This window comes from Meles meles, chromosome 20 (assembly GCF_922984935.1).
Source record: "Meles meles chromosome 20, mMelMel3.1 paternal haplotype, whole genome shotgun sequence".
Classification (NCBI taxonomy): domain Eukaryota; kingdom Metazoa; phylum Chordata; class Mammalia; order Carnivora; family Mustelidae; genus Meles; species Meles meles.
The window spans coordinates 16909700-17038953 of NC_060085.1; the positions used below are offsets into that span (position 1 = coordinate 16909700).

At 51.4% G+C, this 129254-nt stretch overlaps 6 protein-coding genes across 9 annotated transcripts; 1 reads left to right on the forward strand and 5 right to left on the reverse strand.

Annotated features, from left to right (window-relative positions):
* Positions 1-13912: 13912 nt before the first annotated feature.
* Positions 13913-38426, reverse strand: ALS2CL (ALS2 C-terminal like). 4 transcript variants are annotated; one of them, XR_006816519.1, is made up of 26 exons: positions 38352-38426; positions 34443-34568; positions 33856-34054; positions 33479-33544; positions 32862-33027; positions 32255-32386; positions 31502-31621; positions 30027-30085; positions 29821-29887; positions 29164-29360; positions 28087-28152; positions 27566-27664; positions 27303-27464; positions 26478-26589; positions 25289-25366; positions 24264-24394; positions 22839-23012; positions 22530-22626; positions 22160-22317; positions 21561-21629; positions 20470-20643; positions 19188-19238; positions 15996-16057; positions 15756-15905; positions 15431-15527; positions 13913-15026 (listed from the first exon to the last, which is right to left on the reverse strand). XR_006816519.1 is itself a non-coding variant. In XM_045992089.1 (26 exons), the coding sequence occupies exons 2-26, from the start codon at positions 34543-34545 to the stop codon at positions 14946-14948; spliced, it is 2862 nt and encodes a 953-aa protein (XP_045848045.1). In that variant the 5' UTR covers positions 34546-34568; positions 38352-38426; the 3' UTR covers positions 13913-14945. The 4 variants fall into 4 exon arrangements, 3 of the variants coding, with proteins under 3 accessions (XP_045848045.1, XP_045848047.1, XP_045848048.1); XM_045992089.1 differs by having other exon boundaries at positions 19196-19238; XM_045992091.1 differs by lacking the exon at positions 38352-38426 and adding an exon at positions 37412-37510 and having other exon boundaries at positions 19196-19238.
* Positions 38427-43829: 5403 nt separating this feature from the next.
* On the forward strand, positions 43830-52115 carry TMIE (transmembrane inner ear). The gene is made up of 4 exons (XM_045991620.1): positions 43830-44017; positions 47396-47513; positions 50897-51046; positions 51347-52115. The coding sequence occupies exons 1-4, from the start codon at positions 43937-43939 to the stop codon at positions 51451-51453; spliced, it is 456 nt and encodes a 151-aa protein (XP_045847576.1). The 5' UTR covers positions 43830-43936; the 3' UTR covers positions 51454-52115.
* Positions 52116-54021: 1906 nt separating this feature from the next.
* On the reverse strand, positions 54022-58676 carry PRSS50 (serine protease 50). Its single transcript, XM_045989698.1, has 6 exons — positions 58517-58676; positions 58226-58420; positions 56815-56977; positions 55738-56021; positions 54498-54664; positions 54022-54135 (listed from the first exon to the last, which is right to left on the reverse strand). The coding sequence occupies exons 1-6, from the start codon at positions 58674-58676 to the stop codon at positions 54022-54024; spliced, it is 1083 nt and encodes a 360-aa protein (XP_045845654.1).
* A 1780-nt stretch (positions 58677-60456) lies between these two features.
* Positions 60457-84450, reverse strand: LOC123932043 (putative serine protease 46). The gene is given in 5 exon segments (XM_045989674.1): positions 60457-60711; positions 79848-80011; positions 81120-81379; positions 81546-81723; positions 84369-84450. Coding segments are annotated over 5 exon segments (939 nt in total).
* Positions 84451-91469: 7019 nt separating this feature from the next.
* On the reverse strand, positions 91470-99714 carry LOC123933210 (putative serine protease 45). Its single transcript, XM_045992261.1, has 6 exons — positions 99500-99714; positions 97551-97577; positions 93766-93913; positions 93357-93622; positions 92308-92471; positions 91470-91977 (listed from the first exon to the last, which is right to left on the reverse strand). The coding sequence occupies exons 1-6, from the start codon at positions 99597-99599 to the stop codon at positions 91744-91746; spliced, it is 939 nt and encodes a 312-aa protein (XP_045848217.1). The 5' UTR covers positions 99600-99714; the 3' UTR covers positions 91470-91743.
* A 12332-nt stretch (positions 99715-112046) lies between these two features.
* Positions 112047-115361, reverse strand: LOC123932205 (serine protease 44-like). Its single transcript, XM_045989958.1, has 5 exons — positions 115064-115361; positions 114566-114722; positions 113754-114022; positions 112815-112978; positions 112047-112280 (listed from the first exon to the last, which is right to left on the reverse strand). Exons 1-5 carry the CDS (start codon positions 115359-115361, stop codon positions 112047-112049), a joined length of 1122 nt encoding a protein of 373 aa, XP_045845914.1.
* Between the last annotated feature and the right edge of the window lie 13893 nt (positions 115362-129254).

The following is a 129254-nucleotide window of genomic DNA, read 5'->3' on the forward strand; positions in this document are numbered from 1 at the left end:
TGAAGGGTTACCCTACACCGAAAGGTAGGAGGAGAGAGGTGGGAAGGCCAGCTAGGAAGCTCTGCAGATGCCTCCCAAGAGGCAAGACGGTCTACACACTAAGGCCTTGGTGCCCTGGCAGCAGGGACTGCTGAAGAAAGGCGGAAAGAAGCATGAGGGCCATTTTCTCATAGTACTGGAGGCTGGAAGTCTCCAACGTGTCAGTTCTGGTGAGGGCTCTTTCTTGCCTTACAGACTGCTACCTTCTCAGTGTCCTCACAGAGCATGGGGTGGTGAGGGGGAATGCTCTCTGGGGCCTCTTGTTACGAGGACAGTGATCCCATCATGAGGGCCTCACCCTCTTGATCTTATCCAAATCTAATGAATTCCCAAGGGCTCCTTTCCAAAACCCATCACAGGAGGGGTTAGGGCTTCAACATATGAATTTGGGGAGTTAGGGAGTGGGAGAGGACACAAATTCATAGCAGAATGGGCTGCTTTAAGTATCTAGTCCTAGACACATCCCATTTATAAAACTGACCAGGATAAACACAGCAAAAGCTTCGGGAGCTCAATGATGATGTGGAATCCTGCCCAGGTTTCAGGCTAGCCTCCGGTAGCTCGTGAGCAACAGACCACAAATGAACAGCCAAAGACTTTGAAAAGTAATTGACATTTAAAACAGAGCCCACAGAAATGGGCCAGGACATGCGTTCTTAATATAAACAGCTTGACTGTCTGCTAAAATAGATATGTAGAAAGGGGAGAGTCTCATAACCCTGTACTCAAAATGCCCAGGATATAATCCAAAATTACTCATAGCAAGAGCCCAGAAAATCTCAACTCAGATGAGAAAGGATAATCAGCAGATAGCAGTACTGAGACGACGCAGATGTTGGAATTATCTGACAAGGATTTTGAAGCAGTTATATAAATGCTCCAACAAGCAATTACAAGCACACTTTAAGCAAATGGGAGAAGTAAAAAAACAAAAAATCTCAGCAAAGACATGAAAAAATATATATATATAAAGAACCAAATGGAAATTTTATAAATTAAAGATGCAATAACTAAAATCGACAAACAACAAAAATAACACAGGATGAGCTCCACAGTGAGTGGAAAATACAGAGGAAAGGATTAGCAAGCTTGTAGATAGTTAACAAAATTACCTAATTTGGACAACAAGAAGAAAGTAATTTTCTCTTTTTTGTTCTTTTTAAGCTATCTCTAAGCCCAACCTGGGGCTCAAAGTCATGACTCCAAGATCTGAGCCACCAGATGCCCCAGTAATTTTCTTCTTTCAGAAAGGCACAGAATCTCAGGGCATGTGGGACAATAACAAAAGATCTAAACTTTGTGTCAGTGGGGTCCTGAAAGGAGGGGATGTCCTCTTTCACCACTTCTAGTCAACATAGTGCTGAGTCTAGCTAGAGCAATCAGGAAAGAAAAAGAAACAAAAGTCTTATCCCTATTCACAGATGACATGACCTCACAGGCAGAAAACCCAAAAGATCCCACAAACACACACAAAAGAAACGTTAGAACTACTAATAGGACTAATAGTTCCAGGACTCCGGGATTATAATCTCAGCTGAAGGCAGGCTCTTAACTGACTGAGCCATCCAGGTGTCCTGCAATCCCACTTCTGCATATATGCCCAAAAGAATCAAAAACAAGATCTTGAAGACGTATTTGTACACCCATGTTCCTAGCATCATTATTCACAAGAGCTAAAAGATGGAGGCAACTCAAGTGTCCGTCAATGGATGAATGATTAAACAAACTGATGCATCCATACAATGGAATATTATCCAGCCTTAAAAAAGGAAGGAATATCAGATGCAAGCTGAAATATGAATAAACCTATAGGACATTATGCTGAGTAAGATAAGCCAATCATAAGGGCACTTGGGAGGCTTAGTCGGTTGAGAGTCCAACTCTTGATCTCAACTCAGGTCTTGATCTCAGGGTGGTGAGTTCGGGCCCCACGTTGGGTTCCATGCTGGGCATGGAGCCTGCTTAAAATAATAACAAGCCAACCACAAAGGGACAAATACTGTATGATTTCTCTCAGGCCTACATGGAATGGAAAAGAAGCAGCTTCTGAAGTAAATAACAGGAAGTGTACTGAGTATAAACTAATGACAGTCTCCATAGATCCAAGGGGACTATGACCAAATGGCAAGCATCCACAGGACCCAGATCCACGGACCTCCTTGGTGGGACTCAGTCACGCTCCTACCCTTACTGTCTGCTTAGGACCAAACTCAGAGAAGAAGTTCTTTCTGGCTCTTCCTCTCTAAATCTACACCCCCCAAGATAGCCATGTTTGAACCACCAAGCCTTGACCTGACTTGGGTTCAGGAGAGAGCACAGTGTTGACCCAGCAGACATTTCCCCAGAGGGTGGGGTGGGACCAAGAAAGAATCTTTTCTCTTCCCCTCATCTGAACTAACACCATGAAAACCTGACCACTCCGGGAGTGGGGGGTTTGGAGCCTACTCTGACTGGAAAGCAGAGAAGTCTAACCACCTGGAAATAGGAGGGAAGCAGACGCCTGGAGAATAAACAGGAAGTGAAAAAAGTGCCTTCCAAGGTTCTGGGCGACGTTCCAGTCTGGTGCTGGTCCCTTCCAGGAGTCTGGCTGCTTTCTGGCCTCGGGAACCATGAGGGACTGCTGTGTTCATAGAATGAATTCCTCTCTTTTAAGCTACCTGGAGTTGATTTCTCTTACTCCCAAAGTCACAAATCATACAGATTAAAGGGGATTTCAGGATCTTGATCAGGAAGTGAAGCTGTTCTTTAAGAGCAAGGCCTCCCACATCCCCTGTAACTTTGGCCAGGACCTGAGGCCCCGGGTTTTGGACAATGTTCTAGAACACCCAGCTATAGCTGCAGGGGAAAGTGTCAGTCTGAGACATCTGGTATGGGGGGTTATTCCCTGGGAGGAAACCAACCAGAGTTCACTCACTCCAGGGACTAAATCCTGCAAACAGATCCTCCCACTTCTGTCTCCAGAGAAATTGAATAGGCTGGACTTTCTAGAGTAATCCCTACAGCAAATGGGCTACCAATATCTGATCCTGTGTCAAAATGTTTGGTGAAGAAATAGGGTCACCATGAATATATTCCAAGAGAGTTCCAAGGGTTTTTCAAAGACATTGCTCTCAAACTTGCTTCTCTTAGCTGGTCCACAGGACTGCGCCCTCACTGGAGGAAGGCCCTGGTGGTCAGGAGAAGGTTTTGGGTAGCAGGCATTTCACAAGGACTAGGGAGTTGGTGCTGTTTGTTTGGAAGCTACAAAGCACCTACTGGATTGGGCTGACTTTTCATACAATATAAATACACAGGAAGAGAACTTACTGTGCATGTTTGTAGCTGGTTGTCCTCAGTCAAGTTGTATTAGGTCTCGGATTTAGCTGCATCATCTTCAAACAGTTCCTCATAAGCCAAGTATGGTACCTGACCCTTGGTAGGTTAAGGGATGCAAACAGATGGTGACAGTCACAGGTAAACAACTGAATAGATCACTAAGCTTCTATGAGTGAAAATCTTCAGAGTCACCAAAGGCCATCCAGTGAGTTCACTTAAAGCCTGCCTCTACCTTGAGACTTTTAAGAGCAAAGAAATTTTTCTTCTAAGGAGATTTTTCCAGAAAGTTTCTCCATACCCACCCCCAACTTTCACAAACCCCCAGTCTCATTCTCACTGTAAGTAGTGCCCCACCTGCCCAGATACTCACACTAAAACCCGGTCACCCCAACTCCTTCCCTTCCCTTAAAACCTCCCCTCTAGGCCACTTACAAATCTGCCAGGTGCATCTTCAAAATGTCAGTTCCACCTCCTGGAGTTTACAAGGTTTAGCATCAGGTCACTACATCCTCGTTTAAGGGTGATGGTAATTTTAAAGCAACAAAATATATCATCTTTATACTGTTTCATTTTATAAGAGAAGCTCAGAGTCCCCCATCCTCCCTTCCTCTGGGCAGTTGTCACCTTGTTTCCATGAGTGATAGCTTCCTCAGGAGAGGTGCAAGAGAGCTGGCTTGGTGAGTTGTAGAAGGTCGCTCAAGAAACTTGGTGGATGTAGTACTTTTAAAATGGAGTGTAATGTGGAGAAGGTATTCTATTCCCCAGTCAGGACACTGTTTAGATAGTAAAAATAGTAAAATAGTAAAAATAGACATCTCAGGGCCTGTTTTGATGTCTGTTTAGTCTTCTAAATGGGGGATAGAGACTTGGCAGGAATCCTTCTATGGGGAGGGTTTTGCTATAGGTGTGCTGACAGGTGAAACCATTTGTAAACGTCCCATCTCTGAGTATCAAAAAGAGATGTCTTTGTTTCTTTTCTTTTCTTTTTAAGATTTATTTATTTGAGAGAGCGTGCACGCATAAGTGCATGCACTAGTTGGGGAGGGGTGGAGGGAGAGGAGAGAGAATCCTCCAGCAGGCTCCCTACTGAACATGGAGCCCAGCACGGGGCTTGATCCCATGACCCTGAGACCATGACCTGAGCTGAAATCAGGAGTTGGCCACTTAACTGACTGAGCCACCCAGACGCCCTAAGATGTCTATCTTTTGAAATACCCAAGCACTGCTAACTTGTTGGACTCTATCTTATTCCCAGGCTGAATCTGTACTGAAAAGATTTTTATTACTTGGTATGTTTTGGTTACAAGTGTTTTAGTTATTTTTTTTTAATATTTTATTTTTTTATTTAGTTAGTTGACACAGAGAGGGAGAGACAGCGAGAGAGGGAACACAAGCAGGGGGAGTGGGAGTGGGAGAGGGAGAAGCAGGCTTCCCCCTGAGCAGGGAGCCCAATGCAGGGCTCGATCCCAGGACCCTGGGATCAAGACCTGAGCTAAAGGCAGATGCCTAAAGATTGAGCCACCCAGACACCCCTACAGGTGTATTAGATGCTTTTTTGGTAATGCACATAAATACAAGCAGTATGAAATTACTCTCATAGAACTGATAAATAAAGTCAAATTTTCATATCCACCTGTGTGAATGTAACTTGTCATTTTTAAAGCTCTACTGGAATTCTCTTTTAGAAAACAACAGGTTTCTATGGAACCCGGGTTTGTTCCTGAAAATAACTGATGTAACCCATAGGATTCATTTGTTCAAGGTCAAAAAGAGCTGTAGAGGATGACTCAGGGCTTGAAGCCCATTGGCTTCATTCTGCCCCATTGGCATGGTGACCTCTCAGAGATCTGAATAGTCCTAATTGCTGCCCTTTGGAAAACTTAACTCCCTGGAGATGAGCTGACACAGCCTCCCTCCTCCCTGATGTATAAAAGGATCAACAGGATAAAGCACCCACTGGGCTGAAGGCCAGCTTTGGGAGAACTTGAGAACTGAGATGGGAGAAGACTATGAAGGATGGTTCTAGCAACATGGTCTGGCTGTGGGGAAGGGGTAGATAAGTTAGCCCAGGGCCAGGAAGGGCTAGGACCCATCTCCAGGAGTGGGGTTGGTTTCAGAGGCTGAATGCCAAGGCAGAAACTTTGGCTGCCTTGACATCCAGTATAGCCCTAGGGTCTGGAACAATGCTCACAATCTGTTATGAGACCCAAAACTTCTCTTTTGGACAAATGAATGGAGCATTTGCCTATAGCACAAGCATGCTGTTTGAAGACAAAGTCCTCTAAATAACACCCCATTCAAAGCAGGGCGGATGTCACTAGAGGCTTACTTCCTCCCCCTTTTAGCAGACAGCTAGCTCAGCTGGTATTAAGTCCATCCACATAAAACAGGCTGAGGTCAGTTGCTAAGTTTCAGATGCTTCTCTCTTTTCTAAGACCACGTCCTGAACAGGAACTTTTCAGGATTTCATAACTATCCCAATGTTTCCCTTTGACCTATAAAGTGAAGGGCGTTACAAGGGTGTGGTGCTTCTGGAAACTTCCCACAACCTCTCCACCTGTTGTCTGAAGCTCCTTGGCCCGTAGTTAATAATAAACATAACTGTACTTTACTTAATTTGTACATTACTTAACTCCAGGGAGTTAAGTATACCTTGAGAGGCCTTAGTGATGAGTGGGCCGTGCCCCACGGTCACCACAGTGGCCCCATTCAGATCCTACCAGCCCCAGAAGGCTGTGTGTCAGGATAGCTCCTGAGTCTACATGGAACTCAAGACAAGAAGAGGGAAGGATATGAAGAAGACAGAAGACAAAACTAAGGAAAGTAAAACAGAGGAGAAAGATGGTGTCGTTTTCTGGAAAGACACTTGCACAGGATTTAGAAGAATTCATTCTTGACCCAATCCATCTGCCTGACATGCTAGCCAGATTCATTTAGTTTGATGAATGGAACCACTACGCCAACTATAAGCAGGGCTTCAAGCCACAGGAAGAAGCCAGTCTGCAGTACTGACCAGAGCCAAGTCCTCTAGGGTCCTGGATTCAACCAGTGGATCAAATCCCATCAAACCACCTTTCTACGTTAGAAAGCCAAGTGGCTTTCTCTTTCGGTTTCTGTATTGACAGCTCCCCTTGGCCCAAGGGATGAATCCGGGTTTGGTAGAATGCATCAGCAACTGCAGGCTCCCCCTTAGCATGCAAAGAGAAAGTTAGGGAGACCCCATCATCCAGACCAGCCTGGTTCATGAGCGGAGGCTGCCCTGAGTATCTTCCAGAGCCGAGGTAGGACCACTAATCACCTGAATGAAAATTAGGGACAAATTTCATACCATATCATCTGTACTCAAGCCCAGATCAAGGTCACTGTCTCCCAAAGAAACCAACCTTCCTGACTTATCAAGACCCACTGGGATGAATCCAGCCTGCACAGATCTATGCTTCTCTGTCCCCATGGCTGTGGTCCTTGGTGTCTCTGTGAAGCACCAAGACGTCCCTTTGTCAAGGCCAATAGCCAACTCTCAGCTACATGCTCCTCACCAACCTTTTCCTGGGCTTCCCCTGTTTCTTCTTCTTCATTGTCCCTCCCAACAAAGGCACCTGCATACTTCAACAAACGACGTTTGCATTTGTGTTCACTGTGGCTACTTTCACTGTTGTGGCTAAAATCATCACTGTGATTCTTGGCTTTCAAGATGACTGTGCCAAGGAACAGGACAAGGCCGTGTTGTTATTAGGAGCACCTGTCATTCCCATCTGTGCTTTGATCCAAGTCACTGTCTGTGGAATCTGGTTAGGATCTCCTCCTCCTTTCACTGAAATGCACACACACTCTGCGTCTACACACCTCATCACTGGATGCAGTAAGGGCTCTGTCACTGACTTCTGCTATGTCCAAGGATACCTGGGATCCTTGGCCTTGGGGAGCATCACTGTGGCTTTCCTGTCCAGAAGACTGTCTGACACGTTCGATGAAGCCAAGTTCAGGCATGCTGGTCTCCTGCAGTGCCTGGGACACCTTCCTCCCTGTCCATCACAGCACCAAGGGGAAGGTCAACATTGCCATGGAAATCCTTTCTATCATGGCCCCCAGTGCCAAACTACTAGGCTGCCTCTTTGCCCCCAAGTGCTACATTATTACTCTTCCCAGGCCTGATAAGAACACCCTGTAAGAGAGAAGGAAGGAAACAATTCCTAGAATCAATAAACACTACAAAGATTCACTTCCTGTCTTTTAAATCGATGACTAACAGACACACGAAAATAAATCACTTTTTTTTCTTTTTTAAAATAGAAAGAGTGGTTCAAAGCTAAATTTATAATTCCTTTCTCAATTCACACAGGTTTTTTTCTATATTGTCTGGCACATCAGAAGCACAGCCACCCCAGTCGATAATTCCTGAAACTTTTGGGCTATCTTGGATATTCTGCTCACCAACACCAAACCTATTATTTATTTACATACACCGGGACTTCATTTGACCCCTCCACTTCTGAATCGGTTTTGTAGCCTATGCTCTGACAGGTGGTACGGCCGGTCAGGTTGTCCACTGTTTTAACTTTGCCCAAAGAACCTTTAGGCATCAGTAACAGAAGCTGATGCTTGTCCATAGTTAACATAGTCTTTTACATCCTAATTTGCATACTTACTCTCCTATCTTTTAATTTTCTTAGAGTTTTATTTTTACCTTCTAACTATTCAATTTATCTGGTATTCGTTTTTGTGAAGGTTCTTGGAGGAAGCAACACCACTCCTTTTTTAAGAGAGAGAACTGGAGGGGGTCTGGTTTGTCACCTGCCCTGAGTGAGTGGGATCCACATGATCAGAAGGGCCTGGAAGGGGTTTAGAGACAAAAGTCCCTGCTTTGAGAAGGTCCTACACAATGACAGAGGAATATATGAGCTGAAGATGTCACAAGCCAGGAGGGGACAGAGTCTTGGCTTCCTGGGACCCTTGAATCCTGGGGATTCTGTGTCATCGGGGGACCAGCAATGGGAAGTATAAGGTCAGAGACAGCAGAGGGAAGAACTTGCTGAGAGCCATAGCCCTCCAGGCCCCAGAGGGAGAGGCAGGAGAAGGGGGGGTCTGCCCACCATCTGGAGTGACAGGGAGCAGGCAGGACTTGAGGGAGTGGGAGGGAACCTGTGTCCCCAGGGCCGGGGAGGATGACCACATGTTATATTGAGAGAATTTCATACATAAGTGTTAACTCATGTGTGCGTGTTTTCTACGGCTGTTATAGCAAATTACCACAAATGGAGAGGTTAGAAATCTAACCTAGCTCTCATTTGGGTGGTGTTCCTTTCTGGAAGCTCTCTGGGGCAGAGTCCATTTCTTCTCCTCTTGCAGCTTCTAGAGGCTTTCTGTTCCCTATCTCTCAGGCCATTCCTCCTAGCCACATCTCCCTCTGATTGGCTTCTGCCTTCCACTTTTAAGGACCCTCCTGATTAGACTGGGCTCACGCAGGTAATCCGGGATAACTTCCCTATTGCAGGATCCTTAATCACATCTACAGAGTCCCTTCAGCCATTAAGGTGACGAGTTCACAGGCTCTGAGGATTAGAGCGTGGATATCTTAGGGTGACAGTGATGTTGCCTTCCACACCCAGCAGCTGAAGAACTGAAATGGCAAAGCAAGAATTCTCAAGGAATTACAGAAAGCAGCCCCTCTCCCTAGGGCTGGAGGAAGAAGGGGAAATGCTGGAAATAGTGAAACATAGAAGCTCAGACAATGGGCCCCATGGGGCAGGAACCCGGACCTCTGAGAAAGGGGTGCATCTCAGCTGGTGGCGGGGCTTAGAAGGGGGCTCGGGGACAGGTTCTGTGAGTGCTGGGAAGGTGCCAGTGGGACAGAGCCCCATCCAGGGGAGGTGTGGGGGAGGCGGCCACTGTCCCTATGTAGAAACTGATCACGTAGTTCCATTTCCTGTGTTGCTTTATACAATCGTCTTCCATATATGGCCATTGATGGCGGACTTCCACGTACCATGGGGATATGAAGCTTCCCATCCTCATACATTCCAGTTTTAAAAAGGAAGCATAAGAAGTGTTTTTGATGAAAGGATAGGTAGTGAATAATGGAGAAAGGACGGTTCTATATACTTGCTGTCGCATCAAAAAGACATCCCCAGACAGTGGCTTGAAACACCAGCAGTTGTGTGGCTTGCTCCTGAATTTGGGGTTGACAGGCTCGACTAGGAAGCTCGGCTTGGGGTAGGGGACATCTCCTAAGGTTCCAGCCAGATGGCGGCCGAGGCAGCAGTCACCCAAAACTGTTTTCATTCACATGCTCGGGGGCTGGGCTGGGAGACCCAAGCAACTGGATCCCAGAGGAGCTGGGTCTGCTGGGCATCCATCTATCTCTCCAGTGTCCCCACATGGTCTCCCATCTGGCTGCTCGGGGTGGCAACTTCTCACTCAGTGGTGACGTGCTCCCAGCCCATGTGTCCAGGAGAACTGGCAGAGAGCATGGGAGCTACCGGAACCCAGCCTCAGAAGGCCAAGGTTGAAGGGGAGAGGCCCCTGCCTCCACGTCTTGCTGGGAAGAGGGAGAAAGAACTGGTGGGTATTTGACAACCACCAACCACCAACCAGGACAGAGGACAACATCATGGGAGGCTGAAAATCAGGAAATGGAAAAGGCCCCCTTTGGTTTTGCAAGCCTTTCTCACTTTGGGTTTACCTGACCTCTCCTTGACTCATTCCCCACCCTCTACATTCTAGGAAAGCCAAGCCCTTGTCCCTGCCTTTCCATCTTGCTAGGCAGGCCATCCCTCCCTCTGGCAACTTCCTCAAGGTCCAGTTCTTCGGTGCCATCAGCCAGGACACAGACCTCCTGTCCTGTCCTGACCACAAGAGGGCAAGTGTCTTCTGGGCTCTTTCTCTAGTAGTGAGCAGGACCCCACTCAGGACGGGACCCATGGGACGCAGATGGCCCCCAGTCCCCGGGGTCACCTTTCCTTGGAAGCAGTGGCAATGCTCCCTATGTAAGTACACGGCTCCTCTCCGCTCATCTCGGTCACCTCTGCTTGCCCCTGGGGACGCCTGCAGCCTGGTACGGACCCTTGGCCAAACCAAATGAAATGCATAAACTAGTGCTGAGATGAGTTCCTGCACTGGTGTCTGGGACAGCTCAGAGGCAACCTGTGACAGCTCTGCACTGTTGAGGCAGGGTGTACCAGCTGATGGTCCGTACCTGGTTTCTGACACCGAGCCTGGTGCGGCCGTATGAACAGCATCCCTCTGCATGAAGCTGTATGGCTTCCCTCTGTATGGCTTCCTGAGACCGAGGTCCCACATGCGTTGGTAGTCCCTTGCTCTCTCTTCTGCTGCCGCTCCTTTTAGGAGGGTCCCCCCATCCCCACACTTCTCGTGAGGACTGCAGCGGTTTGGAGGGAAGCACTGGCTTCTGAAGGCGGGCCTGGGAGTGACAGTCCAAGGACTGCACAGGGGTAGCAGGACTGCTAGCAGACATTCTTCTCGAACGTCCTCCCCCCTTCCCCACACAAAGACGGAGCCCCACTGCACTGGGCACAGCTGCCCCAGCTCCGGGCTGCCCCCCTGAGGGATCAGCAGCTGGGGGTGCAGTGCGCCTTGCCTCTCAGGACGCAGAGGAAGGGCCTTGATGCTGCTCTGGGCTGACCAGCCCCTGCACATCCTTACCAGCCAGCAGAACGAGGGAAGGTGTCATGGACTCAGGGAAAAGCCAGGGCAGGACTCCCCTGTCCCAGCCACCAGCAGCTTTCACCCAAGGTGTCCCCAGACACCGCCGGAACTTCCCCAACACAGGGGCCCGCAGGTGTTACCCCCACAGGTTTTGAGTCCCTGCCACACTCTCCCCCTGACCTGCCTCGCGGAATGACATTTCTGTTTAAAATCGCAGCAGGGGGGCGCCTGGGTGGCTCAGTGGGTTAAAGCCTCTGCCTTTGGCTCAGGTCATGATCCTAGCGTCCTGGGATCAAGCCCCACACTGGGCTCTCTGCTCAGCGGGGACCCTGCTTCCTCCTCTCTCTCCGGCTGCCTCTCTGCCTACTTGTGATCTCTGTCTGTCAAATAAATAAAGTCTTTTTAGAAATTAAAAAATTAAAAAATTTAAAAAAATAAATGCAGCAGGATGCGGAGGGGGGCAGGACACAATGTGCGTAGTTGCTTGAGTCCTGTTCTACACTCAAACCCAACCCTTCCCTCTATGGGCGCGGAGCACACACCTGGAAGGGGTCACGATACAGGGACCTCCGCAGCACCTGGGTCCCAGCTCTACCTTCTGCCTGCTTTTCCTCTCCTTCCCGGGATGGCAGAACAGTGGTCTTGCACAGCGACTGTCCTGCCAAACAGGACACAGGAAGGGGAAGGACTGGGCCATAGTCAGAGAGACCAAGGCCTTGGCTGCCCGGCCCCCACCCCTGATTCCTGCCCATACCAAGAGTAGTAAAAGCCAGAGCTCCCATCTGCACACCCCTGGGCAAGACCAACCAGGAAAGTCCTGATCTGGACCCGGAACCTGATTTTACCCTCACTCTGACCTTGACTGAACTCCGACCTTGACCAGCATTCCTTCTAAACTCTCGCCCTCACTCCTATCCTAACCCCTAACCCTAACCTGACACTGACCCTGCTTCTGACCTTAACCTTAATCCCTAACATTGACCTTGACCCAAATCCTGAACTTATACCTTCCCCAGTGCCCAGCCATCCCTCTGGGAGAGCAGACAGCTGAAGCCAGGTGGCTCTCACTCAGGATCCCCACTAAGGGAGCGTTTACGCAACAGCATTGCTGAGACTCCTCCAGCGATCCCGCACCCTCTGCGCCCCCCACCCTCTCTCCAGCCTTTTCCGAGGCTGCAGTGGGCAAGGGATTTGTTTGGGCCATGCCCTGGCTCCCAGCACCCTCAGGGGTGACCTGAACAGAGGCCTGGTCAGGAGTTGGGAGCCTCTAGTTGTCCCCCAGCTCCCACTCTGGAGTAGCCATGGACTCGGCTTCGCTGGTTTTCTCTTCTCTGCCATGGGCCCCTTTCTGGGGGAGAACCAGCCCTCCTCACCTGTTCCATGGTCCAGACAGTACCCCATGTAGGGAACAGGGCTCACATCCAAGAGGGTCCTGGTGAGGCTTGCGGAGTGGGGGAGGCAGTCCCTACAGGGAACTTCATGGGGCCCCTCTGCACCCTGAATCGCCTCCAGGAGGACACCATCTCCGCCAACCACAACCACCCGACAGCTGTAACCCGGCCACCACCTGGCACTTCCTGCGGTGGGAGCTCAACCCTGCAACAGATTAGTGCACGGAAACCCCTGCTGGACTGGCCACATTGGTGAGCCCAGGGGACAGAGAGGGCGTCTGTCCTTCTTTCCCTTTCTCTGGGGCTTTGGCATCAACCTCTTGTCTGCTCCTGGCCTGAGCTTGGCCGGGTCTCCGCTCCACGGTGGGCCCCTGCCTGTGCCGGCTGCGCCTGGGCAGCTTCTGTACTCACAGGTGCTGCTGCCCAGGGCAGCCTCGCACGCAGATCCGCGCTGGGGCCTGCAGCCCTTCCCTGCCTGACCCTCCCTGAATCGACCTGTTTCCACCCTCAGCACCCACGGTCATCGTCACCAGTCCAGGGAGAGGTGGTGAGCACTGTAGCTGGAGGACGGAGCTGCGGAGGACGGAGCTGTGACGGGGGGCAGGAAATGGGCCCTAGAGGAGAGCTGGGAGGCCCCTTCCTCGGGACACAAGGGCCTCACGGGAGCTGGGCCTGGGAAAACAGAGCAGCCTAGGACCCAGTAGGCTAGAGGAGGGCACGTCTGGGGCACAGAACAGCAAGGGGCAGGAGCTGCAGAGCAGGCAGGGGCAGAAGGGAAATGGGGGTGCAGGGGAAGCAGGGGCTGAGAGGTTGCACGAGAGACTGCAGTGGGAGGGAAGGGGGTGGTCGGGCTGTGTGACTCAGGCACATCGGCTCACGGACAGGCCATCTGATCTCTCCAGTGTCCCTTTCTCAGCCCCAAATCCAGGGATAAGAACTCGCTGATGATCACTGAAGAGGATTAAAGGACTGGGGGGCTGTCAGAGTCCTGGGAAAGCAGGAACGCCTGTGACATCTGGACATCCGCAGTCTCCATTAGTCCCACCCCCTTCCAGGGACCTTGGTGGGGGACACCACAGGGGTTTCTGGCAAAACCAGAGCCCAAGACTTCGTTCACACTGCCATGCTCAGTGCAACCAGCCGGAGAAAGCTTCACCCCCGCCCCACGGCCCTACATCATCTGAGGATCTGTGGGTGACCCCCTCCCAGCACCAGCAGTCCCCCACCCCCGAGCCTCCAGGAAGGGACTCAGCCTTGGGCTCAGCTGTCTGGGCTTTCTCAGAGCCTCCCTCAGCCCCTCCCCCACAGGCCTCGAGGTCAGTGCTCTGGTTACAGAAAACACAGCCAAGAATGGTGACCTGATCGCTTACAACCCAGGGCCCCGTGGCAAGGTAGCCATAGTGGCCACCTTGGGACCCAGCTTGCCTTCTGAGGCCATGTCCCTGCATAAATCTACCCTCTCCCCACGCTTTGCCCCTGGACCCCTTCAGAACACAGTCACCCTGCCTACCGCTGCACATCTCCTGTTGGCACGGGGGAGCCTGTCTAGGTCACCCAGTCCAAGCCCCTCGCTGCGGGGACGAGGAATGAGGCCGGGCAGCGATGAAGCCGCTCCAAGTCCTTGCTCCTGTGTCTCTTAGTCCCACACGAGACCCATCAGGGAAGCAAAGTCCTCTGCTCCCAAAGGCACCTGAACTCCCCCTGGGCTCCCCCCACGCCCACGGGGTCCCGAACCTGGACAGGGCACAGATGGCCCCACACCCCTGCTGTCCTCCTGTGCGCAGGCCCGCGGGCCATAGGTGTGCAGTTTGCTGGCACATGGGGCCCGCAGGAGGCGAAGTGAACAAAGTGAGTGCCCCCACCCTGCCCCGCGGCTTGCTCCGGCGTCCCCATGTACCCCACAGAGGCACGGCCGCGTTGGACACCCCCAAGCCCCTGCTCGACTGCATGCCGCCACGGGAAAGGGCCTCCCTGATCCACCCTGGAACAGTCAGGAAAGAGGCAGGTCCCCAGGAGGCCGCTTGTGGACAAGAATTGTAATACACAGAGCGGTCACTAGCCACCCGGAGCCTCGGACCGAGAGTGGAGAAACAGGGAACCACACCGACAATGATGGGAGGATTTCAGCCCAGCGGACTAACGGCAAACTTCCAGAAGGACTCCAGAATCCAGCAAGAGGGGTGGAAGGTCCGTCCCAGACCATCTGGGCCACGGGGACACAGACAACAACACCGACGCTGGGGAGGCTCGGGTGGCAAAAAAAACCTGTGAGCCGAGGCAGGTCAGGGAGGTCGTCCAGACTGACCTAGCGGCGGGCGACTGGGACGGGAAGGCCCTGGCTCCGGTGTTACTGCCATCAGTGCTCAGGGGCGGTGGCGGCCACACCTCCTTGGGAGGCACTAACTCGTCTCCTCCGAGAGCCACCTCCAGTCTGCCGTCTGCTCTGCGGGTAATAAGGCCCCGGCCGGGCCATGCTTGCTCCCCAGGGACGTCCGCGGCGGCCCCTCTCCGCTCTGCAGTGGGCCCGGGCTGGCCCAGCTACCAGAGCTCCTTGGAGTCCCAGCGGCCGGGAAAGCGGTGCAGCCTCATGTCTTCCTTCTGGATGTGCTCGTAACAGGACTGGTGGGAAAGAGGCGAGGCTGAGGGGGAGCTGGCCTGTCCGCCCCTGGCCCCGTGCGAAGACGGCCCGATACTGGGATGCAACCATCTCCCTGGCCTGGACCACCCCGACTCCAATTCCGCCTCTGCCATGGTCTGCAAGGAAGGGGGCCTCCCCTCTCCTGTTATGCTCAGGGAGGCAGCCTGGAACATGCCGGGGGTCCCAAAGGGCTGGGATGAAGTAGGGAGCCCTTCCCCAGCCCCTTTAATAAGGGCAGGACCAGGAACCCTGTGGGGCCCTCCCCACAGAAGCACATACGAGCAGTGAATCTGGGGTCATCCCCACAAGAGTGTCCCGGGTAGGGAAGGCGTCTGCCCCATGGGTCAGAGTATTTTTGCCTCTGTCCAAGAGCTCGGTCCCTCACCTCCAGGGCTGTGAGCAAGAAGTCATACAAGCCTCCCGTGTGGATAGGGTCCATCATGTCACGAATCAGGTGGATCTCGGCTCCCAGGTGCTGGATTCTGGAGAACACCCAGCCCCACAGTGAGAGGGAGAAGGGGGCCCAACAGCGACAGGTGCCAAGCAACCGGGGAAGGAGCCCTAGCCCAGATGGCTGGCCCTCTGGGCTGCAGTCCCCGCTCTGCTCCTGGCCCCCACGGGACCCTAGGTGGGGTTTCTCTGCGGATGGGATGGGGTCCTCCCATCCCATAGCTGACCCCTAGCACCCCCACCCCCCGGCTGGGGCTCACCGGGCACGTGACACCACATAGATAAGCAGCGGCAACAGGTCGTCCATGGGCAGCTTGTGCTCCTGGCCCAGCACACGCGACACAGTGGCCTCAATCTCCCCATATGTCTTCTCCAGCACCTCCAGCTTTTCCCGGGGATCCATCGTAGTGCTGTGGCAGGGGCCCTCAGGTTCAGCCCCAACCAGGGGCCCCCACAGTCCTGTCCCCCCACCCCCCACCCTGCCCAGGGTGTGAACTCACATGATCTTCTGCAGACACTCAGTGGCTGACAGGAAGCACTTGTCCCTGACCAGGGAGAGTCTCTACAGTGGTGGGGGCGGGCAGGGGGAACAGACAATGAGGTCAGAGTCCCCCCAGCCCTGTCACCCCCTCCCTCCCAGAGTCAGAGCTCTCGCCACTCCATCACTGGTTCCAGGACAGCCCTGCCCCGAGGATTGAGTGATCCAGGGCAAGTCACAGCTCTACCGTGAGCCTCAGTTTACTCAACTGTAAAGTGGGATAATGGTCTCCAGGGGGTTGGGAAGGAAGATAACGATCCCAATGGCCAGTGGAAGCCACTGGGGGTGGGTCCCTAAGTCAGCGGCTCTCAACCCAAGGACTTGTTGAAACACAGAGTTCAGGTCCACTCTAGAGTTTGACTCCGTATGTCTGGGTTGGGGTTGGGGGCAGTCTAAGAATCTGTTCTGGAACACGGCAGGGATGTCCATTATCACCACTGCTATTCAACATAGTACTAGAAGTCCTAGCCTCAGCAATCAGACAACAAAAAGAAATTAAAGGCATCCAAATTGGTAAAGAAGAAGTCAAACTATCACTCTTCGCAGATGATATGATACTATATGTGGAAAACCCAAAAGACTCCACTCCAAAACTGCTAGAACTTGTACAGGAATTCAGTAAAGTGTCAGGATATAAAATCAATGCACAGAAATCAGTTGCATTTCTGTACACCAACAACAAGACTGAAGAAAGAGAAATTAAGGAGTCAATCCCATTTACAATTGTACCCAAAACTATAAGATACCTAGGAATAAACCTAACCAAAGAGACTAAGAATCTATACACAGAAAATTATAAAATACTCATGAAAGAAATTGAGGAAGACACAAAAAAATGGAAAAATGTTCCATGCTCCTGGATTGGAAGAATAAATATTGTGAAAATGTCTATGCTACCTAAAGCAATCTACACATTTAATGCAATCCCTATCAAAATACCATCCATTTTTTTTAAAGAAATGGAACAAATAATCCTAAAATTTATATGGAACCAGAAAAGACCTCGAATAGCCAAAGGAATATTGAAAAAGAAAGCCAAAGTTGGTGGCATCACAATTCCGGACTTCAAGCTCTATTACAAAGCTGTCATCATCAAGACAGCATGGTACTGGCACAAAAACAGACACATAGATCAGTGGAACAGAATAGAGAGCCCAGAAATCGACCCTCAACTCTATGGTCAACTCATCTTCGACAAAGCAGGAAAGAATGTCCAATGGAAAAAAGACAGCCTCTTTAATAAATGGTGCTGGGAAAATTGGACAGCCACATGCAGAAAAATGCAATTGGACCACTTCCTTGCACCACACATGAAAATAGACTCCAAATGGATGAAGGACCTCAATGTGAGAAAGGAATCCATCAAAATCCTTGAGGAGAATGCAGGCAGCAACCTCTTCGACCTCAGCCGTAGCAACATCTTCCTAGGAACAACGGCAAAGGCAAGGGAAGCAAGGGCAAAAATGAACTATTGGGATTTCATCAAGATCAAAAGCTTTTGCACAGCAAAGGAAACAGTTAACAAAACCAAAAGACAACTGACAGAATGGGAGAAGATATTTGCAAACGACATATCAGATAAAGGGCTAGTATCCAAAATCTATAAGGAACTTAGCAAACTCAACACCCAAAGAACAAACAATCCAATCAAGAAATGGGCAGAGGACATGAACAGACATTTCTGCAAAGAAGACATCCAGATGGCCAACAGATACATGAAAAAGTCGGCATCAGGGAAATACAAATCAAAACCACAATGAGATATCACCTCACACCAGTCAGAATGGCTAAAATTAACAAGTCAGGAAATGACAGATGCTGGAGAGGATGTGGAGAAAGGGGAACCCTCCTCCACTGTTGGTGGGAATGCAAGCTGGTGCAACCACTCTGGAAAACAGCATGGAGGTTCCTCAAAATGTTGAAAATAGAACTACCCTATGACCCAGCAATTGCACTACTGGGTATTTACCCTAAAGATACAAACATAGTGATCCGAAGGGGCACGTGTACCCGAATGTTTATAGCAGCAATGTCTACAATAGCCAGACTATGGAAAGAACCTAGATGTCCATCAACAGATGAATGGATCAAGAAGATGTGGTATATATACACAATGGAATACTATGCAGCCATCAAAAGAAATGAAATCTTGCCATTTGCGACGACGTGGATGGAACTAGAGCGTATCATGCTTAGTGAAATAAGTCAATCGGAGAAAGACAACTATCATATGATCTCCCTGATATGAGGACATGGAGAAGCAACATGGGGGGCTAGGGGGATAGGAGAAGAATAAATGAAACAAGATGGGATCGGGAGGGAGACAAACCATAAATGACTCTTAATCTCACAAAACAAACTGGGGGTTGCTGGGGGGAGGTGGGATTGGGAGAGGGGGAGGGGGCTATGGACATTGGGGAGGGTATGTGCTATCGTGAGTGCTGTGAAGTGTGTAAACCTGGCGATTCACAGACCTGTACCCCTGGGGATAAAAATACATTATATGTTTATTAAAAAAAAAAAAATTTGGAAGGGGAGGCGAACCATAAGAGACTATGGACTCTGAAAAACAACCTGAGGGTTTTGAAGGGTCAGGGGTGGGAGGTTGGGGGAACAGGTGGTGGGTAATGGGGAGGGCACGTTTTGCATGGAGCACTGGGTGTGGTGCAAAAAGAATGAATACTGTTATGCTGAAAAAATAAATAAAATGGAAAAAAAAAAAAAGAATCTGCTGTTCTAACAGCTTCCCAGCTGCTGCTGGCCCGGCACGCACACCTGGAGGGGCACCACCTGGTGTGTAGTGGCCACCGCCCCCTCCCAACACTCTCACGAGGGAGCACCAACCCCGCAGCAGGGAGTACTCTCACCCGTGTGGGAACTGAGGCTCAGAGACAAATACTCTGCCCACAGCCGTACAACCATACAGCCAGGAAGAGGAGCGGAGCCTGGGTCTGCACCTGCTCAAGGGGGTGCCAGCGGCCGCCCCCACACCCACACAGGAGATCAGAACAACCCAGAAAGGTGGGTGTCCCCCACACCTGTTGGCCAGCACTGCCTGGGCCCCTCTGTAGCAGGAAGGTGGAGGGTGAGCAGACTCTGCGGGCCCCACTCAATGCTCAGGCCTCCCCCTAACTGGGGCAGGTAACGGACCCACCTTCTCACCTGATTGGTTGTCAGCGTGAGGTCCTTGAGGGGCCACAGGTGCCTGAAATGAAACGAGAGTGACACAGAGTCTTTACGAGGAGGAGGGGGCAGGGTCTGAGGTCAGGGGGTACCTTCCCTGTATACCATGTCCCCCAGCAGGGCTGAGCACAGGACAGGGGTCCACAGTGGCCTCTCTGAGCGCTTACATGGAGGCCGGGACAAGGGAAGGATGGGAGATTCCTGGAGAAGACAGTGCCCCAAAATTTAGAGAGGGGTGAGAGGCAGCACTGCAGGCCAAGGGACCCTGTGAGCAAGGGCTTGGGCTGGAGAATAACAGTGGAAGAGACTGTTCTGGAGGCTTTGTGAGCTGAGACAGGCTGGTGAATGGGGAGGGACATGGGTACCACGCGACACAGCACAGGGCAGGGACTTGCGGAGACAACAGAGCGGAGAGGCGAGCGTGGAGGAAGCAGCAGAGGCAGCAGGAGGAGGTGGGGAGGAGGGGACACTCGGGAAGCTGCTGGTACCGGCGCTCTGGGCTGGTGGCTATTCAGTTGCAGGAGACATTCACGATGCAAGGGGAAATGGGAGCTTCAGCGTGGGTGGGTGGGAAACATCACAGCTGTGTGACAAGGGAAACTGGGGGTGGGGGGAGAGAGAGCACCCATGCCCTCTGTCGGGCAGGTGGTCACTCATAGCGTCAGGAGATCAGAAGGGGCACTGAGGAGAAAGGATGTTTTAGCAACTGAGGGTAAAAGGGACTTGCTCCCAGAACAGTCCTTAGTTTCCCCTTGAGGAGCTCCCCTCACCCACTCTCAGTCCAGTTGCTGGGAACAGGACACCTCACTCCAGCCCCTGTAGTAGATATGGAAGTAGACTGGCCTCTGTGGGCCACTGACAGCATTTAGGGACAGGCTCACACACCAAGACAAGACAGTGAGAGACTTCAGGGGCCCTGCTGGAGCTGTTACGAAGGGGACACAGGTTCCCTGGGGCACAGTGGAGGACGGAGCTGGTGGAGTATAAGCCTTGAGTGGCTGGTACAATGTTGGGCACCATAAATGGGAGCCAGAGATACATCAAGAGAAAAAGAGAAGTTGCTTCCCTTCACTAGGTAGTTAAGCAGCTAGATCCAGTCACACCTGAAGCTAGACACACTAGCATAAAGCTAGAACTGCATGGGTATGTGAGCCAATGAACACCATGCCCTTTTCTGCTGAAGACCGTTGAACTCTGTGTGTACCCTCTGTGCACACGGGCCCTGGCAAACATGGCAAGGAGGGAAGGCTTACTTCTGCACGTCCAGGAACTCGAGCAGCTTGGTGTCAGGGAAGAGGCTCAGGTTGGCAATGCCCTGGCTGTAGAGACTGTCCTCCGACTCGTGGAGAAGCAGGTAGAGAGTGAAGAGCTCCGAGTAGAAGCTGGGCAGCATAAGGGGCAGCACGAGGCCATACACCTGCAGGTCCCTGAGTGACAGCGGCAGAACAGGTTGGGGCCGGCAGGGCGGGCCCCGGGGGGAGGGATCCCTATTTGGGCTGCCCCTCAAAAAGCCCACAGAGCTCCTTGTCCCACAGCAAACAGTGTCCCTGCCTCCTCCATTCCCTAGAAAATGCTTCCAAAGTCCATTCTCAGTGATTCACAACCTTGGTTGAAATCCATGGCCCCGGAACCTCTCGTTGGATGCCGAGAACCGCTATGGCGGCTGAGGCAGGATTTGATCCACATGTGATCGAAAGCAAAGCCCAGGCCCCGGCTAGACAAGGGACCTGCAGCAAAGCACTCGGCAGCCACGCCATGCTGGTCCAGGGCTGCCTCCTCATTTTCTGGGCTTCCTAGCACTCCATGGGGGATGTTCTACCTAACGTCTAACCCCTTCTCCCATGTCTCCGGCAATGCAGCCATAGGCCTCCCTGATCGGGATCTCCGGGCCCGAAATTGGAAGGCAAACTATAAGGTCTGGTCTTGGGGGACGGAAAGAGACAGATTTAATGATGCACTTGACTCCCGCTCTGTGTGGCCTCAGGCTCGGCCCCAGCCAGGCCTCAGCTTCCCCATCTGCGTGTAGTGGGGAGAGGGCGCCTGGGGCAGTGGCTCACCCTCTGGGCACCATAGAGAGGAGGCTGGGACAGGAACTTTCCAACAGAGATGCACCTGCTACCTCGCGGCGGGGGCCCTGCCCACGTGACCCAATGACGAGGTCATGGGGCATTCCGATCCTCAGATGCTAAACAAACAACGGTCAGTAGCATGAACCCCCAACACTTCCCCAGAAGCACCCCAATGCCCCAAGGGAGGCTCCAGGAGCGAACATGGGCAGCCTCTCTGGTCCTGAGCCTGGCTACCCCCAGGACGGGTACCCTGAAGACCCCACGGGAGCGGTCACCTTGCCTCTGGATCCTCGTCCTCCTCTGGAGCCTGGCCCTTGCGCCGTAAGGCCACCTGCAGCAGACCCCTGCAAACGGATGACATGGACCACAGAGCTGCCGCTTCCCACAGAGCCCGAGTCACCAAAGCCCAGGGCGGCAAGCTCCGCCCCCCAGAGCCACCTCCCAGACCCCTGTAGTTAGGAGGCTGGGAGCACAGGACCTCAGCCCCAGAGTGCTGGAACTGCAGCATTTGAGGCCCCCATTTGTAGTAACAGACAGGGTCTCGGCTCAGCCCAGACTGGAGATGGGGTGTGAGTCCAGCGGGAGGCTCAGCCCGCGGAGACTGAGAGCTCCCCTGGGGTCACGGGTCAGCCCAGCGCCTGGTCTAGGCTTGGACTCTGGCTACAGGCAGTCCTTGCTATAACCTCCTACCTTCTAACCCCTTTGCTCGCCAGCAGAACACTGACCAACGCACTCTCTAGTTCTTTCTCGATCCAGACACACCATTCCAGCCCAGGGAGCTAGGCTGAGCACCCAACCTCGGGGAAGGGCGGAGCTGTACCTGCCTGTGCTCACAGACCGGACTGCCATTGTCCCCAGGGACCATGCAGCTCACCTGTAGGCGGCCCAGAGCTCCTGCGCATGCTGCTTCACCTCCTCCTGGGCCAGCGTCTGCAGGTGCTTGTTGGCCCCGATGCCCGCATACGTGGCCTGGAAGGTCAGCATCAGTGTTCGAAGCAGCTTGCCCAAGGGGTGCAGCGAGCTGCTCAGAGCCTGGCAGGTGCAAAGGCAATAGAGAGGTGCTCGCCGCCAGGAGCTGGACCAAAGCATGCCCCAGCAAGGCCCCCAAGGCTGCTCCCATTTCCTAGATGGGAGCACTGAGGCCCTCAGAGGAGAAGGGGTCTGTGGGCCTGGGCCATCCAGACAGCACTAGGGGCAGTGAGATGGCCTCCCTCCCCTCAGACCCCCTCCCCCAGGGCCCTCACCTTCCCGAGGCACTCCCGCAGGGCCCTGGGTTCCCGGTGCAGCAAGAGCTCGTCCAGGACGTCCTCCATTCTGCCTGCACAGGCTTCGGGCTGGGTCCTGGGGCACCAGGCACACACGTCTCTCACCCACCCATGGGCCCCAGCCTGCCCCCTCCAGGAAGCCTTCCGTCTAGCCCACTCGGAGCCCCACAGACGCCCGCCCTGGTCCTCTGGATTCCCCCGCAGGTGCCCCCATGTGCACGCATATGCACACACACGCGTGCGGGCAGGTGCCCCCACGCACACACGCGTACGCGCAAATGCCCTTACCTCTCGCAGCACAGGTACTCCTGGGATTTGCGCAGCTCCCTCGAGTTCTGCACATGGAAGCCCAGCCGGGCCTCCTGCTCGTCCCCAGGGCAGCCGGCACTAACGAAGTCCCGGAAGGGGCCATAGACCCCCTGCCAGCGGCTCTCCACAGGGAAGGCACCCACACCTAGCTGCCTGCGACAGAGGCAGTGGGGGGTGGGGGAAGGTAGGGATGGGGCTGTAGTGGGCAGGACCCCGTCCAGGCCCTTGGAGAGGTGGGGATATCCCGCCTGGCCCCGAGCTGGGGCCCAGGAATGGTGGGTGGCCTGGGGGGCGCTGACCTCCAAGACTTCAGGAGAAGGAGAGGCAGAGAAAGGGAGAGAGAATCTACTCCACAGTGGAGAAGAAAGGGACATACAGAGCCCTGGAAAGGAGACAGAGATCTGGAGAGCTGGAGGCCAAGTCCAGACAGCAGGTTCTTGGCCTAAGAGGGAACACGGCCCGAAGTCCAGGATCCTCCTGCCTGGAGAGCCCACGCTCCCTCCCACCACACCTGGTTCCTTCCTGAGCTTGATCCTGTCTTGACCAGCAGGCCTGGAGGTCTGGTCATGTGTGTGCCTAACAGAGCCCCGCCTTCCCGCGTCAGGTTCACAGATTTCCTACACCTGCACCCCACCCAGGCTTGGCCATGTTTCTGGGGTTTGCTGTCTACTCCCAGCTCCCGCTGTCAGGGAGAAGTATGTAAGGACCGTGGGTCTAGTAATCAACTCTACTCCCTCCCCACACCTGAAATGCTGCCTGGGACCCTCAGAAATACCACCTACCCCTCAACAGACATGGTCCAAGTCACCATCTGAACTAGTTTTCCAAGGAAGAACTCTGTCCCCATGGGGAAGAAGTCAATCCCCTTCTCAAAGACCCCATGATAGTGACAGTAAGACCACTTGGCAAGTTTCCTTCTTTACCTTGACTGCCAGGGAACTCAGAGCCAGGCTCACGCTCAGTCATCATTATCACAGGACTTACTTGTCCCTTCCCTTCCTTTAAGTTCAACTTATATTTTTATTTTCCATTTTAGTCTTGCTTATTTGTGCTGTGTTTACAAACAGCTGTGTCCCCTTCCCAGAAAAAAAAAGCAGGGTCTAAGCCAAGTCTGCATAATATTTTTCTCTGGTTTTGTAGTGTGTGAAGTTATGCCATAGCCCTTGGTCCCAGGAGTCTCTGACTCAAGGGCTGTGTGACCTGAGTCCGCTGAACTCTCCAAAGAGCGAAGAAGAAGTACAGAAAAGCTCCTCTGATAAGGCCTGAGTCCCTGGGGTGGAGACAGACAGACAGACAGACACACACACACACACACACACACACACACACTCTCTCTCTCTCTCTCTCTCTCTCTCTCTCTCTCTCTCCAGAACGCACAGGCTAGGGGCCCGGCCAGGCTCTCACCTCTTTCGGGTGCTGCTTGGATCTGGCGGGAAGGCAGCTGTGTCCAGCACACCCTGGGTATGCAGTCCTTTCCCTGCCCCGCTGCCAAAAGAGCCCTCCAGAGTGAAGCCATTGGGGAAGGTCACCTTGCCCTGCAAACCAGGGAAAGGAGGCAGGGACGCCTGTCTGTCTGTCCAGCTGCCCTTCCCTCCAATCATGACAGGCCTCGCGCCTGTCCATCCTGGGTCACAGAGGCTAGGGACTGACAGGTCGCCTTCCTACCATCCACTCCACTGGCCCCACCCTGAGGGGTTCATAATCGTCCATACCTACAGGAGCCCCCGATCAGGAGTTGTGCCAATGGCCCAGGGTCTCACCTCAAAGGTGGGAGACTGGGAGGGAGAGGGGGAGGGACTCTCAGGTCAGGGCAGGAGAACCACTACTGTGAGACTTGGGGAGGGGTGGGACACAGGGTAAGTCCAGAAGTAGGAAGAGGCCTGGGGAAGGCATGAGCTATGCTGGCCCTGGGAAGAGTAGGTCCTGCTGCCTGAGCTGTCCCATTCCGAGCACTCCTGGCCCCCCCTTTAGATCACAGTGCCCCCCAGTCATTAGGAGACTGAAACAGCCCCCACATTTCCAAAGGCCCAAGGAGGGCCCAACTGCCTTCTGCTGGGTCAGCTCGGGCAGGACTATGCAGATGGACAGTCACTCCAGGGGCCCCTGCCCAAGGCACCGATGCCGGTGGAAGGGGTGGATTCCGACTCAGGGGCCTCTCGGGAGACAGCCCAGCTACCAGCACACTGTACACCTTTGCAGAGCAAGTCCACCTGTCCCCTCTTGCCTCCCATCAGGATCGAATCACAACTCCACAGCAGGAGGGCGTCACGGTGCCCACCGGATGCCATGGAGACAAGAGAGGCCCTCCCCTACCTTCCCCACCCACTGCCTACACCCTCAGCCCTGGGTCCCAGTGGGGAGATTACAGGGTCCACCCAAGACCACCAAGACTCCTTGGTGGGAGCGGAGTGGGTCTCAGTGGTCCTCACCTTCCCCACAAGGGTCAGGTCCCTGGTGAAGGTGCCTTCATACAAGGAGTCGTCTTCAGAGAGGAGGATCCCGGGGCCCTAGGGACGGAAGCAGGAGTAGGAGCAAGGGAAGGGCCAGGAGACTGGGAGCGGGGAGGGGATGGCAGGAAGACAGGAAGTAGGCATCAACCCCGGGGGCAGAACATCCTGAGCCCTGTCACTCCTCCCAGCACTGTACTGAGGTGGGATGCCAGCCCTTGGCCCGCTGAGCACTGAGCACCAGACCCACAGACCTCATTCCTGCGTTCCTCTGAATGACTGCCTGGGACTTGGCTCCAGCTCTCTCCTGGGGGCCCTTCCTTCCCCACCGATGGCTCAGGAAGTGCTGGGCTTCTCCTCAGCCAACCCCACTCCCCGGTCACTGACCCTCGGCGACAGTGGAGCTGAACAGGCTCCCTTGTTGCACTGGCTACCAGGAAGCTCAGGGCCCAGTGGGGTATAATTTGTGTCCTACTTGAATCTTTAATGTGTCTATTCTTGTATTTTCTTCCTCCTTCAATCCTTTCCAGAACAAAGTGGAGCCCAAGCCAAAGCATAAGCCATAACAACAATAAAAATCCCCAGGCCAGAGCCTTCCTATGTGCCGAAGCACATGGCCAGGTGTGGGTGAGGCAGGAGGCGGTTGCTGGTGTGCCAGGGCTCAGGAGACCTAGGAGTGAGGCTCAGCCCTGCCACTCAGTAGAATGTGACACCAGGTAGGTTCTCTGACCTCTCTGAGCCTCACATGTGTCATTCATTCGCTGGGGACAGTGACACAATCCACAGGGTTACTGGGAGGGTCCCGTGAGATTGTACCAGGAGCTGAGCCCAGAGCTAGGCCTCCAGGCAGGGGTCTCTACATGTCTGTTGCAGAGGCAGCTGGCATCACCGTCCCCGTGCACTTCATCCTTGCTAATTTCCCTGAGTGTTTATAGTAAGTAGCGAACCTGAGTTGCTGATGGGGAAACTAAGGCCAGCGTCAGGGGCTGGCAGAACTGCATTCCTGCTGAAGCTCTGGCTTCCTCCAGCACCTAGGAACCCAGCTTCCTGTCCCACCCACCCCTGCCCAGCCTCTGCTCAACATCGGGGCCCTGAGAGCAGGGGGACTCCAGAATGCAGCACCCGTGCAGGGAGAGGGTAGCTCAGGGCACACACGGGTCACCCCACTCACCACCATCTTGTCCGCCTGGAAGGTCCCCTGGTAGCAGACACCAGCCTGTGTGACCATGACCCCCGGGCCATGGCGCTGGTCAGCCTGCCACATGCCGATATAGCGCTCCCCCCTGGAGAGGAGCCAGAGTGGGGTCAGAATCGTTCCCGGGCACCTCTGGGTGCTCTGCCGGCGTGGTTGGGGTTGGGATGGGGGTGGAGAGCAGGTAAGGAGCAATGGTATCGCCTGAACCCACTCAACTCACACACGGGGCAAGAGAGGTCAGGACCTCCAAGAGGAAAAGAGGGTGGAGGAGGAGGGAGCCTGCCTGGGGGAGGGTATCCTGGCAGGCTTCTTGGGGGTGGTGACAGGAAGGGCAGATGGAAAGCAAAGTCATGGAGGTAGGAGCCTACAACTGAAACGATGTACGAGGGGGCGTTTGGTGGTGTAGGAGGCTGGCAGGGTGCACGGGCAACCTGGCAGGGGTGAGGTCAGAGAAACAGGCAAACCTTGAATGCCAGGCTGAGGGCCCTGGGCTTTGTCTCAGGAGAGCCGGGAAGGGCTGTTGTCCTTACATGGACTAGACCAGAGCTCAGAAACTCCTCCCGGACAGCTCAAGGAGGGGCTGGACCGGGGACACTCCTTGGTCAGCGAGCTCAGGGCCCCCTCATTCTGAGCCTCAGCATCAACCAAGGTTGTGGACAGGAAGTGAGGGGTTTCAGGGGGCCTCTGGGGGGACAAATGGACCCTCTGACGACACTGCTGCACCCCGAGGCACCCCAGTCTGTGTGGGGGTCTAGCTCGAACCCTGCCCTCACCCCACAGGGGTGGCAGCAGAGTGCTCACCTGTCGCTGTCCTCCTCGATGCCATACCCACTCCGCTGGCCCTTCTCCCAGTGGCCCGTGTACCTGCAGGGCTGAGGGGCCTGTGGGGCGCTCTCGAGGACCCCAAATCCATGCCGCAGGCCTGCCCAGAAGTAGCCTTTGTACACCTCGTCGGTGCCGTACCTGCAGAGGGTCACCAAAGCTGGCCCGGCCTCCCCAAGCTCAGCCCGGGGCATGCGGCCGCCCCTCGTACCTGCCCTGCCACCCGGCCGAGGGGAACTTACTCACAGATGCCGTAGCCGCACATGCTGCCTTCCCGCCAGTGGCACTTGTAACAGTCAAACTTGTCCTCGGAAGCCTGAGGCACCAGGCGGATGCCGAAGCTGCCAGTGTGGGTATGTGGGGAGGGCCGTCAGCATCTGGCTGTCACCTTGACCCAGGACACCCCACGGCACCCCTCCATGCTGCCCCGGAGTGTCCCTGCCTCCGAGGGGCCTCCTCAGACGACGGGGAGAATCTCCTAGGTGCTCAGGAATCTTTGCTTCCCAAGGGCCTCTCTTGGGACACCCCCGTCCCTGCCCCTCACACATCCCAGGAGCACCTTCCCGCCCCAACCACACCCTCCATGGCCCGCCCCATCTCTGGGCTTTCCCTTCTGTGCACTAAGGGGAGCTGGACCAAAGGGCCTTAAGTTCCTGCCTGAGGTCTGAGAATCGAGGATGGGGCCAGGCTGGGTGGGGACGGTGGCAAGGACGAAAGCCACCCATCTGCCCACCCTCCACTCCTGCAGCAACCCCCGCCTTACCCGTGCTCCAGGCCTTGGCAAAAGCTCCCCACGTGATTCCGGCCATCTGGCCACCTCAGGGTGCCCCTGCAAGACAGTTGAGGTCCACGTGTATCAGGCCCACCCTTCAACAAACACGGGGCCCCCAGCTGACCTCCATCGCCAGCTCCCTCAGAGGCCTACGTTCCCCCCGGACCAGACTCTAAGCCCCCACCCAGCCCTCTTCTCTGACCCACAGGGGCTCTCAGCCCTTCTCGACTCCTGCCCCAGCAGCCGCCAGCACACTCACCACACCCCACAGGGAGGACTCTGGAAACATCCAGGTCCCCTTTTCCCCTTGACCAACAGGAAGGTCCCAGCTAAACTTTAAGCTTAAGTCAAACGCTAGTCAGTGGTTTCTAGCATCCTCCTCTCCTCTTCTGATGTGGCCTTGTGTTTTCTGGGTTTTGTTTGTTGTGTTTTGTTCACTTGTTTCCTCGAGCCCCTTCTGGAAGTAGGCAAGGTCTCAGAGACTAACATGCTTGTGAGCATCACCTGGGCAAGTCCCTTCTGTTTTCTGGGCCTTGGCTTTCCCAGCTGTGGCATGGGGGTCGGGGAGCGGGAGCGCAAGTTCTCCCAAAGCCCTCCTGCTTGTGGGGTCACACAGACCTGTGGCTGAAGCTGGACTCACCCTACAACCTGCCCTAAGGCCTTGGGCAAGTCATGCCAGTCTCTGGCCTCAGTTTCTGCACCTACAGAATGGGCAGTAACACTCCCCCGGCGTGTTCTTGTAAAGACTGGTGAAGACAGGAGGTCTGCAAACCATTTCCATCACCAGCTAGTGTCACGGGGACATGAAAATTATCCCTCCGCCCTCCTGAGAACAGCAACTGCAGACCTACAGCCTGTCCCATGTGCCCTGGGCTCATCACCATCATCAAGACTCCACGTGGCACAGACCTACTATGGGCCAGGTCCTGTCCGACGGCGCTTAAGACAGAATGGGAGACAAACAGAGTTGACTGATGGATGCAGGAAGGAATAGCCTTTGGTTGGTGGCCGGAGGTGATTAGGTCCTGTCCACCCTTCCGACTCCCAGGAGGAACCCCAGTCGCTCACCTGCCATGGGGCCTGCCCCAACACCACTCGCCCTCGTAGGTGGCCTGACAGAGCCGGCCCTCAGCACGGAAGGTGTATGCCACACAGCGGCAGGCGGGGGGCTCGGAGGGCTCCAGGCCCGCCCCTAGCACAGGGAAGTCCTTCTTCCCACGTAGGGCCTGGCACACAGCCTGAGTCACTTTCCACTGCCAGACCATCTGGTGGGGACAGGGGAGACACAGGAGAGGTCACTGCTGTGCCAGCGGCCCCCCTAGGAAGCCTTGTGGGGTAGCTCCAGATAGTACCCCCTCACCACCCCCGACCTATTCAGGCACTTGGGGGAACCTCCCACTGCCCCACGCAGCACCCCAGGGCCCCACATCCAGACCTGAGATCCTCTTGTGCGGTGTCAGGGTCCGCCCAGAAGGACCACACAGAACCACCGGGACCCACACAGGCCCAAATCACGGCTTCATGGGGGAAAATGCCCTGGGCTCTGTGGCATTCTGATGCCTGACCCCAGGCTGACCACCGCCGCCCTCTGACCATGACCCCAGAGGCCTGGCCACTCCCAGGGAGCCTCCAGGGTGCCATACCTGTGCCCTCCCCCGCCCCTCCTCGTGTCTCCCCTCACTCCTCTCCTCCCACCTCCCCGATTCACAGCCCACCCACACTCACCAGGTCCTGAGGGTTCTTGGAGCAAAAGGAGAGCTTGTCCTCAGGGGTGAGGAGGTGAAAGGTGCACCTAGACAGATGGAGGTGACGAGTAGGCCCCAGCTCTGTCCGGGAGGGTGTTCCGGGAGGCCCCAGCCCTGGGGTGCGGGCAGTTTCATGAGGGTGGAGGGAGAGAAGGCCTGGGGTATCATTGGAGGGGGGCTGCTCACCCGTCCTGCCCAGGATCCACCCACACCAGCTTCAGATCAAAGGTGTGGACACTGTGACCCTGGAAGAAGATGGGGCACCGGGGTCACCCAGGGCCCAGCCCAGACGCTCCCCTACTGATCTGGCCCAGGCTTGCTCCAGGCACCGACCTGCGGCCACACCACTGGGTGTCCCCTGGCTGCTCAGTCCAGCATGCCCAGCACTGAGCCTGGTCTCCATCTCCAGGGCAGCTCCTCCATCTCCCTTCCCAACTGAGGGCTGGTGGGGACCCCGGGAGCAGCCTCCCCCACCCCCCACATCCTGCTCCATCATGGCCACAGCTCGGATGCCATTGGCCCCTGCTGGAAACCTCTCAGGCTCCTACCGTTTGGGGGATGGGGACCTCGCTGCTGAGCCAGACCCCTGAGACCACTCAGACCACTCCTAGCTCCCAGGTCCCCACTCCTCGCCCCCTCCACACCAAGGTGCCATGGCCCTGCCACACTCACACCATCTCAAGCTTCCCCTAGTCCCCCTCAATCTGACCCTTGGCTCATGCTGCTCCCTCTACCTGGAAAGCTGTCCCTGCTCTGAGGGCTGATGAACATCCCTTCCTCTAAAAGATTTCATGCAGTGACCTCCTGCCTGGCCTAGGCAGGCTGATCACTGCCTCACTGCCCCAGGAGGAAAAGGGGGTCCAGGCCCAGGCCCAAAGGGCAGGAGGAGGGGGCCAGGGACAAGGGTGGGCCGGGCACAGGACATGCAAAGGTCCAGAGGTAGGAAAGGGCACAGAGCATGTAAGTGACATGCCATCAGTGTATCTGGAGCACAGACAGCGAAGTCGGGAGTGGAGGGGAGTTCAAAGTGAATCAGAACCCCAGAACCAGGTTTCAGGAGACACGGGTCTGGGCAGGTAGCCTCCCTGCCAGGCCTCAGCCTCCCTGTGTGCAGGGGAGTCCCAGACTGACATTTGGAGGGGACAGAGAAGACGGTGCTCTGGCTAACACAAGGGCAGTCTGAGTTCAGGGGGAGCTAGGCACAGTCAAGGTTACGGGCCAGGGAGCAATCCCAAACCCTCGGCCTGTGATATCCAGAATCCTAGGCACTGCTCCACGTGGCACTCTTCTCTAGAAGCCTCTTTGTGTGCCCTGAGGTTTTATCCAGCCCTCCCAGCCACCAAGAGCCACCCAGGAAGAGAACTAAGAGTTGTCCCAAGTGTCCTATTTTGCAGAGGAGAAAACCGAGGGATGTTTAGCAGGGATGCCAGTCGGCAAAGGCTGAGGCTGGGACACACCTGGAGCGGCCTTGCCCCACAGCGTCCCCCTCCTACAGGAATGACTCTACCCTCCACCCCCACCCTGGCCTGCCAGCCTCTCGGCTCCCCATCCCCTCCCCGGGAGCCCGAGTTCTCACTCACTGCCAGCTATCTCCCTCCGCTTCTCGGCCAGACCCCAGGTCCCCGCTGCAGCCCCAGGACCTCTGGTCAGTGCCCCCAAACCTGCAGCAAGACGAGGGCATCGTTGAAGAGCAGCACACGCTCTGCCCGCAGCGGGGTGACCGTCACAGTTACGTCCTGGCTGTCCTGCAGGAGTCGGCGCGCAGGGGTGCAGAGCACATCCTGGGGAGCAGAGTAGGGGGGCACGGGGCTCAGGCACCCCCCATCCCGGTGGCTGTACCTACTCCTCCGCCTGCCTCTGCCAGGCGCACCAGCCCCCCAGTCTGAGCATCTCCTGGAGGCCCCCAGCTCAGTGACAGACACCGGGGCTCCAAGGTCTGGAGGGGCAGCACAGCCTGTCTTGAAGCTTCGCTTTGACGCCCACCGCCCCTCGACCCACTGCCCCCGCTGAGCCCCCAACAACGCTCACTGGGGCTCTGCAGTCCCTGCCTCTCATTGGCAAGTCATGTCCCCTCTCCTGTTCACCTAATCGTCTACCCTGTGCCCCAGGCCTGTCACACCTCCCAGGGCATGGGGGGGGTCTTCCCCCCCAGCGGGGGCACTACATGCCGCAGCGGGCGGTGATGTCACTACGGGATCATTTGGTAGCATTAATTCTGACTCCCCTTCCCCAGAGCCAGCTCGCCAGGTGCCTAACCCCTGACCAGGGAGGTGCTCGGCAAGCGCCTGAGGACTGCTGGATGGACAGATGTCCCAGTCACTTGGTTTGGCTCCCGCTCCCACTCCCAGATGGGGAAGTGGAGGCACAGCGAGTCCAGCAGACCCCTTCCCTGATGCATCGGGCCCCAAACTCACTCTCAGCCGGCTGCTCAGGGAGTGCCAGAGAGCCTGCGTGGCCAAGGCCTGGTCCAGCGCCTGCCTCGTGAAGGACTGCAGGTTCCCAAAGAGGGTGGCTGCGCGCACCGCCAGCTCCCGAGCAGGGTGAGGCTGCGGGGACACAGAGCGGCCGGTAGTGGGGAAGACGGGGGGCTCGTCAGAGCCTCTCCCCACCCTGTGATGCTTGCCCCAGCCCTGGCTTGGCCCCAGCTGCTTGGAAGGTCTGGATCAGAAGCCGAAGTGTCTCCCTTTCTGCCTGCACAGCCCTTCCTTCGGGGCGAGGCCAGAGCGAAGGGGCTCCAGAGCACCGCTGGGCCTGGGCCAGGGGTCCTCACATCTGGTAACACGGCTCTCCATCTGCTCCTGGGTCTCTGCCGGCCCCCCCAGGGCATAGCCATGGACCTCAGGCCCCATCAACCCCCCCACCCAGGACACTGCACGATCCCCAACATGTGACTGGGTCTTAATCAAACTGAGTAAGGTGAGTCCCCAGAGCCAGGGCCCTACTTCCCTCCTCCTTTAGCTCCCCTACAAGTGACAGGCCCGGTGAGTGGTCTGTGGCCCCCCGGACACCCCTGCTACTTACCTCCGTGACGCTGTCCCCGAGGCTCAGCAGGAGGAGCACATATTGCTGCACGTGATGGGCCAGCGGCTGGCGGAGGGCCTGGGTCAGTGCGGTGCCCACTGAGGCCTCGGAGCTCACGCCCGACAGGAGCTGCCCCAGGGCCTTGCGCTGGCCCCGCCAGAACTCCCTGGGTGGATGGACAGCCACACACACCACCCTCACTCCTCTCCTCCATTCCTGAACCCACAGCCATCCCCACCCTCCAGCTGAGCCCCCAAATCCCAGGGGCAGTCCCAGACCCCAGAAGGCTCTCCCATCGGGTTAATACAGCCGCCCTATTGGAGAGTCAATGGCAGTTTCTCCGTGTGAAGGGATTGTTAAGTCCAAGCACCCACCCTGAACAGGACAGCCCCTCCTTCCCCTTCCCAGGGTCAAGTCTGGCTACTGGATGTCTGGACTGTGCTCACAGCCCCCACAGACTTCCCTCCCTCTCTTCCGGTGTGGAGCAGTGTGGAACTGTCAGAAACAGGATGAATCACGGGCTCTGACACCCGCTGCTCTGGGGAAGGGACTTCCCTGACCTTCTATCCCGGACACCCCCGTCCACACAGAGGAACCCTGCAGCGTCCCGGGCTCACCTCCTCTTCTTTGCTGCCTTCTGAAAGGCCTGCATTGCCATGCAGCTAGCGTAGGACTCGATGTACCTGCCGGCAGCACAGGAGACAGCCTGCAGGCCCAGCCCACAGCTTCGCACCCCAACCCCTGCCCTGCCAGGATCCCCGGATCCCACTCACTGATTGGCTGCAGCCCTGCCCCTGACCAGGTAATTCCACCTAGTCTTTCTTCCCTGGGGGACCCCAAGGCTCAGGTCTGGGGTCTCTGAGCCGGTGCCCGGGGGGCGGGTGTGAAGCCCAAGGCCCTGAGGCCGACCCCAGTGGAGCCCGACCCCGGACTGAACCCAGACCTTGGCCTAAGCCTGACCTAAGCCAGGTGAGCCCTCATGCCCCAGCCTTACTCCACGTGGACCTGCAGGACACGGTCAGCATCACGCAGCAACAGCAGGGACTCCAGACCCACGGCGTCTTGGTGACCCAGCCGCTCCCGCAGCGAGTGCAGGCTCTCCTCCGTCACCTCCCAGAGCCGCTGGGAGCTCTGGTGCAGCTGCTGCACGAGCCGCAGGCACTCCCTGACCTGGGCATCCGAGGGCTCTGGGGCTGGGGCAAGGTGGGGGCACAAATGCAATGTGAGGGGGGCAGCGCCCTGCAGCCCAGGAGCTGCAGCTGGGGTCCTTAGGACAGGAGAGGAAGCCGGCGTGGCACCCTGAGCTCAGCAGGGACAAGTAGGCTAGAGTGCGGGGCAGCGCCCTCAAGGAATCGGGGTGGGGGGGGGACCAATCCACCCCCTCACGAAACAGGGTCAGCACTCATGACCTAGCGATCTGAGGCAGAACCCCAGTCCCGTCAGAGGATGCTGATACCAAGTGTTCTCACTCCCATTTGAGGCTGAGAAAGCTGTGCCTCGGAAGGTCTCACAGGACAGGGCTTGGATCCCCAGGATGGTTCTGGTGTCCCCTACCCTCGCCACTGCAGAGCTGAGACTCACTGGTTTCAAGCAGGGGCTGGAGGACAAGGCTGTTGATGCGGGCGAGGGTAGCTGAGAAGACCTCCTCCAGCCGCCGCAGGGCCTCCTCCTCTGGGCTGCACATGGCCAGGGCACTGCCCTCAGGGCCTGTGAATGGGACACAAGCAAGAGTGAGGGCCCCAGCGAGAGCAGGGTCCGTGCCCTGCCTTCCGTCCGTGTGCCCAGGACCACCCATGACAGGTGTGAGCAATAGACCCAGGTGTCCTCAAAGGGGAATTTCAGGACAGGCCACTGACCCCTGCCCTGCTCTGCCCCTGGGCCCAGCTGAGGGACCTGACCAAGAAGGTGCTCCTCAAGTCCAGTTCTGGCCTAGTCATTCCCCTGCTCAAACATCCACCATGGCTCCCAAGGGCTCACAGTAACAACTAATGGCGCTCTGACCCCGCTCTCTCTCCACCCGGTCTCTTGAAACGAGGACACACTGTCAGAAGAACCCAGCCTTTTTCTCAGGCCATGACCGAGGACCCCCTGTCACCCAAGGGTGTGTAAGCAAGGAAAGGTCTAGGGGAGTAGGGAGTGGTCTCCCGCCGGAGCCATCTCGGATGGGCAAGAAATAAAGAGGAAGAGAGATGGACAAAGCATGCAGGTGGGACACCATGAGAGCAAAGGATCATGAGCCTGAGGATCCAGGCTCCGTGGGTGGCCCACCAAGAGTGGCCTAAGTGGTCACTAGAGGAGCCATGGAGGACCTCAGGGCAAGGAAGCGGTAGGACCCAGAGTCAGACTTGCAGAGATGGGCGTGATGACAGTGCCGAGCAGTGGGAGGGTGAGGTCAGCGTGGGTAACAGCTAGACCCCCGTGCCCCTCAAACCGGCTGACCCTGCTGTGCCTGGAAGAAAGAGGGAGGGGCTGCAGGGGTGGGCAGGTGGGCTTGAGCCTATGGACTTCCCACCCTGGAGTGAGGGGCCCACCATGCAGGCAGGGGATCCCCTGGGAATGCGGCTTTCTGATGAGAGGGAGGGGCAGCAAGGGGCCTGGGCTCCAAGACACCCACCCACCCACCCCCAGCCAGGCTGCAGCCTCCCAGAGACACAGCCCTCTCCCACCAGCGCTGGATGCCCTCACCAAGCAAAGTTCATCTGCCCAAATGACCTGACCAGATGTCTCAGGCGTGAGAGCCGGAGGGTTTCTTAGCCTCAGACCCTCGCACTGCCTCTCCCTGGCTCTGACACTCTGAGGTTCCGCAGTTAGCTGAGCGGGGTGGAGTGGTAGATACAATGGAAGCTTCTGGAATGGGCAGGCAACACAGACAGCCCCAAAAGGGCAAAGAGGAAGGGGTCTCATCCCTCCCAACCCGAGCCCTGTGGCACCAGAGCGCATTCAGGCCCCTGGCAAAACCTGTAACTCCCACGGCACAGGCTCTGGGGAAAGCAGGGGGGGGGCGCGGGCGCCTCAGAGCTCTGGCCAAGGGCCCAGGCCCCGACATTCCTGCCCCACCTTTCCTGCTGCTGCTGCTTCAGGAGGGCGAGGCCTCGGGAGGGACAGGCAGGAAGGGGAAGCAGCTAGACACCCAGCTGTGGCCTGCTTTCTCCCTGGGCCCCTCCGGGCCCCTGCGATAGCCCTGTAAACCCCCATGCACCCCCCCCCCAACCTGGGGCCAGGGTACAGCAAGTGGGGGCCGCCTGACCCTTCCCCATTATCTCCAGAAACAAATGGAATGGAAAGACCCTTTGGGGGCTGACTTTTCCATCCCCAGTGGGCAGCCAGTCAGTAGGGGTCTTAACTGAGAGGTGAGGACATGGGCTAAAGACAGAGGAAGAGGGTGCAGCCAGCACCCTCCGAAGCCAGCGGATAGGAACCGGATGAGGGTGAGTGTGGACCTGCTGTCAACAGCCGGAGGCTGGGAGGTCCTGAGTAGCAAGCAGCCCCACACTCACACTGATTTGGGACTCACCCCAGCCATGCCAGACCCAGGACATGGAGCTCTTTACCCCTCTCCACCTCAGACTACCCCTCTCACCCCCCTGCAGGGCTGGCAACTACCCCTCCCTACTTACCTGCCTGCACCCTTGGTCCACACCTCAGCTGCCCCCAAGGGACTCCCTGCTGACCCCCACCCACCACTGCTCAGTGCTGGTCACAGTCCAGCTTATCCAGGGCCCTGCTCCTCTCTAGGCCTCAGTCTCCTCCTCTGTGAAATGGGGGTCTGATGAGATCAGAGCTTTCAAATTATGTAAGGCCTCCCTAGAAGGGACAAACAGGTGCAGGGAGCTGCTCTGGGTGTGGAGACCTGGTCCTCTCCTTCCCTCCCTGCTCAAAGCTGCCTGGGCCCCTCAGGATGAGTCTTACAGACCCAAACTGGCAGACACGACTCTAGGACCCTTCCAGATCTGTGGCTCCAAAGGGATGTCTACCCCTAGGGAACTGAGGCACATCGCCCAGAGGAAAGGCCAGAAGTTAAGCATGCCTGGTGAGGTGGTGGGTCGGGGGAAGGCTGTAGATGAGGTTGGGGGTCTGGCCTGGTGGTGACCATGGGACCCTACTCCTGGGCTAGGGAGCTTGGGCTTCATCCTGGAGGCAACCAAGGGTGCGAGAGCAGGGAGCAGACCAGGCATGAGTGTGTTTGGGGGTGGGGGGAGGTGTTAAGCCATAACAGGAGAGGGACCCAGCAGGAGTAATCCCTGATCAAATCCCATCATACCCCCAACCCACCCGGCTGTGGTCAAGGCCATGGCCTCCTTACCCTCGCTCTCTACCCATGTTTAAGGTTCCTTAGTGGTAGGCTGCACAGGAGGTACATATGGAGAAACTGAGGCCTAGAAAGTAACTGGAGCGCCAAGACACTATCTGTAGAGCACGTGCAAGGCTCAGTCTGACCCAGGCCTCTAGCTCCCGGTCCCACCAGGCTCACCTGAGCTAGGCAGTTCAGAAAGGCTGGGCAACTTGCCTCAGGGCACACAGCAAATTCCCAGCAGGGCCCCGCCTCCTACCTCCTCAGGCAGCCTTGGTGCTCTCCGTGGGGCAGGTGAGGACAGAACTGGCTAGTCTCGGCGTGCCCAGGTGAGTCAGCTGCCCGTCCCCGTGTAGATCTAACCAGCAGCCAGACCTGCTCTCTCCCCTGCATTCCTGGCCTCTGTCCAAGTCAGGTTGCTCTCAGGCAGGGTCACCGGGACATCCCCTACCCTCTCCAAGGCCCCTTAAGCCCCTGGGCCACACCCTGTCATGGCACCCACTCTGGTATTTCCTGGTCTGGACAGGCAAGGAAGTTTTGCTTGGTGACTTTTTCCTGGGCTGCCCAGGCCCCCTAAAGCAACCAGCAAGCACAATGGTAGAGCAGAAGGGGGCTGCCCCAGGGAGGCGGCACTCAACTGCCACAGCTGACCCCTCAGTCACCACTTGGGCCTCCCCCTCCACTCCGTACCCCTTCTCTGCCCCTCCATGGCTCCCAGTTTCTCCTCCTAGACAGCCCCCCCACTCCGACGCTCTCACAGCTCTCCTGCCCCTCCCTGTCCCGGCACACGCAGTCCCCAGAGTTTTCCAAACATGGGATCCTGTTCCAGCCACCAGGCATTTGCCCATGCCGGTCTCACTGCAGGCGTCACCTCCTCCTGGCAGTCCCCCAGGTTGGGTGAGGTCCAGGGGGCGGCCCTCGCACCCCACACAGGGGTGCGGAGGCTGTCCCTGCGTTGCCCCTAAACCCAAGCCGAGTGACCACGGGGCGGGGAGGTCGAGGCTGAAGTCCGCTGGCACGGAGGGGGCCTTGGGACAATTTCGGACCGCCTCGGTGTGAGTGCCGCCTGGGGCCGAGGAGTCGTGAAGGGACGGCGACGCGCTGGCCAAGGGGGCGCTAGGCGAAGGTCCCACCTGGACTGAGGGAACGCGGAGCACAGGAGCCAGGCCACAGACGCGCGACCTCCGCCCCGCCCTTACCTGTGCGGTGCCGGTACCCCGAGCGGGGAGTGTCGCCGCGGCCGCTCGCAGCCTGCCGCCCTCACGCCGCCCCCCGCCCGCCCCGTTCCGGCGCCCGCCACGCCCCCGCCACGCCCCCGGCGCCCGCCACGCCCCTAGCCCCGCCCCGCGTCCGGGAGTTGCCAGTGGAAGTTGGAGCTGGCGCCGACCGGCCCGCGTGGCAGGAGGTGGGACGCGGCGTCGGTCCGCTCCTGCCAGAGGTCTACTCTTAGGTCCTTTACCTGGAGTTCTCCGGAGTCCGAAGGCTCCTGGGACTCTCCCTGGGAGTGAGAGAAGGGGTACTGACTCCTCCGCCCCCTGAAACACACAGGTACACCCACTCACTCACTTACTAGGCCCAGGCCAGCCTGTTTTCCCGGAGAAAGGTCTCCCAGGGTAGCAGGCAGTGTTAGGGAAGCAGCGTGGCTTTCCTGGTCCTGCCAGAGCATTCTCGGTGCACTTGCCCCTGTTCTGACGCTCTGGGGCCTGGGTGCAGCCCCGTGACCCCCTCCACCCATACCGAATCACAAGAATCACAAGAAACTCGAAGCCAAGAGTGGGGGAAACCGAGGCTACCCTGCTGCCCCTTGGGCCAGGTGTGTATGGCCAGCCTCCACTCCTTTCTGTGTGACCTTAGGGAAGTCCCCAGCCCCCACTGCTGGGTCTCTACATCGTCCAGTAGAGCGAGAAGCCAGCGTTTGTCTGCTCCAGAGCCTGTGACCTTGGAAAGGGTGGTGGAAGCCTAATCCCAAGAGGGGGAGGACAGGTTCAGCCTGTAACAAAGGAGCCCGCTGTCTGCTGTCTGGTCCCCCTCCAGGGGCCATGCCAGTCCCCCCAACCCCCATCAATTCCTGTGCAACTCAGCTTCCAGGGGATGACAGGAGTCATTGCCCCTTTCATGGCTGACAGCACTGAGGCCAAAAGGACCTGTTGCGGGCATCAGAAGAGCAGAAAGGGTAGCCCACCAACCTCCTACTCAAGTCTGAGGGGTTGGGGGTCATGCCTCATCCTATCAAGCTGAAGAGAGATCCCCCAGTGAAGGGGGCTCGTGATGGTTCAAGGGGTTCCTTCCCAAAAGAGCAGGGTCCCGGTGGGTCTGCAGGTCCCCGGCACATGGGGGTGGTCAGGCAAGGGGTTTCTGGGGCTCGGGAGGAAGGGTCAAGGGCTGGAGAGTGGCCGCAGCCACATGCAGAGAGCAAAACGCTGTCCAAGAGTGCACATTCTCACTATGTGAGACAAGCAAGACAGGCAGGACAGTCCTGAGCAGGAGGAAGCTGATTTTGTGTTTGGCTTTTCTGGGCCAGAACTTCCCCTCTTTGGGTCTCAATGTCCTCATCTGTACCTGTAGCTGAGGGAGGAGCTGGGCTGGAGCAGGAAGGGACAGTCCCCCTCCGCTTCCTCCCCGCAGCCCAGACTTCCTGTCCAGCCACATCTAGGGGAATTGGAAGGCTGGGGCTGGTTTTCCCTTCACCACCGCCCACCCCCAGGCTGGGTGACCTCACCGGCATTGCAAAGCACGGTATTATTATCTGCCAAATGGGGCAAAACCTGCCAAACCTCTCTGTCTCTCTCTCAGATAGGGCCAAGTCATCTGTAATGCCCCCAGAAGTGTACGAAGGATGACCTCCCCGGGCCCATCTGCCCTTGGTTCCCTGCAACATGGCCAAGGGCCCATGCCCAGTCCCACCACAGAGCGGCACACACCCGTGCAAACCACTCCCATGTCCCCCCGCACACATGTGTGATTCCACAGTCATAGGGATGTGTGGTGTGCACACTTAAGTGTGCCACACGGACCCATCTACTACTGAACTCACTGGCAGGACTCCCATGTAGCACATTTCAGGAGGCAACCCTGTGTGTGGGTCCATGTGGACCACGTGCCCATCCCCATGGACACAGACTTACACACTGCATCATGCAATACACACGAAGACTCACACTCAGACCCGCAGAAAGGCGAGTGCAGAGTGTGCCTGCGCTTCTGGGTACATGCGTGCCCTGGGACACAAGGTCTCACCAGGTCCAAGCCCAACCCCAGAATTATTCTGGGCCAGGCCTGGGGCCAACAAGGTCAGAGATGGCCAGCACCCAGCAGGCCCCAGCCACTGTGTCACAGGCCTAGGTGGCCCTGTTCCCCACCCCCAACCTGACCTCACCCCCCACCACCTCCAGCCCAGGCTAAGTCCAAGATATCTCAGATCCCAGCTTGGCTGTGTGGCTGGGAAGATACCCAGTCCCAAGCCTTTGCTTCACCAGCGCTGAGCCTCAAGCCCTGGCATTTCTGGCCCCAAGAAGGAGCTGTCACAGTTTCCCCTGGCCACCATCAATTGACTCTGCCTATGGCTTCCAACCCAGAGGCCCATGAGATGGGACTGGGTCCCCACCAGAAATCCACAGGAGCTAAAAAGAGCACACAAAGAACAAACAGGGTTCCACAGGTCAGTCTTCATGCCACCATGCATGGAGTGGGGACACTTGTCTTCCAGGGGAACCTGGCTGGGGAGCCTGAGGGTCTAGACTTCTGCCAACCCAGACTTGATGGCCCTGCTGGTGGTAGGGTGCAGGGGGATCCTGGGCAGGACTAGAAATAGTACTGGGCAGGGGCAGAGCCTGGGTCAGGGGCCACAGACTGAGTCTGGGTCCTCCGTTCCTGTGTGCCCTGATGGAGGGCACAACCCCTCTCCGGCCTTCAATTCCTCATAAGTACACGGAGGAGAGGAAGAAGAGCCTTCCAAGATAGAAAAGGCATTTTAGCTTTTGGGGTGTTTCTTTCACTGTGGTATTTCACATTTTGGAGAATTGGAGAAAATGCAAATATTTGACAGGCATTGAATGAGGTGCTGCTGGGTTTTTTCTTTTTAAAAGATTTTGTTTATTTATTTAACAAAGACAGGAGAGAGGAAACACAAGCAGGGGAGGAGAGAGAGGGAGAAGCAGACTCCCCACTGAGCAGGGAGCCCAATGTGGGGCTCGATCCCAGGACCCTGAGATCATGACCTGAGCCAAAGGCAGACGCTTAACAAGTGAACCACCCAGGACCCCCAGTGCTGCTGGGTTTTACTACTGTGTGATATCACACTGCCTTTCCCCACAATAACCACAACAGTCAGAACGACTAGCATGGCCCAAAGGCTTGGGACATGCAGGGGCCATGATACTGCTGTTGTACCCATTTTACAGGTGAGGGATTGAAGCTCAGAGAGGTTAAGTAGCCCACTGAGGTTTCACAGCCATCAAGATGACCATACCCCTGGAGTCTTAGTTTTAAGCTTTACTAACTTTAGATGTTATAAAGTATAAAGCTACAAACCTATAAGAAACATAATTTGAAAGTTTCCTTAAATTTTCTTTATGCTACTTTAGTTTTGGGAACTTTGGATAATAACTTCAATGTTTTCAATCCACTTTTGCCATCTCTATGGGCAAAAAAAGGAAATTCGAATAAACTTCTGAACTGTGTTTCTTGTAAATTTGTAGCTTCATACTTCTCAGGTTATAAAAGCTTAAAACTGTCCTGTTTCAGGACTCCCTGTTTTTTTAAAGTCAGTTTAACTTCAAAGCCTGTGCGACAGTATTTGACAGTGCCTTTGGGGGACACGTGGGTCTAGGATTGTCGGGCTGGGTAAAAAAAAAAAAAAAAAAAAAGCCTGCAAAGAAATGGAACCCATGTGGAACAATGGCTATCTCTGGGGACAGTAGGGACACACATGATTGTATTCCCTTTCAGATTTCTTCACTGAGCTTGCCCTACTTCTTGGATGGAAAGACTGAACGTTATAGGAACTGCGTCTCCTGGGCTCAGCCATCCTATGCTCAGTACTCCCGTAATCCTTAGTTCAATATTATGGTCCCAACAGCCCCTTGATGACAGTCTTTCCATTCCACAGATGAGGAATTCAAAGCAGAGAGGAGTAATGGCTCTCCCAATGCCATTGTCAGGCCCACTAACCTCAGCCCAGTCCAGCCAAGGCCTCTCTGACCCTATGTCCCAAGGCTGACCTCCCTGGCTGGTCAGTGTGGCCTATGACAGATGGCATGAGGAAGCGGGAACTTTAGCAAGTGACTTGAGCCTTAGTAGAATTCCTGTTTGTCTGGCTTGGGTGAGCATGGGGAGGATGGGGTGGCCCAGTCCACCCAGCCCTCAGCCTTGGCCACCCACTGGCAAGGGTCCCTTGAGCCAGCTGTCCTTTGCCAGTGGCTCTTCTGTTTCTGCCTGCCTTGTGATCTTCCAGACCTGTCCCCTGTGGGTGTCCACAGCTGGCCCTCTGCTCTCTGCTGTCACTTGCCTTGGTCCTTGCCCATCTACTGCATCTCTATGCTCTGTAGCTACAAGGTCCCTAGTTCTGAGGGCGGACCCAATGCTCGAAGCCCCTCAGCCTTCTCCCCTGTCTGTGGTGATGAAGAATGTAGGGTCCAACAGCTGGCTGGTTCTCCAGCACTCTGAAGGCACGAGATAAATAACAATGGAAGAAAGGAGAGAGGAGGATGGGAGGAAGGAAGAAAGGAAGGGAAGAAGGGAGGGACGGAGGGAAGGAGGAAAGGGGAGAAAAGGAAGGATGGACCAGAGAAGTCTCCCCATCCCAGACCTCCCTCTTCCTCCTTCAGAGCCCCTGTGGTCTCTACAGCTCCTCAGACCCACCCTCCCTCCATCCCTGGGTTGTCAAGGCTCATCGTGGGTTGACGACCAGAGAACATGTGGGCCGGGTTCAGTGTGAGGTCAGGATCATGGCTCAGACTGGAGTGACAATGGGGGCTCAGACTGCGGCAGAGGCTCAGGGTCAGCCAGAGTTAGGAAATGGTCCTCCAGCCCTTCCAGGTGGAGCCTTCCCTGTCTCGTGGGGCAGCAGATGCTGGCTTCTTCAGGAACCTTCCATAGTACTCACAACTAGAGCGCTGACCATACCATCCCCAGGTCCCCATCCCCCTCTCTAGCTCTGGTGTTCAGAGTGACCAGACCCGTTTCTGGGCAGGAAGCCAGCCCAGAAAGCCCAGGACATCCCTGAGCGCCCGTCCCTATGGCAACCTGCCTGCCAACCCCCCTCCCCCCCACTAACACCCACCCCCAGCCCCGACCCGGCCAAACTACCATCACCAGCCTGGGTCCAGTAGGGTTTTTCAAATTCAGAACGTCAGACTGGCAAGGGCCTCCTAGATCAGCAGCATTTGCTAGCCCCTCCTCCCCTTGCCCCAGATGGAGAAACTGAGGCCCGACTGGGGTGGGGGTGGGGGGCTGGGGGGGTGGGGTAGGGGTGGGACCTGTAGTTCAAGGACCCGCCCCCAGCCCATCCTCCTCCTCCCACCCACTCCCACCCCTTGAGCTGGCTGGGTGAGGCTAGGAGAGGGGGATCCAGACTCTGATCCCCCAGGGGATGGGGGGCGGGCCCTGGGCGGGCAGCACGGGAATCAGACACCGACGATGAATAAATGATGCCCACTCGCGGCCTGCGACCAGATCGCCGCCGCGAGCGCCGGCTGGCGGGGCGATCACCCGGCCAACCGCGCCCGGCCCCGCGCGACCGGCTCCCCCCACCTGCGGCCGCGGGCGCGGAGCTGCGGGCGCGAAGATGGCGAGGCGGCGACGGGGCGCGGGGCCCCTCTGGGCGCTGGGGCTCTGCCTCGAGAGGGTCGTCGGGCAGCTGGTGGAGGTGAGGCGTGGCGACGCGGAAGGGCCAGGGAGGCTGTGGCCCGCCAGGAGAGGCTTAGGGAAAGCCCTTCTGCCTGGGAGCTAGCTTTTTCCCTTCCAACTGTCCTCGCAGACCTGGATCATGGGGTGACACGGCCCTGTCCCCTGTGCTTCCAGGCTGTGTGGGAGACTCAGCCCCCAAACTTAGGGTCCCTGGCCTGATGGGAGGGTACAGCCCCAGATTTCAGTCTGGTATGGGAGACTCACTCTGATCCTATGGATTCCCAGTCCCGGGATACAGCTGTGCTCAGTCAGCCCTTACCCTCTTGCCTTTGGTCTAATGAGGGCCAGGGAGGGGTGGGGGAGGCAGAGTCGTTGGTGTCAGTGATCTCTAGTCTGATAGGGGAGATCTAGTCCCTGATTTTAGTCCCTGAGCTTAGGGTCTGCTTAGATCTAGTCCCTGATCTTAGGGTCTGCTGGAGGAAAAAGCTTCTGCTGATGGGGGTGACGTAGCCTTGGGAAAGTGAGGGCTTTCCAAGCTGGAGGGTGGGGTCAGGGAGACAATGAGACCGAGACCGTTTACAGAGGAGCCCTGTGTTGAGTTCAGCTCCCATGTGGAACACTTGGCCCCAGAGGGGAGGTACAGGCAGGGCGGGACCCAGGGCTCAGGGGATCTTACTTGGTCATGGTGATCATGGAGAGCCAGCAAAGGTCTCTGAGCAGGGAAGAGTCGTGGATGAGTCTTGGTGTGGAAGGAGGAGGATAAACCGGAAGAGGGCATGTGGTTGGGGGAGCTGGGGGCACTGCTGAGGTAGCCCAGTAAGGTGAGGAGGACGGCTGGGGTGGATGGCCAGGAGCATGGCTGGGGCCAGGAAGGGCTGGGAGGGGAAGAGTAGGAACCATTGCAGTCTCCCTGTCCCCTCTGTCCCCAATTCCTGCTGAGCCGTGAAGGGGAGTCAAAGAAGCAGACCAGAACCAGAATTCTGAAACATGAGGCCAGATGGAAAGGCCCAAGAGGCAGGGCCAGGAAGGAGCAGGATTCGGAGCCTGTGCAAGGGGCAGAGAGGAGAGAGCAGAGAGAAAGAAGGGCAAGAAACAGTGAGGCATCCAGGAGAGCCCTTGGGATCAGGTGCCAGGGGACAGGATGGGAGAGGGAGAACAGAGTCTTATCCTGAGGACCTAAGAGGACACAGCCCTGAACCTGAGGGCCCAAGGGACAAGAAGACAGAGCCCCGTTCCCCAATACTAAGCCTGTCCATGCTCCTGACCGGGGAGGTGTGATCAAAAGACTGGGCTGGAGTCAGGTGTCAGCTCCAGTGTCCCTGTAAGGGGAGCCAGCTTGGCCTGAGTCACACAGAGTGTACCTGGACCCCTTCTTGGCTGCCCCGAGGCCTTGGGTGCAGAAACTGAGCTGGCCTGGGTGCGGGAGAAGGCGGAGGGTGGCGGTCGTGTCAGTTCTGAGCCGAGCACTCTTCCCCTGAGCCCCCGGGAGCTCATCTTCCCCCTGCTCATCAAGGGAAATTGCATTTGCAGTCCATCTGCCTGCCATTTGCCTACAGCCCGAACAAGGGCCTGGCTGAGCCCAGGGGATCCAGGCAAGCACCAGAAAGATGGGTAGGGCTGGAGCCCGCAACACCACCCACAACAGCCCCTCCAGGCATCATTCTCCAGCTGCTGGAGCCTGGGGCTCCCAAACTTTAGGTTTAGACCTTCCGCAGTGCCCACCACAGAGATGCCTGACTCTTGCCTATTACCCTCTACCCAAGATCCCTGTCAGGGTGAGATTAGAAGCTCAATTCCGCCCGGACCAAGGCTAGAACGAGAAGGTGTCAGAAGTGGGCTCTCAGCTACCCGGGCTCAGAATCTGAGATCTCGTCTCTGGAACTCAGAACCTTCCAGCCATACAGCCCAGCCAGACCAAACACACTGAGCCTTAGAATCGGGAAGCCAGCCACTGCCCAGACCCTGGCCCTGACTCTACAGACCTATGACTGACCACAGACGCATACCCCCACAGCACGCATGCCCTGTACCTACACACATGTGCCCTGAACCCAGAGAGGTGCCTGACCCCACGTACATGTGACTGACCCTACAAATGGATCCAGGTCCCCGGGATGACGCTGAGGAGGGGTATCTTCTCATCATCGTTACCACTCTGATTGGGTAGCGAGAGCTTCCCAAAGAGCTCAGGAACCACCTGACTCAAGTTACAAATGGAGAAATTGAGGCTTAGAGGTAACAAGTTTACCCTGATTCAGAGAAAAGTGCTAGGGAATCACATACCAATCCCAAGCTCACAGGTTACCTGGGACATGCTGAAGGACAGTGTTGTTGAGATGAGGAAGCTCCTGGCTTGTGGTAGGTGCATAGCCCATGCTCATGGACCAGGGGAAAGACCAGATGGATAGTTGAGCTTCGAGCTGCCTTTCCTTCCTAGAGAGCCATAGGAGACTGTGGGTCTGTCCTGATTCGGTTAGTCAGGAGACAGCGAAGTCCACAGATGCCCCAGAGTCCTCTCTCCCTCTGAGCCTTAACCAATCCCACCCCCTCCCCCTCTCCCCTCCGCGGCCCACATCCCTCAGCCTAATTTAGTGACACAGATAGGGTCATAGCCCTCTCAGTCCCTCAGGTTAGGGAAAGGTCCTGCCCAGACCCACTGGGCAGGGCCTTGTTCCCTCAGCCCCCCAGGGCAGGGCTGTGTCCCCTAGACTCCCAGAGCAAGGTGGCATCCCACTGGGAAGGTGGGATGTTCCAGCCATGCTTACAGTGCTTGGCCTCTAGGTGTCGCTGCCGCCTTGCAGACTATTTATCTCGTCCTGTCCTGGGAGGGCTCCAGGGTAGCCCATAGTCAGAAGAGGACTCTGGCAGGAGAGGCAAATGTTGAGGTCACCCAGTGGGGGTCCTGGCCAGGAAGCAGAGCCACAGGACCTGGGTCCAGCTCCACACCCCACTCCACACTGAAGATCCTTGGAAGCAAAGTCCCACAGGACAGTACTGGCCTTGCCTTGTCTCTGGCCTTGGTCCTGAGACCCCATTTGCCTGTGGGGCCCCGGACTGGAGCATGAGGCGAGACTAGCAGGCTGCCTGAAGGGTACTTGAACCTGATTGGGACAAGCCATCCACCTTTACCCCTTTAGGCCTTGGTGTCCTCAGGCACCCTGCTACTACTCCAGATCGCTGGCTCCATGGTTCTGGGGCTCTGCTTTCTTCACTCGCTCTAAACCTGGAACCTCCCAAGGTCCAGGGCATTGGCTGTGACTGTCTAAGACACCTGATTCTAGGAGATTCCGGAACACTCGGGCTGAGTCCTTACTGAAACCTGGGCCTCTCTCCGCCCAGCCCCAGCCCCAGTCCCTGGTCTCTGCCTGGCTTCACTTCCCTCTCTCCTGACCTGCAGCCCAGCACGGCCCCGCCCAAGCCCAAGCCGCCCCCGCTGACCAAGGAGACAGTGGTGTTCTGGGACATGCGCCTCTGGCACGTGGTGGGCATCTTCTCGCTCTTCGTGTTGTCCATCAGTGAGTAGCTGCTCCCCGCCCCCCTCCCACGCTGCTGCAGAAGTACAGCACCCCCCGTACCCCCCATCCCTACCAGCACCACCCCCCAGGGACTCAGAGCAGCAATTCCGGGCAGCGCAAGCAGGCCAGTTGCCCGCAGGAGGCCCACTGTGGTTTCTGGCATCTCCTGTTCTACACAGAGTCCCTGTGGAGGGTTGACAGGCTGGTGGTGACCTGAAGTATTCTGCCCGGCTGGGACACAGCCACACGGCAATTACAGTAATTACAGGGGACTCCACTGAACCAGGATGAGGACGTGTCATTTTTCCCTATCGCTGGCCTCCCGATGCTTTTCCTGCAGTTTGGCCCGCTTAAAGGGCCCACACCCAGAGGGCCCAGCAAAGACATCCTTGGCCACAGCTCAGCCTAGAGGCTCCCCAGACGCCCGGCAGATGTGGCTCCCGGGCTGGAAACCGTGCCTTGTCAACTCCCACTCCCCTGGAATGACTCACACACCCCCTCAATTAAAAGCAGGAGACCCCTTCCTCTTCTGGGACTGGGAGTTGTTGGATGCGAACTCACAACAGAACTGGGTTTGGCTTGCTCCCTTTGGCCCTTCCAGAGTAGGGGGTCTGCCAGTGGGGAAAGAAGGACAGAGAAAGGCCAGTGGAAGGGGGAGGCCGCCAGGGTACAACGTAGATAGAGTCTGAGACGCTTCCCATACACCATGGATCCGGGGAGACACAGGCAAGGAAGAGAAAGCAAACCCACTCCCCCTATACAAGATTCATGGAGAAGGGTCTCTTAGCGGCACATGAGTGAGAGAAGGCATAGTTTTGCCAGGTGGGCAAGTGGAAAAGCATTCCAGGCAGAGAGGACGGTGTAAGCAGAGTTGGGAGGAAATGGCCCTGACACAAAGTCTCAGATCTCTGCTATAGAATTTTTGCTGACTGCACCCTGGGTCTGGGCAGCAAAAATGTCATTTAAGTTCTAGCTGGAGCTGTCCCAGGATGAAGTCCCCTGGAGGGCAGCGTCCCGGCAGAGGGCCCACCCAGATGTAAGGACTCCAAGGGAGACAAAGACATCTGATTTGCATGTGTGCTTCTCCTGGCACCAGAAAGGCCCTCCTTGTGGTAAAATAATCCACACCCCACCGTCACCATTTCTTCACGGCTGGGGTGGGAGCGGGAGCTGAGCAAGAGGCTACACTTCATTCCTGGCCAAGGCAAGAACTACTGAGTCCTCTCCGTGGAGGCCCTGCGGACAGTCAGCTGTGGCTGCGGCCCCAGCCCAGGCATCCAGAGGGGAAACCATGGCCCCGCCCGCCTCCCCACACCTGCACCCCAGCACCAAGAGGCAGGATTCCGGGAGGCATCTGCCTGCTGGAGCGGTGTAGGGTTCAGGTCAAGGGAGCCGTTCTGGGGTACTCCAGGGAGCAGGAGTGAGGACACCAAAGGGCCTCTAGACACAGGCTAGCCTCTCCGGGCCCTGCTCGGCCCCAGACAGTGGAGGTGCCTAGGACCACACAAGGAGGCTGCAATGTCAGACCCAAAGAGGAGCTTGGACGTGAAGCATGTAGACCAGCTCCTACACCCCACCGTATTTCCTAGAAAAGGGTAAGAGTCCCAAAGGCCTCCGAGCAGCCGGTCTCTACTCGTTGTCACCTTTCGTGCCGGGCTCTAGGGAGCAGAGATGGCCTAGCCCCGTCTCCTGGGGACGAAGCATCTTTCCTGCCTCCCAGTCAGCTTGGGCCTAGTGGCACCGCTGTTGGTGGTGTGTCACCCCAGAACCTTGAGCAGAGGGGCTGGCTTTGGATGGGGGTGCCCCGGGAGGTCTCTCCAGCCTGGGGACTCACATTGCAAGCCCCTGTGGGGGCCCTGGAACTCCATCCAAGGCACATTGTTTTTTTCCTTCTTTGATGAGAAATGACCAGGCCAGGCTGGGTGGGGCAGGCGTGGAGCGAGGGGCGGCATCTGAGCCCTGATCCAGGTGCCAATAGCTGAGCTCCCTTTGGAACCCAGGCTTTGCGGGGCCTGGGACCAGCCTCTGGGGAGAACCTGAGCAAGCACGTGAGAGGACCCAGCGGGCAGCTGGAAGGGGTGGCCCAAGCCAGCAGGATCGGGGCCGTGGGCATACACACTGGGGCCTGGAAAAGACTAGAACCCAGCTTCGAAGGGATAAGAAAGGCTTATCCAAGGTGCCAGGAGAAGCACATGCCCCTGGACAGCCCTGTGCAGTCAGACCTACTGCTGGGGTCTCATGCACTCCCCCAGAGTTCCCGATTATTGTCAGCTCCCCTGTCCATCCATTCGGGAATCTTGTTCTGTCCTCAGGAGCAAAGGATTTGAGAGCATCTCACGCATTCATTCATTCATTCATTCATTTTTTTTTTTTTTTTCTCATTCTGTCAATCTGGGTGAGACTTAGTGGAGCCACAAGATTTGGCTGAAGGGGTTGCACAAGTTGACCCTAAAGGGTGCTCCAGCCCCGGCTACATCGGTCTAATCCATCTTCCTTAAAATAGGCCTGGCTTGTCCTGCTTGGCCATCCTGCCCCCAGGAGTCTGCCAGGAAGTTATGTCCTGTCATCCGATTTATAATAAGCAGCAGCCCGGTCCCCTCCCCCGAGGCCGGGGCCAGGGTGGTCAGACTGTGGGGCCTTAGAAAAACAAACTCAGTCCAGCCGGGTCCTGGCAGCCGTGCCCTGCCCTGCCCATCACTAGACAGGCCAGCTCCATTCCTTGGCCCAGCTCGCGTGGGCACAGCTGCCTTCAGCCGGAAAACCGCTCCTGGAATAACTATCTGCGGTAAACGCCCCAGGGCAGGGTCTTTGCCCTCTGGGGGACCCTCGTAGCCAGGAGAAGCCCAGGCTTGTCCTCAGGGAGGTTGAGGAAGACGTGGCCCTGTCCTTCAGTGTCCGAGGTCCTCTCAGGAGCCTGGAGAGGAAGCACCAGGAGTTGAGAGGCCAGGAACACAGGCCAGCGTCTGGGTGGCTGTCGTTTGAGTCACTGTGTAGGCCTCTGCCCTGCCCTCCGGGGCCCCGATCTAGTCAGAAAGTGAGATCAGCAACTGGACTTGGAGGCCAGTGCAAAAAGTATGAGACCCCCTTGTTCAGAAATTGTTAAGAACAGCGACAGCGGCCCATTAGGCCCAGTGCCAGGTCCCTTCGGAGAGCGGGTCCCTGTGTGACTCTCTGCAGTCAGCCCCACTCAGGAGAGAGATCTCAGGAAGAATCCCAGAGCCTACAGGGATCTCTTGCAAATGCAGAGCCTTCTGCCAGCGATTGCTGGGTGAGACGCACGTAGGCAGGTGAGGGCAGGTCTGAAATGTGGGGACCGTTCCTGGGATGTCTAAGCTCCAGCCTTGGCCAAGCCTGCTTTGTCCACCCGCCCACCCCTGCTACAGTCATCACTCTGTGCTGCGTCTTCAACTGCCGAGTGCCCCGGACCCGGAAGGAGATTGAAGCCCGCTACCTGCAGCGGAAGGCCGCCAAGATGTACACGGACAAACTGGAAACGGTGCCCCCCCTCAACGAGCTCACAGAGATCCCTGGAGGTGAGCAGGCAGGGGTCCCCCAGCCCCTGGCCCCCCACCACCTATCCCGGCTGAACCAGCCCCTTCCTCAGTCCTGCCACCAAGAGTGGCCCTGCTCCTCCCCTCCCCCAGCATGAGGTTCTGGTCCCTGGAGACCAGAGTGCACAAACGGGCCCGAGTGACGCGGGTGACACAAGGAGCTCTTCTGCAGGTGGGAGAGGTTTGGAAGGAAGAAGTGAAAGGCTGGCTGTGGGGGGCTCTGGTGTGGGCCCTACGACCCCCTGCCTCACCCCTGCCACCTGCCCCTCTTCTACCCCACAGAGGATAAGAAGAAGAAGAAGAAGAAGAAGGACAGCGTGGACACCGTAGCCATCAAGGTAGAGGAGGATGAGAAGAATGAAGCCAAGAAGAAGAAAGGGGAGAAATGAGGAGGGCTTCCTGGAGGTGGCAGCCCAGGCTAGCTAGCCCTAGGGCTCAAGTTCTGGCCAGGGTCCGGGCATCTTGGAATCCCAGCACATCCATGGACTATAGATATTGCAGAACACCCTCTTCTTGGCTCTGAGGGGTCTGCTGAGGCCCCATCCTGACAGCCCATTGCGGGGCAGAGACCGGACTGCACCTGGCATCCTGCCTCCCAGCCTGGACTCCACTCCTTTCACCTCACCCACGTGGCCACTCAGCAAAGGTGGTCTTGGGCCACTGCCCCCCTGCAGATCCAGAGTGGGGTAGCCTTGCACCCACCCAGACATGCCTCTGTCCCTGCTGCCAGGAACAGCAGTGGCTCTACGGGGCTGACGGGACGTGGCTTGCCTCTTAGAAGGAGACGGCAGAACTGGAGGGGCTGGAGTGTGAGGCCACAGCCAGGCTGGCCGCGGGGAAGAAGAGGGTCGCAGGGGGAAGCTGAGCCAAGGCTCTCGGCCTTCTCTAGAGAGCAGCCCCGGTAGCCAGCGAGCTTGTCCAGGCCCAGCAGGAGTCCTGGCCGGGGAGGTGACTAGAACGCCCATCTGGAGGCTGGGGAACTCCAGCCCCACATGCCAGGCACAGCCGCACTGGAGCTGAGGCTGCTGGGAAGCGGAGTGTGAGGCCTCGGGACTCGGGGCTGGGGGGTTTCAGGGGTGGGTCGGGGTGCAGAAGGCTGAGGCCTGCGGTCTAAAGGGAGAAGGGAAGAAAGCTGGTAGCAGGGCCCCATCTGGGAGAATCCAGGAAGTTCCGGAGAAGCCGAGGGAAGCATTGTGGGGGTCGTCAGGGTTCCCCCTCCCCCCCGTCACCAGGGTCACCGCAGGGGACAGTCAGGCGTGCCAAGGCAGCAAGCAGCCTTCCGCCCGTTGTGCAGAACAGCATCCGGCTCCCTCTCCTGCCACCTCAACGATGGCGCCTCAGGGAGTCACTGCTGACCAGAGTGGGGGAGGCCCACACCCCCCACCCCAAGGCTGACTCCTCGGGGAGGGGACATACAGAGGGATTTCCAGATGGCGGCTAATCTCTGCGGAGGCGCACACATCTGGGCCTGGAAACTGAGGAGACGCCATGGTTCGTGAGCTGGGGCGAGCGGCCTCGGTGGCCTGCGGCGATGTGTAAATAAAGCTGAGTGCCTTCTTGTACCTGAGTGACCTGAGATGATCCCTCAGGGTGCCCTGTCCCTGGAGCATATACGCAGAGGGTGACGCACTGTGACAGGCTGGCGGGCGGCACTGGCCAAGCAGGAGCTCCCTCCCCTAACTATTCCCCCAGCCTGAACTGGGATGAGCTGGAGGGAGAGGCACCGGCCGGCTGGGCATCGAGACCGGGAGCAAGCTGCCCCCTCTCTCCTCCTCTCCCCTCCTCTTTGTGGCCTGACCCCCATGCTGGGGACACAAGAGGGGTCCACTGTGGATCCTGACCTGGAGCTGGATGATTGTGATGCAAGGAGAGGGACCTGGGCAGACACGGGTCACGGAGCCACGAAGGGACAGAGAAACCCCAGAGACCCCGCTGTGGGCCTGGAGTCAGAACCCTGACTCTGCCCTCAGGGTCCAGCCTATGGGCTTCTCACGCAGGATGTTAAGGTTGTGGCTAAGGTCCTACGACATACAGGCCAGAGTCTTCCTGTGTGGCCCAGGCAACAGAAGCCCAGAGGGGCAGGGGCCACCGGAAGTCTGGGAAGCCGCTGGTAAAGCCTGAGGGACGTCCAGGCCGGGGCTGCATCTGCCCTGCTCCCTGGTCGCTGACCCAGGGCCTCTATTGGTCTCTCTTGGACAGGCAGGGCTGCCACCGGTAACATCTGAGCCCCGTGGGCACCTGCCTCAGGCTCTAGGCAGGGCATAGGGTTGGAAGGTCCAAGTTCACTACAGTGCTTCAGGGCAGAGACAGAGTGGGAGGGGGAGTGGCTCCAGCCAAAGTCAAGGAGAGCCTGACTCCCACTAAAGTAGCCCAGAAAACACGCTCCCTGCCCCTGCCCAGATATAGCCGCCCCTTTACTCCAGCCTCACCCTGTGTCCCAGCAGCCCCATTTCGGCCCACAGAGTACATTCTAGACCCCAGTATCATTCCTATATTCTCCCTCCACTTTCTGCGGGAGCCACCCCAAACCTATAGATGGAGACAGACACAGGGGGCTCTGCGCCTTTCAGGAGAGACAGCCTGGAGTCCCCTCTCCCCCTGCCCCCCCCGCCCCACCCCCGGCTCGCTCACCTCCCACTCAAGCAGGCCCAGGAAGGAAGCAGTGTGGGGAAGAGAAGCGTTTAATTGAGCACCTCATCTCTGCTCTGCCCGGCCCTGGGGAGCAGGGAGAGCTACATCTGCAGCATGCTGGACCCAGAGGGTGAGGACGGCACCCTCTGAGCACGAGGTGAGCTCAGAGGGTGAGCACGAGGTGAGCTCAGAGGGTGAGCACGAGGGTGTCAGAGGGCAGCAAGGAGGTTGAGGGACAGCAGGAGCACCAGGAGCAGGGCCCTGGATGGGGCTGGCAGGGCCTGCCCGCTGACCCGTTCCCAGATCCAGCGTTGGTAGGCGGTGACCTACAGGTAGATGGGCGGGGCCTCGCTCCTCCCGCAGCCTGGGCCCCAGGTCACCAGTCCCACCAGGTACCACGTAGCGTCCACAGAACAGGCCAAGGGCTCACCACTCATCTCCTGCAGGAGGGGTGTGTAACAAAAAGGTCAGGGGGCCCAGGTGTGGCCAGAGGGAGATATGCTCCAGCTCAAGGACAAAGCAAGGTACCCTCACGCCACTTCTCTTCCACAGCAGCTTCCCCCCCTACAACCCAGGGGGTCAACTAGCTGAGAGGTGCCCTCAAGGTCCAGACCCAGGAGACCTCCCTCAGAGAGCTTCACCTCCCCCCTCTCTCATGCCAGGCTCCCACCCCGCTTCTTCTCACCACCCCCTTCTCTCTCCTCTCCCATCTCTCCCTCCGTCCTCCCCTCCCCTCTGGGCGCCGCCCCCCCATCTCTGCAGGCGCCCCTGGAGGTGAGGGAGCAAGGAGGAAGGTGCTCACGTAGCAGAAGTGTTCCCTGTCCAAGTCCTCCGCACAGACCATCTGGAAGTCCACGACCCGAACCAGAGAGGGCACTTTGGAGACCTTGTGGTATAACTTGTCACAATCCTTGCTGTTCAGGATGGTGACTCCCTTCTCCTGAATGGTCATGAACTGGGGCCACACGCCTGCGGGGACAGGTCCCCCATCGTTCAGGCTTGGTGCTCTCCCCACTGCCAGCCTGGGGGCTGTGGCCTGCTCCCCCAGCCTCTGAGGAGGCCCTCCTGGAGATTTCGGAGCAGGCTGCCCTCAGCCTGGCCTCGCCGGGCCTGGTCTCACCCCTACCAGACTCCAGTCCATGAGGTCTGTTCCCATCTCAGCAGCTTGGCTTCTGCCCTTCCAGCTCAAAGGCCTGTCTAGCCCCTCTCAGGTCCAAATCCCTCCTTTGCTAAGCCTCCCCCAAAGGCCTCTTCCACCCCAGCTAGCCCAGACCCCCCCGCTCTGTGGGCCCTAGGCCCTCCCTCCTCTTCTCCCCTCCTCCCTCTCTCCAGTGTGACTCTGTCTCTAGCTGGAGCCCCTGGGGGGCCAGACTTCCAACCATCCTCAGCCATTCCCCAGGCAGCCCACAGCAGGAAAGACAAACAGCCACCCTCAGCCCCAGGCTGGAACCACAGGGCTCAGACTATTTTTAGGCAAGATGGTTCTGTGAAGCCAAAGGGACGAGTGCCTGCCTTGTGGAAAAGAGGGGCTCCCTGAGTGGACCGGGCCTTCCTAAAATTCCTAAGAAAATAGCCCCTGGGTGGGCCCCGGGGAAGACACTCCTACGCTTTGGGCCTTGCTCCATCCCCGGGGAAGATAAAGGACTTGAGGTTCACTGGCTGCAGACTGCCCTTAGCCAACCACGCAGGGCCGCTGGGGGAACTTTCTACAGTCACCAAACCCTGCTCCTCCCACTGCAAATTTCTGCTTCAAATCCTGGGATTGCGCACCCAAGGCAAGCTGTCACTCTGTGTCCCCCTGCCTTCAAGGATGTCCTGTTTACAGGCCCTGGCCTGGGGCTGAGGGCTCATGGGCCATCTGGGACGCTTCAGGCCTGAATGGTCATGATGCATTCGCTGCCAAGACCCCCCAGGGGGAAGGAGATGATGGGAAGATGTCTCAGAAACAGCTGTCCACAGAGACCCTGGCCTTCCCCCCACCCCCGGACCCTCCCCCACACGCCACCCCACCCCCCACCGGGTCCGGAGAGGCTTTGACTCACCGTCAAACTTGGGGAGTCCCCAGCCCGTTACAGTGCAGAGGGAGCCATCCTTCACCTCAAAGTCCAAGCCAGGCAGGCAGATGGGCCAGACGTACTTGTTGTATATGAGCGGCCATGTGAGCTTGAGGAGGGCAATGTCGTGGGCCCGACCCACCCAGGACCAATACCGATGGGGCTGGTACCGTTTGTTCAAGATGACCTGGTACACCGGGACATCGGAGGTCGTCGGGGATTTCTGGTCTATTCTCGGGCTCCCCACCCGCACTGAATAGGTAACATTTTGCCTAAAGGACCACGAGGGGAGTCTGTCTTCAGGTCCTGGCAACCCACTCGGGCCTCCACCCCGCTGTGGCAGTCCGAGTCAGTCCAGGCAGGCCACCCACTTACTTCAAGCCCCCCGAGCCCTTCTCTCCCAACAGCTGTGCACAGGGCCTTCTGCACACCTGCTGTGTGCTCCTGCCCTTTACAACAACCCTTTACAGAGAGGAAAACCAAGGCTCAGAGAAGTCCAGCAAAAAGCTCAAGGCTACACAGCCAGAAAGTGGCAGAGCTGGGACGTGGACCCGGTTTTCTCTAGTTCCAAACTCTGGACTCTGTCTGGCACCCAGTGCGGGCCCTGGAAGTGGCAGAGGCTGGGTGCCATCAATCAGTCACAGCCTCGCCCTCCAGTCTCCTTTCCCAGCATGCCTCTGGGCTGGGTCTCCAGGTCAGCCCTTAGGCTTGGAGCAGGCTTTTCCATGGATGCTGCCCTCAGGCCCTCCCCTGGCCCTGGCACATGGGACTTAGGACCTCCTCTCTGTGGCTAGGAGGGAGGAGGTCTGGCTCGTGGCTTCCAAGCCCCCATCTCCTATCTGCAGGACTGCTGAGGCCTGGGGAGCCAAGGGGAGGGGAGCAAGTGCCCAGCCCTCTGGGAAGGAGTCAGGAATCAGCAGGACTCAGCCTGCACATGCTGAGAGCTGAAGAGAGGCTGGGGCCGGGACCAGAGCGCACGGCTTCCGCCGAAGGCGCACCTGGCAGCATGACCAGGCCCCGTGGCTCTGGACACCTTTCCACCCGCCCACCTAGGCCCCAACTCACGAGATCAGGCAGTGGGCCACGGTCAGCACCCAGCCGGAGGCAATGAGGGTGCCCGCACAGATATGTGTGCCGTTGGCCTGCACGCTGACCATCCATGGCCACCGCCGAGCCATGGCCTCTGGGTCCCTGAGGGTGGGGTCCTTTTCGTGGGAGAAGCCGCAGGCTGAAGAGGAAGATGAGAGCTTGCTGGAGGATGGGACCCTGCAACCCCGCCCCGAGGCGCCTTCCCTCCCCTCAGCACCATCTCCTGCCTCTCCAGCTGTGGCCCACACTCAGGCAGTGACTCCCTTTTCCCACAGGAATTTCTCTGTTTTGCACAAGAAAATAGAGGTCTGTGGCTTCCAAAGGGCCTTAGCGCTGCCCAGGTACCCCTGTCCCTCCTCCCCCAGACCGGGGGCCCAGAGCATTCCCAGCCCCCACTCTGGTATGGCACTTGGCCTGAAGCTCTGACCAGCTCCTTCAGAAACTCACCCGTGTTTCTGTCTGCACCCCCCGCCCCCATACTTCGGCCCAGCCGGACCCCTCTCCCTCCTCTGGGAACCCTCCTGTGATTCAGTGAGATGACCCAAGAGAAAAACAGGCCATGGGCATGAACAGACACACTCCAAGGATGACACCCCAGCAGCAAGCCAACCCTGAAGCTGCTGAGCCCCAGGACTCCTCCAGGAGCCTTGCAGACCTCAGCACAGGGAGGTTCCCCTCCACCTGCCCAACGAAACTCAGTGGCCCCAAGGATGGGTGAGGGTTACCGGCCCAGACGGCTCACTCCCGGCTGCGGGGAGCGTGCAGCCACTTTGGAAAAGTTCTCAAACTGAAAACGCACATATCCAACCTCTGAGCAACCCACCCCCAGGGTTTTCCTGGGGGGAGGGGGGTGTCCGTGGATGGGGAGATCAGCGTGCATGGGCCAGCACCAGCGCGTGTTGGGCCCCACATCGGAGAGGGGGTGTCTGCTCCCACTACGCCCTGTGAGACGGGCTTCTGGTGGCAGCTCAATTGTGGGCACTGAGTTCCAAGATAAGAAATCATTCTGGGGGTTTCCGTTCAACACGATGGAAAGCCACTGCTGGAGAGGAGGTCGCCTGGGGGTGCTCCCGAGACACCCATGGGGCGGCTCCCTGAAAGCTGTGCCGGAGATCCCCTAAGTCCTTGCCTGGGAGCCTGGGGGGGGGGGTGTCAGCTCTCAACGGGGGCCACGTAGCGCACCCCAGCCTCCTCTGGGTCTCCTTCCTTCCCACCTCACCAGGACCGGAGGCCCGGCCCCCAGTAGATGCTCGGTAAACCCTTGTAAAAGGAAGCTCTCTTCTCACTCCTCCTGCCCCTTCCTCTGCCGTCCCCCTCGGTCCCCAGGGGTCGCAGGTCCTTCAGAGGCTCCTGCACCCTCCTCCCCCAGAGAGTCCACGGTACTCACTGAGGAAGCTGTTGCCCCAGGTAGAAACAGACATGGTCTGGGTCTGGAGGGGCATGGGCTGCGACAGGTCGGTGGGTGCCTGGCGGGGGAGGCGAGGCTCGTCTGAGGGACAGGTGGCAGTGGGGGCGCAGGGGACGCCAGGGTCGGTGGAAGCAGGCTCAGGCAGTGTCCCTGGGGCTTGGCTCGCCAGGCAGCCTGAGGAAGGATGCAGTGAGGGTCAGGGCAGGCCCGGTGAGGCGGTCAGACGGGGCCCCGCGAAGGCCTGGGGGTGGGGGGCGGGGCGGGGCTCACCCACGGGCCTAGGTGGCAGCAGCAGCAGCAGCAGCAGAGGAAGGGCAGACGCCCCGGGGCCCTGGGGGCCCTGCCTGCGGGCCGGCGTCCTGCACCGGAGCTTCATTCGGGACTGGCAGCAATGGCGCCGCGGTGCTCCTCTCGCGACGGCGCCCCCCATCGGCCGCCCGCGCCGGCGTCCGCTGTGTGGGCAAGGCCCGCGCCATTGCCCCGGCCCGCTAGAGCGCCCCCGAGTGGCCACCCGCAGTGGCGCTCCCCGCGTCAGCCCAGGGACGCCCTGAGGGACTCAGGGTTTCTGCCCTCTGCCTCCGCTGCCCCTGGGTCTCGCTGACTGCGCCTGGCCAGGCACTTCCTGGAGTCCCTCGGGCTAGTACAGCCAGTTCCCATACCGCCTCGCTCCTGCAGCCCACCGCCCTTGGCTGGGTTTGTGCTTCCGTCCTAGCCCTGGTGAGATGGGACCCAACCTCTGGGGCTGCCCTCCAGGATTTCCAAGGGGCCCACCTTCCCCGCACCCTCCAGCCTGGTAACTGCAGTGGGGCTTTGCCCCAGGGCACTGAAATTGAGCGGCTGGAAAGGCTTTCAAGAACGATGTTTGAAGATGGCGTAATTTTAAGCAGCACCCGCCCCCCCCCCCTCCGTTCAGCAAATGCTCTTCGCTGACAGATCCATCTGCTTGGGAAAGACCGTGTAGGCGACGTTCCTGGTCACAAAGGAAGAGTGACGGTAGCCGGCAGACCCTGCTGGGAGCAGAAGGCCGCCTTCAGGTATGCTGGAATTGGGGGAACATTTTGATGACTCCATGACATAGATAACACATTTAATAAGTAGTGTGGGGAAATCCTATGAGCAACTTTGGTTCAAAGCTGTAGGGAAATTCTTGGTGAACGTGAAATCAAGTCAGGACACTCTATCTTTTGCCGGGACCTGCTGTCTTGGGAGACACTCAGGTTGGGCATTCAGCACTCTCTGCGGAGACAACAAATCATACCCGCGACACTTGTGGCACCTGAAGGACAAGGGCTCTGAACCCAAGGCCTCCCAGCTCTGAGCCGCCCCGAGGCAATCTCCACTCTGGAGGCAACAAATCATACCCACGACACTTGTGGCACCCAAGTGTCCTTGGTGGACCCAAGACCCACCAGTGCTGAGCCGCCCCCAGGCAATCTCCACTCCGGAGCAGGGCTCTGGCTTGGGCCAGCCTGGCCTTGACCTCCAGAGTCTGACGGAGGTCACTGAGGCAGCTTGGGAGCTCCGGGTGCCGTCACCTCCTACAAGTCATCCCAGCAATCACTCCGCCTCATCCCCTTTTTCTCCCCCCTACCCCAACATCCACCTCTGCCAGGGAGAGAAGAGGAACTAGTTGGGTTCTGGAGACCCTTAGGGGGATCTGAATGGTTGGGAGAGGTTCACAGATTCTGGAACCAAGTCCATAAATCTAGGTCGGGTCATGGAGTTTCTTGGGATGATGACAGATTCTCTTTGGAAGGCCTGAGGGGACTGCTGGTCAGAGACCCAGAGGAGGGCCGTGGGGACTGGGGTTGCTGGGGTGCTGAGATGATTAAATGGGGAGTGGGGCCCACAGAGTCCCACCTGGTATTTGGCAGAAGAGGAAACTGCTTCCCAGAGTTGGGGGGCAGGGAACATGGCAAGCAGTGGCACAGGGAAGCCCTTCAGGGAAGGCTCCCCTTGAGATGACAGACAAGCCTCTCGGGGCTGGGGAGGCTCTGAAGGGTTCTGGCCCCGGTCAAGAAGAAAGAGCACTTCCATGGCGTAAAACTCAAGAGCATCTTCATTGAACAACTTAAAAACCAGTGGCTCTGGGACCCTCCCCCACGGGCTCTCTGTCCCGTTGTCACGTGCTCCCTGGGTCTGCATGGCTCCTGAGGGCAGACGGCGGAGGAAGAAGGGGCCTCTGGGAGTGCCTGCCCCAGAGACACTGCTCACAGGAGCCACAGGGAGCCCAAGGACACCAGCAGAATGTAGGCCGTGAGGGCGACTGGGCTCAGGACAGCAGGGCCAGCCCTGTTGATGAACATCATGTTGGTGATCTGCTTCTTGATCCAGTAGGTGAAGTGGGAGGTGCTGGTGTAGATGCTCAGGAGGCGGGGCTGGTTGCAGCTGGGACTCCAGCTCACCACCCCTATCTGGATCCAGGTGTTGTTCACCTGGCAGACCAGGGAGCTGCCAGAATTATCCTGTGGAGCGGAGGAGGGGAGGCATGAGGGAGGCAGCTCGAGGACTTCACTGCGGGCGCTCTGGAAATTCACACCTTCTTAAACCAGATCCTGAGTGCGAGCTGCCTTGGGCTTGTGTCATCCCTGCTAATGAGACATGGCTGGGAACCTGCTCTGTGACACGGGAGCTCTGCCCTGGGGTCCCAGCTCAGGGTCACACTGGCCTCCCTCTTCATTCTCCTGCTAACTCTTGACCAGAACCTCCGCCCAACCCCCGTCCCCACCTCTGTCCTCCCTTAAATTCTGGCGGGCCTCCAAGGTGCCACCCTTGACTACCTTCTTTCCCCCACGCCTGCTTGCAGAGTGACTATTTGAAATGCAAACCAGCCCCCTCTTTTTGTGTAAGGCAGGTGCAAGTATAAGAATAATGTTAATAACAACAAGCATCAAAAACTCGTAGCTGTTATGTCTGCTGAGGGCAGGTTTATGATTTTTTTTAAACTTCCTCTATGCTCTTCTGTATTGTTGAAAAGTTTTATAAATCAGAAAAAGAGCTGTCTCTGTATATTTATATACATATATATATTTAATGTAACTCAAACCAAGATTTAAAAAACATAACCTAATTAAGAATGCACAAGACAGGGGCGTCTGGGTGGCTCAGTGGGTTAAAGCCTCTGCCTTCAGCTCAGGTCAAGATCCCAGGGTCCTGGGATCGAGCGCCACATCGGGCTCTCTGCTCCGCGGGGAGCCTGCTTCCTCCTCTCTCTCTGCCTGCCTCTCTGCCTAGTTGTGATTTCTCTCTGTCAAATAAATAAAAAAAAAATTAAAAAAAAAGAATGCACAAGACAGTTAAGGAAAAAAAATAATAAAACTATACCTAAGAATTAAAAGAAGACTGACAATCGGGTAAATATATATTTTGATTCTTAGGTGAGATGGCTGAGAACAACATAAAAATACCAATGCTCGACGTTTGACTTTCTGCAGTATGCAAGGCCAGATACCCTGCCTGATCTTGCTTGCTGTAGATGATTAAATATGTATGATGTTAAAAAGTTCTCATTTTAAATGCACAGATGAGCTGGCAAGAAAATAAAGATTCCTCAGAGTCCAAAACCCAAGGGAGGGCTAAAACCCAAAGAGGTCAGCAAAGCCCACATGGCTTTGGTCCCAAGACTATTTGCCAAACCCGGTGAAACTGAGCTTCCGTTTCCACAGTGTTCCTCACTGGTGCCAGAGATAAAAGGCAAAACCCAGGGCCTGTGCAAGGAGGGGAGCCCAAGGCAAAACCTCCTCCAAAAAAGGACCACGCCCTCTGAGGACGGAGAAACTAGGAACAGCTGCCCCTCGTGTGAACTTGCAATTGGAATTCACACTATGTGGGTGATTCCAAAAACCCAACCAAGGATGTTGTTCAAAGTGGTCCTGGGTTCATCATGTGCCCAGAGAATTCTCACAGAGGACACCCTAAGGAATATTTCCTCACTCTTTAAAGCATCATCCCACACCTGGGGAAGTGGAGATACCATGAGCAAGTGCCAGCCAGCAGAAAAAATAATAATAATAATAATAAGAGCATAATTAGAGCCTTCTTGGCTTGAGACTCAGGGATTATTACCCAGGGAAGGTTCAGTGTTTCGGAAATGCAGCACTATTTCATAGGCTTGGGAGGGAGGCTATGGGTGTTGGCTGTGTTATTCTCTATTCTCCATATATGTTCTATAAATATGCTTTTGTCTCTTCAGTAGAAAGCAAAAACTATTTTAAAAGATAACAGTGTCAATCCTCCTTACGTCAATCTCTAAAGTTCAAACAATTCCAAATAAAATGTCAGATGGATTTTTTTTCAAGACCTTGATGATCTGATTCTAAAATTGATATTGTAGGGTAAGAGTCCATGGATTCTATGACAGGTCTGAGAAAGAAGAGCAAATGGGAGAGTCAAGCTGGGGGCAGATTTGACCCACCAGAGTTAGATGTATTTCAAATCTGTAATTACAGAAACTGTGGTACTGGCATAAAAATAGGAAAACAGACCAGTCATGCATTGGAGAGCCAACCCAATGCCGGCACGTGAGAAGATGTAGCAGAAAGCTCTGGGAAAGGAGATCTCTGTGGTAATGGTGGGAAACTGATGAAGAAAAATGAAGTTGGATCCTACCTAACAAAACTCTAGAGGAATTAAAACTCTCAATGTGAAAAGTTAAAGGCTCATTAAAAACATGTAGGCCGGGGCCCCTGGGTGGCTCGGTGGGTTAAGGCCTCTGCCTTCAGCTCAGGTCATGATCTCAGGGTCCTGGGATTGAGCCCCACATCGGGCTCTCTGATCAACATGGAGCCTGATTCCCTTCCTCTCTCTCTGCCTGCCTCTCTGTCTACTTGTGATCTCTGTCTGTCAAGTAAATGAATAAAAATCTTTAAAAAAAAAAAAAACCATGTAGGCCATGACTTACCTTGAGATGAAGCCCATGTTTTAAAATAAGATTCAAAGCCCACAAATTGCAGAGGGGAGATGTGTTGGGCTTAATTACATCGAAATTATGACTATTCAGTGAAGGACACTGAATCTCATTGAAGACAGATGATGAATTAAGATAGGGCATTTACTCTGTTTAAAACCAGGGAGAGGTCAATATTTAATATATTGTAAGGATACCCTGAACGTTAACAAGCAGAGAAAGAGAATTGAGAGACTGGGGAAGCTGGCAGAGTAGGAGAATCCTGGGCTCACCTCGTCCCATGGATAAACCTAGATATCACCCACATCAGAGTAAATAAACCAGAAAATGACCCAAAGACTGGCAGAGCAAACTCACCACAGCTAAATACAGAGAAGAAGCCACACTGAAGAGGGTAGAAAGGGTCAAATCTAGTCAGGAGCCAAACTGACCTATAAGACTGTCTGTGGGAGGGAGGATGCCACAGGTGGAGGGAGGAGAGAGGAGTCCCTCAGGCACAGGGGATCCCCTCTGCGCAGACAAATGTCCCTATCATTTGGCTTTGAAAACCAGAGGGACCTAACTTTGTGAGTTCTTACAATCCATGGAGCTTAACACCAGGAACTTTAAAAAAATCAATGGCTCAGCTCTGAGAGAGCCAGAGGGTCATAGGAAGTTGAGCCCCTGTTCTTAAAGAGTTAGCATAACAAACAGCCATGGAGATGCAACATAGAAGCAGCAGTTTAAAAAACACCTAGCGTATATGAGAAGGAGATTTATTTACTAATCCCAGAGTGTGTGCTGGAGGGGCAGGGATTTGGGGGAGGTTTCTCCAGGAACAAAAGGACCAGCAGGTGCATTTCTCACCCCCACCTTTCCAGCCTAGATACATGGACACTGGCAGGAATCAGCCCCTTGAGAACCCTCTCCATCTAGTTTGCTAAGAGTGCATCCTCATCCCACTCCTCCATCTGAGCTGGCCTCAGCGGAGTTTTCCCAGGCAGCTGCAGGTCATCTTCCTGCAGTGGGCCACCACAGACCTTGGCACTGTGCAACCTGCACCACATTCTCCTGCAGACTCACCCATTCTGACACACTCTTGGCAGGAGACCACCCAAAGCAGTGCCACCAACTTGGCAGGGTGCAACCAGGCCCAACAGGGGCCAGCACCACTCCAAAGTGACCCTTGCTCTGGGGAGAGGGGAAGATAACCACACATACCAGTCCAGCTGTACCCCCCAGCAGTGGCCTGGGGGCAGACATCATGACTGACTATAGGCCCCACCCACCAGTGAAAGCTTTCAGGGGACAACACCTAAAAAGAGCATCCTACAGTTCAATGCTACTACAGTTCTTTCAAATACCTGGTCTGACTCAACTCAAGCCCATGGCAGCCCCAGACTGACCCAGTAACAATATATGTACCAAATCCTGCCCATAGCAGGTGAAGAGAGCCATTGCGGATGACCTGACTGGAGGCAAACATGGCTCAACCACAATAGAGGGTGCACACAACACACATAGGAGACACCCCTGAAGTGCCAGGTTCTGGTGAACCGGGAACATTGTACTGAGGGCACTACAAAACCTCTTCTTCAGAAATCTCCTATTTGCAATAGCAGGAGATGTAGCTGACTTCCCTAACACATAGAAACAGACAAAGAGTTAGACAAAAGGAGACAGAGGAATATGTCCCAAGCAAAAGAACAGGACAAAAATCACAGCAAGAGAGCTAAACAAAATGGAGATAATATATTCAAAGTAATGGTCATAATAAAGCACCTGGGTGACTCAGTTTTTTGAGCACCAACTCTGGATTTCAGCTCCAGTCATGATCTCAAGGTCATGGGTTTGAGACTGTGTCAGTCTCTGTGCTCAACAGGGCAGTAGGGAGTCCATTGGAGATTCTTTCCCTCTGCCTCACTCTTTCTGCCCCCCCACCCAACCCATTCATGTGCTTGTTCTCGCTCTCTCGCTCTCTCTTTCAATAAATAAATAAATCTTAAAAAAAATAATAATAAAGGAATGGTCATAAAGATACTCACTGGATTTGAGAAAAGAATGGAGGATCCCAGTGAGTCCCTCAGCAAAGAGATAGAAGAGATAGAAAACATAAAAAATAACCAGAGATAAAGAAGTCAATAACTGAAATGAAAAATACACTAGATGGAATTAATAGTATATTAGAGGAAGCAGAAAAATGGGTCAGTGGCCTGGAGGACAGAAAAATGGAAAGCAACTAAGCTGAACAGGAGAGAGAAAAATAATAATAATAATAAAATAGATTAAGGGAACTCAGTGACACCATTAAGTGTAAATAACTTTCACATTATAGGAATCTGAGAAGGAGAAGAGAAAAAAGGAGGGACAGAAAATATATTTGAAAAAATAATAGCTGAAAACCTCTCTAACTGGGGAAGGAAACAAAGATCCACATCTAGGAGGCATGAAGAGCTCCTAATAAGATCAACTCAAGGAGGTCCACACCAAGACACATAGTAATTAAAATGGCAAAAAGTAGTGAAAAAAAGAAAATGTTAAAAGCAGCAACAGAAAAGAAAACAGTTATACACAAAGGAAACCCCATAAAGCTATTAGCTGATTTTTCAGCAGAAACTTTGAAGACCTATATATTGATATATTCAAAGTGCTGAAAGGAAAAAAAAAATCTACAACCAATAATATTCTATCTAGTAAGTCTACCATTCAGAATAAAAGGAGATATAAAGAACTTCCCAAACAAACAAAAGTTAAGGAATTCATGACCACTAAACATGCTCTACAAGAAATACTAAAGGTGACATTTTGGTGGAAAGGAAAGACCATAAGCAGGAGTAAGAAAAGTAGGAAGTACAAAAGCAGTAAAATAACTCTATCTTTAAAATTAATCCAAGGACTCACAAAATAAAAAGATGTAAAGTTTGACACCATGTATCTAAAACATTAGGTAGGGTAGAGAGGAGTAAATAATGGGTCCAAACTTAAGTGACCACCAACTTAATAGATACTGCTATATGCAGAAGATGTTACATACAAATCTGAAGGTAACCACAAATAAAAAAACTGATGGCAAAAAATAAAGAGAAAGGAATCCAAGTGTACCACTAAAGAAAGCCAGCAAATTGTGAGACAGCAAGAGAAGAAAGGAACAGAAGAGAACTACAGAAACAACCATAAAACAAGTAACAAAATGGCAATGAGTACATAACTCTCAATAATGACTTTGAATGTAAATGAAGTAAATGCTGCAATCAAAAGACATACAGTGAAGAAACAGACAAAAAAGCAAGAATCAGGGGCCCCTAGGTGGCTCAGTGTGTTAAAGCCTCTGTCTTCGGCTCAGGTTATGATCCCTGGGTCCTGGGATTGAGCCCCGCGTTGGGGGTCTCTGCTCAGCAGGGAGCCTGCTTCCTTCCCTCTCTCTCTGCCTGCCTCTCTGCCTACTTGTGATCTCTATCAAATAAATAAATAAAATCTTTGAATTAAAAAAAAGCAAGAATCATCTATATGCTGCCTACAGAAGACTACTTTCAGATATATAAAGACACATGCAGATTGAAAGTGAGGGGATGGAGAAGCACTGATCATGCAAATGGAATTGAAAAGGAAGCTGGGGTAGAAAGAGGGTTAAGGGAGACTCTAGAGTGCCCACCCCAGTCTCCAGATCCCTGACAGTTTGGCAAGGTGGAGACCCCATTCCCAGGAGACCAAAGGAGGGCGAAGTGGTAGGGCTTGACAAGATTTAAATCAAATCAATTTAAATCTAGACTTCTAATCAGACAGTGCATGTAATAATTAAAAGTGACTGCCCAGAGTGACATTTGAGGGAGGGAAGAAACTTTGACATAGGGCATGTTGGATTGAGTGTGTGTACAGAGACTTGAAAGAATAAAGCCATTTAGTGTGGATTCTCTAACAAATTGAAACTCCTCAACAAACAAATACAGGAGGGAATGAGTAGCACAATGTCATTTATGCACGTGAAAATACACATACAGCAACACTATGCATTTTTCTTTTTTTTATTTTTATTTATTTATTTATTTATTTATTTATTTATTTATTTGACAGAGAGAGATCACAAGTAGGCAGAGAGGCAGGCAGAGAGAGAGGAGGAAGCAGGCTCCCTGTGGAGCAGAGAGCCCGATGTGGGGCTTGATCCCAGGACCCTGAGATCATGACCTGAGCCGAAGGCAGCGGCTTAATCCACTGAGCCACCCAGGCGCCCCAACACTATGCATTTTTCAAAGATACAGGCATCTTTAAAGATATGTAATAAACAGATTTAAGTAGGTGCCTTTGCAGGAGAGAATATGGATGATGAAGGGGAAAATCAGTGATAATCCAGCTAATGATGATAATGTGAGGAGCCTTACCTGAGAGAGAAGATTAACTGGACTCCAGGGGCCCAGATAATCCAGCTAATGATGATAATGTGAGGAGACTTACCTGAGAGAGAAGATTAACTGGACTCCAGGGGCCCAGAGGAAAACAGAATTCAGAGACAATAGTGTGGAGAGAGAAAGATCTCAAATGTGGACCTTTTCTTACCATAGTGAAATAAAACCAGAGCCCATAACAAAATGTGAACTATCCTAACAAAGGAAAATAAATTAACTTTCAAAAATGTTAAAGTAAAAACAGAATTAAAATCTATAATTATTATGTAGAGCGATAAGAAAACCACATGTGGCTAAGCCCATGGCATATGGGCCTGAATTGCACATTGAGGAGTCTTGGTCTAAATATTTTCCTCAAACCAAGAGAGAATGAAAATAATTTATTCATTATTGTTCTCAGTTATGTATTAGCTCACATTCAGCTCAAGACACTTGAAAAGGAATTAATAAAGGCAAAAAAAGGGATAATCCATGCATTAGAAAGCAGAAAATCATCACCTTGAGAAATGAAATCAATAGTTTGTTCTTAAAAAAACAACAGAATAGATAAGCACCTTGTAAATCTTGCCAAGAAAAACGGAAAGGGAGAAAATGCAAATACATCATGGTGTGAGTAGAAAAGAGGCAAGAACCGCATCCTGGGAAAATACACTTCTTCAGAATCTGAAGAATGTTTGTAACCTCCTCTTTGTGGATTTAAGTTTTGGATGAAATGAGTAATTTCTAAGAAAATGCAAATCACATAAGTTCAATAACCACGGGCAAAACAACTTAAAATTGTGCCCACAACCTACCCCTCAAAGGAAAACAGGCCCACGTCGTTTCATAGGCAACTTCTATCCAGCATTCAAGGAGCAAATCTTTTATGTTGTTTCAAATGTTCCAGAACATGGGTTAACATTTTTCAAGTGAAGCCTAGTCTTGATTCTTTGTCTTGATACAGGGGGTGCCCTCCTCAGCATGCCTTAAAAAGGAGCCCAGCCTCATTGGAGGAAGAAAACAAAATGCAAAGGCCAGGTCGGTCATGCTGCATGGATGGCTGTCCCAGGACATTTCCTTCCCAGGCCGGTACCTTTCCTGGGCCCTGCACCCACATCGCCCTGTGCCTGGCCCAGGGCCCAGCATGGGCTGTCTGTTGAATGAATAAACAAATTAAACATGTTCTTAAAAAAGGATATTATAAATCTGAATCTGACAGATGAGTGAAGCAGAAGGACACGGTGAGCAGGGAAAGACATCCTGGCGAGCAGGCTAGACGGACATGAGGAGTCTGCTCTCGGGGCTGACTCGGCAATTTGATCAGAGTGAGGAGTCATCCTGAGAGCTGCAGAAAATATGTCTTATGAAGCAAGGCATTCAGTCCTGGAATAAAATGCTAGAGCAGATCAGGAAGGAACGTCTCTTTCCCTGATAGATGATATGCCGCATTAACATCGTGCTTTGTGATGAATTATGGGGAGAACATCCGTGAAGGCCAGCAACAAGATAAGGCCGAGCTACAAATTCCAGGTTGTTTGGGGGAGACAGGCCCAAGGGAATGAAAAAACCAAACATCGTGAAAAGCAAAGAGGTAAAATCATTACTAATTACAGCTCCTGGGATTGTAGGCCTGCACAGCCCGAGAGAGTCAACTAAAAATTCTTGGATATAACAGAAGAGTTCAGCTCACTCTTTTCAACAAGAGGATGAGCCTGGGGGAAGGAAATAAAGAAAGTGAAAATGAAGGAAGGTCTTGTCCTGCTGAGGAAGAAGCTGTAGATGCTGATGGACTCTATTTTGTTAATTCAAGGCTAAATATGTGTGTGGGAAATATAAAGTGGCCAGTAGCAGCATGAAGTTGAGACATGACAGCTTCTAAACTATTATAGCAGAAAAATAGAGTGGAAAAAAAAATCAACCTAAAACACAAGGAGGGGGAACAAAAAGAAACATTCTTCTTGGTAAATGAATTAAAGGTTATGCTCCCAGATAAGCTGACAAAAACAGCATCCAGCTTTATGACATTTAACAAGAGACACACTCGGGGCGCCTGGGTCGCTCAGTCATTAAGCATCTGCCTTCAGCTCAGGTCATGACCCCAGGGTCCTGGGATCGAGCCCCATGTCGGACTCCCTGCTTGGTGGATAGCCTGCTTCTCCCTCTGCCTCTGCCCCTCTTCGTGCCCTCGTGCTCACTTGCTCTCGCTCTATCTCAAATAAAATCTTTCAAAAAAAGAAAGAGAAACACGCCTCAAAACAAAATGGTGCCATATCTCCTGGAAGACAGAGCCATGGAATATAGTTCTTGCACTGCAGTAGACAAGAAAAATCAGAAGTCTACCCACTGGAAAGGAGTTAAAGTGATCACTGCAGATGATTTGTCTCTGGACCTGCGAAATTAAAGAGAATCAACTAGGTCCAGAAAGAATGCTTGTTACACACACACACACACACACGCACGCACACACACACACGCACAAACCAAATATATAATTCAAGCAGAAAATATAATGAAAGAAAACATACTGCTCACAAGAGCTATAAATCATGTAGGCATATTCTTAAGCAGGAGCATGCAGTAACTATGCGGAGGAAACCGTAAATTCCTTGCTCTAGACAGAAAGAAATCAAACAAAATAGCCTATTTTCCTTAAGTTAATCTATTAATTTCCACCAAAATCGCCAAAGTGATTTTCTTTTTGACATTCTACTGAGATTGTTCAGTTGGAATGAACATGGGAGAACAGCCAGGCAAATTCTTTAAAAGGAAAATGATGAAGGAGGACTTGTCTGACCACATACCAAAAAAAAAAAAAAAAGGAATTAAAAAGCTACAATAATTTAAGAAGAGTGGAGTTGGCAGAGGAGTGAGACTGCAAGAGTCAGAGACAGACCAAAATAAGATGGGAATGCGGAATATGATAAAGGGGGCATTTCTTTTTTTTTTTTTTTTTAAGATTTTATTTTTAGGTAGGCTCTATGCCCAACATGGGGCTTGAACTCACAACCCCAAGATCAAGAGGCACCTGCTCCACTGACTGAGCCAGCCAGGCAGCCCCTAAAGGGACCATTTCTAATTCATTGCCCAAAAAAAATTAAGTATTCAATAAAAGATTATTTACATAGCTGGCTATATTTGGAGGAAAATAATAGATTCCTTCTCTCAAACTTCCTGATGGATCGAAATTAAAATATTTAAAGAAAAGAATTAAGAACATGTATGAGTGAATAATTTTTTAATCTTAGAGTGGGAAAGGTACTTCTAGGCACAGCACAAAAATCACTATCATCAAGGGAAATAATGACAAATCAAATTTTTAAATAACTCTTTGGAAAAAAGTCCACCGAAAAAAAGGCAAATGATGGACAAACAGTGTAAAATATTGTAAGGCATTTTATAAAGGGTTAAAACTTCCAGCTCCCAAAGCTTTAAATAACTTTTTATTTTGAAGTAGTTTGAGACTCACAAAGAAGTTACAAGTATGTTTTTATCCAGATTTACTAATTGTTAATATTTTACCATATTTGTTTTATATACTCTCTCTCTGTGTATGTATGTGTGTTTATATAAAAAGTATACATATTTATAAACCATTTTAAATTACACTGAAAAAGACATGATGTTCCTTCACCGATAATAAGTACAGCATATAATATTCAGAGTTTTTACAAATCAATAAAAACAAAAGTAGCTTAATAGGAAATCAGGAGCAAAGGACCAAGAAAAGTGTTAATGGTCCACTGAACAACTCAGTCATCTTAGTCTGGACTCCTTCTGTTCTTTTACAATTTTTTTTTTTTAAAGATTTTATTTATTTATTAGAGAGAGAGAGAGAGCAAGCACAGGCAGAGGCAGAGGGCAAAGCAGGCTCCCTGCCAAACAAGGAGCCCGATGTGGGACTCGATCCCAGGACGCTGGGATCATGACCTGAGCCGAAGGCAGCCGCTTAACCAACTGAGCCACCCAGGTGTCCCAATTTATTTAGAAGTTGAGTTCTTTCCCTGACCCTGGGTAAGAGCCTTGGGCAGAACCAGAAGGCTTTGCTCACTGTGATTAATGTAATCATAGTCGCTGTGATGACACAGTCACATAAACATACCTCAATTCAGAAATCAGAATATCCATTCCCACACAACAGTCACGACGCCACACTTACCTGAAAGTAAAACTTCTCCCCACTGCTGTCTAGGGCTTTTAGCAAGCAGGAGGCCTGGAAAGGAGGAAGCCAGGTCTGCTTTGCCATTCCTTCCCTTTAGCAACCCTTCCAACCCCATCTTACTAACCAGTTTTCTAAACCTTCCAAGGTTAAAGCAGGAGAGTGAGGAGGCAAGGGAACCAGCTCATCCCCCAGACACTTCCTGCTCTCTGGATCTTGGGGAGATTGATATCCGACTACCCCTGAAAGGGCCAGCACCATACTCTGAGTGGTCTTGTTGAAACCCCTCCCAGGAGATCTGACTGTGGGACAGGCACCCACCCTCATCCCCTTCCCTTAGAGGGGGCAGAGTGAGTGAGCAGGAGCAGCTCTTTCCTGGGAGATTCTCCTCATAAAATCGCCTCCCACTCTACCACCTTGATCCTTCGATACACACACACTGTGGAACGTCAGTCACGTTCCACATACACAGTTTCTGATACACGGTGTATTTTGATGACCTCATTGAAACCTCCTACTTAATAGTCTGTTGCACAAGCAATTTACAAAATTGCCTGATTTCCTGAAATTAAAACAGAAAAAAAAGTTTTAGTCTACCAGAGGAACAAAAGTTAAAATAAAAATGATGCCTAATTCTGGTGATGACATAGAGAAAATACTGTTGGTGTTGATATAAATCGATCAAATATTTGAGAAAGCTAATTTGTCAATATTTTTTAAAATTTTAAATGTGCATACAACTGATCTTGTAATTGCACTTTAAAAATTTATTTAGAGAAATATTTGAACAAATATGCAAAGATCTATGAATAAAGATTTTTACTCTGGCGTGGTAGAAAAATGAGTTAATATGTCTATCAAAAGGAGAATGATTATATAGATTCTGACATAACAATATGAGAGAATTGTTGTTCAGTATTTAGGAAGAAAGGACTGTATTTATATAGACAGTCTGATATAGCTCAAGATCTATTTCAAGTAAAAGTTAAAAATTTGGAGAATAAAATTATAATACAGTCTTTCATTAAAGATAAAAACTAGGAAGAGACCCTAAAACTTTTTTAGAGGTTCATATATGAATAGAAAGAAAGTGTTAAGGGTAGAAACTAAAGAACTTAGAGCGGAAATTTCTAGGTAGTTTGATTATAGGAAAGTTTCGTTTCCCAATTTTTTTATTTATGTACTACCTTTTGAAGGAAATGCATGCATTTCCTTTCAAATCACACTATATATTTTTTAAAATAAGGTAGTCATAAAGGAATCACAATAGTACAAAATTTAAGAGATGAAACCACATTTAATTAAAAGATGATTTCATGGTTTTAAATACTTCAAACACAAAACTAGAAAGAGTAAATCTTTTTGCTCAAAAAGACAGGAAAAAAAAAATTGAGCCCAAGGGAAGCAGGAGAAAAATTAAGAGAAATAGAAAACAATGAGATAAATATTAAAAACTTAGCTATGTCCCAGGACACTAGGCAAGTTGCAACATATTCCATGTAATTGGTATTGTTGTATGTATTGTGTATGACCACGTGATGACTGGGTCGGAAATCATTAATGAAACAAACAAGCACACGTGTATTTGGGAATGGAAAAAAAAACACTTCTAAGTAAGTCATGGGTCAAAATAAAATAAGAATGGGAATTATAGAAAATACTTGAAACTAACTGTAAAAATGCTGCATATTAAAATATATGGCATTAAGCTAAAATAAGCAGTATTTAGAGGGAAATTTGTAGCCTTTTTTTTTTTTTAGATTTTATGTATTTATTTTACAGACATCACAATTAAGCAGAGCAGCAGGCAGAGTTTCAGGGGGGCGGAGGGTGGGAAGTAGGCTCCCCGCTGAGCAGAGAGCTCCATGCAGGGCTCAATCCCAGGACCCTGAGATCATGACCTGAGCCGAAGGCAGTGGCTTAACCCACTGAGCCACCCAGGCGCCCTGCCTTACACACCTTTATTAGAAAAGAAAAAAGCCCAAAAATACATTGGAGGTCTTCTTTTTCCACTCATGTATTGATGGACCTGTGGGCTGCTTCCATATCTTGGCTGTTGTAAATAATGCAATCAGTGTAGGGATGCATATATCTTTTCAAATTAGTGTTTTCATTCTCTTCAGGTAGATGCCCAGCAGTGGAATTATTGGATCATAGGGTGGTTCTACTTTTTAACTTTTTGAGGATATTCCACACTGTTTTCCACAGTGGCAGTACCGGTTTGCACTCCCACTAACACTGCAAGAGGGTTCCCCCTTTCTCCACATCCTCAAGGATGCTTGCTGTTTCTTGTGTTGTTAATTTTAGCCATTCGGACAGGCATGTGGTGATATCTCATTGAGGTTTTGATTTGCATTACCCTGATGATGAGTGATGAGCATCTTTTCATGGGTCTGTTGGCCATCTGTAGGTCTTCTTTGGAAGAAATGTCTTTTTAGGCCCTCTGCTCATTTTAATCAGATTGTTTGGGGGTTTTGTTGGTTTGGAGTCTCTTTTTATGTTGATGGTTTCTTTACATATCTTGGATAATTAACCCACTATTGGAAATAATCATTTGCAAATACCTTCTCCCATTTCATAAGTTGCCTTTTCATTTTGTTGATGGTTTTCTTTCCTGTGCAGAAGTTTTTAGTTTGGTGTAATCCCAGTTGCATTGTTTTTGTTTTGCTCTTGTTGGCCTTGCCTGAGGAGACAGATTCAAAAACATAATGCTAAGACTGATATGCAAGAGTTTATTGCCTGTTTTCTTTTAGGAGTTTTATGGTTTGGGGTCTTACATTTAGGTCTTTAATCCATCTTGAGTTCATTTTGTGTATGGTGTAAGAAAAGGGTCGAGTTTCACTCTTTTGCATGTAGCTGTTTGGTTTTCCCAACACTACTTACTGATGAGACAGTATTTTCCTCATGGTATATTCTTGCCTCCTTTGCCATAGATTAATTAACCATGTAAGCATGGGTTTGTTTGGGGGCTCTCTATTCTGTTCCACTGACCTGTGCCTATTTTTGTGCCAGTACCATACTATTTGATTATTCTAATTTTGTAGTATAGCTTGCAATCTGGGACTGTGATACCTCCAGCTTTGTTCTTCTTTCTCAAGTTTGTTTTGTCTATTCTGGGTCTTTAGTGGCTTTATACAAATTTTAGGATTTTTTTTTCTAGTTCTGTCAAAATTCCTGTTGGTATTAAGATAGGGATTGAACTGAATCTGTAGATTGAGTTGGGTAGTATGGACATTTTAATGATTAGTTCTTCCAAACCATGAGCATGGTTTTATCTTTCCATTTATTTGGGTTGTCTTCAATTTCTTTCATCAATGCAATGTCTTATAATTTTCAGAGTACAAGTCTTTTACCTCATTGGTTCAATCTATTCCTAGGTATTTTATTCTTTTTGATGGAATCATAAATGGAGTTGTTTTCCTAATATCTTTGTTACTTCATTATTAGTGTATAGAAATGTAACAGATTTTCTATATATTCATTTTGTATCCTGCAACTTTACTGAATTCCTTTATTCTGATAGTTTTTTGATGGAGTCTGTAGGGTTTTCTATATATAGTATATCATCTGCAAATAGAAACAGTTTTGCTTCTTCTTTACTAATTTGGATGCCTTTTATTCCTTTTGTTTGTCTGATTGGGTGACTAAAACTTCAGTACTAGGTTGAGTAAAAGTGGCAAGAGTGAACATCCTTGCCTAGTTCCTGACCTTAGAGAAAAAGCTTTCAGTTTTTCATCATGAGTATTATGTGCTGGCAGATTGTCATATATGGCCTCTATCATGTTGAGGTATCTTGCCTCGATACACATTTTGCTGAGAGTTTTTACTATGAATTGATGTTGAACTTTGCCAAATGCTTTTTCTACATCTAATGAGATGATCATATGATTTTTATCCTTTGGTTAATGTGGTGTATCATGTTGATTTGCAGATATTGAACCATCTTTGCATCCTGGAAAAAATCCCACTTGATCATGGTGAATGATTCTTTTAATGTATTGTTGAATTCAGTTTGTTAATATTCTGTTGACAATTTTTGCTTCGATGTTCATTAGAGACATTGGTCTATAATTTTCTTTTTGTGTACTGTCTTTGTCTGGTTTTAGTATCAGGGTAGCGCTGGCCTCATGGAATAAATTTGGAGCCATTCTTTCCTCTTCAATTTTTTGAAATAGTTTGAGAAGAATAGGTATTAACTCTTCTTTAAATGTTTGGTAGAATTCACCTGTGAAGTCATCTGGTCCTGGACTTTTATGTTTTGGGAGGTTTTTTTTGATTACTGATTCATTTTTCATTACTAGTGATCAACCTGTTCAAAATTTTGATTTCTTCCTGATTAATTCTTGGAAAATTATATGTTTCTAGGAATTTATATGTTTCTTCTAGGTTGTCCAATTTTTTAGTGTATTATTTTTCACAGTTGTCTCTTATAATTCTTTGTATTTCTGTGATGTTAGTTGAACTTCTCTTTCATTTCCGATTTTGTTTATTTGAGCCCTCTCTCATTTCCTTGATGAGCCTGCTAAAAGTTTATCAGTTTTATCTTTTCAACGAAACAGCTCTTAATTTCATTGATCTTTTCTATTGCTTTTTTAGTCTCTATTTTATTTATATCACTCTAATATTTATTATTTCCTTCTACTAACATTGGGATTTGTTCTTCTTTTTCTTGTTCCTTCAGATGTAAGGTAGATTGTCTGACATTTTGATTCTCAAGGTAGGCCTATATATTATAAACTTCTTTTTAGTCAAAGCATTGCCAGTTTTGTTTTTTGCTTTGTTTTGAAAAAACTAGTCATTACTTTCAATGTTATTTTATTGTTTATTTTGGTCTCTATTTTTATTTATTTCTGATTTTTCTTTGTTATTTCCTTCCTCTACTAAATTCTAGCTACAACTCTTCTTTTTCTAGCTCCTTGTGGTGTAATGTTATTTGAAATTTTTCTTAATATAAACACTTATAACATAAATTTCACTCTAACATCTGCTTTGCTGCATCTCATAGGTTTTAGAATAGTGTTTTCTTTATCTTTTTTTTTTTTTTACAAAATTTTATTTATTTGACAGACAGAGATCACAAGCAGGCAGAGAGGCAGGTAGAGAGAGAGGAGGAAGCAGGCTCCCTGCTGAGCAGAGAGCCTGATGTGGGGCTCGATCCCAGGACTCTGAGATCATGACCTGAGCCAAAGGCGGAGGCTTAACCCACTGAGCCACCCAGGTGCCCCTATCTTTTCTTTTGAGACATATTTTGACTTGCTTAAAAAAAAAATAAAGCCTATCAGAGGGGAGGTGGGGGGATGGGTGAAATAGGTGATGGGGAGTAAGAGTCCACTTACCATTATAAGCACTACATAATGATGCATAGATTTGCTGAATCACTATATTGTACACCTAAAACTAATGTAACACTGTATGTTAACTGTATTGGAATTAAAATTAAAAACAACAAATATTTTTAAAGAAGAACTGATTTTGCCTCATCTCAAAGATTTTGGTCCATTGCATTTCCATTCTCATTTGTCTCAAGTTATTTTTTTAATTTCCTCTTTGATTTCTTCATTGACCCATTGCTTATTTGGGAGTGTGTAGTTTAGCTTCCACATTTCCATTTTTTCCAGGGTTTTGGGGGTTTTTTTGGTGATTGATTTCTAGTTTCATACTGTTGTGGTCAGAAAAGATGCTTGATAGGATTTCAATCTTCTTAAATTCACTGAAATTTGTTTTGGGGGCCTAACATGTGATCTGTCCTGGAGAATGATCTATCCTGGAGAATGTGCACTTGTGCACATGAAAAGAGTGTGTATTCTGCAGTTTTTGGATGGGATGTTTTATATACATATGTATGTATAATATATATATTATATATATCACATATATATACACACACATACATATATATTATATATATAAAACATTCAGCAGCATACTATATTAAATATACTATATTAAAGTCCATCTGACCTAGTGGGTTGTTCAAAGGCACTATTTCCTTGCTAAACTACCCCATAATTGTTGTACCACTGTTAATTTCTTCTTTTACATCTGTTAATATTTGCTTTATGTATTTAGGTGCTCCTATATTGGGTGCATAGATATTTACAATTGTTATATCCTCTTGTTAGGTTCATCCCTTTGTCACTATGCAATCTCCTTCTTTATTACATTAGGGTTTTTTTTTAATCTCTTTTGTTTAATATAAGCATTGCTACCCCAGCTTTTTTTCATTTTTGCTTCAATTTGCATGGAATATCTTTTTCCATCCCTTCACTTTCAGGTTGTATGTATCTTTAGTTCTGAAGTGAGTCTCTTATAGGCAGCGTATAAATGGGTCTTGCTTTTTTTTTTTTAATCCATTCAGTTAAGTGGAGCACATTTAGTCCGTTTACATTTAAAGTAATTACTGATAGTTATATACTTACTGCCATTTTGTTAATTGTTATCTGTTGTTTTTATAGTTCTTCTCTGTTCCTTTCTTCTTCTCTTGTTCTCTTCTCTTGCGATTTGATGACTTTCTTTGGTGTTATGCTTGGATTCCTTTCTCTTTGTGTGTTTGGGGGGGGTTTATTATAGGCTTTTGACTTGTGTTTACCATTGAGGTTCATAACATCCTATTATATAACAATCTATTTTAGGTTAACATCACTTAAGTTTGAACATATTCTCAACACTACATTTTTATACCCTCATCACCTCCACATTTTATGTATATAATGTCCTTTTTTTTTTTTTTTTTTTTTTTTTTTTTTTGGCAATGGATGCCATTGGGACAAATGCAAGTCCACATGAGGAAATAAATAAAAATAGTTCTCTCTCAATCTTACACCATTCACAAAATGAATGCCTATGGATTTAAGACGTCAATGTGAACACCAAAATTTCCAAACTTTTAAGAAAAAAAATACGGGAAAATGTCTTTATGACCTCAGGAAAATGAAAGATTTCTTAAATAAGATGCAGAAAGCATGAACCAGAAAGAAAAACATGGATCTACATTTGACTACCACAAAACCTAAACTTGGGGCACTTGGGTGGCTCAGTGGGTTGAGCCTCTGCCTTCAGCCTGGGTCATGATCTCAGGGTCCTGGGATCAAGCCTCGCATCAGGCTCTCTGCTCAGTGGGGAGCCTGCTTCCTCCCCTCCCCTGTCTGCCTGCCTCTCTGCCTACTTGTGATCTCTCTCTCTGTCAAATGAATTAAAAAAAAAAAAAAACCCTAAACTGCTCTTTAGCAACAGACGGTGGGAACATAATGAAAAACCAGGACAAGATACCTGAAATATATACAATGAAGACAGAACCAGCATCCAAAATATAAAAATATAATAAAAAGAAAAAGGCAAACAATAGAAAATGTGCAAAGTAGCTGAAATAGTGATTTATAGAAGAAGAATCACGAATGGAGAACGAGCACAGGAAAAGATGTATCGCTGTACTAGGAACTGGGGACATGCCCACGGCAACCACAATGGTGTACTATCACTCTGTTTCTCACTTAACAGAATGGAAGACGTGTTATAGTCTGCCAGTACCAAGAATGTCGGCAACAAGAGGGAACAGCAGAATTCTCAAACGCTACTATAAGAATATGGATTCGTACAATCACTTTGGAAAACAATTCGGCAATAACTATTGAAGATGAAGGTATACACAGCCTATGCCCCACGAGTTCCCTGCAGGATACATCCCATCGAGAAATTCTGGAATGTGTAAATGGGGAGATGTGTGTGAGACTACCTAGCAGTGTGTGATATGAAAAGAACTGAAACCTGGGGCGCCTAGGTGACTAGGTCGGTTGAGCATCTGACTTGATTTTGGCTCAAGTCATGATCTCAGGGTCATGCGACGGAGCCCTGTGTTGGGCTCTACGCTCAGCAGGGAATCTGCTTGAGATTCTCTCCCTCTGCCCCTCCCCTGTTCCCTGTGCATGCACGTGCTCGTTTTTTCCCTCTCTCTCAAAAATAAATAAATACAATCTTTAAAATTTTTTTTAAAAGACCTGAGGTGCATTGCCAATTATTACCATTATTGGGGACAAATGCAAAAAATATTTTCTGCCCTATTTTACAGACTTGGAAACTGAAGACCAAGGAAAGGAGATTTTCATAAGGTCTTATAGTGCCCTGTGAAAAGGAAGACATGGCCCCCGAAAGCCCTCTCCCTGCCCTGGGCCACACACCCCGCACCTGACAAGAGTCCATGCCCCATTCTGAGCTGACACACAGCATGTCCTTCCCAATGAAGTCCTTCTTGTCCTTCAAGAAGAGGAACTGATACTGCTGATGGCAGGTTTCACTGCTTATGATCTTGACAGCCATCTCATGAAGACTGTAGGTGTTCTTTGGGGTTACTGAAGAGACAGAGAGAAAGAGAAAGAGAGATCCTTCCTTGTCATCCCTGCAACTGTCGGGCTCACCTACAACTTGAAGTTGCCCAGATTCACTAGGGTGGGAGGCAGGGCCTCCCATTTGTAAAGGCCCCATTCCCATGCCTGACTTTTGGGGGGGGGGACCACTGAGCTCATTAAAAAGACTGAAGCAAAATTATCTCCAGGGGCTCAGAGCAACACCCAGGCACTGAATGAGGACGAGGAGAGATTCCTGCAATAATTCAGGTTTCATGAGGGTGGAGGCTAAACTCTCACAGCTCCATGGCTACCCGGTAAGATGTCAAGACCCCAGAGCCCAAAGTGTGCCACCCCCTGGAAGGCAGGATCCCACAAACACTCCTCGATTCCAGGACCCGAGGATGGCACCCACAAAGGCCAGATCTCCAGGAATTATTGGGGCCTGGTGGTAATGAGTATGCATGAATGCTGCCCAAAGCCTTAATGCTTCCTGAGACCATGGCCCATATACCACTTGCAGACAGAGAACCCCATTAATAGCCAAAGATCAATTCCCTGCCATGTTGCAAGTTGTGGGCTTGGCACTGGATTTAACCCCACTTTGGCAACAGAGGTTCATGAAGGTTATGCACGTCTTTTACACAAGAGCCCTTTATGTATCTTCCTAGCAGCAGAGGTCAGGGTAATGTGCAGTGTGTGTGAGTTCTCAGGAATGTTTGCTGATGGAGGGAACAAGTGAATATAGGAATGAACAAAGAGACGTGCCTGGGTGGCTCATTCAGATGGGCATCCAACTCCTGATTTTGGCTCAGGTCATAGTCTCAGGGATCGTGGGATCGAGCCCCAGATTAGGCTCCGGGATGGTCATGGAGCTTGCTTGGGATTTTCTCTCTCCCTCTGCCTCACCCACCCCAACCCCAGCCCCCACTCACTCTCTGTTTCTCTGTCTCAAGTAGATGATAGATAGATAGATAGATAGATAGATAGATTAGATAGATAGATAGATAGATGATGATAGATAGATAGATAGATAGACTGATAAAATGAGCCCATGCTGGAGTTGTGTTCTGCAGAGGCCAGGGTCTTGGCCCCTCTGCCTGCCTTCACTCACCTCGAGTGCCTTTACGTCCCCACCCGATCACCCAGCACACGGTTCCGACAGATGGCTTGAATCTGTTGTTGGGAAGGCAGACGGGCTGGATGAGGGGGGACCAGGAGATGTGGTCCTTGAGCTTCAGGAGGGCAATGTCCTGGGATATGAGGTTGCGGAAATCCTCATGGATCACAATGCGGGTGAGCAGGAGCAGAGTGCTGTTGTCTGAGAGGTGCTGGACTCCCATACTCACAGAGTACATTTTGGGGTCCTTGGATCTGCAGGGCCAGGGGTAGGAGGCAGGTAGCCAGCAGTAAGGCCAAAAGTGGTTGGGGAGACACAGACTGAGCACAGCATAGCATCACCAGCCCCCAGATTTACCGCGGAGCTCCCCCCGAGGCCAGAAAGCAAATCCCCTGGGACCCGCTGGCCACTCTGACTGACCTGTGCAGGCAGTGTGCAGCCGTGAGGACCCACTGGTGGTGGATGAGGGAGCCGCTGCAGATGTACGCTCCCAGAAACAGGATGTTCACATGCCAAGGCCACTTGCCTACCTCCACCAGCTTCCCCTTCACCATCTTTCAGGCAGTGTTGGTATGACCGCAGGTCTGAAACCAGGGATCTAGGGAAGATGGTAAAAGGGGACTGTACCAGCCCAGAGCAGATTCTCAAGCGGCCCTCCCACTGCTGTGCACAGCAGACCATCGAGGCAGAGAGCACCACATTCTAGCCACCACACAGGTGGCCAAGGGAATCTCATACAGCCCTAAAAATGACACCCAAAGGCGCAGAGGAAGCAAATGCCCAGCCAGAAAGGACTGGACAGTGATGCTGCATCGTACAACTCCAGGGCCCGCCTTCACAGCCCCGCCCCAGGAGGTGTGCTCTGTGTGACCATGGGTGGAAGTGAGTAGTGATGCTTGTCAGTCCCCCCGTTGCCCCTTCCTGTCCCCAACAGGGAGGAGTGGGAGGAGAAGGAGCTGCATGGAACTGGTTCGGAGACTGAGATCTTGGACTGGACCGTCTTGCACTGGGATTTAATAACTGAACATCGTTGAGGACAGGAAAGGGAGAAATGCTACCGCAAAGGCTGGAGACCAAGAAGAAAGACAAATAAGGTTTTTTATGCATGTAGCCTGCTGTCACGTTTGGGCTGGCCAACAAGCTGTTAACACACAATCACGGATCAGAGGCAAAGCTAGACATGTGTTTACAGCCGTCAGAAGCTGGTGTGGTTCCAGAAAGTCTGTTTCCCTCAGTGTGCATGCCAAGCAGATCATCAGGGACTCAGAAGCAGTCACCAAGACTTGTCTTTGCCTAGGGAGGGTCCATGGTACTGGTGGAGGGGTTCATTAATAATCAGACAAGCCTAATAATCTATGGTGGTCCACATACTTGAGCAGAAACATCTAGTGAGCCCTGCCTCATAGAAATCCCCCCAAACCATTCAACCATGTCCCAGGGCTCCTGGTACAATGACATGCAGATGGCCGCTTCCCTTGCCACAGACTTCGATGGCTGGACACTTTTGCCCACAACAGGGCCTTCCACAGGGGTCCACAGGCACCCTCACGAGGCCCCACATCTCCGCGGACTTTTGTCTTGCCTTGTTCTCTCACTGTTCCGTTCTCGCTCGTGTCTCTGTCCAGTGGCTTGCTGTCCTATGTTCCATCTCCCCCCAGCAGGGAGCCACATTTCCAGCTCCTCTCATGTGCTATGGTGGCATTCTGGCTACCTTGTTTCAGAGGACAGCCTGCCCAACGGACACTCTCCCACTCCGGGAGGAAAGAGGAATTCCAGAAGCCTGCCCTTTCCTTCCTCACAAAGCTGTGGGTCCTGCGGAGCCAGGGTTCCGTACAATGACCTTCAGCACCTAAAAAGTGACTGACCTAGGGGCAGGCGTGGGCTCCGCATGCGTCCCCCAGGCTCACATCCATAACAACACCTACTCCAACCTTCTGCCTCAAAACCTCACACAGGAATTGCAGGATTCTGCCTGGAGAGGCCAGGCTCCCCCACATCCGGGGGGAGCCATGATGGATTGGCAGATCACCCTCCCCAGAGGCCCAGCATCACCAACCCACACACAGGGGACCCTCGGGGGCTCAAACGGACTCCACAGCAGACAACCTCTACCCTTCTTAGAGCCCGGAATTCATAGCACGCCCACTTACAAGCCGCACCTTGATGTCACAGCCCGTGCTCAACTGTGGCAACAGGAAAACGTGTCTTGGCTCGTTGACCTCTGTCTTTGTAAGGTCACACACCCCTACCCCACTCCCACATCATTGTAGGCACCGCAGTCAGCTCTGGGGGGGGCAGTGCCCACCCTCACTGCCCTAAAACATCCCTGATGTCCAGGGGCAGCCCCGAGTAGGACACACTCTCATTCACTCACTCTACAAGGCACTGGTCTGAGAAGGGGAGGCGCGCAGTGAGGGAAAAGGAGAGGTGAGGTCCCTGAGTTGGGGAACATGTCCCTACCCACAGACGCCACGCCGGCGTGTTTCCTGACATGCGGCCGAGCGGTCAGCCGGTGGGCGACCTGAGCCAGGGCCGCCACAGCCAGATCACACATGGCAGCTGAGAGGACTTCTGTCACACAGCGCCCCAAATATTTCACCCAGAAGCGTCTTCTGAGAACTGGTGTCGACTCTGGCTCCGCAAGTAGCGCAAGTCCCCTGGGCCTCAGTTTCCTCTCGTGAAGTGGGGGCAGTGTAAAGCCCAGCTCACGGGGGGCTGAGACCACGGGTCGGTAGCCTGAAGCCATCACTCACACCTCACACTGTCCTGGTTCTCCGAGATCGTGCCCCCCAAACAAGCTCATCTGGTCCGTGGCTGTTAGTTTGTTCCCCAATTTTTTTTAAGATTTTATTTATTTATTTATTTGTGTGTGAGAGAGAGAGAGCAAGAAGCAAGTGAGCACACAAGCAGGGAGAGCAGCAGGCAGAGGGAGAAGCAGGCTCCCTGCTGAACAGGGACCCTGATGCGGGATTCAATCCCAGGACTCTGGGATCATGAGCTGAGCCGTAGGCAGACGCTCAATCGACTGAGCCTCCCAGGCGCCCCTGTTCCCCAGGTTCTAACAAGGCACTTCCTTCTGGTCGTGATCACTCTGTGAACCAGAACTTCTGCAACACCCTCTGGGTCCCTAGGCTGCCACACCATGCAGGCTGGTGATGATGTGCCCATCAGGATATGGAGAAGTTGAGGCATGAGGACAGCACCGCCCTCCCCCGCCTCTCTCCCATGTCCTTAAAGCCTTACCGTCGAAATACAGGGTGTTCCCAACTCTGGCAGAGGCAAGTGGAGATGTGAGGTTCTGAAGATCTCCTGGCCCACACTCCATGGCTAGCAGGTGCCCAGCCTGCACTGGTCCCCAGTGGGACGTGGGGGGTGGGGGGTGGGGGGTGGGGCAGGGCATCTCCACTGTGTGAGAATTCTAGAACTATGGTTTGTTTATTCACGGTAGCGGGGAGTGGGCCTCTGCCGCAGGGTTGGGGTCTCCCCCAGCTGGGACAGAAGCAGGATCCTGAGAAGGAGAGTGTGTGGTCATGGTGAGGGCTGGCCTGCGTGATAATGGGATGCTGCAGCCAGGCCGCTCCCTGGAATGATGCGCCTAGTGCCTAGCCTTGAGCCTGTGACAGCAGCTGGTATCTGGCTCCTGGGCTCAGCCTTGGCCTTGGTGGTGCTCCTGTGTGCCTAGTCCTGAGCCCACTACAGCACCTGTAGACCCCGGTGCCCAGTCCAGTCTCCATGAACCCCTTCTGAGGGCACCCTGCAGGTGTGGGAACTGAGGCACTGGAAGGGGACGATGGCTAGTTCCTACTAGGGGAGCCCTCCCCTTCCCTCCTACTGGGAGCCCTCCCCAGCACCTCATTGAGGTCCCCAAGAAGGCATTTCTTCTGCTGGCTCATGAAGACCCAGGCTGGCAAGCTTCTTCCTCTCCAAAAGTCACGTTCCCCCCAGGGACCCCATGCTCTTCACACTGTCCATTAGGACAGCTCCCTCCTGCCCCTCTTTGCCAGGGTTGCCGAGCATGCAGGGTAACGAGGTTGCTGGCACGCTGCTGGGGTATGGACCGAGCCAGCATGGTGGGGAACTATGGGATCACTTAGTAAAGCAGAGTGTATGCCTGTCCCACAACCTGTACGCCCCCTCCCACTTGCGTGCCCTGCACACAGTCACGCGCAGATGCACAGGAGGATTCTAAGGACGGTTCCGGCCGTACTGCTGGTTAGAGCCCTAACTGAAAGCTACCCAAGGCAGGGGGGAGGTTCAGAACGCTTGCCAACAGTGAGTGGCCTGCTCCATGTAGCGAAATGGCCAATGTCATAACATGCCGCGGAGTGAAAGAAGCCGGACACGGAAAGGTACATACTGTGTGAAATTCAAAAACAGGCAAAACAAATTATGTCTAGAGATCCATGGCAGAAAACCAAGGAAATGATTCTCCCTACAAGCACATTTCCTCTAGGGGGAAACAGGGAGAAAGAGGGAGAGAGAAAAGAGGAGAGGGAAAGGGAAGGGAGGGGAGGAAAAAAACCCAGAGAAGAAAAACCCTATCTACTCTCCTGCCTTCGTGGAAAATAACACTCTGGGGGAGGGTGTTAATCAATGAAACAAAATAAGAAAATTCAATAAAAAAAAAAAACAACATATCCACCATCACCACCGATGTGAATACAAAAATCCTCTACTTTTAAAAGTCAAAGATTCTTATATTGGGTAAAAGAAAAGTCCATTCACCTGCTACTTACCAGAGAGCCACCTAAAACAAAGTGACATGAAGCGGTTGAAAAGTAAAAAGGCAAAAATAGATACGTATATGCAAGTGAAAATAGACATGACAGTGTTGCTCTCTAGAGATGTGATTCAGGACAAAAGCTTTACACAGAAAAGGCTATTTCATGTTGGGAAAAAATAAAAATTAGAATGACTACGTAACATCATAAAGTTCTCTCCGTCAATCACATAACATCGATCCCATAAAGCAAAGCCAATCAGTGATTTGCAAGAAACCGCAACGCCTCACTTTAGGGGACAGCCGTCTCTGACTATCTTAGGGGGAATGGAACAGGTATAAAATGAACCACCCACTAGACTACTAACAGGACCACAGTAACTGCCCTAAAACCTGAACAGTTTGGGCCACACTTTTGTACTACGACATGATGACTCAAGGACTTAATAACCAAACAGTGAATGCCTTAGCTGAAATTTTTTAAAATAAATTTTAACTTATTTTGATGAAATAACATTTTATAAAATCTTCAGAAAATATTAATAATTAGAGCAATGCATTAAAAACTTACTGGGTGTGTTCAAAGCAAATCTACAACCTTAGGGATATTCATTATTGAATAACAAAGAAAGCAAATGAATTAAAAGCTCAAATCAGGAAACTGTAAAAGATATAAAATAAAGCCCAGTTGGGCACCTGGGCAGCTCAGTCCGTTAAGCCTCTGCCTTGGGCTCGGATCATGATCTTGGGGTCCTGGGATCGAGCCCCATCATTGGGCTCCTGACTCAGAGGGGAGCTTGCTTCTCCCTCTCCCTCTGCCTCTCCCCCATTCCTGTTCACCTTCTCTCTCTCTCTCAAATAAATAATTTTTTAAATAAAAAATAAAACCAAGGAAAATCTTTTGGAAATGTGTATAAAATATAAAATTATACCCTCATCAATTAGGACAGCAGGATTACGAATGAACTCTATGATCTGGATCTTTGAAAAAACAAATAATATCAATTGGGGCAAAGACAAATTTACTACTGCTCGGGTATAACCCACCAAGATGGTGTAGTAAGCATGTACTTTGCACTCTTACCAACATAGCTTTGATACATAAAATAAGAATCGCTAGAACTACAAGAAGTCTTAATTCTCATGGGAAGCCTCTCAGAAATCAATGGGTTATATAGACATAAAATATTTGAAGTGTTGAACGGATTTGAATAATACAGTCAACAAACCTGGTTCAGTCAGTTATGGCTAGAACTCTGCTTCAAAACAATGTTTTCATTTCAAACACACATGAAACACTCACTAAAACTGAGTAGATACTAGGCCTAAATAAAACATCAATAAATTGCAAAACATAAAAATAATTAAATTCACACTGTGATATAATTTTTTTTAATTTTATTTATTTATTTGACAGACAGATCACAAGTAGGGAGAGAGGCAGGCAGAGAGAGAGGAGGAAGTAGGCTCCCTGCTGAGCAGAGAGCCCAATGTGGGGCTTGATCCCAGGACTCTGGGATCATGACCTGAGCCGAAGGCAGAGGCTTAACCCACTGAGCCACCCAGGTGCCCCTGTGATATAATTTTTAATGGGGGAAAAAAGAAGTCCCCATCCTCCCCAAATAAGACCCATCTATGGAACTCTTGGGTTAAATAAAAAATACACATGAAATTAGAAACAATACAGAAACGAATGATAATGAGATCAGTACATATTAACCCGTGTGCCATATGGACAAAGGAAGACCCAGAGGATATTTTATGGAATTAAGTGAAAATATTAGAAACCAAAGAAGTCTGTAATAACTGATTCAGTATACGACTCAAGAAGTTAGAAAAAGGACGGTAAAATAAGTCCCCGCAAAGTAGGTTAGAATTACTAAAACTAAAAGAGTTTTAGTGAAATGAACAAAAAAGATTTGATTACAAAACCAAAAGTTAGTTTGTACCATTTAGGCGTTCCCAAAGAAGAGAACCTTCCACTCAGGCTTAAAATTTGTCCCCTCCCTTCAGTGGTGGTGGCTTCCTCCTGAGTTGGTCCCCTTGTTGAGAAGTGGATGCCAGCTGCACGGGGTGATGTACAAAAGTGTTGAATCACTGTATTGTACACCGGAAACTAATCTCACACTGTATGAGCACTAAGTGGAATTTAAACAAAACGTTTAAAAAATGGTGGCCGACAGCCCACGTCCTTCTGCTTTCTCACCCACATTCAGAGAAGGAGTGTGCATCTTTCCTCTAACCGTGCCTTCTGCTGGCTGGTAACCCAACTGGAACCAGCTGGCCAGGGCACCAGACTAGGCTAACTCGATCAGACTCCTGGGAGCTGGGAGGGTTACAGCTTCACCCCGAAGAACATGAACGGCGTGGCAGAGTGGGAGGGCTGCAGAGCAGGACCCGGGGTAATATGTGGGAAGGACGGAAACCATAAAGCCAACCAATAAGGTATACCAGATGGATTTTGTTTTTTTAAAGATTCATTTATTTATTTGAGAGAGAGGGAGTGGCAGGGGGGGAAAGAACCTCAAGCAGACTCCCCACTGAGCGCAGACCCAACACTGGGCTTGATCCCACGACTCTGAGATCATGACCTGAGCTGAAATCACAAGTCAGACACTTAACTGACTGAGCCACCCAGGCGCCCTTACCGGATGGATTGGGTTTTTTTGAAACACCTATGAAATAGACAAAAATTTGGCAATTCTAGTCTTTAATAATTGAGAAAGGGGAATGAGTACGTATATAAATAATATTAGGAATGGGAAAGAGGCCATAGGTGCAAACTTTATACATCAGGTTGAAATGTAAGAATGTAAGCTAACATAAGTGACTTTCTCTACTAAATTAATGCAAAAAGAGTGGGGAACCCACTAGGCCGTTAACTATACAAGATTTTTTTTACATAATCAAAGATTTATCCCTTAAAAAAACTATCAGGCCCAGTGAGTTTTCCCATTATTTTTTTAAATTTTATTAACATATAATGTATTATTTGTTTCAGGGGTACAGGTCTGTGATTCATCAGTCTTATGCAATACCCTGCGCTCACCACAACACAAACCCTCTCCAAGGCCCATAACTCTTCCCATCCCTCTCCCCTTCCCTCCAGGGCCCAGTGAGTTTCCTGTGCACTATCTACAAAATCTCAGGAACTGATAATGTTGGCCTTATATAAACTGCTCTAGGGCAAAGGAAAAATACTACAACGCTTCTCAACCTGTTTTAAGAGGCTAGCACAGCAATGAAACCGAACCTGAGCAATGGTGGAACAGAGAGGAAAAGTGGAGGCCCACCAAGTTTGGGGCAGAAATTCTAAACAAAATGCCAGCAAATGGAATCCACAGCGTATTAAGGGATTTATCTAAGAAATCTACTGAGATCTAGCAATGAATTTCATTATGTGAACAAATTAAATAAGAAAAACCATATAATCATCTAATAGTTCATTACTGCATCACCAGGGCCCAAATCTGTCTCGCACAGCGAAGGCTCCCTGTGAGTATCTGAGAAGCACATGAACGCCGAGGTCAGGGTCAGCACATAAACCCCCACCATCACGGCCACTATTTCACACTGTGCTAGAGATCACAGGCAATAAGAAAACAAAAATAAATGGTAGGATTTTCAAAAAGGACAAGATGTAGTTCTCACCATTTTAGGGAATTTGACTAGCCGAAAATAAGCCAAAAGAATCCACTGAGAAACGGCTGAATTAAATAAGTCAGTTTTGCAAGATGACCAGGAATCAAGATTACTATGGGTGTTGTTTTTTTTTAAGATTTTTTCTTTATTTGACATAGAGAGAGAGATCACAAGTAGGCAGAGAGGCAGGCAGAGACTGAGGGGGAAGCAGGCTCCCTGCTGAGCAGAGAGCCTGATGTGGGGCTCGATCCCAGGACCCTTGGATCATGACCTGAGCCGAAGGCAGAAGCTTAAGCCAGTGAGCCACCCAGGTTCCCCATTATCATTATGTTTTTTTAAATCAGCAGCTTTAACATACCTAACATATAAAATTAGAAAAAAATACAATGGGAGGAGATATTCATCCACAATGAATATAATCAAAATTTGTAAAATACTTAGAAATACACTCAGTATTTTTCCAGATATCCATGAATAGAAAAGCCGAATGAATGGACAGATATACCATACCCTGTTAGGAATTCAACCCTGTAAAATTAATCTGCATATCTAATTTCAATTCAAATACCAATAGTATCTTTAATGAAAATTGACACACTGACTATAAAGTTTCCATGGAAGATAAACTCTGTAAATTAGGCCATATTTTTTTTAAAGGAGAACTTTTGCTACCATTTAACAAAACATGACATAAAGCTGTTTGAAACAATACAGCACTAACCCAGGGACAAACAGATCAGTGGGAAAACAACAGAGGTTTCAAAAACATACACATGGATATATTAAGAGTTCCTTATAAATGCAGATATTCAAATCAGCAGGAAAAAGACAGGTGCTACAAGAAATAGTATCAGTGGAATTGGCTCTCCAGTTGGAAATAAGAGTTGGAGTCCCACCTCACACCACACAGAGTTACACATAAAAAATAAATTTACCGAGATGAAAAGAAATATGGGAAGACAGTTTTTATAACCTGGAGATGGAGAAGAGCACCTTTTACTAGGCACAAAACCCATAAGGAAAGTAAAGATTGACTTATTTGATTCCATAATAATTTTATTTTTAAAAGAAGTTTTATTTATTTGAGAAAAAAAGTGTGCCATGCACAAGCAGGGGAAGGTGCAGAGGGAGAGGGAGAGGCCGGTTCCCCCCTCAGGAGGAAGCCCCATGTGTGAGCCAAAGGCAGACACTTAACCAACTGAGCCACCCTGGTGCCCTTGACTCCATGATAATTTTAAAGGTCTTTATGGAAAACTTCCATCATTCCATCCATTCCACATATTTCTAAAAGATAAGGAAATAGTTGTAAAATAATTAACAAAGGCTTCGTACTCAGAAAAAGATAAAAACTTTCGTAAGAAAACGAAAAGCAACCCAATCTTTAAAAAGGCAAAGGCTATGAATAGAGGATTCACTGGAGAGAAGGTGTATCTTTTCATCAATAAACACATGAAAAGACACATTTCCAATCAGGAAAATCAGATGAACACAGCAATGATAGAATGTCCTAGCATTGGATGGACATGTTTTTAAAGACTGATAATATCCATCTTTAGCAAAAGGGGAAATGTTTCACTCCGCCATGCTGTAGGTATGACTGTAAACTGGCTCAGTTTGGGGAAGGAATACTCTTCGATTGTAGTCATCTAAAAGTATTAAAATTTGTGTGTCCTTCGATGACTGTCCTGCCCTCAGCCCACTCCTAGGGAGACAGCTGCAGAAATGGCTCAGCGTGCCCTCCCCCCACCCCCACCACCCACATGCAGGACTGCCGCCAGGGGGGCGAGTCCGAAACAGCCCAAAACCTGGTGCTGGTTACAGAACCTACGTCAGAGCCGCCCAGAACATGCGCGGTGACATCACATGACGACTAGCTTCAGGTACTGGCGAAGAAAGTTTGTCAACATGTGTGATTTTTTTTTTTTTTTAATGTAGACTACTAATGTTACATATAAGATCCCAGGGTCACCCAGAAAAGAGAACAGAGCCAGCTCACACTTGCACAAATTTAATCCCTGCTCTCCTGGTCCCCCGTTCCAGAGCCCTTCAAGGCCACAATTCCCTTCTCCTGGTCACACGGGGCCTAGTCATCCTCTGCGTCTCTCCCCACCGGGATGCCGATGCAGAGCCCCATGCCCAGGGGCCACCCTTTCCCCGCCTTGACTCTTGTTGAATACAGACACGTGACCTCGGTCTAACCTTGATCCGGACCCATAGGGCAGAGGCAATGTGGGAAGAAGCAGAGAGAGGGGGAGACTAGGGACCCATCTGGGGCTGCAGCAGCCAGAGCAGGAGTAGGAGCCAGGGGGAGCCTGGGGGACCTGAGAGAGCCTCACTGCTTATTTGCCTCCTGATCCATTTGCTGTATTTGGTGACGCGGGTGTACACGCCTGGGTTCTCTGCTTTGGCACAGGCCTTTTCCCAGGACAACACCCCAGCCAGAATCCATCTGCCCTCGACCTCGCAAGCCAGTGGGCCGCCAGAATCCCCCTAGGCAAAGAGAGAGGAATAATGGAAGCCTTGAGCCCCCACTGGGAGCCAGGACACCGGAGGACCCAGAATGCCGGCCCTCTGACTCCTCCTGGAAGATTCTTTCGCTCCCTGAGGATTTCACTACCTCCTTCAGCACCCCCTTCGGCTCCTCAGTTGCAGACCCATCCCAGAATATCAGGCAAAATCAAAGTCACAGGGGAAGGAAGAGGGGAGCAGAGCGCAGCCTGGTGATGGTCACAAAGCAAAGCCCTCCCTGGGAACTTCCCCCACCCCCACCCCGGGAGTCGCTCGCAACAGAAGAGCTGCCTGGACCTCCCAGCAACTCACAGAGCACAAGTTCTCTCCGTAATTGGTGGCACAGATCATGTCCCCCAGGACAAGGGGGACAAGGTGCGAGAGGAAGGACTTCTTGCGGTAAATCTGGTCACACTTCTTGTTGTCCATGATGAACACCTCAGCCTCCTGCAGCTCTGCGGTCAGTGTGGAGTTAGCTGTGGGGGAGCCCAGTGGGGTGAGAAAGTTCTCCTCACTCCACTCAGCCCTGGCCTCCTCCCAGGGTCCTGTCGCCTCCATTTTTGAGACTCAGCCGAGCCACATCCCTTCATGCCCTCATGCCCTCCTTCACCAGTCTGTCTCCCTGCAGGGGGTGGGTGGAGGCCACGTCTCCAAGCCCCTCAGCTTCTCAGGCTCTCTTTCAGGATCCCTTTCTCTGGGAAGCTTTGGCTTCCAAACCAAGCAGGCCACAATCCAAGTTTCAGTGCAGCCACTGACGAACTGAGACCCCAACCACGTCTGGCTTCTCTCTCCAGCCTCTGAGTCTGGCACAGGCTGTGACCTCTGTCACCTGGTTACCCACGCTCCCCCTTCAGGCATCTCAGATAGATGTCCCCCTGGCCAGACTCATCCCAGATTCCTCCCAGCTCGATCTCAAGATCACCTGACCAAGTCTTAGCCCCTTTCCCCATCTGCCTGGGCCCCCGCCCACACTCAGTGACGAGCACCCTGCCGGTAAGGCATGTGTTCCCCACGCGAAGGGTTTGGTGGGCTGCCCCGTCAAGTGTATGAGGGAGAGGGCGAGTAAGTGTAGGATTCCCGGACTCTGAGCTGCTGTAAAAGGCCAAAAGATCACACCCAGCCCCAGCACTGCTGGACCAGAGTGAGGTGCCCACGGCAAGCACGGTGGCCTTGGACGTGGAGACCTGGAGACATGTTAGGACAAGGAGAGTTCTAACTCGTCCAAAGAGCCAGGGCCCGGAGGTGACAGCTGCAAGCTTCCTGAGAGGCACCGTGAAGGGATCCGGCAGGCAAGACCCCAGCAGGAAGGCGATGCCCCTCTCTGTGGCTCCCCACCCCCCGCCTTGACCCACTGTGCTCACCTGAGAAGCGCTGTTTGACCTGGCCCCAGCCGGTCACCCAGCACTGGGTCCCCACCTTCAGGTTGTAGCTGGGCTCCGGCAGGCAGATGGGCTGCACGTACTTGCTGAAGGTAGCGGGGCTGTGAAGCTGGAGGAGGGCCATATCCCCCATGACGAAGGTCTGGCCCCAGAACTTGGGGTGCAGGATGATGTCCTTCACGGGGATCAAGGAAGCCTGCAGGGGCTTCAGCTTGGAGGTGCCAAGGACCACTGAGTACTCTTTGGTGCTACAGAAGACATACTGCCCTGGTTAGCCAGTCAGGTTCACAAACAACGCGACGCTCCTACCTCCACCAAGAACCCTCTCCCCTAGCAGAAGCCCCTCCCCCCATGATTTGCTCCAGGCCGTGGACACAAGAGCCACACTCACCCTTGGATGCAGTGGGCAGCAGTGACCACCCAGTTGAGTTCAATGAGGGCCCCTCCACACACGTGTTCATTCTCTAGCCGGAGGCTCACCTCCCAGGGCCAGTGGCGGGTCACGTCCAAATCCTCGGACCACCAGGGTCTGCCGCAAACTTCAGGAACAATGTGCCAGGGACACACAGGGACCACATATTGGAGGATGAGAACAACGGAGACTAAGATGCCCCTCCCCCACCCGGGGACAATGTGCACAAAGCTGTAAACTCGGGGGCTTGTCGTCATTTCAAAGATGGGGAGGCAGGGTGAGAGAAGGACAGAGGCCCTGTGCTAGACAGAAAATGACAGTGACAGAGTTACGAGGCTGTAAGACAGAGACGTAAAGACATCACAGGGGAGAGAGAGAGACCGAGACAACAGGGGATTCGAAGGGAACCCCGAAACAAGGGAAGAGCATAGAAGGAGTCCTGGGACAAGCCCCGCATTCTCTTGTGTCTGGCCTGAACCCCGAGGCCATGTTCCTGAAGGGCCACTGCTCGGAGCTGAGAAAACTTCCAGGCTTCTGTGTCGGAAATCTTTACACGGGCCGTTCAAGAAAGAGCCCCTGCGCGTGGAGCCCACGGAGGGTCCCCGCTCACCGCTTACTGTCTTCGTCTGCACCACGTTCCAACACAGGCAAGTGGTACGGCGTTATGAATGAGCACAGATGCCAAAGTTTCTAAATAGAGCATTACTCAACATTATATTTTGAAAAAATAACGCACCACGATCGTGTAGAGACTGTCTCCGGAGCGCAAGGGAGGTCCCACAATAGAAAAGCCCTCCCTGTATTTGCCACATAAACAGTTCTTTTTCTCTAAAGAGAAGGATCATGGGCTCTTCTCAAAAAACACAGAAGAAGACATTTGAAAAATTCAACATATATTTATGACTAAAAACAAATCAGAAACAAAAATACCTCTTACTTTGGGAACGGAAAAGAAATCCTTAACTTTATGAAAGTTAGAGACCACACACCTACAGCATGCACTACATAACATTAAGGAAGAGGCAAAAAGATTCTATAGGGTCAGAAGCCAAGAATAATGGTACTTTGCAGGAGGAGGGCAGGGGAAGTAAGCAAGAGAGCATAAGGGAGCTATCGGGGGCTGGGAGAGGTCTACTTTCTCACCAAGACAGTGACTACCACAGATGGGTTCACTGTGTGATCATTTCTTAGGCCGGAAACTTCAAATCTGTGTACTGTTGTGCATGTATGTAAGACTTCAACAGCTTACTTTTTTTTTTTTTTTAAGATTTATTTGACAGAGACCACAAGTAGGCAGAGAGGTGGGGGTGGGGAAGCAGGCTCCCTGCTGAGCGGAGAATCCAATGTGGGGTTCAATCCCAGGACCCTGGGGTCGTGACCTGAGCTGAAGGCAGACGCTTTAACCCACTGAGCCACCCAGGCGCCCACCCCAATGGCTTACTTTTTAAATCAGTTATACTTCTTGACTCCAGCACAATCAACGAGAAAATATATTCAAAATAAGATATATTTTCAACAACAAAAAAATCTTAAGTAACAAGAAATTAACATTAGGCCAATTTCCGTGGTGATACATTTAAAACTCTAATATAGAAAAAAATAAATAAAACTCAATAAAGGACAGGAAAAGGAACAGCATAAATGGAGAGACGTCCCTTGTTTTTAAATAAACAACTAACCATTTCAGATGTACTTTTTCCCAAAACTAAACTATAAAGTCATTTTCCAAGTGAGAATTTTAGGGAGCTTTATAAACTTACTCTAGAATTCAAGTAGAAAAACAAAAGTCCATGAATAGCTCAGTCTCCGAAAAAGGAGAACATAAAGGAATGCTTGTCCTAGCAGGTTATCAAGACACACATCAAAGCCATCACAACAAAAACGGTGTGGTATTGACAAGGACAGACCAATGAAGCAATGGAAAAGACCAGAGAGCCTGAGATTGTTCTGGGGACCCAGGATCTTAATGTAGATCAAGGAGTCACCACCATCAGTGGGTGAAGGATGGATGTTGAGTAGATGGTGCTGGGGAAACTGACTCACGACAAAAGAATTAAGAAAAACAAAACTGGATTCCTCCCTAGCAGCACTTGGGAGACCTAAATAGGAAAGTGAAACTCTAAAGCTAACAGTGGACCATATGGCACAGGGTGAGAAAGGGCTCCCTAAACAAAAATCTCAAAACAAACCATAAAACATTAAATGGATTAATTTTATTACATCAAAACCAAGGTCTTGGTTTGTTTTTTTTTTAAGATTTTATTTATTGATTTTTTTTTAAAGATTTTATTTATTTAGTTGACAGAGAGACAGAGATCGCAAGTAGGCAGAGAGGCAGGCAGAGAGGGGGAAGGGAAGCAGGCTCCCTGCTGAGCAGAGAGCCCCAGGAGGGGCTCAATCCTAGGACCCTGGGATCATGACCTGAGCCGAAGGCAGAGGCTTTAACCCACTGAGCCACCCAGGCACCCCTTGGTTTTTGTTTTTACCCTGGGAATAAAGTTAACTGGCAGATGACAGATTGGGTGGCAATATTTATGATATTGAAAATCAATACAAGACTTTTACTAGGAATATACAAGGAACTCTAGGAAATCAATAAGAAAAAAAATAACAGATAATATGTGAAGGAGGACAAGCAATTTATTAGAAGAAATCCAAGAGGTCAAAAGCGTATTGAGACATGCTAAAACTCATTAGTAATGAGAAAAACGTCAATTAAATCAAGAAGCCATTTTTTAATCTATTAGATTTTTTAAAAATTGGTATAAAGATATAAAAGCTGCATCGTACCATGGTTGGTACATCTGTAACAACATTACACCTTTACAGATGGCGGGTGGGAATACAGAGAGCTGGCCACATTAGATTATGGACAGAAGATAAAAGCACTGTATCAATGTACATTTTTTAAAAAGATTTTAATTATTGATTTGACAGACAGAGATCACAAGTAGGCAGAGAGGCAGGCAGAGAGAGAGGAGAAGCAGGCTCCCTGCTAAGCAGGGAGCCTGCTGCGGGGCTCAATCCCAGGACCCTGAGCCGAAGGCAGAGGTTTAACCCACTGAGCCACCTAGGCGCCCCTCAATGTACATTTCTGAAGTTGAGAAGTGGCTGATATGTGATAAGTGAAGCTAATCAGTTGATATTGTTGTTGTCTAAGGGAATAGTCTTAGAAAAAAACATGCCTAGGTATTTAGAGATCAGAAGTCAGGCTATAAGTTACCCTCAATTGATGCTGGGAAAATTTTTGTATGTGTTTCTTGACCTATCTGTATTTTTGCAGTGTTTGGTATATTTAAAATTATTTCCAAAAAGAAAAAAATTTTAATGGGACTGGTGAAAAGAGGAGGAAACAGAAAGAGATCTACGATAGACACCATTTATGTAAGTTAAAAATACGTGCACACAAAACCACAATATGTATTTTGACAAGAACACACATAAGAAGAGACACACACTGAACATATAAGAAAGGTTGAAAGGAGGGAGAGGAGGGGCATGGACATAAGGAGGAATAACTAATTTAATCAATAGAACAATTCATAACCAATTAGGGAGGGCCTATGACAACAGAAGCCCATGAACCAGTGAGCAACCTAACCCCCCATCCCTGACGTCTAAGGGAAAAGACTTTTTAGAAAGCAGGCCCTTCAGACTAAATTCCTGCTTCCTACAGACCCAGAAACACTACCTCTCTGACCCTCTTCAGATCACATCCTCCCAGGAGCTGAGGTTTTTCTGAAGCAGCGGCTCAGCCTACCCACCTGGTATGGAAGTGTTTTCTTTATAACCTGAAGGAGAAAAGGGGAGCAGAGATGAAGCAAGAAATCGTGAATTAGTTCATTCATGCATTCACCAAATATTCCCTAACCTCCCACTCCATTTCCAGCCAAGACCAGGGGGGAGGGGACAGAGCGTATCAAGCAGATAACAGGCTGTCCAGCAGGGGAGATGGGAGTCAACAAGACCACCTGTGTGAAATCAATGCAAGGACAAGGCCACAGGTTTCAGGGGAGCCCAGAAGAAGTGGGGGATAAGGAGGCGCCTGAGAAACAGGGTTTTTGGGTCGGGGCTTAAAGATGAGAAGGCGGTAAAAACAGAAAAGTGATAATGACATTCCTTGCATAAGCAATCCCATGATGTATGCCATGAGCCTCCGGAGAATGAAGGACAAGGCCAAGGATGGCCAGAAACGATGCCACGGAGGAAGAGTCAGGGGTCAACCACGAGGGGTCTCTTAACCCAGGCAGAGAAGCAAAGAGACCCTCTGGGAGGAGGGAAGCCCGTAGAAGGGTGACATGTTCAGGCTTGGATTGTGACAAGGAAGTAGGAAAGTGATGAGACTGTAGGTGCTGAGATCCCTCTTCAGGACCCAGGCAAGAAAGGAGATGGTCTAAATGAGGAAGTAGCCGTGAGACTAGACAGGGTGAGCTGGATGTGGGATGCCGGCAGATGGCTATGGCTATGGCTGGGATGACCCCAGCTTCCGCTTTTAGAGAGGAGTGCGTACAATCCAGCGCAGTAGAGAACAGGCTAAGAGAACCCAGTTTATAGGCAGCCGAGAGGCTCCACTTTGGACCCCAGGTAGCAGAGATGTTTCTAGGTCCTGTGGCAGGCAGGTGCACCCGCAGACACGTTGCCTCGAGGGACTTGCTGCGCAGAGCCTGGGGCCGGCGGAGAGAGAACCCAGACAGCGCTGCGGGGAACAGGGATGAACAGAGCACACTGGCTGGGAAGCAGGTGGGGAGCCGCAGAGCTATCCTGAGACAGAGGAGAAGAGGGAGGCCTGGCCTGAGAAGTCAGGGACTAGAAAAAACGAAAACGGAGGAAGTGGTAGAAAGGTCACAGCTGCGGCCAGGATGGGCCGACGATTATGGGAGAAGCAAGGAAGCCCTGGAAGGAAGCATGAAGGGGAAACGGCTACTCTGAGAAATCTGGCAGCGAGCGGGAAGGGACGGGGAGAAGCAGCCATGGCAAAGAGGGGGAGGATGAAGATGAGCAAGAAGATGGCGGAGGGAGCACAGCGCGGGGAGAGCCTGTGGTCTGGGGCCAGGCGAGCGGGCTGACCTTAAACAGGAGGGGAGTCTCTGATTGCTAAAGAAATGGGGGAGGCTGGTGTCGAGCAGTGGGGTTCGGAGGGCCCCCTGGGGGCTGGAGGCAGTCAAGGGGGAGAGCGTCTTCAGGATGAATAAAGCAGCAGCGAGCCAGACGCCAGGGGGAACAGGGCGCTGGGGAGAAGCGGGAAGGTGGGATCCGGGTTTCAGCGCGGGGAGACCACGTGGGGCCGGCCGCGCCGCAGCGCCTGCGCAGTGGCCTGGGGCGGAGGGAGAAGGGGCAGCGGGCGGCCTGAGGCAGCCTGGAAGGGCACCTCTGGTCTCAGCCGCGATGCCCGCCCGCGTGGAGGCTGGAGGAAGTGGCTGCACGTCAGGAGAAGATACAGGGGTCCTCCGCACTGCTGGTGAAGCCTGAGGGAGGAGGCTGGGGCAGGGCGGGCAGGAGTCTGGCGACAAGGAGGGGGGGAATGGCAGTGGGGGACAGGGGAGCATGGTGGGGGTGGGGGACAGAGTCCCAGGCGGCCAACGAGCTAGCCACGTGCAGGGGTCTGCGCTCAAGTGCAGGGATGGGGGGCAGAGGGAAGGGTGGGGGGAGTACGGGGAAGGTGGCCGACTGGCGGATGGAGGGACAGAGGGCGGTGGAGGAGGCGCTTCCTCACCCGAGGTCAGCAGCGGCAGCAGCAGCAGGACGCAGCGGCTCAGGCTCCAGAGCCCCGAGGCTCCAGGCCCAGCTCTGTGGCTGAACGGCAGGGCGGCCATGAGGCCCGGGAGGTGCCACCTAACGGGACAGACACGGTGCCGCGAGCCCCGGCAGGTGATGGCGACCCTGCCACGCGCAAGGGCACCTCCAGCACGTGATGGAGTTCTGGGCACACGACGGCCCCACTAGCCCGCGATGACGCCCCGGACTCCCACTCTGCCCCCCACCCCAATGGGCACGTCTTCTGCATCCACACCCTCACCTCGTGCCTGTTCCCTGAAGATGGCATCGGAGCCCAGGATCCAGGATCCCAGCCAGGGTGACCAATCCCATGAAAGCACCCCCCCCCCCCCCCCGTTGCTTTAAGATGGCGACGGTGCCCCCAACCTCTGGACCTCTGAGGGCACCTTTGTCGCCCAGCCTCTAACCACACCCTTGGTCCCCTGGGCTTGGTGCATTGGAAAGGCTCACAAGTTTTGTTGATCTGAGAATCTGAAAAGCACAAGAAAGGAACAGTAAGGCTGGGGAATCCAGGAAGATGTCTTTAGGAAAGTGGCGTCTGAGCTGGATCTAAAACTGGAATATGGAGTCTTGGGGGAGTCCTGAGAAAGGAAAGGCATTCCTCCTCCTCTACAGACCACCAAGCTGGTGGATGAACCTGAAAGAGATGGGGGCAGGCCAGGCCTTGGGCATTCTCAGAGCTACTCTGTAGGACCGGGTCTTTGCATCTGGTGGGTGTGGCAGAATTGGGAGAGGACCACCAAGGAGCAGAAGATTCCTGCTTCTTTTGTCTAGTGGGGGAGGGAGGGAGTGTCCAGTTCTGGGGACCACATTCCCCAGCCTGGAATTTAAGGGGGTCCACATAATGAGTCCCCACCGCAGACAGGTGAGTAGAAGTGATGTGTGCCACTTCCATGTCAGGGTGGTCAGGAGGAGGATGCCTTCTTTGCTCATGTTCAGGCTGAGCACTGGGGCCCAGAGCGGCAGAACTGTCAACTTGGAGCTGGTTAGAGATGCAGTTCTCAGGGCCCACCCCAGACCTACAGGACTAAAAACTCTGGCAGGGGACCAGTGATGTGTGTTTTACCAAGCCAGAAAGAGAGACGCTGGAACACAGAGCCAGAGAATGAGGGTAAAGAGCCAGTGCCTAATACAATAAATCTCACCTGCCTTCTCCCAGTAGGAGTGCAGATGTCTGTTAACGAAGTGGAGGGCTCCTGGGTGGCTCAGTGCCTTAAGCGTCTGCCTTTGGCTCAGGTCATGATCCTGGGGTCCTGGCATCTGGCTCCGTGATCAGTGGGGAGTCTGCTTCCCCCTGCCCGCTTCTGCCCCTCCCCTGGCTTGTGCACTCACTCTCTCTCTCTCTCTCAAATGAATAAAAATCTTTAAAAAAAATACAATTAAAAAACAAAGTGGAAAAGGGGGGCAGCAGCAGCCAGTGGAAGAAGCAGGAGAGAAGGAATGTTTCTCATGCCCTACGCTCATTCTTGCTCCCTTTTCTGGTCTCTTGTGATCCTCTTTTCAGAGCTACAGAGGCTGTGAAATTAAGCCACAAAGCTCCGGGCAGACAGGAGTACCCGAGACCAGGACCCAGCTAGCTAAAACCCCACAGAGGACTCCCATCTGAGCTGGTGGGGACAGGGCTTAATTACAACCAGGAATAGATCGTTTGCTACGTGGGAAAGTAGTTCTCTACAGAGTATGTCACAGGCAATGCCAGAACTTTCAGGAGACCAGAACTTCGAGTGAACAGGAACACACTCCAAACATTTATTCAGTTGACATCGAAGATCTCCACACTCCTCAATGCCTCCACATAGCTTGGGCTGAGCCTGGATGAGGAAGTGGGACTGAGGAGGGGGGCCTGCCGCGGGATTGCCCCACGAGGGTCTGTGTGGCAGGATCCACGCTGGGTGCTAGGGAAACGTCTCCCAGCCCCAGACACCCCAGTCCCATGTGGAAACCCCAGGCTTCACACCTCAGCAGGGACATGGTGACACCCCCTCCCCCTCTCTCTCTGCACAATCAGCAAGCTGACTGCTTCAACACAGGGTCAGGTGACAGCCTGAGACCACACCCAGGTCCCACGCTGTCTCACTGCTCATGAGGGGTCTTCTCTCACAGAGGCTCTCCAAGATGACAAGGAAGCCCCGCGCTCCCTCTGGCAGGTCGGCCGGCTCTCAGCCTGGGGCATGTCTGACCCACTCCTTCCAGGTGGGCAGAGCACAGCCAAGGTCATGTGTGTGGCCTTGGCAGGTGACTGGGACATCAGGCGGGGACGCTTTTGGGGCTCCAGCCTTGCTGCCAGTTCCTATTGTGTGGCTCTCTACAGGGTCAGGGGATGCCAACCAGAACTGGAGGAAAGGACATCTGAGTAGGAGTGGGAGGTCAGAGGAGAGGCCCGGTGCGAGACTCAGAAATAGGAGGGGGGGTGGGCCGGAGTGATCACAGGGCCACCAGGATACCCAGGGGCAGCACCAGGCACAGAAGCGGGAAGAAGCCTGCTGAGTCCCAAGAGCAAGCCCGACTCAAGCGATCAATGACCCAGTCCTTGTAGAAACTAACTTCTGTATAAATTCCGGGAAAATTTCTGCGACCGCAGCCAATGCCCCAGCTCACAATCCCCACCTGGACCCACGTCTTATTAAGTTCACAGACCAGGGGCCCCCCAGAGTCTCCCTGGAGAGAGAGAGAAAGAAACAAACACGGGAATGGAAGAGAATCAACATCAGAACTGGCTGGTGGGGAGATGGGCACGCGCGGGGCTTCCCCAGGACTCCCCTCCCCCAGGCATCCACCAGCCCTAGGTTCCTGGGAATAGTTGAGAGTTGAAAACTTTAACAGCCTCTGAGAAATACTCCTCCTTCCCAGGTGCTCACGGATGCACACAGATATATAGCCGGGGGCCCCAGGGCAGCAGTAGTGCTAATAATGTCTTAAAATCCTCTTTGAATATCCTTGTTCCTCCATTGCCCCTGACCTGTCCCCCATGATCCTCTCCAAGCCTCCCATGACCCAGCAACCAAACAGGTACCCCCAGCACAGTCCACAGCCTCCAGAGCCCTGTCCAGCGCTAAGGATCATATCTATTCTGATTGGCCAGTCCCAGGCTTCCACAGAGGTGAAATATTTTGATATCAACCCTGCATGGGAGGATCTCATAATCCTCTCCTCCAACCTGAAATTCCCCCTACCTTCAACCCCCATATCCAACCCCACACCGTCCCAGACATCCCATAGACACCCCATCAGATGCAGGACCCGGCATGTCCTCTCCTAGACCTGCTCAGGGGCCCCCGCCCCCCCGCCCCACCAACCAGCACAGACAGAAACATAGAACCCTCCAAACCTCTCCTTCGCCCCCACCCTCCCGGCAGTCAGTCACCAGGAACTCAGGATTCAACCTCAGACACACTTCCTTCACCCCCTCACTGCCCCAGATTCTGCTCGGGACTCCGCGTCATCACCCAGATGATGGACACAAACACCTAGCCTACAGTCCTGCCCGGATGGCATCGAGAAACTCGGCCCAGCACCCCAGGCCATACGTCACCCGACTCCAGCCCTCTTCTCTGGTCCCCTCATTTCTCCAGACCTGGAAGGTGGGCCCTACACGTGACAAGTTCCCTCACACCTCGGAGCCACCGTCCGTGCTGGTCCCTCTCCCTATAGTGCTTTTCTCCTCTTTCCAAGAAATCCCAAGACTCATCCTCTGAGTCCAGGCTCAAAAGCTCCCTCCTCCAGAAGGCACTCGATGTGGGAGGAAGAGGATGGGCCCAGGTTCTGCCTATGAATGTCCTTCGCAAAGAAGTGAAAGGAGGTGGTGGCAGGTCACCTAAGCCCTGGCACCTGGGAATGAGGAAGCTTGCGGGGGGGTGCCATCCTCACCGCAGAAGCCACAACAGAGCCACGAACTGACCTTGCAGACCCCCTTCCCTTGTTGACAGCCGCAGATCATCCCCTTCTTCACTAGATTGCGCCGTGATCGTAACTGTCCACACTGTGTCGTTACATTTCTTGTAGTGGGGGGTGAGTTGCTCGGTCTGCTGAAGACGAAAGGACACCGGAGCTGGAGTGACAAAGACGAAGTTAGGGTCTGCGTGAGAGGACAACACAGGAGCCCCCGAAACCCACTCTGTTGTCCCCTCACAGGTAGTCAGGGCAATGGATGCTGTCCCATTGACAGGAGGGACCCGAGGCAGTGGTGGCGAGGAGAGAGGCGGAGGGGAGAAAAGCCATGACAGGAGCAGGAGGGACCGACCCCTCAGGACAGAAATAGTCCAGGCCTTCCCAACCGGAACTGAAAAGCAAGCGTCACTCTGAATACCAAGAGTAAGTGACAGGTGTGCTGTGCCGGCCAAACTCACAGCCTCTCAGACAGGGAGTGCCCCCAGTCCAGCCTCTTCCCTGAGACGGGAGGCCCTCCAGCCTCACCAGTAGGGTTGCTCTGAGAAGCTCCCTCCCTACAAAGCAGGGACTTCCACGGAGGGACAGCTCTGGATGTCAGCCAGATCATCCCCCCAGAGCTGAAATCCACGCTGGACAGAGCCCACCATCGCTGGCACCCAAGCCCCCAGGTGCCAACATTCCAACAATCCTTTTTTTTTTTTTTTAAGATTTTTTGGCAGGAGGCACCTGGGCACCTCAGTCGTTAAGTATCTGCCTTCGGCTCAGGTCATGATTCCAGGGTCCTGGGATCAAGCCCCGCATCGGGCTCTCTGCTGGGCAGGAGGCCTGCTTCTCTCTCTCCCACTCCCCCTGCTTGTGTTCCCTCTCACTGTGTCTCTCTCTGCCAAATAAATGAATAAAATCTTTAAAGATTTTTTTTTTATTTGAGAGAGAGAGAGCATAAGTGGGGGGAAGGGCAAAGAGAGAAGGAGAAGCAGACTCCTCATTGAGTGCAGGGCTCAGTCCCAGGACCCCGAGACCATGACCTGAGCCATAGTCAGACGCTGCACGGACTGAGCCACCCAGGCGCCCTTCATTAAGCAATTCTTACTGAGGTTCCATTACTCCCGGGTGGTCCTCCCCTTCCTCCCTTGCTCACCTGCTAAAGAATCAGCCTCCCTGTCCCTTGTGGGTCATCCTGCGGGCCAACGCCAGCACACCAGGCTGCCCCCTCGGCTCTCCACTTACCTGTCACACGTCCCGCCAGTCGGCTCCAGCCAGTCACCCAGCGCTCTGTCCCACTTTCCACATGGAGCTCCCTTTCAGGGAGACACACAGGCTAGATGTACAAGGAGTAATTCACAGAGAAGGCCAGCAAAACGAGGGCGGTGTCATGTCTCAACTTCTTCTCATCGTAAAAGCGATGTCACACGATGTCTTGCACCGGGACCACCGGTGTTGTTTCAGAACGAGAATGTAACAACTTGTCTCCCAGCCTCACTGTATACTGCTCCCGGCTGTGGGAAGAGGACCTGCTCTTCGCAGAAATCCGTAAGGGTCTGCACTCCCCTTCCACATTTTCCAAGTTCGTCCCAGCCTGGTGGCACCTGCCTGCCTGCAAAGCACATTGTGGCCCCAGGCCCTAATTACTCCAGCCAGTGCTTCTCCAGGTGAGGCAGGAGACTACCAAAGCAGCCCCCCGCCCCCCGAAACTTAGTGGACATGCGCATTTCAGGTCTCACTCCAGACTGAATAAAACCTAGGGGGCTGTGACTCCTTTTCAGAGGAAGAAGAGGAAGCTGGGGGAAGGGGACAGGACTAGCTTCAGGTCACAGAGCCTGCTGGGGGCGGGGGGGGGGCAAGCCTGGAGCCTCAGACACTCACTCAGTTATGCAGTTGGCAGCGGTCAGAGCACACCAGCAGGGGAACAGACAGAAGGAGAGGGAGAGAGAGAGAATTTCAGCCGACTCCGTGCTGAGTGTGGAGCCCATATGGGGCTCTCACAACCCCAAGGTCATGCCTGAGCTGAAACCGGGAGCTGCAGACTTAGCTGGCTGAGCCACCCAGGTGCCCCCCGCCCCTGTGTAATCTTTGCCTTTGATCCTATGATCTGCTGGTGTGCTCTGTCTTAATTAATTAACTGATTAATTAAAAGATTACATAAGGGACAGAGAGATTTATATACAGTAAAAATAAGAAATAATTAAGAAGAAGCAGTGAGGAGCCGTTAATAGGTAAAGTAATACTTTTATTTAGTATCTAGTATCTTCGGAGAGTCTATTTCCGGACCTTATCTTTTCTTTGCCTTTGATCCTATGATCTGATAGAAAATTACTATCCCACCTTTCCTTTGCATCAGATTTGTCTGGTATTTCATTCCTATTCCTTTATTTCCGATATATCTTCCTCTCTTTTTTTAGTATCTAGTATCTTCGGAGAGTCTATTTCTGGACCTTATGTTTTCTACCAATGTGAAAGTTGTTGTTTGTCTGCTGTGTTCAGTTGGCCAACTTCATGGGAAACCAGAGTTTTTGAAACATTCCTCTTAAGAAGCCAATAGCTTATGGAGCCAAAATTAAGCAAATATTATAGGATATTTGGCTATGACCACTGATAAGGTTTCTTTTAAAGATGTATTTATTCATTTGAGAGAGAGGCAGAGGTAGAGAGAGAAGCAGGGTCCCCACTGAGCAGGGAGCCAGATGTAGGACTCAATCTCGGGACCCCCGGACCATGACCCGAGCCGAAGGCAGACACTCAACTGACTGGGCCACCCAGGCACCTCACCACTGATAATCTTGATCTGATAGCAGTATGATGAATTTTACAACTACAAACAGAGAACATTCATTCTCACTGAGCGCATAAGAAACCTTCAGAAAGAAAGTCACAAAGGAAGACCAGGAAACTCTAGGAATCGACATTATAGCTTCTATTCCTGAGCCTCACAGCTCTAATACCAAAATCAACTTCTGCAAAAAAAAATCCCATAGTTCTGAAACAAAGACAAAAGCCTAGAAAATGGTCCTCCTGTTAAAAAGGAAATCATAGGGGCGCCTGGTTGAGCATCTGACTCTTGATTTTGGCTCAGGTCCTGATCTCAGTGTGGTGGGATCAAGCCCTACATGGGCTCCACATCTCGGTGCTCAAGGCAGAGTCAGCTGGAGATTCTCTCTCCCTCTGCCCCTCCCCCATTCTCCTGCTCTCTAAATAAATAAATAAATAAAATCTTTAAAAAAAAAATGGAGGGGCGCCTGGGTGGCTCAGTGGGTTAAAGCCTCTGCCTTTGGCTCAGGTCATGATCTCAGGGTCCTGGGATCAAGCCCTGCATCGGGCTCTCTGCTCAGCGGGGAGCCTGCTTCCTCCTCTCTCTCTGCCTGCCTCTCTGCCTACTTGTGATCTCTGTCTGTCAAATAAATAAATAAAGTCTTAAAAAAAAAGGGAAATCATGAGAGGGGTGCCTCGTTGGCTCAGTCGGTAGAGCATGGAACTCTTGATCTCAGGGCCGTGAGTTCCAGCCCCACGTTGGATGTAGAGCTTACTTTAAGATAAAATAAAATAATTTTGGAAAAGGAAACCATGAGAAACATAATGCCAATTTAAAGACTACTAACAATGAAAGCATTACATGAAATATCACGTGGCAGCTATTGTAGTCCTAGAAAGTAATGTAAAGCTTCGACAGTATCAGAAAATAAAAAGACGATAACAAATGAGCTAAATATGCAGCTCAGAAAGTGAAAACAGTCAATGGAGTAATCCCCATGACGGGGCTTGGGAGAAAGGAAAGAACAGCCATGGGTGGCTCAGTGGGTTACGCCTCTGCCTTCGGCTCAGGTCGTGGTCTCAGGGTCCTTGGATCGAGCCCCACATCGGGCTCTCTGCTCAGCGGGGAGTCAGCTTCCCCCTCTCTCTCTGCCTGCCTCTCTGCTTGCCTCTCTGCCTGCTTGTCATCTCTCTTTCTGTCAAATAAATAAATAAAAAATCTTGCAGCACCTGGGTGGCTCAGTGGGTTAAAGCCTCTGCCTTCGGCTCAGGTCATGATCTCAGGGTCCTGGGATCAAGCCCTGCATCGGGCTCTCTGCTCAGCAGGGAGCCTGCTTCCCTTCCTCTCTCTCTGCCTGCCTTTCTGCCTACTTGTGATCTCTGTCTGTCAAATAAATAAATAAAATCTTAAAAAAAGAAAGAAAGAAAGAACAGAGAGAAAGAGCAGCAGAAGTCAATAGAGACAAAATTATGAAGAAGGTGAACACAATCAGAATTTTGTTCTCTGAAAAGCTTAATAAGAGACAACATTCTAGGAAGAATGAATAAAAGAAAGAAAAATACAGAATAAATAAAGGGAAGGAACTTAAAGATATTACAGATATTTTCTTTTAATTATAGAAAAATATGATTAAATGCATGTGCTCACTTGTCCTTCTGGCCAAGATAGATATCAAGGATTGCCCTTCCCACCTGAACAACAAAAGAGGGACAAAAATACGAAACAACCATTTTCAGGACACGGGACGCCAGGCCCCCCAGGGCAGGACCCACTGATAGATAGAAACCAAATGGGATTTCTTTTTTTCTCTTTTAAAGATTATTTATTTATTTATTTAACAGACAGAGATCACAAGTAGGCAGAGAGGCAGGCAGAGAGGGAGAGAGGAGGAAGCAGGCTCCCTGCTGAGCAGAGAGCCCGATGTGGGGCTCGATCCCAGGACCCTGAGATCATGACCTGAGCTGAAGGCAGGGGCTTTAACTCACTGAGCCACCCAGGCGGCCCCCAAATGGGATTTCTATCATGGTTCTGCTTGTGGCCTTCAGAGCGTTTCCAGGCCACAGTTCAGAGAAGGGGAACCTAGGCAGAACCCCAGAGACTCCCTGAAGTGAGCAAATAAAGCTATGAGGTGGGGGGGACAAGGCATCTATGCAGAGGTAGGGGGACGGGAGGGGGCCTGGAGAACTCCAGAGATCCGCAGACTCTCCCTCTTGAGTATTCCCCAGTGCACTGATCAGTGAGTGGGGGTTGGGGGGAGACTATCTGAAGCTAGAGAGGTAACCACTTGAAAGGATTAGAAATAACAACGCCCAGTGTTCACCAGGGCTCAGGAACAGTGCCTGTTCCCATCAGCCAGACTGGGAAAAACTCAAGACTCACAGAGCACTGGGTAGCCTGTTCAGAAAGGTCTTGTCTCAGGTGGGGCACCTGGGTGGCTCAGTCCATTAAGCGTCTGCCGTAGGTTCAGATCATGATCCCAGAGTCCTAGGATCAAGTCTCAAGTCCAGCTTCCGGCTCCCTGCTCAGCAGGGAGCCTGCTTCACCCTCTGCCCATCCCCCTTGCTCACGCTCACTCTCTCTCTCTCTAATAAATAAATAAAATCTAAAGGAAGGAAGGAAGGAAAGAAGGTCGGTCTTGTCTCAGCAACAGGAAATAATAGTTCCTAGACTTCAGCAAATGGCTCCAAACCAATGATACCGTGAAGGGTGACAGTAGATGCCTTATCAGAAACAAGGCGAGAGCCAATCTCAGCTGAGGTCAACAGGACGACACCATGCCTTCTAGCTTCAGTTCCCATCGGGTAACACATGTCCTGCTCCCCGTCTATCGTGTGCCGTATTGTTCCATTTTTGTGCGCTTTTTTTTTTTTTTTTGCCACTGATTTTGCTGTTTAAAATGATCCCCAAGCATATTTCTTAGGGGCTGTCTCGGGTTGCTAAGGACTCCGGGTTGTGATGTGCGTCGCAGAGAAAAGACATGTTAGGTGACCTTCGTACAGGCACGAATGACCCTTCTGTGGGCCCTGAGTTCAATGATAGGGAATCAACAGAGTGTGTTAAATGAGGTATCTTTAGCCAGAAACCAACAGAAAATAAAGTCACATATTGACCCCCTGATGACAAAGTTGTGCAGTGAGACTCCTGTGAATCTCCTTCTGCATTTCCCTGAGGACCGGTTGTTAGGTATTTGCTAATTCAGTGCTCATGGCTACTTAAGAGAACATGAAAACCCAAAAAAAGGAAGAAAAAAGAAAGCCACGTTATTTTTAGCAACTGGGTTTGGGGTGGTTGGTTAGGCAGCAATAGGGAACTGAAACACTTATTGAAACTCTTGCCGCATGTTGGACTGGCCAAGTGTCTCCAATGGGGTTCCCCGGAAGCAGGAACTGTAGGCGAGGGTCTGTGTGGAGGAGGGCTCTCGGGAGATATGCGGGGAAGGGAGCAAGGGAGGCAGAACTGGGCAATAGCCGAAGGCAAGCTACAGTGTATTTGCAACTGAGTCTCAACTGATCCTCCAGGCAGCCCAGCCAAGTAGGCCCCAAGTGAGGAAAGAAGGCCAAGCACCTGCCCTGGGCTGCACCTGTACAAAGCTGGGATCCTGAGTGTGTCCGTTCCCCCGGCCAAGTGCAGCTTTTGTGAGGGCTGAAGCTGAGGCGGTATTTTCAGGAGCTGGGAGAATGACGTGATTTCTCTGCAACGGGGGAGGGGTGTGGCAACACCACCTGTCCCCCAGGGGTACCACTTCTAGTTGGCTCCTGAGTCCTTCTGACATGATCCTGGCCGTTTGGAAGACTTCCTTGTTATCTGGACGTTTTGCAAACCACTTTCCCAAGAGGCACTGATTTCTTGGGGGGGGGGGGTTAATTGTATTTCAAGACCATGATGTGGGCGCTAGGAATGGTCATGGCTAGATGCGGCTTGCTTCTTATGACCAGAAACCCCCAGCGCTATTTGTTTTGTTTCTTTTTGTTTTTTTCTAAGCTTTTCAGGAGAACTCATCGCTTGCCCCTCAACCTCCTTCTTTGCCCATGTCATAAATGTCTTTCAGAGGACCTGCCCAGCCACCACGCCCCTGACCCAAGTAAGGGTCTTCCTACCGACGGGCTCTCCCCTCCCGCCTGCGGTTCCCATCTTCTTCGTGGCCGCAGCCCAGTGCCTGCTCACAAAAGGTATTCCAGGAATATCGGTCGGGAAGACAAAAAGTGGCTGCCACTTACTTATCAGTTGGCACCCCGCCCTCCGGGAGGCTCTGCCTAGCTTTTCTGGCAGCCAGAGGCAGATCCTCAGGATCTAAGCCACGGGACTAAATTCCTGTCTCCGTCCCCAGCAAGAACCACAGTCTAATATCAGCATGCCATGGGGCATCCCATCTGGACCATAAATTTCCAGAGCTGTATGTTCCTACAGCCGCGGCTGTGACTCCGGGCGAGCCCATTGTGGGATTCCCTCCTTGCTTTTACTGAGTTTAGCTGTAACTAGCTGGGGTTTGCAAAGCCGAGTGTCCCACTCGGGCCTCCCTCAGACAGCAGGTGGGACGATCACAGACTGCCCACTGAGGTCCTGGATAACTGGGAGCTTTAGCACTGAGCATTTGGAAGGAGGGGTGGGCAAGAAAGGCTGAGGGAGAATCGGCAGCCAGTACCAGGTGACTGTGGGACGCAAGATCTGGCGATTGGGAAAAAGAAACTGCACACACACACACACACACACACACATGAGCTAGGCCCTCCCACCTACCTTTTCCTTGTGGAGAGCTCTTTGGGCTCAAGGCGTCCTGACACGCAGTCCATAGTGTCTCCTCAAGGCATGTCCATCACAGGGCAGCAAGGGAAGGCACGAGGCTGCGTGAGTGGACCACACCCCCATCTCTGTCCTCTTGCCCCTGCCACCCCGCCCCTGACTGCACAGGCTGCCACACTCAACTACGATACTTCCATCCACAGAGACGTTGGTGGCTCTAACAGGAGGACAGGCAGAAGGACCCACTGGCTAAGCCATCCAGCAGATCTGTATCAAGGTAGACAAGTGCCCTGCCTCTGACTCTAGAATTCTAGGGTTTACTGGATGCCAGGAAGTGCGTTCTAAGCAACATACTTCTCTACAGAGTATGTCATAGGCAAGCCCACAGCTTTCAGGAGACCAGAACTTCGAGTGAACAGGAACACACTCCAAACATTTATTCAGTTGACATCGGCGATCTCCACACTCCTCAATGCCTCCACATAGCTTGGGCTGAGCCTGGATGAGGAAGTGGGACTGAGGAGGGGGGCCCGCCGCGGGACTGCCCCACGAGGGTCTGTGTGGCAGGATCCACGCTGGGTGCTAGGGAAACGTCTCCCAGCCCCAGACACCCCAGTCCCATGTGGAAACCCCAGGCTTCACACCTCAGCAGGGACATGGTGACACCCCCTCCCCCTCTCTCTCTGCACAATCAGCAAGCTGACTGCTTCAACACAGGGTCAGGTGACAGCCTGAGACCACACCCAGGTCCCACGCTGTCTCACTGCTCATGAGGGGTCTTCTCTCACAGAGGCTCTCCAAGATGGCAAGGAAGCCCCGCGCTCCCTCTGGCAGGTCGGCCGGCTCTCAGCCTGGGGGATGTCTGACCCACTCCTTCCAGGTGGGCAGGACACAGCCAAGGTCATGTGTGTGGCCTTGGCAGGTGACTGGGGCATCAGGCGGGGACGCTTTCGGGGCTCCAGCCTTGCTGCCAGTTCCTATTGTGTGGCTCTCTACAGGGTCAGGGGATGCCAACCGGAACTGGAGGAAAGGACATCTGAGCAGGAGTGGGAGGTCAGAGGAGAGGCCCGGTGCGAGACTCAGAAATAGGAGGGGGGGTGGGCCGGAGTGATCACAGGGCCACCAGGATACCCAGGGGCAGCACCAGGCACAGAAGCGGGAAGAAGCCTGCTGAGTCCCAAGAGCAAGCCCGACTCAAGCGATCAATGACCCAGTCCTTGTAGAAACTAACTTCTGTATAAATTCCGGGAAAATTTCTGCGACCGCAGCCAATGCCCCAGCTCACAATCCCCACCTGGACCCACGTCTTATTAAGTTCACAGACCAGGGGCCCCCCAGAGTCTCCCTGGAGAGAGAGAAAGAAACAAACACGGGAATGGAAGAGAATCAACATCAGAACTGGCTGGTGAGGAGATGGGCACGCGTGGGACTTCCCCAGGACTCCCCTCCCCCAGGCATCCACCAGCCCTAGGTTCCTGGGAATATCAGATTTAAGGATTGAAAACTTTAGCAAACCAAATTCATATACGTATGCAAAAAATCATGTACCCAAAAAATGGAATAGAACCAAAGAAAACGTCTGTTGAGCTAATCATAATGAGTAAAGTCTTTAACTGAGCACACTGCCTGTCACACAGAAGGGGTACAAAACATGTGATTTGCAGTTTTGGTAATTTTCTGCCTGAATCTCCCCTCCTCTCCCCACCCCCTCTAAGCAGGCCAGCCAGCCGAGCCTTCGGCATTTTCCCCCTTGAAGCCCCTTGACGTGAATTAAGGGGAATGAAGGGGCCGGCGGATCCCACAGGCCCTGCAGCCTGCAAATGAGGAAATTGTGAGGGGACAACAAAGTGGCAAGACAGCCAAGGGCCCATGAACTGACCTGGCAGGCATCCTTTCCTTGGGCACTGTAACCACAGACCATTCCTTCCTTGACTAGGTCTCTGCTAGTTTCCATCTCTCTTTGGAGCATCGTGTTACATTTCTCATAACGGACAATGTTCAGCTCAGCCTCCCGTAGCTGTTTCACAACTCCCCCGGGTTGATCTGTGGAAATAATTTAGGAGCAGGTGGATCTGCCTAATGGAACAGAACAGGAGCCCCCGATGCCCACTCTTGGTCTCAGTGCAGCGTGTCCACCTAGAGACACCCCGTTAGGGCAGTGAATATGGTCCCCATTTGACACGGGAAGCAATGAGGCCCGAAGCTGATGTCGGGGAGAGGAGGAGGTAGGAATCAAAACCAAGGCAGGAGAAGGGACAACAGATCAGGACAGGAAGAGGTGAAGCCTTACCAGCTCTGAGAAATCAAAACCAACTCTCTGTCCCTCTGAGTATCTTTAGGAATCATGACAGTTGTCCTGTCCATCCACGAAGTGGCTTCATTTTTGAGCAGGGTCATAAATTCTTGGACAGGTAGTGTCCCAAAGGTACCAAATCCAACCTCTCCCCAGGGATAGAAAGCCCAAAAGCCTCGCCAAGAGGAGTTCTCTGGGCTCTTTTCACTCACAGGAAGCTCCCCGTCCACCAAGGCAAGGACTTCCGGTTGGGACAGCTCCCATGAGCAGAGAGAGCAACACCAGCACCCCCTGAGCTAAAATCCACTCTAGAGAGAACCCTAGAGAGAACCCCAGGTCCTGAAACTCTAATCAAAATGTGGAACACCAACAAATGACTCCCTACCGGCATCTTCTCCCCCACTCCTCCCTCACCCGCTTGCTAGAAAATGGCCTCCCTGCCTCCCCCTTGAGCTTGTAGGCCAACTGCTGGGCACGAGGCAACCCCTTGCCTGGCCTGAGCTTCACATCTTGCTTCAGTCTTACCTGCTTCGTTGAGCTTCCCCCATCCAGTCACCCAGCACTCGGTACCACCTTGTACCATGAACGCCTGTTTGGGGAGGCACACAGGCTGGATGTGGGAGGAAAAATTCACAGGGAACTCAAGCAGAGCAAGGGCAATGTCATTTTCAATTAATCCGATAGGATTGTAATCTTGATGAATAACGATGTCTTGGACGGGGATCTCGATGGCCATTCTGGAGGTATGCTCCTCCGTGAAGATGTGTCCCAGCTTTGCCGTGTACTCCACATAGCTGCAGAGAGATCCTAGGGCTCTACCCTCCCCTTCCTCATCTTCTGGGCCTTCCCAGCCTGGGCCTCTCTCCACCAACCACTGCCCTCCCCCCCACCACCACGGCCCATCCCGGGACCCCTGGTCAGTCTACCCAGTGGTGCTCCAAGTCTGGTTCCCTGGTGAGGAGCATCCGCCTAGAGAGGCAGGTGCTCAGATCGCGCTCTGGTCTATATCAGAGACGGGCTGTTGAGGACCGGCAATCTGTGTTTTCACAAACTCTGCGGGTTTATCCACGCTCGAAAGTTTAAACCATCGATCTAGCCACAATGGTTTACTGTACTCCCCTCTTCTTAAGTATTCCCCCTTGCTCACACACTGGCTTGAAGCTAATCAGCACAAGCTTTGAACCCAATTTGGGGTCTTAATCTTTCAGGCTACTAAGGGCCCTACCATCACCTACCACCGGCCGCAGCCTGAAGGGCAGGATCTATGACCCTTCTTCTTCAGATGAGGGAAAGGAAGCTCAGGGAAGGGGACAGGTCACAGAGCCCCAGACACTCACCTAAATATGCAGTGGGCAGCGGTCAGCACCCACCGACTGGCAATGAGGGAGCCTCCGCACATGTGTCTGTCATTGATCTGCAGGCTCACCTGCCAAGGCCACTTCCCCTCTGCGGCGGGGAATCCGCCCACTATCCTCATGGACCTCCGGCCGCATCCTGCGCAGGTCAGTGAAGGGAGGGGACCGAAAGTAAAGCCACTGACCGCACCACCCGCAGAGCCGGGATAATGCTCAGAAGTCTAGAACCCTCAAAGCAAGGCCATGTCCCTCAGACCCCCCACCCCACCCCCCGGAGCAGCTCTGTATCCCATAAGGCTCCTCGGAGAAGGGCCACGCATCCCCATCCGAGCTCAAGCGCAGGGCTGGGGCCACTCCGACCCCCACCCTCACTCCCCCGGGAAAAGCCATCTCCCCAGAGCAGGGTCCCGTCCCCCTCGGCCCCCTCAGTCCCCTCGGCCCCCTCGGCCCGGCCAGTTCTCCGCGGCCCAGAAACATCACCTGCAGGAAACAGCGGCTTTGCCGTGGCCACATCCCTGTACGAGCCAGAGGCACCTGGGGTGACCGCCACCACGTGGGGGGATGCGGCAGCCTCTTGGGGCCCCGGGGTCGCAGACTGTCCCTCAGCCCTCCACACGCTCGCGCCGGGGACCTCGTGGCCGCCCCCCGAGGACGACGGGGAGGTGGGTGCCGAGGAGGGTGGGGGCGACGCGGACCCGCTCTGTGCCCCAGCGAGCCAGGGCTGGAGGAGCAGCAGCCAGAGCAGGAGGCCGGGGGAGCCGCCACCCGGGGACGCCATGGGCCCTCCACGCCGCGCCTCTCGCCACGCCCCCTCGCGGCGGCCCGCGGCCCTGCACTCGCGCAGGGGGGAAGCCGGGTCCCGCCGCGCCCCCTGTGGGGCCTGACGGTCGCGGAGCCCTTCAGCCCCCCGCCCCACCGCCCCCCTCCCCCCGCCCGCTCGCCGCCGTGATCGGGCCTGCTGGGCGGACTCGCACCGCTGCCTTGGAGATGACACTGCCCCTCCTCGGGGACAGAGCCCAGAGCAAGGGCAAACGCAAACCACAGTGAGATCTCGGGACGGCCGGAACAGACTGGCGAAGAGAAACAATCGCGACAACACCCCGGACTGACGCGGGTGCAGAGGTCCTGCATCACCCAGACGCTGTGGTAGGAAAGTAAAATACTACAGCCTCTCCAGCAGACAGACTGGCAGTTTCTTATAAAACTAAATATGCCATTACGGTATGACCCAGTCATTGCGTTCCTGGACACTGATCCCAGAGAAGTAAAGCTATACACACAGACACACACACACACAGACACACACACACACAGACACACACACACACACACACACACCCCTGTACGAATGATTTTAGTAGCTTTGTTCCGAATAGCCAACATCTGGAAACAGCCTTATAGTAGACAGAATACTGCCATCCCAAAAATGTCCTATTCTAATCCCTGGAACCTCTGAATATGTTACCTTACATGGCAAAAGGAACGTGAATAAATGAAAACTCTTTTTTTTCTAATATTTTATTTATTTGTTTGACAAACAGAAATCACAAGCAGGCAGGCAGAGAGAGAGAGGAGGAGGAAGCAGGCTCCCCGCTGAGCAGAGAGCCCGATGTGGGGCTCGATCCCAGGACTCCGAGATCATGACCTGAGCCGAAGGCAGAGGCTTTAAACCATTGAGCCACCCGGGCACTCCAGTAAATGAAAACTCTTGAGCGGGGACATTATCCTGGAATACGTACATGAACATGGCTGCCGTGCTTGGCTGTTCCTCCTATCAAGAAATGAAGTCAGGCTGTGGTATGAGCAGCCTATCGCTGGGGCTCTAAGACCCTGCAAAGCCCATGGTTGCTAGGATTGCTGTGGTAGAGTAAAAATGCTGTAGGAGTCCCTGCTATGTCCTAATCATACAGTCACAGCATAGACCCCGATAGTACTAGAGCAAGGCTACAGTGTCTGCAGCAAAGAAATTTGAAAAGCAGCTCCTAGCGCCCTCCTGCACCCCAGCGGGAAACCAAGTGCCAGACCGAGGAACATCAAGTGACTGAGACTCCTGCGCCTCCTATCAGAAAGGAGATGTTCAGCCGGACTAACCAAGCTGTCAACTCGGCTGGACAAAGCAATTCATCGTTCAATGGACGTGAGCCGTTTGGAATTGGATTATCATGACAGGTCTTGAAGACACGAGGAAGCTGCACAAAAATAATGGCTTTGACCTCCATATCAGCCGCTTGTATTGAATTAAAGTTTCTCCCTCGGTTCGTGCCCCTAGCCTTTTAAGGAGTGTCCTATGACCAGCCGATAAAAGAGGAGAAAACCGAGGCCTCGTTCACAGCTGGGCCCAAAATCTCGGTGCCAACTGGAAACAGATTGCTGTTGCTCTAGAACCTCAGTGTGATGGGGAGAGGTCCTATGCACAGAGCTTCGAACAGAACACCTGCTCTTCAGCTTGGTGTAAAAGGAGAAGTGGCCTGAGTAAGAATATACATGAACACCCGCACAATAATGAATGGGTTGTCTGGTTGGAGCAAAACTCCAAGATCTGGGGAAGGAGCACATGAATGGACCAAGGGGAGCAGAAACAAAGTGTGTAGTCTTGGGGCGCCTGGGTGGCTCAGCCGGTTAAGCATCTGCCTTCAGCTCAGGTCATGATCCCAGGGTCCTGGGATTGAGCCCCGCATCATCTTACTTACTTCTGAAGAAGAGAAGTAAGAGTTGCTTCTCTCTCCCTCTGCAACTCCCCCAACTTGTTCTCTCTCTCTCTCTCAAGTAAACAAAACTCTTAAAAAAAAAAAAAAAGGATGTAGCCTTTTCTATTCTGTGCCAGTTCCCACCAATGAGTACCCACTCAATAACCAAGTGGATAAGATACCCCCCCCAACTAGAAATCAGCTAACACTCGTCCTTATCAGCCTCCATGCTTGCACAGTGTGTCCATGAACGGAGTATTTGTGTTGGCACGATTGGAGGCTATTCATTCACCCAATAAAGCAATGTGGGCTTCCTCTGACCAAAGCTGCTAGAGCTCCTACGGCTGCGGAAAGTCCAGTCTGTTAGCATTCAAAGTCAGTGCCAGCCCCCCCAAAATGCTACATCCCGGAAGGAGACCAACTGGCTATTTGGTGGTAGGATGATCATTTCGATTTCTTTCCACCCTGGAGGACTAGCTGTTCATTCTTACTAGATTCAATGCATTTCAGTACTCGGCAGTACTGTGCTATGTAAGATCCCAAGACGCTAAATCAGGCACTCCACGAGTCCACTGATAGTGGTTCTGGCAAAGGCGTTATAGGCGGACAACACATTTTAGATTTCTAATAATTAAATACTTTTGTGATAACAGTAGTGATATAAGTAAACGTGATTTTTTATACTGTGTAATGAAATGTGCCAACATTTGGTAAATCTACCTAACTAGGTAAACCAGTATTTTCCAAAGATTTTACAAAATTAGGTATGGTACAAGAGCCGTTCAAGGTGAAAGACCAATAGATTTTAATGGAATGAATACAGAAAGTTCAAAAAGTTTCATATGCTCCATTACAAGACATTTAAAATTGGGAAGTCCTTAATATTTCCTAACAATGCTACCATTTCTGGCCTACCTCATGTCTCTAGAGACCAGTTTCCATCTGATATCATTTTACTTCAACCTGAAGAACTTCAGAATCTCTTGAAGTCCAGGGAGGAATTCTCTGAGCTTTTGTTTTTAAACGTCTTTACTTCAATTTCATGTTTGAAAGATATTTCCATTTGATGTAGAATTCTACACTCTTACTTTACGTCTTTTAACACTTGAAGATGAGCCTCTCTGTACTATCTTCTAACTTGCATTGTGTCTGGAGAGAAGTCTGCAATCATTCCTTTCTCTTTTTTTTAAGATTTTTTTATTTTTAAATAATCCCTATACCCAGTGTGGGGCTCAAACCCACAACCCCAAGATCAAGAGTCACGTGCTCCGCTGACAGAGCCAGTCAGGTACCCAGATCATTCTTATCTTTGTTCCTCTGTATATAACATGTCTTTTTCCCAGCTGCTTTTAAACTCCAGCCCTGAGTTTCAAATAACAATTCAATGATTATGTTCGGCAGTGTGGTTTTCTTGGAGTCTGTTGTGCTTCCTGAAACTGTGGCTTTTAGGTTTTAATCAAACTTAGAAATTTTTCAGCAATTATTTGAATTATTCGAAATTGTTTGAAGAATATCATGTCTTCAGATATTTCTGCTCCCACTGCTTTCTTCCATCCTTCTGTACTCCAATTTCTCAGGTAAGATCGCTTGATACCATCCCATAGGTCAAATCATCAGGGTCCAATAACTTTTTTCAGCCTTTTCTTATCTGTGCTTCAGTCTGGATGTTTATATTAGACTGTGCCTTCGATTTCATTAATATTTTCCTCTGCAGTATCCAATCTGTGGTCAAACCCATCCAGTGAATTTCCCACTGCCTGTGGTGTATTTTTCACCTCTAACAGTTCCATTTAGCTCTTTCTTTATATTCTTTTCTAGTCACATTCATGTTTTCTTTTTTTTTTTAAGATTTCATTTATTCGTTTGACAGACAGAGATCACAAGTAGGCAGAGAGGCAGGCAGAGAGAGAGGAAGGGAAGCAGGCTCCCCACTGAGCAGAGACCCCGATGTGGGACTTGATCCCAGGACCCTGAGATCATGCCTTGAGCCGAAGGCAGAGGCTTTAACCCACTGAGCCACCCAGGCGCCCTCCTGTTTTCTTTTAAATCCTTGAACAAATTTAGAATACGAATACCAGGTGTTTTATTAACTTTTTAAGATTTTATTTATTTATTTTTAGAGAGAGAGTACAAGAATGGGAATGCGTGAGCCCAGGGGCAGGGGAGAGGGAGAGAATCTCAAACAGACTTCATACTGAGCTCATAGCCCGCCCCAGGGGCTCCATCCCCGACCCTGAGTGTATGACCTGAGCAGAGACCAAGAGTTGGATGCTTAACTGAGTGAACCATCCAGACACCCCAGTAACAGGTGTTTAAAGTTCTTGTCTACTGTTTCTGTATTTGTTTCTATTGATGGGCGTACCTATTCGTTAACGGTCTAGTAATTTTTAATGAATGCTAAACATTATTAATATTACGTTGTTGACTATTTGAATTGTATGTTCTTTCTTTAAGGAGTGTGGAAATTTGGCAGGCAGCTAAATTACTTGCAGTTCATCGTGGTCCATTTGAAGGGTTTTTTTTTTTTTTTTATGTTCAGTTAGCCAACATATTACATCATTCGTATGTAGTGTTCAACGATTCATTAGTTGAGCATAACACCCAGTGCTCATCACAAGACATGCCCTCCTTAATACCCATCACCCGGAGTTGGTTTTTAAGCTTTGTTAGGATGAGTCTAGAATAGCCTTTATTCTAGGACTACCTTACCTTAATACTAAGGTGTGAGCCTTGTGAGGTCTCTGCTGATTGCCTGAGTATTGGGTGAGGTCCTTCCTCTCTGGATGGAGCCAGCACTGTGTGGGCTCTCTAAGCTGTTCATCCTGTACTCCACCCCCCAGCCCCCGCCGCCTGTCCCCTGCCAATTGTTCTTTGCCTTGCCTCTTGGAAATGCAACCTATGTGTGCATGGATTAGTATTCAGCCAAAGACTGAAGAGCATGTTCTGCAAAATTCTGGAGTTGTTTCTCTGCATATCTCCATCCTGTACAGCAGGAATCAGCAAACTTGCCCTATAAAAGACAGTAAATATTTTAAGCGTTGCAGGCCACATGTGGACTCTGCCATGTATGCATTTTAAAAAGCAACTCTTGGGGCACCTGGGTGGCTCAGTGGGTTGAAGCCTCTGCCTTCAGCTCAGGTCATGATCTCAGGGTCCTGGGATCGAGCCCCACATCGGGCTCTCTGCTCAGCAGGGAGCCTGCTTCCACACCCCCGCCCCCGCCTGCTTCTCTGCCTACTTGTGATCTCTGTCTGTCAAATAAAATTTTTTTAAATTAAAAATTTAAAAAAAAAACTGTGTAAATCATTTAGTCCTATACAAAAACAGCCTGTCTCTGGAATTAGCCCACAAACCATAGCACAGTAAGCCCTGCTCTACAGGATTCTGACCTGGAAACTCCAGATGCCTGCCCTCCTGAGCCCCAGTGTGTCTCCTTAACTTAGTGTTATCACTGTGTTCTGTTTGGGTTTCCCTGCTTCATGAGAAAATTGTCCCTGCTTAGGAAGCCAGGATGACTGTAGTGTTCAACTCACTTGTTGTCCTTCTCCCTAGGGTCCTCGTCCTACATTGTCATACAATGCCAGCTCTTAACAACTCTAGTTTTCCAAAAAAGCAGAACTGGTTTTCCACATATGCAATCGGTGGATTTTCACTTTTGATTAAGAGTAACTCCACGTCATTGTGTGTCTTTTGAATTACCTGTGTCACCTGCAAGAATTATGACCTTGGATGTCAACGATTCATGTGTAAATGTATTTGTCAATAATTTGTGTGTAAATGTATTTTTCTTAACTCATTTTTTTAAATTTTATTTATTTATTTATTTTTATTTGTTTATTTACAGCATAACAGTGTTCATTGTTTTGGCATCCCACCCAGTGCTCCATGCAGTACGTGCCCTCCCTATTACCCACCACCAGGTTCCTCAACCTCCCACCCCACCCCACCCCACCCCCGCCGCCCCTTCATAACCCTCTGGTTGTTTTTCAGAGTCCATAGTCTCTCATGGTTCATCTCCCCTTCCAGTTTCCCTCAACTCCCTCTCCTCTCCATCTCCCCATGTCCTCCATGTTATTTGTTATGCTCCACAAATAAGTGAGACCATATGATACTTGACTCTCTCTGCTTGACTTATTTCACTCAGCATAATTTCTTCCAGACCCGTCCATGTTGCTACAAAAGTTGGGTATTCGTCCTTTCTGATGGAGGCATAATACTCCATCGTGTATATGGACCACATCTTCCTTATCCATTCATCCGTTGAAGGGCATCTTGGTTCTTTCCACAGTTTGGCGACCGTAGCCATTGCTGCAATAAACATTGGGGTACAATAACTCATAATGCCAGTTTTCAAATTAATTTTACCAAACCACACTCCCACCGTCAGTATATGTCTTTCTTTTTTTTTTTAAGATTTTATTTATTTGACAGAGATCACAAGTAGGCAGAGAGGCAGGCAGAGAGAGAGGTGAGAGCAGGCTTCCTGCTAAGCAGAAAGCCAGATGCGGGGCTCGATCCCAGGATCCTGGGATCATGACCTGAGCCGAAGGCAGAGCCTTAACCCACTGAGCCACCCAGGCGCCCCTATGAGTCTTTCTATTAATCTCCACTCTTCCCAACAGTTATTGCCACAGTTCTGTTTTTCCCACATGGTGGGCATAAAATTATATCTTGCTATGGCTTTAATTTGCATTTCCCTAGAGTATATGTTCATATCTTTCCTGGCCATTTGTGCCGTCTTTTTATAAAATGTTTGTAACATCTGCCCAATTTTATATTTGGTTTGCTTTTAAAATACTTCTTAGCGAGGGTTTTTTTTTTAATGCATGTTAATCCTTTGTTGGTAAACGCAATGCTCCAAATATCACTTCACAACCATAACTTGTTTTTTCACTTTATTACATCTTTTTCTTTATCACTTATGCCTTTTGTGTCTGCTTTTAAGAAGCTTTCCCTACGGGCACCTGGGTGGTTCAGTCAGTTGAGCATCTGCCTTCTGCTCAGGTCATGATCCCAGAGTCCCAGGGTCAAGCCCCACTTTGGGCTCCTCCTCAGTGGGGAGTCTGCTTCTTGCTCTGACCCTCCCCCCTCTCATGCTCTCTCTCTCTCTCTCTCAAATAAATAAATAAAATCTTTTTTTCCAAAAAAATCCTTCCCTATCCTGAGGTCTTAAAGATATAGTCCTGTATTTTCTTCTAAAAGCTTTAAAGTTTTGTTTTTTATGTTTTGTCTTTTAGCCAAGTATTTTTTTGTTTATAGTGAGATAGGAATTCAGTTTTATTTATTTTCCATTTAATATTTTATCTCAGCATCGTGTACTGAATGGCTCATTATTTTTTTAATTATAGTTAACATATCCTTAATTACTAGAGATTTTGAGTAGCAGTACATGACAGGATGCATTCTCCCATCTTGACTTCTTCTTTAGGGTTTTGGCTCTTTTGGGTACTCCATATAAACTTTAGGATAAGTCTGACAATTTTTTTTTAAACTGTTGAAAGTTCTATTCAAATATGCATTGAATCGAAAGAACATTTGGGGGAGAACCGACATCTCCGTGGTATTGAGCCTCCTTATTCATGAATTTGGTACATCTCTATTTAGGTCTTCCTTCACGTCCTTCAATAAAATTTCATAAATTTTCCTACAAAGTCACGCACATCTTTCGGAAACACAATTTTACATTATTCTCCTAGTCAGCAATCGTATCAAATTGTTTTATCGGTTTTGATAATTCATAGATTCTTTGGGGCTTTCTATATTGAAAATAAAAACCTACGATTTAGAAGTTACTGTTTGACACAGTCATGTGCTTTTAAATATTATTACTTGTTTCTTTACTCACTGTATTCATTAGGATACAGGCTAAGGTGCGGTAACAGAGATGTCCCAATATACAGTGGTCAAAAAACAAAAAGTTTCTTTCTCTCTTACTTCACAGTCTAAACGTAGGCAGCCAAGTCCAGTTCTGCCACCCTTCACATGGGCACACCTCTCAACATCCAAAAGGGCATCTCCATCTTTCTCCTCTTCCAATTTAGAAAGGGAAAAGAGCCAAAAACCATACTCTTGTCCCTTTGAAGGATATCCCCCCAACAGTACATACTTCTACTTACCTCTCATGGAACATAACTTAAAATCCATGGTCACCCTAAGCTTCAAGGGAAGCTGAGAATGGCAGTTTTTAGGTGCATAGGCACCCAGATCTCCTGAGATCCACTCTCCCTGTTTGGTGTACCTACCTGCCAACTGCCCTGGGCATTGTTACTAGGAATTCACACCTGCATCCTTCTTAGGAGTCTTCCCCTCGAGCACATGGAGCCACAGGACAGAAGGTGATGAGGAGTTGCATTCCTACCTCCCAACCTTCCAGTCAGCCTATAGACAAAGACAGAGTGGGGCAGGGCACAAAAGGCCAGCTCCCTTGCCTTAAGTCTGGATGAATTCTAGAAAATAGACGCCAGGATCTTGCTCAGCCTACACTTCACCTGTAATCATGTACTTAGTAACCTTCTTGCCCTTTCCTATCCTGCTTCCCTCACATCCCTACAGGTTTTTCCTGAAAATAATTCTCTTTATTTTCTTTAAAGATTTTATTTATTTATTTGACAGACAGAGATCACAAGTAGGCAGAGAGGCAGGCAGCGAGAGAGGAGGAAGCAGACTCCCTGCAGAGCAGAGAGCCCGATGCGGGGCTGGATCCCAGGACCCTGAGATCATGACTTGAGCCAAAGGCAGAGGCTTTAACGCACTGAGCCACCCAGATACCCCGAAAATAACTCTCTTAATAAGTTACTTGAACATGAATGCCTGCCCCAAAATTTGCTCATAGCCCAGTAGATGCTGGAGCTGGCTTGTCCCAGCTCATGAAAGCCAATGCGTAATTGTCAGGAATTTTATGAGCTGGCTGTTAAACACAGTCATTGTTAAAATTTAAATTATAAAATCTATAAAGAAATTACACTAAAAACAGAGGTAGTAAATACTCCAAATTCATTACATCCTAGTTATTTTCCTGAATTTTCTAACTACCTGTGCTCTTGAGGTTAGGGCTACTATAGCTGTACGGTGGAACTTCTATCTAATGGTATACTTCTCTTCCCAAGTCCAGATTCAGTAATGTGATGTCGGTGGCTTGAAATCAGTCATGGTGCGGGCACCTGGGTGGCTCAGGCAGTTAAGCGTCTGCCTTCCACTCAGGTCATGATCCTCAGGTCCTGAGATGAAGCCCTGCATTGCATCAGGCTCCTTGCTCAGTGGGGAGTCTGCTCCTCCTCCCCACTCTGTCCCTACCCTCTGCTTGGACTCTCTCTGACACCCTCTCTCTGCCATTTTCTCTCAAATAAATAAATAAAATCTGGAAGGAAAGAAGGAAGAGAAAGAAAGAAAGAGAGAGAGAGAAAGAAAGAAAGAAAGGAAGGAAGGGAGAGAAAGAAAGACGCCATAGTGGAAGTATTTATACTATGGAAATCTAAAAAATGTTACAAATCTGGGCTTTTTTCCCCCTCCAGAGCTGCTTGTTAAATATTTGCTGGCACAAAACTAGAATGACCTAAAACATCAGGTCGTTGCATAAGACATGTATCATTCAAGAGGAAGAGAATAGACATTGGGGCCAAACTAGAATATGTCACATTAACCTATTTTTTTTTAACTAGGAAAAATTTGCATACGGTTACATAGACCTTAAGTGCATAATCTACTGTGTAATTAATAGAGATCCACATAACCACCACTTTGATCACGTTATAAATCATTTTGAAACCCCAGAAAATGACTTTGCGCCCTCCTCACATCCATCATAAGCAACCACTGATCACCCAGTGTGCCTATATGGTCTTCATAGAAATGGAATCAGAAATCTGTACTCTTTGGGTCTGGCTTCTTTCACTCAACACATTTTTGAATTTCCATCCACGTTCTTGGGTCTATCAACAGTTTCTTCTTTTTTATTGCTAAGTAGCACTTTCACTGATCATCATTTATCGGTTGGCAGACACTTGAGTTGTTTCCAGATTCTGGCTCTTATGAACATTCATATACAAGTCTCTGAGTGGGTATTTCTGCTCTTTTCGTCCAGCCTGTGGCTTCGGTTTTTCACTTTCTTAACAGTGTCTTTTAAGGAGCAGAATATTTTCATTTTGATGAAATCCAACCATTTATTTTCTTGTGTAGGTCGTGCTTTTTGTGTCCTAAGGAATCTTTGCCAACTCAAGGGTCGCAGAGACTTTTCTTCCTTTTTCTAGACGTTTTCTAGATGTAGACTCCATTAAGTTCTATAATCCATTTTAAGTAATTTTTTACATGTAAAGCGAAGTTAAGATTCAGACATTTGTTTCATTTTGTTTTGTTTTTACATAGGAATCTCCCATCGTGCCAGTTACCATTTATTTAAAAGACTGTCCTTGGGGCACCTGGGTGGCTCAGTGGGTTAAAGCCTCTGCCTTCAGCTCAGGTCATGATCCCAGAGTCCTGGGATCAAGCCCCGCGTTGGGCTCTCTGCTTGGCAGGGAGCCTGCTTCCTCCTCTCTCTCTCTGCTTGCCTCTCTGCCTACTTGTGATCTTTGTCTGTCAAATAAATAAATAAAAACTTAAAAAAAATTTTTTTTAATTTAAAAGACTATCCTTGGGGCGCCTGGGTAGCTCAGTTGCTAAGTGTCTGCGGCTCAGGTCATGATCCTAGGGAACTGGGATGGAGCCCAGCATCGGGCTCCCTGCTAGGTGGGAAGCCTGCTTTTTCCTCTCCCATTCCCCCTGCTGGTGTTCCCTCTCTTGCTGTGTCTCTCTGTGTCAAAATAAATAAATAAAATCTTTTTTAAAAATAAAATTAAAAAAAATAAAAGACTGTCCTTTCCTACATTGAATTGCCTTAGTACCGTTGTTGAAACCAATTTGCCATATATGTGTGGATCTATATCTAGACTCTCTGTCCTGTTCCACTGATCTATATGTCTGCCCTTGTGCCAATACCATACTGCCTTGATTACTACACTTCTATGGTCTTGAAGTATAAGAGTTTTTTTTTTTTAATTATTCTACGTCCTTTGCTTTTCTGTGTACATTTTAGAATCAGCTTGTCAATTTCTACACAAAGCTCCACCTTGAGAAACATGAAGAAATTGGGAGGTATAACATTACTGACTTTCAAGACTCACTATAAAAGCTACAGTAACTAGGACACTGCAAAATTGGCAAAAGAATATACAGATAACAAATATATATGTGTGTGTGTATATATATATATGTATATATATATATACACACACAAACAGATAAGGAACTGAATAGGGAACCCATAAAGAGATGTACATATATGATGTCAATTTTGGACGAAGCACCAACGTAAGTCAATGTGAAAATAAATGTATTTCCAGCACATGGTACCAGAACTGGATAAGCATTAAAGATACAGAAAAATAGACGTTCATCCTTGTATCTCATACCATCTCCCACATTAATTTGTAGACCATAGACCTAAATGTAAAAGCTAAAATTATAAAGCTTCCAGGAGAAATAAATAGAAGAAAAAGCTTCACAGCCCCCAACTAAAAAGTGAAAAGAGTCACAGACTTAGGAGTCTACTCAGAATACAAGAAGGTTACTTAGAAGTCAGTAATTAAAAAAAAAAAAAGCATCCTATTTAAAGATGGGCAAAAGAGCTGAAAACATACTTCATAGAAGATATGCATATGACCAGTAGTACATAAAAAGATGCTCAACATCATTAGCTACAGGGAAACAGAAATAAAAACCCTAATGCTGTACCACTTCATACCTATTAGAATTGAAAAAAAGAAAGAAAGAAAGAAAGAAAAGCCTGAGGACTGATGGATATGGAGGGTATGGATCAACTGGAACTCTCATTTATTGCTGGGAGTAGCATAAAATGGTACAAATAATTTGGAAGACTCTTAGGAAATTTCTTTTTTTTTTTTAAAGATTTTATTTATTTATTTGACAGAGAGAGATCACAAGTAGGCAGAGAGGCAAGCAGAGAGAGTGAGAGGGAAGCAGGCTCCCTGCCGAGCAGAGAGCCTGATGCGGGACTCGATCCCAGGACCCTGAGATCATGACCTGAGCCGAAGGCAGTGGCCTAAACCACTGAGCCACCCAGGCGCCCCTCTTAGGAAATTTCTAATAACATTAACCATTGGTTAATTTCATGAGCCAGCAGTTCCATTCCTAGGTTGATTCCCAAAAGAAGGGAAAGTATATAGATACAAAAAAATCTTGTACTAGAATGCTTATTAGCAGCTTCATTCATAATACCCCAAACTGGAAACAACCCAAGTGTCCATCAGCAGACGAAGCCAAAGGTGGAATGTTCGTGTGGGAATACTACTACTCCCCAATAAAAAGAAATGAACTAGGGGCACCTGGGTGGTTCGGTCAGTTAAGCATCTGCCTTCCACTCAGGTCATGATCTCAGGGTTGGGAGATCCAGCCCTGCATCAGGCTCCCTGCTGGGTGTGGAGCCTGCTTAAGATTCTCTCTCTCGCTCTCCCTCAGACCCCCCCCAACCTCCCGCTCTTAAAAAAAAAATGAGGTTCAATAATATGCAAATAATCTGATCATGAGAACAGTGGTTACTTCTGGGAGGGGATGATTAGAAAGGGATATAAGAGAATATCCTGGATTAATGCAAATGTTTTCGATCATGATTTGGAGACGTTAGCATGCGGGAATACCTCTGTTAAAACTCATAAAATTGTATATTGCAATGTGTACATTTTACTATATATAAATTTTACCCCAATGAAGAAAATAATACAGAAATGCATTAAGAAAGAACAGTCATTCATGAACATAAGCTTTTAACTTTATCAATTTTGGAAAAATGAACAGAGAAAGAAGCAATAATGTATAGTGAAGTGGGAATTAAAAAGAATTTAGTCTAGGGGCACCTGGGTGGCTCAGTCGGTTAAGTGTCTGACTCTTGATTTCAGCTCAGGCTATGATCTCAGGGTCCTGAGATGGAGCCCAGCACTGGGTTCTGAACTCAGCAGGGAATCTGCTTAAGATTCTCCCTCTCCCTCTGCCTCTCACCCCCTCCCTAAAAATTTTTTTTAAAAATTAGTCTAAATAAATGACTTTTTAAAAAATATTTTTTATTTATTTATTTGACAGACAGAGATCACAAGTAGGCAGAGAGGCAGGCAGAGAGAGAGGAGGAAGCAGGCTCCCTGCTGAGCAGAGAGCCCGATACGGGGCGCGATCCCAGGACCCTGAGATCATGACCTGAGCGGAAGGCAGAGGTTTTAACTCACTGAACCACCCTGGCGCCCCCTAAATAAATGACTCTTAAAACTTATATTCATAACAATCCAGAAATAAAGCTCCACATGGTTGGTTAGAATGAGGCTTTTCTATAAGTAACTAAGACAGAAGAGAACAATGGCTTAATTGAAGAGTTTCTTTCCCTGTTGCATGAAGAGCTGTGATAGCAACCCTGTGAATTCCAAGGAGCCAAGTTCCTTCTGAATTCCTGCTCTATGCCCTTAGGTCCATACCTCCATACCCTCGTGTCCCAAGATCGGTGCTCAAGCTCTGGTCACCGTGTACGCATTCCAGCCAGGAGAGAAGAGAGAGATCTGAAGAAGGACTCATCCTCCTTTATGGACATTTCCCCAAATTCACCAACATTTCGGTCTGTATTTTATTGGCCAGAATTCGCGCCACACTTAGATGGATGGGACTTGGAAAGACAGTCTTTATTCTGACTAGCTATGTGTCCAGAAGGAAGGGAATGAAAAGTGTGAGATGTGGCTGTTACGGCTCTAATCAGTTCTTTATTCACCTAAATATTCACAGGCACGGGGCGCCTGGGTGGCTCAGTGGTTTAAGCATCTGCCTTCAGCTCAGGACCCTGGGATCAAGCCACACATCAGACTCCCTGCTCAGCGGGGAGTCTGCTTCTCCCTCTCCCTCTGCCTGCTTGTGATCTCTATCTCTCTGTCAAATAAATAAATAAAATCTTTTTTAAA

Coding starts and splice junctions, on each gene's coding strand:
- PRSS50 (XM_045989698.1), bottom strand. CDS start 58,676: ATGGGGGGCGCCGTCGCGAGAGGAGCACCGCGGCGCCATTGCTGCCAG. Junction 58,421..58,516: donor GCTGCCACCTAGGCCCGTGG/GTGAGCCCCGCC, acceptor ATCCTTCCTCAG/GCTGCCTGGCGAGCCAAGCC. Junction 56,022..56,814: donor GTGGCCCACTGCCTGATCTC/GTGAGTTGGGGC, acceptor GTGGTCCTTTAG/GCAAAATGTTACCTATTCAG.
- TMIE (XM_045991620.1), top strand. CDS start 43,937: ATGGCGAGGCGGCGACGGGGCGCGGGGCCCCTCTGGGCGCTGGGGCTC. Junction 44,018..47,395: donor TCGTCGGGCAGCTGGTGGAG/GTGAGGCGTGGC, acceptor CCTGACCTGCAG/CCCAGCACGGCCCCGCCCAA. Junction 47,514..50,896: donor GCTCTTCGTGTTGTCCATCA/GTGAGTAGCTGC, acceptor CCCCTGCTACAG/TCATCACTCTGTGCTGCGTC.
- LOC123933210 (XM_045992261.1), bottom strand. CDS start 99,599: ATGGCCGCCCTGCCGTTCAGCCACAGAGCTGGGCCTGGAGCCTCGGGG. Junction 92,472..93,356: donor GGTCAAACAGCGCTTCTCAG/GTGAGCACAGTG, acceptor GCTCCCCCACAG/CTAACTCCACACTGACCGCA. Junction 91,978..92,307: donor ACGGAGAGAACTTGTGCTCT/GTGAGTTGCTGG, acceptor CTCTTTGCCTAG/GGGGATTCTGGCGGCCCACT.
- ALS2CL (XM_045992089.1), bottom strand. CDS start 34,545: ATGTGCAGCCCAGAGGAGGAGGCCCTGCGGCGGCTGGAGGAGGTCTTC. Junction 29,361..29,820: donor CCAAGAACCCTCAGGACCTG/GTGAGTGTGGGT, acceptor TGTCCCCACCAG/ATGGTCTGGCAGTGGAAAGT. Junction 24,395..25,288: donor ACCTGACCCTTGTGGGGAAG/GTGAGGACCACT, acceptor CCTGGTTTGCAG/GGCAAGGTGACCTTCCCCAA.
- LOC123932205 (XM_045989958.1), bottom strand. CDS start 115,361: ATGGCGTCCCCGGGTGGCGGCTCCCCCGGCCTCCTGCTCTGGCTGCTG. Junction 114,023..114,565: donor GCTGCCCACTGCATATTTAG/GTGAGTGTCTGG, acceptor ATCTCTCTGCAG/CTATGTGGAGTACACGGCAA. Junction 112,979..113,753: donor GGGGAAGCTCAACGAAGCAG/GTAAGACTGAAG, acceptor TTATTTCCACAG/ATCAACCCGGGGGAGTTGTG.